General features: G+C 35.5%; 3 protein-coding genes across 5 annotated transcripts; 1 reads left to right on the forward strand and 2 right to left on the reverse strand.

Moving 5' to 3' along the window:
- Positions 1-29,895: 29,895 nt before the first annotated feature.
- On the reverse strand, positions 29,896-33,813 carry LOC121406943 (glyoxalase domain-containing protein 5-like). Its single transcript, XM_041597817.1, has 2 exons — positions 33,701-33,813; positions 29,896-31,813 (listed from the first exon to the last, which is right to left on the reverse strand). The coding sequence occupies exons 1-2, from the start codon at positions 33,811-33,813 to the stop codon at positions 31,297-31,299; spliced, it is 630 nt and encodes a 209-aa protein (XP_041453751.1). The 3' UTR covers positions 29,896-31,296.
- Positions 33,814-34,688: 875 nt separating this feature from the next.
- Positions 34,689-59,459, reverse strand: LOC121408904 (synaptic vesicle 2-related protein-like). 2 transcript variants are annotated; one of them, XM_041600611.1, is made up of 14 exons: positions 59,159-59,459; positions 56,015-56,112; positions 55,479-55,649; positions 54,694-54,818; positions 53,368-53,431; positions 52,127-52,252; positions 51,627-51,758; positions 48,872-48,948; positions 48,010-48,086; positions 44,593-44,691; positions 43,442-43,553; positions 39,533-39,614; positions 38,414-38,503; positions 34,689-37,014 (listed from the first exon to the last, which is right to left on the reverse strand). In XM_041600611.1, exons 1-14 carry the CDS (start codon positions 59,349-59,351, stop codon positions 36,898-36,900), a joined length of 1,563 nt encoding a protein of 520 aa, XP_041456545.1. In that variant the 5' UTR covers positions 59,352-59,459; the 3' UTR covers positions 34,689-36,897. The 2 variants fall into 2 exon arrangements, with proteins under 2 accessions (XP_041456545.1, XP_041456544.1); XM_041600610.1 differs by having other exon boundaries at positions 59,153-59,459.
- Positions 59,460-69,522: 10,063 nt separating this feature from the next.
- LOC121408905 lies at positions 69,523-100,440 on the forward strand. Of its 2 annotated transcripts, none has more exons than XM_041600612.1 (4): positions 69,523-70,188; positions 94,022-94,091; positions 98,858-99,467; positions 99,765-100,440. In XM_041600612.1, exons 1-4 carry the CDS (start codon positions 70,048-70,050, stop codon positions 100,015-100,017), a joined length of 1,074 nt encoding a protein of 357 aa, XP_041456546.1. In that variant the 5' UTR covers positions 69,523-70,047; the 3' UTR covers positions 100,018-100,440. The 2 variants fall into 2 exon arrangements, with proteins under 2 accessions (XP_041456546.1, XP_041456547.1); XM_041600613.1 differs by lacking the exon at positions 69,523-70,188 and adding an exon at positions 77,297-77,456.
- The last annotated feature ends 4,441 nt before the right edge of the window (positions 100,441-104,881 follow it).

A 104,881-nucleotide genomic window follows, 5' to 3' on the forward strand; every position in this document is an offset into this window, starting at 1 on the left:
TTCTGCCATATGACAAAAAATTTCTACTTCTAATCATACCCAAACAGGACTGTGCTGTATCCCCACAAAATGTAGGTTTCAATTCTCAAGCACTCTAGCCCTGGATTTACAACAAAATTCCCCTCCCCCTTCGACATATCAAACAAAAAAACATTCTGCCAAAGGACAAAAATTTCTACTTCTGACCATACACAAATAGGACTGTGCTGTATCCCCACAATGTGTACATGTAGGTATCAATTCTCAAGCACTCTAGCCCTGTATAACAAAATTCCCCTCCCCCCTTCGACATATTAAACAAAAAAACATTCTGCCAAATGACAAAAACTTTATGCTTCTGATAAAACCCAAATAGGACTGTGCTGTATCCCCACAAATGTAGGTATCAATTCTCAAGCACTCTAGCCCTGTATTGATAACAAAAAATACCCCTCCCCCTCAAACATATCAAACAAAAAAACATGCTGCCAAATGACACAAAATTTCTACTTCTAATCATACCCACATAGGACTGTGCTGTATCCCCACAAAATGTAGGTATCAATTCTCAAGCACTCTAACCCTGGACATATAACAAATTCCCCTCCCCCCCTTCGACATATCAAACAAAAAAACATTCTGCCAAATGACAAAAACTTTATGCTTCTGATAAAACCCAAATAGGACTGTGCTGTATCCCCACAAAATGTAGGTATCAATTCTCAAGCACTCTAGCCCTGTATGAAGAAATACCCCTCCCCTTTAACATATCAAACAAAAAAACATTATGCCAAATGACAAAAAAATTCTACTTCTGATCATACCCAAATAGGACTGTGCTGTATCCCAACAAAATGTAGGTATCAATTCTCAAGCACTCTAACCCTGGACATATAACAAAATTCCCCTCCCCCCCTTCGACATATCAAACAAAAAAACATTCTGCCAAATGACAAAAACTTTATGCTTCTGATAAAACCCAAATAGGACTGTGCTGTATCCCAACAAAATGTAGATATCAATTCTCAAGCACTCTAGCCCTGGACATATAACAAATTCCCCTCCCCCCCTTCGACATATCAAACAAAAAAACACGCTGCCAAATGACACAAAATTTCTACTTCTAATCATACCCACATAGGACTGTGCTGTATCCCCACAAATGTAGGTATCAATTCTCAAGCACTCTAGCCCTGTATGAAGAAATACCCCTCCCCCTTTAACATATCAAACAAAAAAAACATTATGCCAAATGACAAAAAATTTCTACTTTTGATCATACCCAAATAGGACTGTGCTGTATCCCCACAAAATGTAGGTATCAATTCTCAAGCACTCTAGCCCTGGATATATAACAAAATTCCCCTCCCCCTTCGACATATCAAACAAAAAAACATTCTGCCAAATGACAAAAATTTTATGCTTCTGATAAAACCCAAATAGGACTGTGCTGTATTCCAACAAAATGTAGATATCAATTCTCAAGCACTCTAGCCCTGGACATATAACAAATTCCCCTCCCCCCCCCCCCCCCTTCGACATAGCAAACAAAAAAACATTCTGCCAAATGACAAAAACTTTATGCTTCTGATAAAACCCAAAGAGGACTGTGCTGTATCCCCACAAAATGTAGGTATCAATTCTCAAGCACTCTAACCCTGGATATCTGTCAAAATACCCCTCCAACCCCTCCCCTCCTTCAATATATCAAACAAACAAAACATTCTGCCAAATGACAAAAATTTTCTGCAACATTCTGCCATATGACAAAAAATTTCTACTTCTAATCATACCCAAACAGGACTGTGCTGTATCCCCACAAAATGTAGGTTTCAATTCTCAAGCACTCTAGCCCTGGATTTACAACAAAATTCCCCTCCCCCTTCGACATATCAAACAAAAAAACATTCTGCCAAAGGACAAAAATTTCTACTTCTGACCATACACAAATAGGACTGTGCTGTATCCCCACAATGTGTACATGTAGGTATCAATTCTCAAGCACTCTAGCCCTGTATAACAAAATTCCCCTCCCCCCTTCGACATATTAAACAAAAAAACATTCTGCCAAATGACAAAAACTTTATGCTTCTGATAAAACCCAAATAGGACTGTGCTGTATCCCCACAAATGTAGGTATCAATTCTCAAGCACTCTAGCCCTGTATTGATAACAAAAAATACCCCTCCCCCTCAAACATATCAAACAAAAAAACATGCTGCCAAATGACACAAAATTTCTACTTCTAATCATACCCACATAGGACTGTGCTGTATCCCCACAAAATGTAGGTATCAATTCTCAAGCACTCTAACCCTGGACATATAACAAATTCCCCTCCCCCCCTTCGACATATCAAACAAAAAAACATTCTGCCAAATGACAAAAACTTTATGCTTCTGATAAAACCCAAATAGGACTGTGCTGTATCCCCACAAAATGTAGGTATCAATTCTCAAGCACTCTAGCCCTGTATGAAGAAATATCCCTCCCCTTTAACATATCAAACAAAAAAACATTATGCCAAATGACAAAAAAATTCTACTTCTGATCATACCCAAATAGGACTGTGCTGTATCCCAACAAAATGTAGGTATCAATTCTCAAGCACTCTAACCCTGGACATATAACAAAATTCCCCTCCCCCCTTCGACATATCAAACAAAAAAACATTCTGCCAAATGACAAAAACTTTATGCTTCTGATAAAACCCAAATAGGACTGTGCTGTATCCCAACAAAATGTAGATATCAATTCTCAAGCACTCTAGCCCTGGACATATAACAAATTCCCTCTCTCCCCCCCCCCCCCCCTTCGACATATCAAACAAAAAAACATTCTGCCAAATGACAAAAACTTTATGCTTCTGATCATACCCAAATAGGACTGTGCTGTATCCCCACAAAATGTAGGTATCAATTCTCAAGCACTCTAGCCCTGGATATCTGTCAAAATACCCCTCCAACCCCTCCCCCCCCCCTTCAATATATCAAACAAACAAAACATTCTGCCAAATGACAAAAATTTTCTGCAACATTCTGCCATATGACAAAAAATTTCTACTTCTAATCATACCCAAACAGGACTGTGCTGTATCCCCACAATGTGTACATGTAGGTATCAATTCTCAAGCACTCTAGCCCTGTATTGATAACAAAAAATACCCCTCCCTCTCAAACATATCAAACAAAAAAACACGCTGCCAAATGACACAAAATTTATACTTCTAATCATACCCAAATAGGACTGTGCTGTATCCCCACAAATGTAGGTATCAATTCTCAAGCACTCTAGCCCTCTATGAAGAAATATCCCTCCCCTTTAACATATCAAACAAAAAAACATTATGCCAAATGACAAAAAAATTCTACTTCTGATCATACCCAAATAGGACTGTACTATATTCCCATAAAATGTAGGTATCAATTCTCAAGCACTCTAGCCATGTATGAAGAGATACCCCCCCCCCTCAACATATCAAACAAACAAAAAATTCTTGTAAATGACAAAACTTTCTGCTTCTATTCATACCCAAATAGGACTGTGTTGTTTCCCTACAAATGTAGGTATCAATTCTCAAGCACTCTGACTAGCCCTATATATAAATATACCCCCCCCCAAAAAAAAAAAAATCCTGTATAGAAAACAATAACAACTCTGCAAAAAAAATCTGCCTTTGTGAACAGGGGACGGTATTTAATCAACATTTCCATCCGACAAGTTGTCAGATCTGACAACTCTCCTTGATTTTGATTATATCATGAAGCTATTTATGATGAGCACTGTTACTATGGTAACTGTCTGATAAAACAGGACTTGTCGGATAAAACGTCTGACAAGTCCTTTCTTAAAACACTCCCCAGAATTGCTCGGAATCCCGACAAATGTAGGTATCAATTCTAAAGCACTCTAGCCGTTTATATATAACAAAATACCCCCCCCCCCCTTCGACATATCAAACAAAAAAAGTTCTGCCAAATGACAAAAACTTTCTGCTTCTGATAAAACCCAAATAGGACTGTTCTGTATCCCCACAAAATGTAGGTATCAATTCTCAAGCACTCTAGCCCTGGATATCTGTCAAAATTCCCCTCCCCCTTCGACATATCAAACAAAAAAACATTCTGCCAAATGACAAAAACTTTATGCTTCTGATAAAACCCAAATAGGACTGTGCTGTATCCCCACAAATGTAGGTATCAATTCTCAAGCATTCTAGCCCTGTATTGATAACAAAAAATACCCCTCCCCCTCAAACATATCAAACAAAAAAACACGCTGCCAAATGACACAAAATTTCTACTTCTAATCATACCCACATAGGACTGTGCTGTATCCCCACAAATGTAGGTATCAATTCTCAAGCACTCTAGCCCTGGATATATGAAGAAATACCCCTCCCCCTTCAACATATCAAACAAAAAACATTCTGCCAAAAGAAAAAAACATTCTACTTCTGCTCATACCCAAATAGGACTGTGCTGTATCCCCACAAATGTAGGTATCAATTCTCAATTATTCTAGACCTGTATATATGAAGGAATATCCCTCCACCCCCCCCCCCCTTCAAAATATCAACAACCAAAAAACATTAGGCCAAATGACAAAAACTTTCTGCTTCTGATCATACCCAAATAGGGCTGTGCTGTATCCAAAAAAAATATAGGTATCGATTCTCAAAAACTCTAGCCCTATGAAAAAATACCCCTCCACTACCCCCCCTTCAACATATCAAACAAACAAATAACATTCTGCCAAATGACAAAAAAAATTCTACTTCTGATCATACCCAAATAGGACTGTGCTGTATCCCCACAAAATGTACATGTAGGTATCAACTCTCAAGCACTCTAGCCCTGTATACATAAAGATATACACCCCCCCCCCCTTTGACATATCAAACAAAAAAACATTCTGCAAAGTGACAAAAAAAATCTACTTCTGATCATACCCAAATAGGACTGTGCTGTATCCCCACAAAATGTACATGTAGGTATCAATTCTCAAGCACTCTAGCCCTGTACACATAAAGATATACCCCCCCCCCCTTCGACATATCAAACAAAAAAACATTCTGCCAAATGACAAAAACTTTCTGCTTGTGATCATACTGAAATCGGACTGTGCTGTATCCCCACAAAATGTACATGTAGGTATCAATTCTCAAGCACTCTAGCCCTGTACACATAAAGATATACCCCCCCCCCCCTTCGACATATCAAACAAAAAAACATTCTGCCAAATGACAAAAACTTTCTGCTTGTGATCATACTGAAATCGGACTGTGCTGTATCCCCACAAAATGTACATGTACACCCCCCCCCCTCAAAAAAAAAATCATAAAACCGTAACAATTCTGCAAAAAAAAATCTGCCTTTGAGAACAGGGGATGGTGTTTCATCAACATTTCCATCTGACAAGTTGTCATATATAACAACTATCCTTGATTTTGATAAAATGAGGATCACTGGTACTATGGTAACTGTCTGATAAAACAAGACTTGTCAGATAAAATGTCTGACAAGTCCTTTTATGAAACACTCCCCAGGATTGCACGGAATCCCAACAAATGTAGGTATCAATTCTAAAGCACTCTAGCCCTGCATGAAGAAATACCCCTCCCCTTCAACATATCAAACATTAAGCATCCTGCCAAAAGTAAAAACAAATAGACCAGTTCGTAGTTACTTCAGGGACAATTTTGGTCAAATGACCTTTCATTTCATTCATTATGATAGGCAGATTTCAGAGCAAAATATTAAGTAAGCTTGCCTTACATAGCAGGATGAAGAAATTGAATAGACCTGGTGACTAGAATAACACACCGATGAACACTTTATGAAGGTATTTGTTGCATTCCTACATATAACCCTATAGCCCTATATATAAATATAACCCCCCAAAAAAAAAAAAAATCCTGTATAGAAAACAATAACAACTCTGCAAAAAAAATCTGCCTTTGTGAACAGGGGACGGTATTTAATCAACATTTCCATCCGACAAGTTGTCAGATCTGACAACTCTCCTTGATTTTGATTATATCATGAAGCTATTTATGATGAGCACTGTTACTATGGTAACTGTCTGATAAAACAGGACTTGTCGGATAAAACGTCTGACAAGTCCTTTCTTAAAACACTCCCCAGAATTGCTCGGAATCCCGACAAATGTAGGTATCAATTCTAAAGCACTCTAGCCCTGTATCGATAACGAAGTACCCCCCCCCCCTTCAACATATCAAACAAAAAAAATTCTGCCAAATGACAAAAAATTTCTACTTCTGATCATACCCAAATAGGACTGTGCTGTATCCCCACAAAATGTAGGTATCAATTCTCAAGCACTCTAGCCCTGGATATCTGTCAAAATTCCCCTCCCCCTTCGACATATCAAACAAAAAAACATTCTGCCAAATGACAAAAACTTTATGCTTCTGATAAAACCCAAATAGGACTGTGCTGTATCCCCACAAATGTAGGTATCAATTCTCAAGCATTCTAGCCCTGTATTGATAACAAAAAATACCCCTCCCCCTCAAACATATCAAACAAAAAAACACGCTGCCAAATGACACAAAATTTCTACTTCTAATCATACCCACATAGGACTGTGCTGTATCCCCACAAATGTAGGTATCAATTCTCAAGCACTCTAGCCCTGGATATATGAAGAAATACCCCTCCCCCTTCAACATATCAAACAAAAAACATTCTGCCAAAAGAAAAAAACATTCTACTTCTGCTCATACCCAAATAGGACTGTGCTGTATCCCCACAAATGTAGGTATCAATTCTCAATTATTCTAGACCTGTATATATGAAGGAATATCCCTCCACCCCCCCCCCCCTTCAAAATATCAACAACCAAAAAACATTAGGCCAAATGACAAAAACTTTCTGCTTCTGATCATACCCAAATAGGGCTGTGCTGTATCCAAAAAAAATATAGGTATCGATTCTCAAAAACTCTAGCCCTATGAAAAAATACCCCTCCACTACCCCCCCTTCAACATATCAAACAAACAAATAACATTCTGCCAAATGACAAAAAAAATTCTACTTCTGATCATACCCAAATAGGACTGTGCTGTATCCCCACAAAATGTACATGTAGGTATCAACTCTCAAGCACTCTAGCCCTGTATACATAAAGATATACACCCCCCCCCCTTTGACATATCAAACAAAAAAACATTCTGCAAAGTGACAAAAAAAATCTACTTCTGATCATACCCAAATAGGACTGTGCTGTATCCCCACAAAATGTACATGTAGGTATCAATTCTCAAGCACTCTAGCCCTGTACACATAAAGATATACCCCCCCCCCCCTTCGACATATCAAACAAAAAAACATTCTGCCAAATGACAAAAACTTTCTGCTTGTGATCATACTGAAATCGGACTGTGCTGTATCCCCACAAAATGTACATGTAGGTATCAATTCTCAAGCACTCTAGCCCTGTACACATAAAGATATACCCCCCCCCCCCTTCGACATATCAAACAAAAAAACATTCTGCCAAATGACAAAAACTTTCTGCTTGTGATCATACTGAAATCGGACTGTGCTGTATCCCCACAAAATGTACATGTACACCCCCCCCCCCTCAAAAAAAAAATCATAAAACCGTAACAATTCTGCAAAAAAAAATCTGCCTTTGAGAACAGGGGATGGTGTTTCATCAACATTTCCATCTGACAAGTTGTCATATATAACAACTATCCTTGATTTTGATAAAATGAGGATCACTGGTACTATGGTAACTGTCTGATAAAACAAGACTTGTCAGATAAAATGTCTGACAAGTCCTTTTATGAAACACTCCCCAGGATTGCACGGAATCCCAACAAATGTAGGTATCAATTCTAAAGCACTCTAGCCTTGCATGAAGAAATACCCCTCCCCTTCAACATATCAAACATTAAGCATCCTGCCAAAAGTAAAAACAAATGGACCAGTTCGTAGTTACTTCAGGGACAATTTTGGTCAAATGACCTTTCATTTCTTTCATTATGATAGGCAGATTTCAAAGCAAAATATTACGTAAGCTTGCCTTACATAGCAGGATGAAGAAATTGAATAGACCTGGTGACTAGAATAACACACCGATGAACACTTTATGAAGGTATTTGTTGCATTCCTACTTTGAATGCATATCATAGCATGTTGCACAATGTACTTGGCAAATCGTGAAATACCAGTCGTTCGTGGACGCATTGTTGTATTTTGTGGATTTAAATGAAAACCACTATTCAAAAGAATATATGAATAATCAAGACATCAAGTTGGTGCTTATCTCATTAGATTTTAAACCACCATGATACTTAAGTACAAATGACCTTCATCTGATCATGCGTAGATTCTTTTGATCATGCGCAGTAAGGAACTACGAACTGGCTTATTTCTGCCTCTGATTGTACCCAAACAGGACTGCGTTGTATCTCCACATCCGTAGGTATCAGTTCTCAAGCACTCTAGCCCTTTGTATGAAGGTTCCCCCTCCCTACATATAAAACATTCAAAACATACTGCCATACAACTCAAAAATTATGCCTCTAATCATACCCACACAGGGCTATCTCCCACTAAGGTATTGTCACGAAATGGGTTTTATTTTGTGTATAGAAATTAACTTTGGTTTATGAATGTTTTTGTCGTAACTGGCAATATTCCATGCATGCTTCTACTCTACTAATGACTTAGATAGAAACATGAAAATTTTTGCATGTTTTGTATGTTTTTTCTGGAATAATTTTTTTTCTGGAGAGTTTTAGCTGATTTATTTGGTTATCACTAGCTAGAGCAAAATAAACTCTTAAATTTTATATGTCGTTCATGCATATCCGATTTCGGAGAGCAAAGTTAATGCTGATCTAATATAGTACCAGAAGTTAACCGTAACTTTAATTGTATAATTAATGCACAAGTACGTTAAGTTTGTAAAAGTATGAAGCTTTGCCAATAATCCATTGAAATGAGTATGCAGATTTATTTGGATTCGCTATCCAATAAATAAAGCTGGATGCGAACGGATCGATTTATATGATCGTTCGCATGTCTTTCCACGAGGAAACCTAGGATGGACTTCTAGTCCCAGGCAACGACTGTGGTGAGATTTCCTTGTAAGTTGGGTCTTTTGCATGCCAGCAAGTGACTATACCAGGAGAGCGTTTCATCAACATTTTCGTCTGACAAATTGTCAGATCTGACAACTTTGCCTGATCCCAATTGGCCGAAAGGCAACGTTACTATGGTAACTGTCGGATAAAACAGGACTTGTCGGATAAAACATCTGACAAGTCCTTTCATGAAACGCTCCACAGGGGCTTGCTCTTTTGGTAGTCTGGTTGGTATGGAGCAGACAGTTCAGAGTCTGGAGCAGACGGGATGGTCTGAAGCGGATGGTTGCTGGTCTGAATCAGATGGTCAGAGGTATGGAACAGACAACAGTGGAAACTACAAGTAGGGCAGAGCCAATGGGTATGGTAGTGAGAGACTGACTTCAGTAGGGCTCATACATATGGTCGAGGAATCTTATCCACAGGAACCAGACGCAGTTTCCGTTACTGAACAGATGACAGTGGTTGCAGTACGGAATCAGACGTGGTTGCAGTACTGAACAGACGTGGTTGCAGTACGGTTTCAGACGCGGTTCCAATACTGAACAAACATGGTTGCAGTACGGAATCAAACGTGGTTGCAGTACTGAACAGACCTGGTTGCAGTACAGAGCAAACATGGTTGCAGTACGGAATCAAACGTGGTTGCAGTACTGAACAGACCTGGTTGCAGTACAGAGCAGACGTGGTTGCTGTACTGAAGAGACTGGTTACTGGTCTGAAGCAGACGACGGAGGTAATTACATGTAGAGAAGAGCCCATGGGTATGGTTGTGAGAGCCTGCTGACAGAATAACCCACGCCTATGGTCGAGAGATCTTAAACCACAGGAACCAGATCATATGGTCGCGAGAGCTTAACTACACAAGCTAGATTCATATGGTCAGGAGCTGTTTGAACTGACAGCAAAGAGTCGTAGCCATCTGGAGGTTGCCTGGTGGTGGTACTGGCAGGATCAAGGCTTGTGCAAGTGTCAACTGGGCAGTATTTCTCTGCCAAACGGATCTGCGACTAAAGTTTGGAAATCAACGTGGCAAACACCTGCCGGCAGCATGCGTCCTGACAAGAGCGAGCTGCCGGCAGACCCGCCGCTTCCATCACAGTATATATGCTCATAGCTCTGTATGTTTATGAAGGTATAAGACCCTCCAAAAAATAGATAATGATAATGAATAAATAAATGAAAAATAATGAATAAATGAATAAATAAATTTTTTTTAAAATTGACAGAAAAATACAAGACATTTTGTCGAAAGGCAAAACTTTATGCCAAGATAAAGAATTTTCTGCCTCTCATCATACCAACAGCACTATTCTGTTCAGAAAATATTTAAAAAATACTGAGAAAATCATAAATACTGAGATTTTTACATCAATCGAAAGCTTTGAACCCCTACAATAAAACCCAACTGCATCCACTAAACAAAACAAAATGAAAATATGAAATCAAAATGAAGAAACTACACAATAATCTGGGTGTTTGGATCGCAATTTTACACAAGGTGAAAGGGGTCTGTTCAGGGACGTCACGTTGTGGCAATGTATTTCAATGTGGTACAGCAAGCATGGTACAAAGTCATGTATTAGTTGCTCCCCTGACCGAGCATATATTGCACTGGAAACTTGATTAGTTATATTCTGAATTTATTCAGAGAAAAAATAACAGAACTATATCGCGCAATTAATGGCCAATTTCTTTGTATATCATCACAAACATTCTTTTTGGGGAATAGTTTGAAGATGATATAGCTCAGGAAGAGCAAGGTTCAATACACAAATGCTAACAAATATGGTGCATGACAGGATGATATTGGAGAAGGGATAGTGAAGGATACTGTCTGAACTGCAATCATATCCTATCTACGTCCATGGTCCTAATGATTTTGAGGGGATTGCCATGTCCAAAGCCTACTCAGAACAGAAAAGAAACTTCTAGGAGACTAAGACATTCTCTGATCTTCCATTTATAAGACTTTGTCGTGGTAAGATGGAATTTCAATTACCCTGATCAGAAAATTTTAACTTGGAGCAGAATATTAAATGTGAACAAGACTTATTAGTACTTTGCCATTATGGTAACCACCGAAGTATTCAGCAGCCAATCAAAAACAAGGTTTCTGTGATAGTTACCAGATCTTTAAGTCCTAAATTCATGAGCCCTGGATGTATCAAGTGCTACAAAAGGAAAAAAAACATCTTACATGTACTTCTTCCATTTTCCATAATCTTAATTTTAAAAGCAATGCTTGCTAGGTAATTCTCTTTTTATAATCAATCCAACTGTACAAAGTTTATCTTCCATGTGTAGCTGCTATTTTTTTTCATTCCTTTTCATCAGACATTCATAAGCTTTGAAAGTTTAAGAGTTTCTCTCCAGACTTAATTTTCATTCTGCTTGCTCCCGTTTTCTTTTACAAACCTTAGAAGCTCATGAATATTTACTGCTTACCTCAGTAATTCCCTGGAGATGTTGTCTGGCCGCTACAACATCAATGAAACAGGTCCACCCTCTCTTCATTCAGCTGGTGGTGATGGGACAGCATTCCCTTCAGGGAGCTCCTTCCGCGAGAACAGATGGGATGACGAATTTTGGAGCTGTAAAAATGATGAATATGAAATGATCTCGATGGTTTTGGCTGTTGCATGCACTGAATATATATTACATGGTCTACTGAGAAAGACGGGGAGGTGTTGATGGTCATACTGAGAATTTAATGTCCTTCTTGTTCTAACACAAGAAAACATGTGTATCGTATTACTATTTAGTAACTACTGCCCTCTTTATGTTTTCAATATTTAAGCTTCTTCTGAGACAATGACTTATTTCAGCCTGTTTAATGTTTCACATAATTTACAAGCTGTAAGGATGAAAGTAACTAGGTTCTGCCTTTCCTTCCTCTCTTGCTGCAAAAGATACCATTTTCTTCATGCACATAGAACACCTATTCACTTTCTTAATGAGTAAAAAATATTTATCAATAATTGAATGTATCAGAATTGTGCTGAAATGTCTTTATAAATGTGAAAAGTAAAATAGTGCTCGGAAAAAAAGGATTTAAAAAAAAATGAGTGAATACTTGACTTGAGAAAATTCACAGGAAAATATGGAAGCTTTATTGCCTGTAGATAGAAAAATTTCGTTGGAGGATACTTGGAAATTCTATTTTACTTTAAAAATGCATCGGTTTCGATCTAAATAAAAAATCAGGACATGGTTTTAAGAAAGCAAAAGAAAGCATGGAAAGACAAATGAAATGTGAACAGTTTAAAATAGAAGAGCAGGTGTGATGATGTGATGATTTCTTTCATTCGTTACAGGAAAGGAAACATAATTTTCTCTCTAAGGATAGCCTTTTGACAAACGAATTTACAAATCAAAGAGTTGTGCAAGAAGGGCAACGCTAAAGCCTCAAGATAAAGGAAATTGCAGCCTAAGTGAAGAGTAATTGAGGACATTTACTGAAACAAGTTGAAGAGCATTTTGTATATAATAACCAAAATAGGGCACTATCGTTTCATAATTGTTGAATTCGCACAATTTCCTCAGCATAAATGAAACTGCCAGATTGGGTAAATATCTCTTAACCAATAGTTGAATTTAGAGTAATTTAAAAAAAAAGGGACTTAAAGCAGTGAGCTCATAATGGCATGCAAGGATGAGATAGTGTCGTGGGCATGGCGTTACTGGAGGGGGAGACAATATCAAAAGAATCAAATTACCCAGTATTAGGAAGAGGTGCGATTTCAGAAATTTTCTAGCCTCAGATTTTTTTGAAGATTACCATTAGGTAAATAAAAAAACATCTTTGTCAGAGAGGCCTAGCCTGTGTGTAACTTACAATTTCATAACACCAAATCAATTCCTTAAAAATGGATACCAAAAATTCTGGTGAAATATACAATGTAAAGAAACTTTCTCTGTACTCTCCCTACAATTATCATAACAATAAGCAAAGAAACTTGCAATTTCATGACACCAAATTGCCTTGTTTTCGAGACTGGAAACCATAAATCTATTGAGATATACACTGCTAACAGCAGAGCTAAAATAGTGCATGGCACGGACAATTGGTACATGTACATATAAATCAATTAATTAATATTGCACTCTCATTTACATATAGAGACACTAAATTCCTTTGATGATTAGTCAATAGGGTGAACGAACTCTGAACATATATACACTGTATACCTTTCGATACTGTACAATCAGCCCTTTTCACATACAGGATAGAAGTTTAGTTTGAATTTGGGGCACCAGATCAAAATCAAAACATTAAAGTAAAATCAAAAGTCTGTCTTTAGCTTGAATCCCCCAAATACATTTATCACTCGTTTCATTGCTAGATTACATGAATGTGTATGCCCCAAGATGTGGAGGATATGAAATTTAATACTAAATTAAATTTTTTTAAAGATAAATTTTGTGATTTTACAAAGATGAAAGATCTGTATTCGAGGGGATTTTTATTTTTGAAATGAAATCTAATTGAAAACATGGAACAGGCTGGAATTATTAAGCAAGAGAGGGCACTAGATATAAGATTGCTTGTTTGAACGCTAACAAAGAATCAGCAATGAGCAGTTTAAACAATTCAACAACTACTATGCTTTTATACAATGGGCATGTTTATGATACTCGATTATAATTCACATTACTGACCTTAACCAAGAAATGTTTAGCCAGGCTTTACCTGGGGTAATCCCAGCACTAGAGTAATAATATGAGAGAAAGTCTTTGAATTTAAGATTGACATATCATCATAAATCTATCATTAATACATCATCGCAACTCCTAAATTATGACATATACTCTTTTTATTTCAAGTATTATCTCAATATCTTCCCTTATAATTCTTTTTTTTACATTTTTTTTTTGTTTATTCAAATATTATCTTTGTACACCAAGCTGTTTGAAATAAAGTCTTGAATTATACTGAATTTTTTGTATTATCAAGAAGATTCTATGACTGGAAAGAAGCACAAAAGATAGAATGGAAGTAAGAACCTTTTGATGATCCACCCTCAAAGCTGCCAGTTTCAGCTAGAAATCAGAGTGAAATTTCACAAATATCAATTTGTATCAATTTTCCATCTTTCATATTAATAAACAAACTGAAATTTGAACGCATTTACAAGATATCAATAATCAAGCACAAATACGCCAAGATATTTGCCCAGATTATATCAATTAACCTTTAATTAGTGAAAAAGTAAGAATTTGATGTATACTGAAACCAGATTTTAACACTTTTGCGATTGCTCGCGGCGAATGAAAATTTCAAATGTGGTCGGTGGAATATTGTTATTCATTACTGTATATGCCAAATAGGTGCCCGTGCATGCCCAGTTGAGCAAATTTGAGTCATATTTCAGGACATATTGCAGAGTTCAGGGCCGTCACCAGCTTTTTTCTAGGGGGGGTGCTTTTTATGAAAAAAAAACACAAAAACACAAAAAACAACGTATTAACTCAATTTCATGCAGTTATATAGCCCGCCGGCCAGATCTTTTTCAAAAGAGCCCTCAAGTATCCCTACCCCCCCTCCGGTTTTTTTTTTTTTTTTTTTTTGTTCTGAAGGGGGGTGCGTTCGCACCCTCCGCACCCCCCCTGGCGACGGCCCTGTATTTTCGCATGCCTCCGAATTATGTACTACACATATAACCAGACCAAGATGCAGCGAAAAAGTAATTATCACAATAGCATTTATCTCTTTATACATGACCTATAGCTGCGGAGTCATGCGGGAATCATTTGTCTACACAATTGCAAGAGATATTGAGCAAAGTGCATGCCTGACATACTTTCTGCTGGCAGTTTTTAACCTTGTTCAAAGGGATTTTATTTGCTTTTACTCCATCTCATTGAAACCTCTTTGGTATTATTAAAGTCATAATTGTTGAAATGTATTCATTCAATGTACAATATTATTTTACTCATAATTTGTTTTTTAAGAGAAGCTTGTGAAATATTGTTATTTCACCAGCTTAAAAGTTGAAGTCAACTTCGTATTTCAGAAAAGTAAATTTTGCCAGGAACCAAGAAGTTGCTGTAACATCCATCATAAGTTCACTTTATTGTACACAAGTATCAATGGCCTTATGTTGATATGAATATATACTTTGAAAGGACTGTTGGATTGACACAAGTATTAAAGCAAACATCCTCGTATAAAGTCATGATACATACTTAAATTATAAATTATAAATCTCTATATCTTTTACATTTCCATATTGTTCTAACTTGTGAAGCCTTAAAGGTTGATAATAGTGATAGAACAATTGTCAATTGACTCATCAAACACTTTACGATCACTTATTGTGGAAGGAAGGCTATATTACGTTATCCCTTATTAATAAGGGATTGTCTCCCATGACCTTCTGAGAAGAATGTTCTGACTTGTAACAGTTGCCATTGGTAATTATGTTTACAGTATAACAGGACACTGATAGTGGTGATGGTGATGATTTGAGGGCTCCAGATGTTTGGTTCTAAAAGTATAAGTTGTGTTCAAACAACACTTTTTTACTATGGAGATGCATTTTTCAAATACGTTTCGTTACATGTAAATCTATGTTTTTGTTGAAGCAAACTTCCATTGATTGCAAAAATCAATTTCTTTCAAAATGTAAGCACAAATGGTGAAAAGGGTGATTAGAATACAAGATGGTATCACGTGGTCAATCTAAATCTGCATCTAAACCTGACCTGCATCTGAAAAGGGGGCTTACATGCTTAAATAATACAAAGCAAAGCTAGCTAACGATAGAATATCTGGAGAGGTTGGCACTTGCCATTTATCAAGTAATCATCTATCTAGCTGTAATAACCAACTGCCCCAGCAAAATGACATTTTTCATCTGACTTTAATATCAACAAAATAAAAAAATATCCTTATGATATTAAAGGAGATGCAAAGAGAATGCCATACAGGTCTTATCATTTCTAACTAAGGGCGTCAATATTTCTAAGGCAGTAGTCTGTCTAGCTAGCTGACTGCACCAGCAAAATCACAGATTTCCATTTGAACTCTAAAGATTCTTCTATTACTGAACATTGCCATGACATGCGATACAAAGGGGTTAAGAACATTTCCTTAGTGCCTGAAAGCATCAAATGTGGTTTTACAAATTCCAGTTTTTCAGGAAAGGATCTTATTCAAACTGATCTAGCTTTCAAACTCTTCTGGATCACATGGCATTGGGGAAAATGGGTTATGGAAATTCCCCTTTTTTCATCCAATTCTTTCATGTGAGGATCAATGGCAGGGTTAACTGATATTTTTATCCTATTGCTTTAATGAGAAAATCACCAAAAATTATTAATCATGTTAACTATAAAAACTTGAAAAGTATGTGTATTAACTTTAACAGGTAGTCTTAAAATACTTCTTCTCCTACTAATACTATAGCATTGAGTATCCACACTAAGTAGCAAAAGGTCTTAAGATGTTATGGTCTCATGGATGAACATTTTAGGGTGACCATAAACCATCTTTGAAGAAAAATATCTTCTGTCACACACACAAACATTGGGAAAAGATCAACATGCTCTGAAATGCAAAATTTGATAAATTCTACTTTTTAAAGACTATTAGGGTGCGTTTATTCGACACTTTTTTACCCTAGAATCATGATTAGAATCATGATTCAAATCACGATTCTGCAGAATCACGATTGCGTTTAGTCGAAATTGAATATAATCATGATTAGAATCACAAACATGAAACACGAAAAAAGGGGCGTTTGGAAAGACGTTTCTGTGGAATCACGAACGAAAAAGGTCGTATAAACGATATCGTGATTTGAATCATGATTCTATGACGTCATTGTGTCGTGCTTCTTCCGGGTTCGACTCAAAGGCGCGCGCTGTGTTTCGTGCAGGTTAATTTTCGTGTAGCAGTATTGCCAGCATTTAGGAATTATCATTCTGTGTATTGTACCCCCGGGGTTGTACTGTAGCGTCATTTGTATATTTCATTGTTTTCATCAATCATTTCTTCAAGTTCCAAAGGCACAAATTGGACTGATCGACGATGAATTAACTCAGGGCTCTGCTTGTGCTTTGGGCTCAGCCTGAAGCACAAGCATCCCTTACCGTGAATCACAGAAATAAGACGATCCCTAAGTTCAGCGGCGCTTGCGAGGGAGGGATTTCAACGGAGATGTGGCACCGCCTGTCGAGACAAAATTAACAGAATTCGTGCCCAGTACAGGACCATCATAGACAAGAAAAATCGATTGGGAGGTGGGAGGGAGGATAATGACCCCTTCTGGTTCCCGATCAAAAACAATATGAGGTACAATACACGGAATTCTGGAAGTAAAAGATTTATTTTTCGGAAGCCGAGTAAGCGTTGCACTTGCACAAACGTTTGCTCGTTAATAGCTCCGGCGGCAGCAAAAATCTAGCAGCCGACGTGAAGTTAGAAACACGTGCGAAAATGTTGACCTATACTTCCTGGGTCAAACTGCGCACTGTGATGCGCACTGGATCGGACCGAATTCAGGGAGAAACAGCGTTAGAAAGATGGTCGTATAAACGCTGATTCTGTCGGATCGTGATTCATGCTGCTGTTTTGAATCATGATTCAAATTGTGATTCAAATCATGATTCTGGGTCGAGGTCGCATAAACGCAGCCTAAGAAACACAAAACGGAAACTGGTAAGTAACTTTGGAGCTATCAGAAGCACAGGTTTTCATGAGTTTTGAGCATGAAGGGCCACAAAAATTGCAAAATCAAATTTTAAACATCATTAAATTAAGTGAGTGAAGCAAGTGAGCCAAAAATTCAACATAATCAAAATTAATTCTTTCATAAATTTGGCAGGTAGACTAATATCTTTCAAATTTCATGTATTTTGTCATTAAAATAAACCAATTAGGCATTAAATGACTAACTTAGTAATGCTTAAAACAATGATAGATTGTTAAATTGTGAAGTAACATTTCTGAAATTTAGTTCGAGGATAGATTTTCAAGCAGCATTATCGAACTACCCATGACAGTGCAATTGTGAGCCCCTCAGTTGTACCATATGTCTTGACATACACATGCCTTATCTCATTCATCGCAGCATGCAGACAGGCAACAGGATTAGGGTAGTCTTTGGGAAAGGGATATGTTTGGGGAAAGTTTATGATTTCCTGTGAAAATCATGGATTACTTCTGTCATTAGACACTAATATTGAGGTTAAATGGTTAGAAATTCTGTAAGCATAATGGGAAATTTTCCAGAGTACATGTATACTGGGCAAATTGTTTACCCCCCCCCCTGTTTTTGTTTGTTTTTGTTTCAAGATGTATGGTAAGGGAACTTTCCCATTATGGTGACTCCTGTATATAATGGAAACTTTCATTTGATTGGGAGCCTGGTCATTTATGTACTTTGGTAGTTACCACAATGGCAAAGATTTCAAGTACCGTAACGTAATAAACATTCTTTATGAAATTGGAGCCCCAGATCTTGAGTTCATGCTCCAATTCTACAATTAAAATTTTCTTGTAAAGAACAATATTCTTCTTGGAAAAGTACATCAACACGTAATCAAATGAATAAATAAACATGGAATTGGAGAATGAGGAATAAGTCTGTGTAACAGAACTAAAGAATTCAAGTCATTATATTTTCAAATGAGAGTTCTTAACGATGAAGATTTATTTTTCTCTTTTTTCCAGAATTAGCTTTTAAATTAAATTTAGTACATACAGCTTTTTCATTACATTACATAATTTTGGTGTTTGTCTAAGAAAATGATAACAAGACTAAGCCTAATTCATAGTTTTAGGATGCAACAGCTGGTATTTGTTTTAATTGATTTGATTTTTAAATAGAATCAATTAACAATATCATGCAAGTGACATGGGTAATGTGCTGGTGTATCTGTGCCATTACAAAGCTAAATAAAAAAATCATAGAATGACTTAGCTTTATTCATTAACATCAGGAAATGTTTACGGTTAAACCATCAATCAATACAGAAAGTTATCAAACCGAACCAATAACCTAAGAGCAATTTCTATTGAAAAAAAACATGTATTAATAAAATAACTATAGTTGCAACCACTTTCTTTTCTTTTTCTTTTCTATCAAGCGCCTTGAGCATTTAATTAAAATGGAAAAGACACTATATAAATCATATTTATTATTATTATTATCTATTAATTGTCTAATCAATTAACGAAACAGCTACTGAAATGAAAGTGAAAATAGAAGAGTAAAAGTAAATAACTAAAATCCATGTTTATGCTCACAGGATGACTACGGGTGATAATTACTCTGCCTACAACAATTGAATTGCAATGTTTTTATGGAATTATATTTTAAGCAATCTGTCTTCTGAGGCAGAAAAGTTTGATGAGGTAGAGAAAGTTGAATGAGATCAGCAAAAAATGAACTGAAAAGTAGCCCTTTCAAACAAACCATATCTGGATGTATGCAGAGTGCAATTCACATTTGCATTTTCTCTTTTCTTTGTATAATCAAATATTTCCCATCCATTGTCAACTTTTCATACCATCAGGATTGTATTTTTTTTCATTTTCATGGAGTCCATTTCTTATGAGGTGTGTCATAATGGTAAAGTACAATAATTTTGAAAGCAGCATGATTATGCTTCACATACAGTAGCTACATACATGTTCTTTTCCGGCTAGTTCGGTGGGGCTATCACATATACCTGACTATCGACCAAAGGGCCCCCTAAATTCCCGAAACGTCAGGTCTAGTTTACCTGACCATTCCATAATTTCGATATAATTTTCACAAAACATCTGGTAAACTGGACCTGACCTATCAGAAAATGAGGTGGTCCTTTATTTCGATAGGTCGGGTTTTATGATTGCCCGACATGTCACGACAACCTGATGTGATAACACAAGCCTTTCCCTTATTTGCTTGAACATTAACCTTGATTACTTAAATTGTAACTTATTCAAAATAGTTTTTCTTGGTATATTTCTGTGCTTTTTTGTTGCTTGTTTTCAAAGATTTCATATTTGAATGGATTCTCAGCTGATATCATTTTAATCCTTTAGGGGCATTTGCCTTGTCTAAACAAGGTTTGACGCAACTGTGCCAAGGTACGCATCTCAATTAAAATAATATCATACTCATCAACAACCCTGGAAGATACAGTCGAATGATCAGTGAACTCCACCATATCATATCACAAACTAATTACCACTCACTGAGATAAATTATCCAAATTGAAATTTGGTTACTAGACAAGGACAAAATGTACAGAAAAGGGGGATCGGAATTGACTACTTTAATAATTGCATGGTATTATATCATATTATCATTCACCACATGTGCTCCATTCAAGGTGCATATGGGTTACCTTAACCTGAACAAAACTGATTTACCATTAGGCATTTCATTCAAGATTCAGGAATACAGATTGGAATGGAAATTTCCTTAATATGATCAATCCTTCTGAAAGATGATCTCTTTTCACAGAGGGAGAAGGTTAATTGGTCCAGTGGTAAGTGGCATTGGACTCATAATCGCAAGGTTTTGAGTTCGAATCCCTACTCTGCCATTGTCTCCACTTTAATAGAAAGGCCCAAGAGTGATATCTGTTATCTATAAGGTCAGCATCTACGGCTGATTCTATGGCTGATTAACATAGACATAAAATGTTTCCGAGCTGATTGGTTATATACCAGCTTGGCATTTACCAGCAAATCAGAAACAGATCTAAATATTAACAATAGAGACCAACCTTGAATGTAAATTCATTCCTTAAAATATTTCCCAACTTTTACATTCTCCCCTTAATAAAGGCATTCAGTAAATATGGTAAAACCAGACATCATGTCCAAGAAACACATTCCTAACTGAGTTAGACTTTATAGTGTGAAAAAAACCATACGATATATCATTTTTACTATTACATCCTTTACATTTTAACAGAATTTTTGTCACATTTTAAAATCATCATTTTCTTAATCTATTCACAATTTAAACAATTATGTCAATCTCTAATTTTCCTGTATAAACAAAATATTGACATTAACATTATGAAACCTATCATTTCAAATCAAGTGAGTAATCTAAATGCATTACTTTCATGATTACAATGGGTGATTGTCTACATAGATTGTAGTATTTTGATCATTTTTCACTTAAAGGACTAAAAGGAGACAGACATTCACCCTGAACTAAAGTTAAGGCAGAGAAATAATACTTCTTAATCAATTCATCAAAGAGTGTTTGGTAACCTTCACTATGCAGTAATAAATATAGTGAGTGAATGTATTACCGACCGGCCTTGTATTACCGAACGTGCGTTTCTTAGCGTCAGAAAATAATTTCATACGCTCAAAACTTTGCAACATTCTTCCAAAGGGAACTTGAATAGAAAGATGATGAAAAATTGTCAAAAACACATTTTCAAAGTATCATTCAAAATTGTCAAAAACACATTTTCAAAGTATCATTCTAAAAATAATAAAATATGTTAAAAATAGCTCATCAGTTATTTTATTGTTTTCTCAACTTTTCCCATAGAAAACACACGATCGGCAATACGATACCTTTTTCAACTGACCAAAATATTTCACATGCGAAGAGGGGGCCGATTGGAAGCTAATATCGCAAAAAAGGAAAAAAGATTTCGGCAAAATTTTTACATATTTATATTTTGTAGGTAATTGTGTATTTATGGTGAAAGTTTGGTGAATTTTATGAGAATGTGTTTGATATGATTGAATTCATGAAAAGTGTTCGGTAATAAGATCCACTACCACTACCATATTTTATGCCCTACAAATAACTTTTAACAAGATCACTATCAATGAAATTTTATGTAACAATTACTATGTTATAAATTAATCTAAATTTATTTCCATTTACATCTTCCACAAGTAATTTAATGCAAGCGACACACAACAGAAAGGATAAGTGGAGCCCATAGCTATTCTATTAGAAAGCTAGCTGTCAGTTATTCAAGCAGGACTTTCCACCATGAACCATTATGTTACGGTCCAATGATTCTAATTAGTCAGCCATTAATTGGTTGGGGGCCACTGAGCCAGGAAATGAATAAAATGCATACAAATTTGGGTGTTTCCCGCCTCTTTTATGAAGCACAATGACAAGTAACAACTTTATCCATGGTCATTATATTTTTCAGTTATGAATCAACACCAAATTAATTCTTAATCCCATAATACAGTGAAGTGTGATCATTATTATTTTCCAAATTAGTCAAATACATCCAACATCTGTAATTTTTGCATTAGTAGTCGAAATGGATTTATTGGTATATTTCCTATTGCAAATTTTTCTGTATTTTTTTCATTTTCATTTCATCTTATTTCATGGGTAAATATATTGTTTTGTTTGACCATGTTTCTGAAATCACATGATCAAATGCAGCTCAGTTTTTCTGTTACAAGCAACTGAAATATTATTTTAAGTAACAAGTGCAACTCTGGTAGAATTCTAGCATTTATCATCAATTGAAAATGTCATGAAGTAGGCCCAGGTATATTGTTAATTCTTTGTAAATTTAATTTATCAAATATGAATATTATCAATTAAAGTCATTCTTATATTCCAAAGGAATACATTAATTTACCCAAATCCTTATAATGTAAACACAGAGTTTCCTGTCACACAGTTCCTTGAAACGCATCTAATTCAGAGCCTTTTCTTCTGAAGAAAAATTGCATGAAAATTTTACAAAACCACAAAAAAGAACCACAAGTTAAACTCAAACCGGCCTGACCAGCGCTATATTATCTTAAACAATGGATCAAATATAGGGCAGCCATCGGATCAGATAATAATATAATTGAAATGGGCAGGTGGAAGCTAAGTATTTATGCAAACATATTTATGCCCTAATGCCCAGGGACTGGGAAGAAGGTTATTTGTTTTTTTTAATGAAATTCCATTGCAAGAATGCAAGAAAGAATGGGAAATAATTAAAGATAAAATAATTGGAATAGAAAAGTGTTAAGTTAATTAAAAAATAGAAAATAAAAAAAATAAATGCTGATGTACAAAATATTTGGCATAGTGGTAATGACTCTTGTCTCTCAATTGGAGGTGAGTGGGTTCAAATCCTTCTAGCGATATTAATTTCCTTCAGCAACGAGGTCAATGGGAACCTGAATTTATTCTTTGAAACACAAACACGGTGTGTGTAACAGCTGCTCAGCTTAAAACAAATATTGTAAAACGCAATAGGGACTTCTGATAAAATTAAGTACTAGATTAGCAACTAAATATCATTATTAACAATTAATAGTTAATAGTTCTGGTTTCAGTGTATATATGTTCTTATAAATTGTAATTTCACATCTGTGAGTTCCCATTATCTCGTCACTTAATTCCACTCCCATCTATGTTTTTTAATACAACTGAAGGTGGAATTCATCTACCAGATATTTTTCTCAGATTATTTTTTGAAATACTATTCATAGTTTGAATAACATGCACACTTAACAACTTGTTTCATAAACAGTTTTGGGATATACAATGTATTCTAAAAGGGTTGATAAAAGAGGATTAGGAAAATGCAGGAATGGGTTATTTTCAAAGATTTGTTCCAAACTTCCAATTATAACCAGTTAAAATTTATGAGAGGACATCATTCCAGTAAATTATGAAAACAATTCTTATTAGGAGGACCTGAAAAGGGAAGATTATTTCAAAATCAAAGAAAGATGCATTGGTAATATCATGGATCCTACTAGTTCCAGTAGGATCCATGGTCATATTCATGCTTTCCCAAGAGGAAAACCAAACACTTCAACTCACTAACATTTTCAACTTGGCAGTCAGTTCAACATAATATTAAGCTACAGTTTCTCCAAAATGTTTTAAGTGCTAACATGTTGTCAACAAATTATCTTTCTTCTTTTCAGTTTTTTTCTGTGTTTTAAATGGCAGTGTTTGGCAAATTATACATAGACACCCTTTTAAAGAGGAGATCAACTGATTTCAGAAGACCAGACTTTGTAGAAATCTGTATAAATATTGATTAGCCAAATCATCATTTCAAGCAAATTCAAATTAAACAAAATGAGAGATTGTCCAGTTTTATGCCAAAAATGTAAATTTTCCTTGAATAATTGCTTTATCAAACTAGCGGTTTATAAAATTTCTACACAAGAGGAATCTATCAAGAGCAGAGGTCTTTCACACAAAGCTTGACCTCCATACAACAAAGCTCGTCCATTTAGCAAAGAATACCAGATCAATGTCCAGAACGGACAAGATGGCAAATTGCACCCAAACACCCCTTAAATGAAGAGATCAATTGATTTCCAATGACCAGCCTGTACAGATATCCATAAAAGTGGCTAGGCACAAAATGAATACACAATAAAACAAAGAATAGGTTGTGGAATTATTGTATTCATGCCTATGTTAGCAAACAGGTGCATGGCGAAGAGAGGCACGCGACATGCTCCAATCAAAGTGTCGGAATTCGCTCTCTTCTTTAATTCTTTATACACCCTATTCACATCAGCAAATTCACTGTTTATCACTGGTAAACAGTTGATATTTGGAAGTCCAGTTTGACATACAAGATCAAACTTAACATATTTTTTTATCTCTTAAGTACAAATTGGCTTCAAAGATTAATTACCAGAGCTAATTATAGTTTAAATTGTGTTGTAAGTTTGAAAAAAAAATCCAAAAAGTGTCTGCCCATTTTATGCTTCATTTAAACCTTGCATTATTTTTCAGCTTTCTCAAAAGCAATTGCTAAATTTGTAAGAGTATAAAAGTCTTTTAAGAGAGAAAAATAACAAAATTACCCAGAGAGAGTGCTCAATATCCTAAAAATTTTAATTTTTGATTCTCACAAAGAATCATCATATGAAACTAGATTCAACAGTCACTAAATTTCCTGGAATTTTTTTTTAATGTTTGATGACACTTAAACATATTTTGTTATTGGCCTTAGCAACCCTGTCCATTTAATCTTTAGAAATTAGTTTTACCATATTAATATATCAATAATTAATATTTCAGGAATGGCAACAGTATTAATGGTAGGATCCAGTATATTGATATTTCAATTTACTTTGCTAATATTACTTGTACTGGGGAATATGTTTACTGCTGAGGGGGAGGGGGAGGTAAAGTAAAAATATAATAGATTTAACTATATTTTTCATCATAAAAGTGAGAAATCTTCTGCTCACTTGCTTGGTACATGTAGGTCACTGCAATAGGCCTATGTGTTATTTCCTAAAAATATCAAAAACATTGATACAGAATGGATATATTGACAAAACTTTTAATTAAAAAAATTCTGTGGTGTGAATGGGGCTAGAAGATGAGTAAAGAGTGGGAACTGGTGATCAATACAACTATCAAGAGAACACCAAAATAGGAAGTTGATGGGCGGGAAATGGGGGGACAAAGAAACCAAATAGAGTGAATGGACGAGGTAGAGTTGAGGCCAGTTTTCTCCCTTATTGAAGTTAGAGGAGAACAATAGACACTCCTCAAATTTTGTTTAAACTTCACAACAATCAGGCACGTGTCTCGCACCAAATCAAAAGCTTGCTATTGATCTGACCCCTTTTGCACAAGATACTGTCCTGCGAGAGATGAAACTAATACATATGAATGAAAATGTACATGGATACTTCATTGTAGAGATTGAATATTACTACTACAGTAAAAGGCAAGTAATATATAATTTATTTAATCTATGAAGAATATTAAAAGAGAGATCGTCTGTTTTATCCATTTCTGTCGAAGTGAGTACCATTTCAAAATTCTCTGCAATGTAACAGATTTTTATTCTATCTTTGGAAATGTGCTAAAAATAAAATCTGTGCAAATAACGAGAAAAGATGCACTAGAAACATACATTTGTGAAACCAACCCCAATGCCAAGGTCTGATTTTATCAGTCTACCCACCCACCTGTTCATGTTTTGATTCTAGTGCTATTTTTCACTCCTACAATTTCACTGATAAATCTGGAATATTGTTCATTGTTAGCAGATATTTAATGTCTATCATTTTTGTCATTTGTACAAATATTTGAGAGCTGGTTGAACCTGTCTTTTCCATTACCTCACCCCCTTCTCATTTTTCTCTTCATTTTTTTTCGTCCTCCTACATTAACGACTACAAATATTCTTCTTTCATCCTTCCCCCCCCCCTCTCTCTCTCTCTCTCTTCCTCTCTCCATCTTTCTATTTTCCTCTCTTTCATATTTGTCTTTCTTTTTTTTCTCTGTCTTTTGTTTCCTAATTTCCTCTCCTTTTCCTTCTCATTTTTACTTTCAATTTTAATTTCGGTTTTACTCCCTTTTCCCCCTTTTTTTCTTTTCTTCTCTGCCAGCTCTTTCCCCTTCTTTTTCTCCATCTCCTACATCTCATCTCCTTTTCCTCCTTTCCCTTCTCCACTTCTCCTCTTCCTTATCTTCCTTTTTCCTTCTTTCTCTCTCTCATCCTTCAAATTCAAGATGCAGATAAAACACAATTTTTCAAGAATTAAAAAAAAAGATGACACACAAAGTCTCCACTGATCATGCAGTACTCAAAAATATATGTGCCAGTCATGTATTCAGTGCGGGTGAATTATCTTGGCAAATGTGCTGCATGCATGCTTGCATCGATCACCTGAGAAAAATGGAAATCTATACCCCAAAGCCTCGCTTTGAAATTTGGACATGCATGTGAGTAAATCTCGGAGGAAAGACACAAAAAATTAGCAAACAAATTAGAGAACTTGAAGCGGGGGTCCATGTCCCCCAGGCACAGCTGTCGATGTAGCAAGAATTTTTTTGTTGACCCTCCCCCGCTAATAAGTCATGTCCACATTAGGGTTAGTTGTGATTTTCCAGACCTCTGGACTGTTTAGAACGAGTTCTAGAACCAGATAATTTGTCTAACATATATTATCAAAGACAAAGTTGCGTCCTTTTTAAAAATTTTGTGAGTGCTTGTAAAGGGCATAGAAATAATTGCCATAAAGGAATTCTCCAAGTTAGTATTTTAGAAAAATGTCACTCTGTACTTTTATTCAACTTTTATCAGAGAAATTTTATCAAAATTATTTTAGGCATTTTCTTACATTTAACCTCTAAATTACTCCAATGATTAATGAATTGTTGTTTAGCAAGTTACAACTCTTTGAAATATCCCCATATCTATATAGATTGATCACATTTGATGGATGAGCAAGAAGCTTACTTGTTCTAATAGTCAATTTTTTATAGAATTTAAAAAATAATCATAAAAGTAACTAAAAGGGGGTATGCTGCTCAAAGTATAATTGTCAAAAAGTTGCATCTGGAATCCTGGATGATCTGGGTCTGAATGAGAGACTACAGATTCTCAGCCACCATCTTCGTAAATTTGCATTTCTTTGCAGCTGTCTTAAGCAAGCTACTTGTGTGTCAATGTGCGGGACGCTTGATTAATAAGTCATATTTGCATAAAAGATGAAATAATTTAATAAATTTTCCAAGCAGCCAAGGAGATTGATAGAGCAAACACAGGGAAAAGAAGAGAACTTTGCATAATGATAACTCTTTTATTTAGAGCTAAATGGCACAGCAAATTGCTCTTATTCATCTAGTACAAAGGCGTAGTGCTTTGATACGCAATAGCAAGTGTTTATGGGTGATTCCATACGTGTCGTACGGGACATTTAGAGAACATTTGACAGTTTTTGACAAGAAAAAACAAAAAATATTCCAGTAACTATAGGTGGTCATCAACTACTACCAGAGTGTAAGAAAAACCAAGACTTAACATGACTTGAATTCACATCCTGTATAATACAGATTAAAAATAGTAATGTGTCGTACGGACGCAGAAAAAGTGGCTTTTTTAGAAACCTCAAGTTTGTACTCAAAAGTCTGTGAGTTGGGCAGATAAATTTCATAGAAACTGAACTCAAATTGACACTCAATTACCCAAGAACAAACACATTTATAAAAGAAAGCAAAATAAACATTCATGAATAAATAAAGCAAATAATAATTTTCGAGAACATTGTGGCGTACGGGACATTCAAAATGTGTCGTACGGGACATCTCTAAATTGAAGCCAAACTTTCTTACTTTATGTCACTTTGACTTCTTCAATTACATTATTTGGCTGATGATAATGATAATTCCATCAAACTAAGACATTCATTAGGTTAGAAACCGCTATTAGGTGAATATTTCTGTCAATATATCATAAACAAAATAATGTGTCGTACGGGACAATTGTGTGTCGTACAGGACACTTCTGTGTCGTACGGGACACTTGTGTGTTGTACAGGCACTTGCGTGTTGTACTGGGCAGCCTGAATAAATAAACATGAACTTTTTATCAATCAGAAGGAGCATTACCCCTAAATTCTTGCTTATTTATGAATAATCTTTTAATAAGCAGTCATTCAGGACAATACAATTAAGTAACCTCAATATATACAATTGGGAGCAATATGTTATAATTTTTTCATGATGGGAAATGTACAAGTGTTCACAGCATTTTTACGAGCTGAAAAACTTCAGGTTTTGTGTGAAGTTATATTTTAGGGAACTAATTGATGATTTCCAAACACTATTTAAACAATAAATGAATGAAACTTTGTATAAATTATGGGGCTAAAATGATGATGTTATGATTTTTTTATATAAAAATGTATATCTACATGATATATGTCACAACTGTCACCTTTTTTGCTTTTTTTGGTAACAATTTTTTTCTAAAGAAATGCGGTTCTACTTTTTCAAACCCATCTGCATTTCATGAAACCATATGGTTTGTCTTATTTTCCAGATTTTTTTACATCTTGAAAAAAGTAAGGAGTTCCAGTACTGTATATAAAAAATAGTGATCATCAAGGGAGGTCCAAATAGATGATCATGATGATTGATATGTATTTTTTTTACATCTTATAATAATTCCACATTAGCATGCAAAAGGGAGTCATCTTCCAGGCTAGGTTGAAATAATTATAAAAGTTTTCTTTTCATGCTCAATGAAAAGAAATTAACCTGCTCTGATCAGTGAAAATCACCAGTTTAGCTGAAGGGATTCACAAAAGAATAAGCCTACATGAAATCAATTAAAATGTTTAGAATCACCTATTTCATGTTCTGTGGAGATAAACAAAGTACTTTTTCAGTTCAATTTATGTTAAATCAATTAAATGAATTTAAATAGGCCTACTATTTATGGTTTCTGAATCCAAATCCTGCAATTAAATGCATTATTATATTGTGTGTCGTACGGGACATGTCCCGTACGACACAGCGTGTGTCGTACGGGACATTTTTTAATAGGACAATAATTGAAAAATGAAGGGCAGTAATTAGATCCTTATGGGATAAATCGATCACCCATGGGTCAAACAAAGAGAAACTCATTTTATGAAATTGCATCATCAAAAATAAAATTGTAGGAAAAACTTTTGCATTGTCATGTGTCGTACGGGACATTGCCAAAAATAGGTTCGGAAAAATCAGGGCTGCCCCTATAATGGATCATGAAAATGTTGTAGATATTATTTGGAACCATCAATGATATATTATTCTACTGACCTGCAATATTTTCAATCTTCTCTTGCTTTGCAAATAATTGTTTCAGGTGGAATTTGTACTTGACTATTCAATGAGCAAAATTATTGAAAATTCAAAATTCCATTGTTCTCCCCCCAAAAAACTATATCTGTCTTCACTTTTGGTTAAAACTCATAATTTTCATAAAATTTAGGTATCATAGTAAAATATTACAGTACTTATGACTTATTGAAAGCATGTTGAAATTTATGATATTTTTTAAGTTCTAGTGTGGAATCGCCCTTATAGAGCTGAATCTGAAATTATTATTTTTCCCTCCCACATCACTTATTTGGCCTCCAGCACATTTGTGCCAGGACAACTTAGAAAATTTTTTCAAGACTTTTTACATTACCAATTATAAAATCATTTGTTTACTTTGATCATGATGCATGCAAACTTATTATCATGTGCATGTATTTAGTAAATGCAAAGTTGTAAACAAAAAACAAATGAAAATATCACTTTTGTTTTAATGTTAATGTCAAAATTTGCTTGATTAAATTTTGGCATCCCAAAACAGAATATGACGATTCTATATGCTACAGAAACATGTTTGATGTTCATGAAAATATACTTAAAATATTTTACCTTTCAATTATTACCAAAAAAAGGTGTGGGGTCTAATCTATACAAGCACAGGTATCATTACCTAATTCAAATATTTTGGTACCACAGAAATCTGTTAGAATAAGAACGTTTGCATAATCTGGGCCCATAACACAAAGCTTAGCAATGATCATAGAACATTTTTCTCAAATTGAATCAATTGACTACAATTTACAATCAATCGTAGCGTGCAATCAATCTCCATTCTTTGTGTTACGGTACCCTTTTTTTTATTCCTTTACTTATGGATGGACAAATTTTGCAAATTTACCTGTAACTTTTTTCTAAATTTCTCAGGTCAATTGTGATTATAAAATTGGATCAGATCAAACACATTTTGCATACTACTGCCCTCTGTAGTTTAAGTCTGATATGATTTGAATATTGAGCTATCTATTCACAAATGGAAAACAGGCCTATTTCAGTGCAAAACTATATATTGATAAAGACCACTTATAAGCTACCATAATGTGACTAGATACTGAAAGTCAGCACGCTGATTACCTGAGAGCAATTCTTTGTAAAATATCATTTCTTACTGATATTATATAATATAGGTCAAAGTAAACAAATGAAATGTGGCACTTTTGGGTAGATTCAATGTATACTATACTCTGAAAATTTCCAGTTTTTAATAATTCAGGTTACTTCAAAATAGAATGGCTGATCAATTTATCTTACATTTAATGAGTTTCTAACAAGAATTTTCAAATAAAATCAGTTAACTTCGCTCAATTGAACTGTGATATTTAATTCTTATATAGGAGAGGTATAGTACACATAAACTTGATCTGTGTGGTATTGGAAATATTTTCATGATTTTGACTTCTGAACTAAATAAATTTTACTTGCTCATATTATAAAGTGAAAGTATTCTTTGAAGATTGCAAGAATGATCTCTCACGCATTGGCCATCAATTAAAAATCAAATACATACCATGTACATATGAACTACACGGAGATGCCATGACTGAATTGAATATCAAAGTGAAACTTCATTGAAAGGCTTGAGGATACTGAATGTCAATTGGGAAGGGGAATTTAAACATAGTTTGAGACTTCAATAAGGTTCATGTCTGGATCTCTAAAGTAGACTGAATTGATGGGGCCCATTGCACCTGTCCGCATCACGGGACCTTCTTCAACAGACACCCCACATTCTTTTAGATGGGCCATCACATCCTCCAGTGATGTATCAGCGATGAAGCACAGATCTGCCGATCCTGGGGTTGGACATGCCGCTTTGGGCTCAAATTCCTTGCCGGATTCGTGGAGGTTGATTTTCTGGTTGCCAAATTTGAGAGCCTTGCGGGTCGCTTTGAAGGTGATCTCGGTCATTCCAAGAACTTTGGTATAGAAGTCAACAGTGCGAGAAACATCTTTTACGGTCAGCACAAGATGATCCATATGGTTTATGCATATATGTGTATCTCCTGAAGAACGTGTACTATCAGACATGGTGTTTTCTAGTTTCTTGACTTTAAGCAGAATCCTAAAGCAATCTACAAATGGACACTGACAATTCCACAGTTCACAAGACAGAGTATAACTTTGAAGCCTATTTGAAGCCTATTCCATGGTTTGAAGCTCTTTTAGGTGGCAGTAAGTGGACGGCGTGTTGCACTTGTTTCATTTTTATATGTATGTATAAATTGCAAATGTTATATTCTAGGTTTTATTTTCCTTCAACAACATTTATGAAGAAATTTCCTCAAAACATTCACAAAATGATAGAAAGGGAGGCATGCACAAACAAAGTGGTGCAAAAGAGCTGACAGAACTATTACTGTGAACAATGCAGGTGGAAAACTGCTGTGCTGTTAGTTTTTGGTGCAAAACACTGTTTTATACTCACTCCTTGCTTCCCTTCTGCATTTTCTTCAACATGTCAAGTTGAAACCTAAAAATAAAAAAATAAATGTATATAAGACTAGAATAGGCAGATTGTGAGCCAGATAGATCCTCACAATGAATGATGAACCTTATAGAAAAGTGAGGGAACGAAAGATGTCACAAACTCACAATTTGTTCTATTTCATTCAATAAATTAATTAGGAATAATCAAACTACCGTACTATGGTCTGATTGTGAAATGTGTTGCCCTTCTTCTTGTTTGTGTGTGCTCACCTTGTACAAAGTCAATGGGAGTAAAAAGATGTCGTCAGCATTGATAAAATGAATGGCACTGGTGAATAGTTAAATTTGAAGTGTAGTCAAGATCACACACCTGACACGAACTCAGCTCAGCAGGAAGCCTAGGATCATCCCCCCCCCCCATCTCACTTATTCATATTTACAAACGAAGGGAATTGTCTTGTGCATGTATATGTTCATCTCAATACGGTTTATTACACTGTATTATTTATGACGAGCTATGAAAAAGTGATTACTTTTGGGGGTTGGAGTTCAGCACTCCTAGTACCAATGAGGTCCAAACATTACATGTGGTTATGATTTTAAATTAATGATATAACCATGCATGATCGAGACACATGATACTTTGATAGTTAGGACAACAAAAATGAAATGGCATTTCTACTAAAAAGCATAACCTTAACACTAGCTCACTGCAACCATCATTTTTTACACATTTCTACAGATTAGTACATATACTAACCTCGTACAATGTGTGAGTGGCACAAATCTGGTGCCATTGCCCACCCTACATATGAAAAGCAACACGAATTAATATGAATGGGGCCACTAAAACGCACTCGCTCCACCAGTGGGCTACCGTTTATCAGAATGAAAATCGGGAATGAAAACTACAATAATTGAGCTAATACGTTACTCTAACATAATTCAAACTATCCATTTAACATGAAACTAAGCTAAAACAAAGAAAAAATATAATGAAAGCTGTTGGAGAGAGTTTACCGTCCAAAAAATTGAGAGGAACAGACGACACTCTGGCGTTTCAAGGCGAGCGCTTTAACTGAGAAAGATCAATAGATGGCGCTCCTCCATAAACGAATTTTTAAAAAAACGGGAAGAATAAAAAATGTATTAGTGAAGAAAAAAATCTGATCAAGGATTACATATATTTGGAGGAAGCGGAAGATGGGTAAATTTCTTAAAATATTTTGAGGATCAAAGTAAAGAGAGAATGAACAGTTAACTGCAATCTAGTATTACACTTGACACCATTGCCCAAGAATCTGCAACTGCAATATCCACACAAAAATAATCTGAAAAACAATTAAGAACTGAAAGATTGTGCAGATCCAGCATTTCAAAAATCAGGGAGGGGTCAAGGAAAAATGAAAAGGGAAAACATTTCCCCTCAGAAATTAAGACAAGCAAAATAAATTGTCTATTCTTAAAAAGTGAATGACTTACTTCTTTAGCACTTCGACCAATCAAATATATTATAATTGGCCATTTACATCTTCTTTTTTTAATACGTATTAAATATTTTAATTAAAAGAAATGTGGGACCAAGTACATACAGGTTTCTTTCTCATATGACTTAATGAAGCCTCCACCATCCCCTTCTTCCATTTCTTTCTTCCTCTTACTCCTCTCCCCTCTCCTTATCCCATACTTCCCTTTCCCCATCCCCCTCTCTCTGCTCCCCCCCCCCCCCTTCCTCTTCCCAGTCTAGCCCTTCTTTCCATTCACTCCTCAGTCTTTCATTTTACAAACTCCTTTGAACTCTCTTTTATTTGCAAACAAGCATCAGTCTGCACAATACAATAATAAATGATTCATATTATTTATTAAAATACATATTGGTTTTATACAATATACATTATCCAAACATATAAAGATATAAAACAGACAATAATATGGGCAATTATTATAACCTAAAAAATTGTGATATCAATTATTCAATGATGACTTCAATGTACATTCTAAACATAGGTACAGGATATGCTGTTAAGAAAGTAGAGTTACTAATAGTGGTATAATGGGGAGGAGAAAAGGAGAGAGGAAGAAAGAAGAAAGAGAGGTTTGGTATTTAAGATAATCAGCTCCATCATATATTTGAGGATACGTCCTTTTGTTTCTATGGGGAGGATGATTTAAGATCTTTTGAAAATGGTAGTTATAATCAAAACAGTGTTCAGTCCCATTCATGAGTTATATGTGCGGTGCATATATAACTCGGCACACTTGAGTCAGTTTCTAATCATATTTCAGTGCATTTCAAAGGGATTTCAATTGACATATTCCAATCACTTTGAGGCAATTTCTAGCATAATTATATCTCATAATATATTATGTTGACAAGTAAAGTGTATCTTTAAAGTTTTCTTGGACAATGCTTTTCAATAAAGCACATAAATGTAATCAAGCTAAAAGGATTCATCTTATTCAATATCATTCTGACTTGTATCAATATTTTAATCCAATTTTCATATGAAAGAGCTTAGTAGAAGTGGTTTGACTGTCCTTCCATAGATGAGTAAAATTCATTACACATTACCACATAAATGTTATCAAATTGTTCTAAATATTCAGCAGTATCAATTTACCATCCCACCGAGTTTAAAAATACAATATCACAAAACATATATCACAATTTTGATGCAGCAAATCTATCCACTGATCAATTTCAGTCTTGACAAAGATGTGAAGAAAAATTGCAATACACCCTGTATAGTTAAAAATAAGTATATATATTAAAAAAAACTTCTAACACGTATAATCATATATTCACCAACCTATCAATACGATTAATAAACCATACATATCAAAACTGCTTTCACATATTGCCAAATTGTGAATATATCAAAACAGAACATTACATACAAATAATTTTGATAAATATGAATGAAATATATAAATCATGGGCATGATTTCCCACCTAAATAAATTTTATAAAATATCATATATGCTTACATGTATACCTGTATTTTTATTTTAAAAAGAATATTAAAAAGAATATTGATTTCAAACAGAATAAATATAATCAGAGGTGTCACTTAGAATAAAATAAATAAATGAAGTCATAAAGCACCTGGCATAAGCCATTTCACACATGAAAATACATAATATCTATAGTTGAAAATTAGTTGTCTAGTTCAGACTTTTATTTGGAAAAGTGGCATCCCTGATGTAATCACAAATATCTATCTTTTGCCAATTTGTATTTTAGTATGATGATCACAAGTATAATTTCCTTTCAATATCTCTTTATATGTAGTAGCAATTATGGTTATAAAAACATATTCATTATCATGAATATGTTAATAAACTAATTTTACAAACTCTTGAAATGCAGAAGATAAATGATATGCAAATATACATGAACAAGTATTTCATACGTATGCTCAGCAGAGTACAAAAGTTTATGTCATATCAGTATCTTTTATAGCAATATCCTTCCCTCTCCAATGACAAAAGAGAAAGACGCTGAGTCAGACTTCTGCTGAAAGACTTTTCTCAAGGTGCCTTATAAACACACACTATTAACTACATATTCATTGTCATGGATACTTAGTTTTTAACAACACATATTTTATTCAGGTTCTACATTAATTACTGGTATAATGAACAACATTTATCTTGACCAATTTTTTCTAATCATGTAGCCTGCAAATATGTTAGACTAAGAGGGTATCAAACAAACTGGTAAACAGGTAAGATGGTAATTGGAACAAAATGGTTATCAGGCAAACAGGTTATCGAGAAAATAAATTGTTTTCTCAAAGTTATCTCTTACTATATTGGACTGTCTGTGGCTGACCCGCTATGTATGGATTTTGTTATTCCTGTGGGGAAAGTATACCCAAGATTAATTTAGGAACAGAAAGAGGACAAAAAAAATTTATATGAATATAAAGACTTATTTTATATTCAACAATTCCTTTGGCACTCTTATCTTTGCCCTGAAAACTGAAATAGGAATATGTAACCTAGCATTACATAGATGTGCAGACTAACATTCTTGTTGAGCCTTTAGTTGAACCCTAGTTTAACTATGTGAATGCCATTCAATGGCCAGTATTCTGATATCTGCTTTAGATCAAGCCCATTTCATGGTCTAAGTCAAAACTTTGTTTCCACTGTATGTATATATATATATCATAGATGTCTACATTTCTTTTTTTATGCTAGAATAATGGCTTACTGATAACTTTAGATCAAACGTCAAGGTCTGCTTTGTTTGTTTTGTTCTTTTTTATTACCATAATAGTCAAACCAGAGTTCAGAATACTGACCTACTATGCATTGTGGGATGAGAGAATGTGAGATTAGACCAAGTCATAATCCTCTCAAGTACATACATTTACATGTGTTTGTCATCATCATCATCATTATGAATAGTTTTATCCTGACTTCAATAATAACTTGGGGAATCATTTTATAGTTTGATCCCTATAGGAGACACAGATGGGCAATAGACCAGTTCGTAGTTACTTCATGGACAATTTTAGTCAAATGACCTTCAATTTCTTTCAGTATGATCGGCAGATTTCAAAGCAAGATATTGTATTTTGTTAGTCAGACCCCATTTTTTTCCTTCATTCTTACTGCACTTCATGAAGCACTACAATTATTATAATAAGACAAACATTTCAATCTTCCATATAAAGTAACATATTTAGAAAGATCCCATATATAGAGGGTAAGGTATACTTTAGTGAATAACTTTGATATTGCTAATTTCAAAATCACTAGAATCAGCTCCATCATCTATTTGAGGATACGTCCTTTTGTTTCTATGGGGAGGATGATGGATACAATGCTAGCTAGGATGGTAAAGCTGCCATACACACATACCGCCATGACCAATGACTGCTTGACCAAAATCTGTATGGTGGATGCAAAAGAAAAATAAAACAAAACTCACACATTAATGCAGTTTTGCTTGACAGTTCTGAGAATCTTTGAGAAACTAAAATGAAAAAAAAAAAACAATCATTCCTTACAATGATACTGCTCAAGCAGGTTTATGTTCATTTTTTGGTTACACTTCGTAATTCCGAAGGTTCGTAATTCCGAAACACGTAAATTGCCTATACCTCGATGTTCGTTAATCCGAAAACGAAAAAGGGTTCGTTAATCTGAACATTTGTGGTGTAATTCTGAAGATTCGTAAATCTGAAAAGGAAATGAGAGTCGTAATTCCGAAGGTTCGTTAATCCGAAAACGAAATGAGTTTCGTAATTCCGAAGGTTCGTTTGTCAGAAAACGAAATGAACAACGAACCTCATTTTGTTTCGGGTAAACGAACCTTATTTCGTTTTTGGATTAATGAACCTTCGGACAACGAACCTCATTTCTTTTTCGGATTGTCGAACCTTCGGAACAACAAACCTTATTTCGCTTGAATCGGATTAACAAACCATCAGAATATCCGAACCTTCGTAATAACGAAGCTTCGGAATTACGAATGTATACGTCATCTTTTAAGTTGCAGAGCCCTTTGAAGATTACAGAAGACCAGAAAAATTCATTTACTTTTCTTCCTATTCACAGATAGAATCCTAATTTTAGAATGGGCATTAAAAAATACAAAGGAATGGTAGTACAGTAGAATATATTGATTTTTTTCTGATAAGAGTATAAGATTTGTTTAATACTTTGGTTATTTTTTTTAATATAATGACACAAACAGAATGAATGGGTGATCCCTTGTGCTGTAAAAGTTTTTTTATGAAAGAGTTCTTGTAATGACACACGACAACTTGACTTTTCACATTTAAATAATCTTATGATATATTGTTTCAAATATAGGATATATATCAGAATAATTTATATAAGAATTATCATACAATTATCCTATATCTATAAGACATACATTTGGATCTGAATGCTCTTATAACCAACCATCATATCAGTAGGGGGATTATTCACACTGTCCATTTTTTTATTCTTGACAATTTACCAGTACCACAGGATGTGCGATCCTCAGATTGAGCATGAGACTTTCACATGTTCATAAGCTTCCCATGAATGGCTTGAAATAATCATTGCATGAGCTGTAACATCCCAATGGTCATACGTTCACGTAATATTGTATAACCATATTCATAAGAATAAAGGATAACTCAGTCAGTCTGAAAGTGCTTTTGGTAAAGTGCTATTCGACATATCAATGAGTATATTATCATAGTGACACAATAATGTGCATAAATTTGTTGTCATGTTTGAAAAGAATATATACATAAACTAAGATGAGTTAAGCAAGTCAATCTTTGACACCTACCTGGGCTACAAAAGGGGTCAAAACAGCACCCAACCTCGATGAAGCGACACACGTTCCCATAGCTACTGACCTCACATGCGTAGGGAAGATCTACAGAAAATAAACATATAAGGGAAGATTGAATTGATACATAACACACACTGTCGAGGAAGAAATTACTTTGAACAAGTGGTAGGAGAATTAAGGTACTTCTTGTAGAATCCAGGGAGTGTTGTAGTTGATAAGCTGGAGCAAAATTATATGTACCTTCTGTTGAAGGAACTAGGCCAGAAATTGATTGCAAATATGCAATTAGTTGATCAATAATAACTTTCACAAATCCATTTATACCTTCTATTAGAAAAAAATAGCAAGCAATTGATTGTTAATGTGATAATTAAACTTAACTATTACTAATAACAAAATATCTTCAGTTGCAAGAATTAGACCAGTAATTGATTGCAAATTCACATACTTATCTTCTGTTAAGAGAACCAGAATAATAGCAACCTGGAATAGCAATTTGATTGCAAATCTGCAATTTCTAGATCAATCAATCATAACTCACACAAATAAATTTACAGCTTCTGTTGGAAGAATCACAGAAACATTTGAATGCAAATTTGCAATTGCACTGCAATGTATAAACATTGCTGGCCCTGCTTATCTTGTAGAACTTGTCCAAGTTCATATACCCAAGCAAAATCTCCATTCTGGTACAAGAAATCCTCACTCTCAACTCTTGAATGCTTCACCAGCATGCATGGCTGGTACGAACAGTGCCCTTGACCTCTAAACGTTTGATACAGTACCCCAAGAATCATGCAGAATACATTAAAAAAAAGGCAGAAAACTTATAAACACTCGAGCACATTCTTTATGCATCTGTAACTTTCATTCAATGGGGTTTTTTTAAGATCAAAAGTAATCAATAAAATTCTTATATTGACAATGCAGCTGATACCTAATAATTGCTTAATTCACATGAACTTGCAAATTCACAATTTTTTTACTTGTAAAAAAACATTTATTTCTAAACAAAGTAGTAATGAAAGAAACATGTGAATGTTGCTAATTGAAGAACAGAAGGTAGTTGAATTAAACTGAAATATTTAATTGCCCTGAATGTAATATTCTCACCTCTGGTGTGTAGACATACAAAGCCTGGTATGCTCCTGAAATCAAGCCACGAATTACAAAGATAAAAACAAGCTGGGGCAAACTGCAAAGGAGAAAATAACATGTACAATGAAATAAACTCATCTTGTTAATTGCTCAGGGTATATTTACTACTTCGAATTATACTTTAGTAGCAAAATTAATGTTGAGCTTATTCTCATCAATTATATCCACCTTGAATATGAAGAAACATGTGATCAGAATCATATTCCAGATGGGTTCCTAGATGATCACTGTTTATTGTTGGTATTGGTAAAATATGGTCGAATGTTTTAAATCAACACAATGACATTTTTCCTTTTTTTTCATCTTGAATGAAAAGCTCAATATTATCTTAGCTTATCTTACATTGATAATGAATTATGTTTTAAGATCTTCAAAAAAAATGGAACCTTTTCATATTTTCCCCCAAAGAGAGGACCCCGGGTCTTAGATCATATTGTTAAGTTTAATCAATAAAATTTACATGATATATTCCCTATTGGCCAAGCAAAGCACAATAACTGGATAGCTTATATTACCCTAAAAAAGTTAAAGGGGAAGTTCACCCTGAAGAAAACTTTCTTGTAAAAATAGCAGAAAAAATAGTAAAAAATATTGGTGAAGGTTTGAGGAAAATCCGTTAAAGAGTAAGAAAGTTATTTGAGTTCAAAGTTTTGGATTTATGACGTCATAAACGAGCAGCTGTCCCATGTGTTATGTAATATAAAATGCATAAATTTCAAATTTTGTATGGTTCCTGATGACTTAATTTTGTTTTCTTTTCATGATCGGGTGTGAAACGATTTGTCTATTGATATACAAAAGTTACAGTGAAAACCATTTTCAATTTTCTGAGAAAATGACATTTCATTGATTTTTTACCATTCGCTATGTAGGAATGCTGCTCGCATATGACGTCACAAATCAAATAATTGAAATTCTAATAACTTTTTAATTATTTGATGATTTTTTCTCAAACCTTTGGCAATATTTTTCATTAATTTTTCTGCTATTTTTACAATAAACTTTTTGTCAGGGTGAACTTCCCCTTTAATACTACACTTACGATTTTTTTTTGCAATTAGGACTGTTCCAAGTATCCTTGGCATGAGCATTGTTACTGAAGACCTCATTGATGGGTATCCTTATTATACTTATAACAATTTTCATGAGCCAGTCTTGGACTTTGTAATGTAAAGAAATATGTATAGCATTATTTCGATGAGTTATAACAGACATACAGTTACAATAAATACTATTAAAATTGATTGTACATTTCATGGGGCTATTTTTTACTTACCCGCCAATACATAATAGTAGAAGGAAAGTGAAGACACCAGCTACTAACATCTCAAGACCCATAGTGATTTTTCTACCCAGTGTGTCAATCACAAGCAGAGTCAAAACAATACCTGACAACAAATAACACAATTTAGATGATTGAGTTATGGAATAACTGATTTACTTTCCCCCCATCAGTACCCCTTTCATACTCCGATTTTCCCGATGAACTTCGCAAGCGAAGGGGAAAGTGTCCAGTATGAAAGGTACACAGGACAACTTCCCCAGCAAAATTTGCAGGGAAAAAGGGCAATATGAAAGCTCACCGGAGAACTTCTCCGCTGATGTCAGAGGTCAAATTTCATATCCCCGAAATCCCCTGAATCAAGATTCCGTGCGCTGGATAAAGCAGAAAGCTGATCAATCCATAGAGTTAGATACCCTCGACCTTACAGTTTTTTTTTCTATAACAATGTTTATCATGAAAGCATCTTTTACATGCTAAAAATGCACTGAAAATATTAGAATACTCAGATTTTTTTTTGCTTATAATCTTTCTAAAAAAAATAACTTGTAATTCAAACTTTCTGACAACTTTTATAATCAATAAGAAGTAATGTTTACAATTTTCTTTTCTTTTGTAGTGCGAATGCCAAGCTTGTTCAGTTAGGGATACAAGAGTAACAATGTATGCTATATTGCGATATCGGAAATTTTTAAAATTACTTTCGCCCAAACGAACTTTTGCCGGGAAAAAGATGACAGTGCGAAAGGGCACTATTTTCTCTTCACAGGTGAGAAGTGAGGAATGCGTGCCGGAGAAGTTCGCCAGTGAAGTTGACTGGGGAAAAAGGAAGAGGCCAGTGTGTAAGGGGTACAAATGACCTTTCTAAAGCTTTCAATTTGTTAGGATTACATCAGTACATGGCTTTTCAAAAACTAAATGATAGTGGTCAGTATTTTGAAGTCAAGATTGATTCTGTGCTAAAAATTATAGGAAGTCAAAAGTGTCAAATGTGTCCATTTATAATTATGGCTTTTATGGTGGAGAAAACTACTTTAGTTATTATTCACCAACAGCTATGAATGGAATGAGTACCAAAATGCACTTACAAATTGAACATTTACTGTAAAAAACTATCATCACAATTGGCTGTCATAGTTAAGCCACAACTTCAGACCAGAATTTATATCAAACACGGGGTCAAAACACATGTTATTGGTTTACCTGGGAATTCAGCTAATGAAGTTACCAGTAAGTCAACATATCCCTGAGTATCAAGAGATTTACAAGTAGAAAGACATTCCAGTTCTGGCTCAGCATTAGCTAGATAGAGATAGCAAAAATTCAATTGAACATTCAATTAAAACAAATCTATTATTCATCAATATGAAAAGATATCGACAACAACAAATTTCAGCCAGTTCAGACGAGCTGAAGTAGTGCCCCGGATCAGACATGAAACTGTATTCTCCATTTCAAATAGTAAGACCAGATAATCAGATTTATTTCTATTTGCTATTTAAACATAAGATTATTTTTTGAAGGTCAATAAAAGACAAAATTCGAACAAGCATGACATAGGTGATATTCAAATGAGCGACACACACTTTGCAGTATTGTTACACAAAACAAATACTTCAATTTCTGTAAATTTGATCATGAAGAATCTCTTGATCTATGATCATTTACAATGAATAGAGATTCCACATTCCACAGTCATTACTTTTTATATTAGAGGGAAATATTGCCACATTTCATATAATGAAAACATTAAATATAGAAACCACTGTTTCACCAACGATCAACTCTGAAAAAGCATACTGTTGTCTTTTCTTAATCAAGCAAAACTTGGGGCAAACTGCAAAGGAGAAAATAACATGTACAATGAAATAAACTCATCTTGTTAATTGCTCAGGGTATATTTACTACTTCGAATTATACTTTAGTAGCAAAATTAATGTTGAGCTTATTCTCATCAATTATATCCACCTTGAATATGAAGAAACATGTGATCAGAATCATATTCCAGATGGGTTCCTAGATGATCACTGTTTATTGTTGGTATTGGTAAAATATGGTCGAATGTTTTAAATCAACACAATGACATTTTTCCTTTTTTTTCATCTTGAATGAAAAGCTCAATATTATCTTAGCTTATCTTACATTGATAATGAATTATGTTTTAAGATCTTTAAAAAAATGGAACCTTTTCATATTTTCCCCCATAGAGAGGACCCCGGGTCTTAGATCATATTGTTAAGTTTAATCAATAAAATTAAAAAATTTACATGATATATTCCCTATTGGCCAAACAAAGCACAATAACTGGATAGCTCATATTACCCTAAAAAAGTTAATACTACGCTTACAATTTTTTTTTCGAATTAGGACTGTTCCAAGTATCCTTGGCATGAGCATTGTTACTGAAGACCTCATTGATGGGTATCCTTATTATACTTATAACAATTTTCATGAGCCAGTCTTGGACTTTGTAATGTAAAGAAATATGTATAGCATTATTTCGATGAGTTATAATAGACATACAGTTACAATAAATACTATTAAAACTGATTGCACATTTCATGTGGCTATTTTTTACTTACCCGCCAATACATAATAGTAGAAGGAAAGTGAAGACACCAGCTACTAACATCTCAAGACCCATAGTGATTTTTCTACCCAGTGTGTCAATCACAAGCAGAGTCAAAACAATACCTGACAACAAATAACACAATTTAGATGATTGAGTTATGGAATAACTGATTTACTTTCCCCCCATCAGTACCCCTTTCATACTCCGATTTTCCCGATGAACTTCGCAAGCGAAGGGGAAAGTGTCCAGTATGAAAGGTACACAGGACAACTTCCCCAGCAAAATTTGCAGGGAAAAAGGGCAATATGAAAGCTCACCGGAGAACTTCTCCGCTGATGTCAGAGGTCAAATTTCATATCCCCGAAATCCCCTGAATCAAGATTCCGTGCGCTGGATAAAGCAGAAAGCTGATCAATCCATAGAGTTAGATACCCTCGAAAATGCACTGAAAATATTAGAATACTCAGATTTTTTTTTGCTTATAATCTTTCTAAAAAAAATAACTTGTAATTCAAACTTTCTGACAACTTTTATAATCAATAAGAAGTAATGTTTACAATTTTCTTTTCTTTTGTAGTGCGAATGCCAAGCTTGTTCAGTTAGGGATACAAGAGTAACAATGTATGCTATATTGCGATATCGGAAATTTTTAAAATTACTTTCGCCCAAACAAACTTTTGCCGGGAAAAAGATGACAGTGCGAAAGGGCACAATTTTCTCTTCACAGGGGAGAAGTGAGGAATGCGTGCCGGAGAAGTTCGCCAGAGAAGTTGACCGGGGAAAAAGGAAGAGGCCAGTGTGTAAGGGGTACAAATGACCTTTCTAAAGCTTTCAATTTGTTAGGATTACATCAGTACATGGCTTTTCAAAAACTAAATGATAGTGGTCAGTATTTTGAAGTCAAGATTGATTCTGTGCTAAAAATTATAGGAAGTCAAAAGTGTCAAATGTGTCCATTTATAATTATGGCTTTTATGGTGGAGAAAACTACTTTAGTTATTATTTACCAACAGCTATGACTGGAATGAGTACCAAAATGCACTTACAAATTGAACATTTACTGTAAAAGACTATCATCACAATTGGCTGTCATAGTTAAGCCACAACTTCAGACCAGAATTTATATCAAACACGGGGTCAAAACACAAGTTATTGGTTTACCTGGGAATTCAGCTAATGAAGTTACCAGTAAGTCAACATATCCCTGAGTATCAAGAGATTTACAAGTAGAAAGACATTCCAGTTCTGGCTCAGCATTAGCTAGATAGAGATAGCAAAAATTCAATTGAACATTCAATTAAAACAAATCTATTATTCATCAATATGAAAAGATATCGACAACAACAAATTTCAGCCAGTTCAGACGAGCTGAAGTAGTGCCCCGGATCAGACATGAAACTGTACTCTCCATTTCAAATAGTAAGACCAGATAATCAGATTTATTTCTATTTGCTATTTAAACATAAGATTATTTTTTGAAGGTCAATAAAAGACAAAATTCGAACAAGCATGACATAGGTGATATTCAAATGAGCGACACACACTTTGCAGTATTGTTACACAAAACAAATACTTCAATTTCTGTAAATTTGATCATGAAGAATCTCTTGATCTATGATCATTTACAATGAATAGAGATTCCACATTCCACAGTCATTACTTTTTATATTAGAGGGAAATATTGCCACATTTCATATAATGAAAACATTAAATATAGAAACCACTGTTTCACCAACGATCAACTCTGAAAAAGCATACTGTTGTCTTTTCTTAATCAAGCAAAACTTTCTTATTACACTGATTATAATGAAAATATGAGTGTTGTGTTGTTGGGAAACATTTTTATTAAAATAAACTTGTTGGATGCCTTTTTATTCAAATGAACTAGTTGCTGGGGTGGACTGGGTCTTCAATTTTAAGAATAAACAAGAGGGATATGTAAAGGATGATAAGCTTCAACACAAAAATCACTTTTCTCTCTCTCCTTAATAATCAGTTTCAATATTTCTATACTTTCTAACTTTTTATGGATACTCAAAAGTGAAATCAAATCAAATAATCAAAGTTTCAGGAATTCAAAATCTTATTTTTTTTCTCTATAATCTATTTTGCTTCAATGGTCCCAGCTTCACAATAAGAAATTTCTTGTCAACTCTTACTCGATGATACAATTTCCAAAGCAAATTTATACCTTTTTTACTGCTAAGCACACATGTCAATGGTTAATGAAAGAATCATTCTATGATATTTTTAGAGGAAAAATAGTGAAGAAAAATCAACATATGCTAAAAAAAGACAAACAGCAAACTGAAGTGGTGAATGGATGAGGGGATATAATGAAATGCTGTCAATCTATTAGTTTATTGCTATTCCCATTAGAGAAGACTGTATGGGTGGTATGTTGTTAGCCATGGTTTACCGGGTAGTTAATTCTGGGTAACTGAGATTATACTTTCAAAGAGGGCCAGTTGTCAATTCATGCACCAATTGAAAATTATTCTTTATATCTTATTGCAAAAAAAAAAGCTGTCAAAAATCAAATGATTAACTGAGAATAGGAAAAGAACAAAAATATTATGAATTACCAGTATAATAAATGAATTGATACATACATGTATTAATTGCCTTGAAAATTGAAGAAATATTATGAAGCCCAGCATTCCATAGAAATGTTTTAGGGTTATTATCTGAACACCACTCGTCATACATGAATCAGTATAATAATAATACAATTATACTTGCTTATAGTGCTTAATACTTACTTTGTCAGAAGTCTCTAAGCGCTCTACAGTATATGCAGCATAATTACCCATAATTAGCAGTGCAGCTGTTACGCGCGCTGCGTTTCAAGGAATAAATTCCTGCCAGGTACCCATTTACCTCACCTGGGTTGAGTGCAGCACATTGTGGATCAATTTCTTGCTGAAGGAAATTACGCCATGGTTGGGATTCGAACCCACGACCCTCTGTTTCAGAGTCCGGAGACTAATCCACTGGGCCACAACACTCCAATCTTTTGGAGCCTACCAATAATGCAACAGGATAAGGTATCAGGTGGTATTTATAATGTTAAAGGTTTCACAAAGCTGTTTCTAAAGTTATGAATGCCATTACCCATTACTGAAACACTTTTGAATAGGTGCTATTGCTACGGTCAGCTACATCATAGGGATATATCATTGATCATTCAGAACAAAGAAGGGTCAACAGATATTTGTTGATTTGTTACTTATGAAGCTCTATACGAAGCAGGAAACAATCTTCCCCCCCCCCTCTTTGTCTTTGATTTAGGGAGCTCCCCCAAATCTGAGATGAATAGGTCCAGAATAAGTCTCAAATCAGAGCAGAATTGTCAAGAATTGACTGCCTAGAATACCCAAAATGCCTCCAAGAATCCAACCAAATTCCATCCGAATAAATTCAGGAGTACTTTGAAGGGTACTTGGCTGGTTTTGTACATTTCAAGACAAGCCGAATCCCTCCACGAATGTTCCTGGGGCTGATTGCATGAAAGAGTCTTTGCAAGGACAGTCTTTCGTGTTGCCCATTTTTTATGATGCGCTATGTGAAACGAATTTTAAATAAATCATCTCAAAACATATTTTATTTGTCCGTTAAAATAAACAAAAATGTTTGTTTATAAAATATGATATATAATGAAATTGTATAAAATTTGATTTAAAGCAAGGTAACAAATCTTTTTTTTTATCATAAATTTCAGAAACACCCCGCTTATAGCGTATCATAAAAGATGGGCGACACGAAAGACGGTCCTTGTAAATACCCTTTCGTGCAATCGGCCCCTGAATCCCTCCTGAATTCTTTCACATTCAGGGAGGGAGAACAGAGCAATATTCTCTGTATTCGGATGGATTCCCAGCTGATTCGGCTCCTGAAGGTGTGACCCAGATTAAGGGAAGGAAATCAAGATACAGAGGGAATGGGGCTCTCCATTTAGATTTGTTCGCTCACAATCTAGTTCTATGGGAACCAATGCACAGAAGAGACAGAAGACCATCATACACTGACACCTTTCATTGACTTACAAGTTAACAAAGGACAGGAAAGCATGGAGACATTCATGGCACACAAATAATAATAATGATATGTCCATTTAAATACCACACTTATTACATAACTACTCGACTGTGCTTCATACAGGTTGTTATAATATGACCCCCGCTGGAGGTGACCCATCATATACATGTTAGTTCTAAAGCATTCAAATAAATCCTACCAGATACTCATTCACCTCACCTAGGGAAGATTTCTTAGACAAGCAAAATGCTAAGACAAATTGCTAAGACACTAAGACTTAAGCAAAAGGATTATCTCGTTTATGGAATATGGGCCTAGGAGACTATTTTCAGACCACCAGTGCCATATTTTTTAAATACTTTTTCTGAGCAACCCTTTAAAATTTCCAAATTCTGCAATACAAGGTTTTTGAAGCCCCACGACAACATGAAACAAAAGCCAGAAGACAAGAATTTTTAATGAAAGAAACCCTTTGATATATAGGGAAAATTAAAGCCCAAGAGAGCAAAAGGAATCATTGTGAAAACTCCATTTACTCACAAGCACACGTATCTCCAGATGAAATCAATTCCGTAGATAAAAGAACATTCCCATAATAGAGGAATGCATTACAAAACCTGAAAAATAACCACACATCATCCATTGTGGATTCAAATGCATAAATGACTTTTCCTTCAAAAACTAACAGGGTATTTGGGTATGAACACAAGTCCTACAGGAACCATGTAATGAGAACATCAATTATTTTGTCAATATATACATGTAATTAACAGCCCTCCCTTCTTCTTTGTTGACCTAACTTTCATAATAGCCATGCAGTTTACAGTCATGAAAGTTCATCTGGGAAGATAAGAAAACTTTGAACTGCAGTCAGTATCCACAAATTTTGAAGTAATTCTTCAAGTTTTCTTTGTATGCTGTTAGCTAGAGCTCATAATTTTCTTAACCAATTTGTTTACATTAAAGGGCTTTGGAAAAGAAAAATAAATTAATAGCTCTGTCAACTCTACTAGATGTGATTTTACTGTCTACACAAATCTTATCACTTTAGATTTTGAAATTAAACAAATACGAAACGTATAGGCAGTACTATGACTTCTCTAAGTCAAATTTGAAATAGTCCATGGGACCCATGACTCTTAAAAAGAGTCAGCAATGGACTAATGGACAGCAATGACTAATAAATGTTAGTCAAGTAGTTTGCTGCTGGGTAAGGTCCATGGTGAAATAAAAAAAAAATCTCAGTAAAACTTATAAAATACATTAACAGAAGCTAGCCTTACTGATACTAGGGTTGCATCGTGTGTTCATTAAACTAGTTCTTTAAAAGATTGTTGAACACCTGAATTCATAATTTTGTTACCGGTACACGTTTCTCTGAGGACACCTCACATGCACTTACCATAAAATAATCAGAAGAAGAGTCGTGGTAGCTAACAGTTTGGTCGTGAATAATTCTCGGAATGATCCTTTGGGTTTCTGTGAAGATAAGAAAAGTTCAAAATCACTTTGTCAAATTAGAGATCTATCCTGTTTTTATTCTAAATGATATGAATTATGAAATCACCTGTATTTCCTTTTCTACTTCCCTATTAACCCTATCCCCCTCAACAGTTCGCGCAATATTTTCACCGCGCACAATTTTCTTACTGCGCCGTTCACAGACTTTTTACTTTCAAGTCTTGCGCAACTTTTGAGACCAATTCTGTGACACCCGGGGACACAATTCCGAAATAACACAATAGTTTGTAAGTACATAACAGACCGAAAATTGCTCAAAAACTTGATTTAGTGTACAAAGTCAATGTGATTTCAACCAAGAATCATAAATGTATGATTATTTTTAGTTTTGCTGGTCTAAGTGGATTTGTTTTATAATATTTATGGTCTCAAGAGTCCCCAACAAATTTTATAGAAAAAAAGAAAAACAAAAGTTCCAAAATACATAAGATATTGAAAAAAATATATAATACAAAAGAAATTGATCTGATATCACAATTTTTTTCATGTGCACTTGCTAAGAACATCACATAGCATGTTTATACCAAAAATTATAACATTTGGAGCTTTATTTAGGGATTTAGTAAGAAAAAGTATGATTATGCATACTAATTACGCATGAATTAGCATAATCATTAAGATGGCAATTTGCATTCTTATACAATTTTGTAGATTATGTTCAAGACAACCTGCATGCCAATTTGGTGGTGAATTTTTTTTTACCTGATTGCTAAGAAAGCAAGAATGCTTGTAAGCAAGCTACCAGAGGACCGACGGCTTAAGGTCCTCTCCGAAGGACCTGGTACTGAGGATTAATGCCTTACCAAAGGGCACTAGCGCACCAAATGGGAATCGAACCCGGGTCACCGGAATACGAATCCCCCGCTCTACCGACTGAGCTATCGCGCAACGTGGTTGATGGCCAAGATCTGAAGCGGGCCTGGACTTTTTTGCATTTTGGGACTTTAAAATGGTGCAATTTTGTGCATACCTGGAGGGAAAATTTGGGATAAAAAGACTTAGTCTTACTCAAGGTCATATTGTTCACATCTGCTTCTACCAGCAGATCTAAAGTCTATAACAACAAATCACAGGTCCAACAGAGATTTACTGTAGATCTACCCAATTTGGCAAATAATGATCCAAAAAGAAAATTAGTGCTGAACAATAGGATATCTTTCACCACATGTATGAAAGGGAGCCATCACCAGAAACTAGATTTTTTCTTACAAAATAAACAATTAGATTAATTTAGAGAATTGAAATATCTTTATTGAACATCAGGTCAGGAAATACATGTATATATTGGGAGGGGAGACTTTGATAATTTGCCAAGAGTTTTCTAGTATTTCTAATTAGTCACAAGATTTAATAATCCCGACCTTTCGTTTGAGGACGCGTACGCTTATTTAGAACGGTAGTTCATTTTGGAAGAGACTTTTGGGCCCGTCGTCATGGTCGTAAAACTCCGTCCTGTAATGCAAATTGTATGACATGAGATTTTTTTTTGTTTCGCATCTGGAACGGAAACATTCAATCTGCGTTTCGTGTGCAAAATTCTGGTTGCTACTATGGTAACAGCGATATATCTGATTTAGGACGACTTTCCAAATCCAAATTCGGTTCCTACCAGAGCTCGAGAGGCCGCCCGGGGGACCCACTTCCATTGAATGGTGGATAGTACCAGGCACGACCACACGTAAAAAGGGAAAGAGTGGGTAAGTACGTTACGTATAGGCCTATAGCGTTATGAGGGTGTGAGAAACAATGTGAAAAGGGATATATTTCCACTACTTGTAGGGTGTCACAACCCAAATACTTGTTGAGAGATGCATTTTCATAATCTGGAAAAGACCTTCCCTTGTTTAGGGTGCTTTTCGAAATCCAATGGTCGCGCCTGGTACCCACTCATCAATGGAAGTGTACCCCCCGGCAAACCCCCCATTTCTGCGGAAAAGTAAAACATACTGCCCACTACATTGTGTGCTAGAGGCATATCGTTTATGTAGAAGGTGCAGGCAAAAGAAAAAAACTCCGCAAATTTAGACGGTTTATGGCCTGTTGCATGCTGTGTACATGTCAACGCATGGGAAATGATTCGGCTTGAGAGGTGATCTGACTCATGGAATCAATTGCCAGTGATCCACAAATAATGCACATTAAATGCAATATCGATTCGATGGACTGTAATGATCTATATCTAAGCCTTAATTCGGTAAGTTTTTCCTTACTCAATATGTACTCAATTTGTTTGAAAAACCACTTTCTTATCCATATCATAATCTACATTTCGCATGTCTCCAGCCAGCTGGAGCCATAGCCATGATACAGGTACAGTCCCGCAGCGAGCTTAGGCAGGCAAATGGCATGGCATGGCATGCTGGTATCGTATGAAAGAGCTTTGCACACGAAAAGCAAGATCTGTAGGGCCTGTAACACAAAGCTCGGCAATGATTGTAAAACAGTTTTCTACGTTTGATTGTATTGACTGTAATGTATAATCAATCTAGAAATTCGAGTCTATGATTAATCGTTAACTTTTGAGTTACCCGACTCTAATCTCGCGTTGTAGAAATTTGCGAAAGGTGCCTAATAATGAATCAGGGACTGGCAAAACCTTCAAAAGACGACATGTACTGAGAAAATAAAAAACTTACAAGTTCAGCCTTTTTCCTAAGCTTTCCTGGTGGTAGTGGCTTCTTATTTATACGAGAGATTTCTTCTAGGGATGCCATGGCGCCACTCCAATTTCCTGATGCTTGCTGATAGAGCGCACTCTCTGGTAGAAACTGATCAAAGAATTGAAAGACAGTGAAAATTTTTTTGATTTGTACATAGCTTGTTGGAGATAGAAGGGCATTTGTACATACTACACCCTAAGATTCATAAAAAATGAATGATCCACATAATTAATGTTAACACTTTTTTACAGATCATAACCATCCATGGCTTTAAAAATTTCAAAAAATACATGTAGATAACTAATGTAAGGTGTCTGCAGTCAAAAGTAACCTAAGCATCAGTATCATATTTGTTTAAACCATTTTCAATTAAAATTGGTGAACACTGCGACCTCTTGGATTCGACTTTCAGTTTAATTCTAAAAAATGTTCATTCATTGGAAGACATTCTACTGATTTATTCTAAAGTTACTTACCTTGGCAAGATATACAAAGATGAGTAGAGGAACTGATGAAAAGACAAGGAGATATCGCCAACCTAACGTAGGTATGACGAGAAGAGCTAATGATATCTCAAGAAGAACACCTATAACCCAGAAAGCCTGCAACAGACATGGGGTATGTCAAATTAGCAATAAAGATGATTATAAATAGGTAAATAGGTGCCGTGGCCGAGTAGTCTAAGGCGCCTGGCTATACATGGAAAGTCAAGAGTTCGATCCCCGGCCGCGGCACCTATGCCTGTGAGCAAGGCATTTAATCTACAATGCTCTTTAATTCTGCTTTCAAATAAATGGAAATGCTATATGCATTATTGGTAACTAGGTGTGCACTTGTTTTAAAAAAAAAAGATGATTATTCTCCAGTTAATCTTTGTTGCATTTCAGGACACTCATTTTTTGTTGGACAAGTGGATTTAGGATTTCATGAACAAGGAATAAAAACCACACTAAAATCATAGACCTAGGCTTTCCAAGATTTAAAACTTTGGCACATAATTCTTTTCTATCACAAAGTAATTTGTAAATTACTGACTGGTATAATTGTATTTCACTTCAACTCTTGTGATTTCATTTACTCCTTCAAAACCATGAATTGCCTACCTGGTGGGTGTTTCATAAAGCTGTTTGTAAGTTAAGAGCGACTTTAAGAACGACTGGTGATCCTCTCTTGTAGTAAATGGTATATTCATTGGCGATGGTGGAGCATGTAAGGGTTCACCAGTCGTTCTTAAAGTCGCTCTTAACTTACGAACAGCTTTATGAAACAGCCCCCTTGATATCTATCATAGGTCATATAATTGACACATTTTATATATACATGAGTCTGAATTGCAAGCTATTGGAGGGAATCAACATGGAATCAAAATACAAAGCTCACAAGGACATTTTAACAGTAAAATACAGATAAAATCAATCAATTTGAGCTCTACCCATCAACATAACTTAATTGTTAAACCATAGTGTAGCCCTAACCCTTTTTTCCTTTTTTTAAGTAGCAATCAATTTCTCATGACTGGAGAGAAAAAAGATTAGGATGAATTGCTCAAATCAATGCATGTAAGCCACACTGTTGTTTATTCCTTTTTTTTTTCAAAGAAATGCAATGCATGGGATTTTTTCAGTTGAGCAACATAAATATTCATGAAATGTGAAATCACACTGGTCAATAAAAAAAGTGAAATTGTACTGAATGTAAATAAATATTTCCTTCTCACTTCAATAAATACAAGACATGATCCTCTGCTCTTCGATGGGAGGAACTCGGCCAAGATAACCACACTGTAATGACAAGAAAAGATTCACAGATATTTCATTTTGTGAGGCAATAAGGTATTCCAGTAATACTTCTGTCACATTTGCTCTACAGCGGCTGTACAAAGAGCAAAAAACAGCCATTTTATTCATTTTTATTCAAACCACCTATAATGTAGCTGGTACAAAAAATGTTAAAAGGGCTGTTTTTGATGAGCCGTACAGTTTCCGTAGACGAAATGTGACTGCACCATAAAACCCATAACTCGAGGAAAAAACATTATTTGCCCTCGGTCCAATCTAGTCTACAGGCACAGACCCTGATTGAAATTTTGATCAACAATTGACAATTTGACCATGCAAAGACTAGCACACAAAAAACTTTCTGTTTCAATTCAGGGCCTTCAGTACACACGGCATTATAGGCTGCACATTCAGACCCTTAACTCAAAGGGTTTGCACAGCAGACTAGGTCCAATCTCAAGACATTAGGTCCCCAAAATGATACGTTTCCAGGGTTATATAATAAAAAATAAATTCTTCCTGACCTACAAAACTTGTAATATAAGAATTTCAGCACCCTCTGTGTTTAAATCAAGATAATGTCTTCTACCCTTATGGGAAAGGGAGAAAACAGTGTAAGATACGGTGCAGTGAAAGTTCACCTTTATATCGGCCTCGGCCATTTCCCTGACTATTTTGAAGAAAAAGTTCACCTTATCATAAAGTCAGAATTCTGTAAATTTCTGGTAATATTACACCCTCATGAAAATTTAATACCAAAACTGCAATATTAAGCAGCCCAAACAGAGATTATTGATATTTTAACATGTGCAACAATTGAAAATTTGATAAATGAAGTAATTGATCAAGAAATTTATTACAGAAAAAAACAATCATATGGTGAATTCAGAATGTAAATAAGAAGTGGGACATATTCATGTGACCCAAGATGAGGGACACAGACCATTGGATGTGAAATCTTGCTTCAAAGATATTCTAACAGAGAGCTAACAGTAAGCCCAGTACTATCTTTCAGATTGTAAAGTCAAAACATTTATTTCAACGTGTAAGCAATACATTGTTTTAAAACTAGGCATCGCTGCTACATTACCGGTTGTAACAGGGCCTCTGTTTAATAGCATATTGTTAGCATTAACAACATTTCTGTGCAGTCATTACAGATTTGTTTGAACAAATGGAATTTTACATTTATAATATAGATGACCATTGATGGCACAATACATTCCATGGCAGTATAACATAACAGGCTAAAATATTGTACTTACGCTTGAGATGTACCACCTAACGACATACCAACAAGTCCTCTTAAAATAAGCAGCCAAGTGAGGTTAGGTGAAAAGGAACTCAGGAATCCAAAGTAGAAGATGTAGAAAGAACAGAGTAAAAGGGTCTGGTAGTGAAGATAATAGAAGATTGGATAATGAATATGACAAGAAGATTATAATGAAAAGTGTGTACGACCACATGAGGCAGAATCTCCTGATGTGAGAAAATCAGCCTTACTGCACATGAACAAAGAGAGAGAAGATTCTGTATCATACTCTTAGTTATAAAATCAAAAGCTCCCTTGAAACATCGAGAATAGTAAACAAAGAATTTTCCACCCATGCTTAAAACATTTGTATCACAGATCTTTGCACAAGAAAAAGGGTTATGATTTGCTTCCTAGCATTTCTATCTTTAGATAAAGATCAGTGACCATTGTATTTATTACTGATGTTCAAAAGATATGATTATATATTAAGACTTGAACCACTATTAAAACGAACATGGGCCTATGCAGGACGGCAGTTAGTTACCCATTAAATATATTAGTTCATTCTCAGCTATATGAATTCATATTTCATCTGGTAGAATTCCTAAATTAAGTTATTTGAACTCATCAAAGATTGGAAGACATCTTTTAAGTTATTACTACATGTAAATCATTACAAATTATCTGGATATTGGAGAAAAGAAACATCTGCATGATACAGGTTTAAAAATACACATAATTCTATTCACATTCATTTCATTTTTCTTTAAATAAGATCAAAAGTACAAGACTTGCCACTTTACGTCCAAACTTATCACCCATCAGCCCCCACAGGGGTGCGCCAAGGAAGTATCCCGAGAAGACAATAGTTGTGATTATTGCCTGTTGGTAAGGTAGCAGGTCCCATTCACATTTGAGCTTGTCCGAGAGAACACTAACTAGCATAATCTCAAATGCATCCGCCATCTGAAAGGGGTTAAAAAAAATACAGACTCGATTTAAAAGTCAAATCTACTGGGTCTGATAAAATATAAATTTGACATTCATGATCATAAAAACAATTGATGGTTAAAGATGGATCTTCAAATTTTTTTACTTTTGGTTATTGTGCTGGCAAAAACATTCCTTTCCAAGGATGTACATGTACACCACTAAACAAACATTTATTTTAAAGGATTTGAAACATTCAATTATCTCTACCCGTGGTGCAAATGTTTCCATTGCATTAGCTCCTTCAAAAGCGTTGAATATTTAAACTTAGATGAAAAATCTCCAAATATGAATGTATTCCAGTGCTTCGCACCTGATGAAAGTTTGAAATAAATACATACCCAGTTGAAGCCAACAATGCAGGCTACCTTGACCTGGAACCATCCAAACCCCATAGCATTGACAGCTTCTTCTACAGAATACTCCACATCCTCATTACCTAAGAAAAGAGCAAGAGGAATCTAATGTTTTCTGTGGATCTGTTTCTGTTTATGGTAACTCTCGTAGGAACTCGGCAGGACAGCGTTTGGCTGGTAAACGCCAAGCTGGTATTTAACCAATTACCATTTTTACATCTGGTTTAATCAGTCATAATGGCTAACCTTATAGATGACAAATATTACTCTCAGGCCTTTTTATTAAAGTGGAGACAATGGCAGAGTGGGGATTCAATCTCACAAACTTGCGATTTTGAGTCCAATGCTCTGACCAGTGGACCACACAGTCCTAGTTTTCTTGGGGGGTGTTTTCACAATCATTATCTATAGTTCATGGCACATTCAAGACTAAAGTTAGACCTGTACTTAGGTCCTACTGTTGATTAAAAATGAACTTTCCTTATCACACTCATGCAAGGATATACTAACCTCGCACAGCGGACGTAGTACCTAGGAATTTTGCTTCCTGTGTTATTGGATTGACTTTATTACTCATCCAATGCACAATGTTATGGTATAATCATATAGTCATTTATCACATACATGTACCTTATCCAAAGGCTAAATTCATGAATTTTCTTTCAAATTTCTTTTTTTTTAAACAAGAATAAATGAAATTTTTCAGCCCCATTAAGAGGGCCACGTAAGAAAATGCTCAAAATTACAGTTTTTGAATGCTGTAGGCCTAGATCGAGAGAAAAAAAAGATAACCAACAAGATTACTGTATGTGCCAATTGACCAATGAACAAAACTGCGGAGAGATACGGTAAACAAAATATTGTTATCAATGAATGGCATTTCAGCCAGCTGTAGGGTCTTTTCCCCCAAGCAATTCACGTTCGCCATTTTGGATTTGGCGGTTAATTAATATGTGTGGGGTACTGCAAATCGACTTCAAATCAATGATTTTTAGATGTTTACAAGAAAGTGCAAGGAGTGAGTCTTTTTTTCATATGTTGCCTTTTTTACCATGAAGTACCAGTTCGTCACTGGTTTTTTAGAGAAAATTTTAGTGATGGTTCGGAGAGGTGGAGCGCAACCGGCCCGGGGGGGCACTCGACCAAAAAAGTGGTAGGGGTGTGCCGCGGGCGAGACAAATAACGGGGGCCTTAGAGCGGGCTTATTGTAAAAAGGAGGGTCCTCGGAACGGGCTTCGGAACTACAATTTTGTGAAAACGGGGGTCCTTGGAACGGATCGTCAGCGTGTGAGTACGTGCGTATGCACCCCTATGGAACGGGTATGCGTGCATGATGCAGCTAGCGCGGCCTCCGCCGGGTGCGCTCGGGCAGAGACGATGGTCGGACAGCGCTCGGCGGCCGCTTTTCACCAAAATTGCAGCAGATCAATGCGACCGGAACGGCGTAACGAAAAATATGCGAAGCTTTGGAGCGGATTTCTTTCTTCTTTTTTCTCGATAAGAACAAAATGCTATGCCTTGGAGCGGCTTTCTTTGGGTTTTTTTCTCAATAAGACAAAAATGCTATGCCTTGGAACGGAAATTTGGGTGTAAAAATGGGGGTCCCCTCCGCGGCACATACCCACTATGCATTATATACTGAGTGCCCCCCCCGGGGCAACCGGAGGGTAGCTTGGTTCTAACTGTTGTTAGTGAAGTGTAGTGCTAGTGGTGGAACCTATACGAACTAAGTCTAACTCTAGATAGACCAAAAGCTTCGGTCTCTGTTATTTTGGTTGTTCCGCTGAACACCGTTGGCTCCACTCACCAATTACAGAGACCGAAGTTCTAACTCGATCTGTACAGGGACTCAATGGCCATGTTTATGTATTAAGTTCGGCTAAACCAGGAAAGTGGGAGTTGTGCAGCAGCCAAAGTAAATCACTGTTTTTGTCCTTTTTCCCCCGTTTTTTTACTTTTTTCAGGTCAAAACAGAATAATAATCTTTATTTTGGTCCAGTTCTTTTTATATATTGAAATAGAGACAAAAATCGATGTGCCCTGTCAGGCTGATTTTGCCTTGTTTACCCCCTAATGGTGGCTGCACGATCGCGAGCCGTCTGTGTACGAGTCCAGGAGAAATTTTTTTAAATGTTTAAAAACTCCTTGAAACAAACAGCTGCCAGCTGTCTAAACTCGTCTCTAGTTCGATATAGATCTATATCTATGACCTAGAATATCAAAGTATTGTCTAGACCAAAATCTTCGGTCTCTGTTATGTTGGTTGTTCAGCTGAACGAACTTCTTTGGCTTCACTCACCAAATACAGAGACCGAAGTTCTAGGGCGATCTGTACAGGGGACTCAATGGCCATATGTTCTTCTTCTTCTTCTGGAAACAGTACAGTCCACCGTCTGGTGTATTGTCATACTGGTGAAGTGCAGCGTGCAAGTGTATGTACATTATCCGATAAAAAATTGCTTACAGCGTACTAAGTTCGGATAAAACTGGGAAGTGAAGTTGCGCATCAGCCGAGGTAAGTCACCGTTTTTGTTCCTTTTAACTTCATTTTTCCGCCCGTTTTTTGGCAATTAATGCCAAGAGGGAATATCAATTTGCATTTCGGTCACATTAATTTGATTCATCAAAGACAAAAATTGAAGAACCCCGACGGGGGGATTTTGCATTTTGAAGTCCCCTAATGATGGCTGCACGATAGCTAGATCAAAAGCTTTAGTCTCTGTATTTTGGTTGTTCCGCTGAACTACTTTGGCTCCGCTCACCAATACATAGACTGAAGAGCTTGGAGGCCCGTACGTACAGCCAACGTATAAGTGAACTAACATTTTATAGGTGTTTGGGGATGTAGTAAAATGTCAGAAATTGTTGAATGGTTATTCCTGTCTACACGATAGCGAGGCGTCTGTGTACGAGGAGAAATTTTAAAAATAAAAATAATTCAAAAAACTCCTCGAAACAGACAGCTGCCAGCTGTCTAAGTTATTGTCCAGACACACAACAACTGGATCATGTGGATGGATGTACCACCTTTGAGTGCCCCGCACCCCCACCCCCCGCCCCCGTTCCCGGCCGGAATTCGAGTGCTACTTAGTACAGGTATATAGGCTGGAAAATTGTCCATACCAGTACCGGTGGCAATGCCTGCAGCCGCTTCTTCCCGAGGCTGTGGCTGAGGATCTGGCATCGGAGGCTCCCGGGGTAGCTCCACATCATCACCGACATCAGAGTCTGAGAGGGTTCTTTCCTGAAGTTCGACATGATCTTCATTCATGATTATACCATCAGTATCCTTGAAGATGGCACCATCAAAAAAAGATGTCATTTTGATTTGCTTTTGGGCTTAACTACCCATACAAAGACAAATTCTTCACAATCATGCACGTCACAAGTGTATACCGTATACCGGTACAGTGAATACACCGGTAATTTACTACGACTCGACTCGTAAACAACACGGTAGTTTCGAAGCAAGTCTGTCTTTGCCATTAATTGCTTCCACTTTTCAAAACGGAGCTTCCTGGAATTTACTCTGAAAGTTCTTGGAATTAAAAAAATACCCTGGAATTTTTCGAATGTTCTTCAGTCTTTCAAAAGTTATAAATCTTTTCTATACACACACAAACAATTTAAATATTGGGCCCAGTGCCGTAATTGAGCCAAAATTTTTGAGGGGGCGGGCCGGGCGAAACGTGACCCCGGGAGGGGCCGGGGCATAGAGATGTAAGTATATATCTCTATGGAGGGGGGCCACTTACATTGACGAGTGGATACCATGCGCGACCCCAAAAACACATAAAAAGGATGTCTTTTCACGATAGGTTACGTACGTAACGTGATAAGGATGTCAAAACACAAAAAAATAATGAGAAAGGGTAGGCCTATCTATTTCGCTAGGAAAGGGATGATAAAAGAAAATTAAAATGTTTTATAAAGGATGTTCTTTTTTGCCCCAACATTACGTGTTTAGAGCACTGATCTCTCCCCTTCAAACTGGTTTAGAGTCCGATTTGCACGAGGTGCGGAAGGTGGGGTCGTACTAAACTAAATGATGTGTAAAAGTAAAACCGACGACCGTGGTACCCGTGACAAACAATGAAATATTCCTGTACTTGTTTAGGGGTTCATTTCAGGGAATACTAGCTTGCCAAGAGTATCCTTTTGTTCCCAATACTTGTTAAGGGTAGGGTTTCACACGACAATACTTGTTAAGCACCCTAAACACGTATTTTCCATTCGTGCGACCCCATGGTCGCGCATGGTATCCACTCGTAAATGGAAGTGCCCCCCCCCCCCCCCGGGAACGTGACGTATGTATACTAAACGGGCAAAGTTTATAAAGATTTGCTAGAAAGCGAAGCGAGGGAGCAAGCAAAAAATTGGCATTTCAATAAAAAAAATGTCCAATTTTGTGGTAGATTCTGACATTCAGAAAATAATATCATTCCCGAAAATGATAACTTCGTGGAATATCTCACTTCCTGGAATGCCCTGGAAAATAGCAAAACTTCCTTCCAGCAGAGTGCATGCCATGGATGCACTGCGTCTTATACTAGTGTTGCAGGAGTTAATAGCATGCAATGCATCGTTTTAATTAATATGCCAAAATAAGTGACATAATTCGCACAATTTATTTTCAGAGTATTTTTTTGTCATTTTTTATTAAAATGGCTTTCGTATGGCTTCGTCACATTAGCTGTGATAATATAATTAATAACTGTAAAACAAAGACGACAAACTCGTTTTCTGTCCAATGATAACACCCACTTTAACCATAAGGCGGTTTTGTTGTTGTTTTTAATCTAAAGTTCCTCAAATTCACTTCACACTTCTCTGAAAGGAGAGAAGAAAATTTCGAAGAAGAAAAAGAGAAAGAAGCCGGAGGAGAAGAAGAGGAAGAAGAAGAAGACGGAAGAAGAAGCGAGCCGTAGGAGGACAAGAAGAAGACGACGAAGAAGAAGAAGAAGCAGGATGAGGAGATCAGAAGAAGACAAGAACAAGAAGAAACAGAAGCTTAGAAATTTTGTAACTTTTAAAATGTGCTTATAACAGGGCCGTCACCAGCTTTTTTCTAGGGGGGTGCTTTTTATGAAAAAAAAACACAAAAACACAAAAAACAACGTATTAAACTCAATTTCATGCAGTTATATAGCCCGCCGGCCAGAATGGATATAGAAAGTACATACTGGTCAACATGCCTGGCTTACCATTGCTAGATGGTCATACAATTTTTTTTTTTTTTTGTTCTGAAGGGGGGTGCGTTCGCACCCTCCGCACCCCCCTGGCGACGGCCCTGCTTATAAGAAGTAATTTTTCATGTTTTTACGTAAATACTGAGTTTCAACTCAACACAAATATAGACTGTTTTTAAAATTTCCAATTTTCAAAAGATTTCAACTCGCGCTTCACGCTCGCATTATCTACACTAAATACCTATAGCTACAAACAGTCGTCTCAAAATTAAGGTTTGTAGAACGAGAAACGTCAGCCCGCTTCTTATCGTATTATTGTCATACACAATAAAAAATGTTTAATTACCATCTTCAGGTGTACGTACGTGAGTAGCCTATATAACGAAAATTCTCCCCGCGCTTCGGTACTTAAGATGTCACATATTATATTTTCAGGTTAATACATTATTGCTAAATTTCATTATAGGCCCAATGAATACCTTATTCTTTATCGAAACAAATCATGGGACTCATCCCCCTACGAAACGCTCTTCAGGGGCGGATCCAGTGCCAATTGGGGGTAAAAAATTACCCATATTTTCCCCGATCGGCCGCTCAAAGTTGACTCTTATTCGTTTCTTTGAAGGGGTATAGTAAAGTCCTATAATTCTTAACTTTATTCTCACAAAACATAAAAATGATAATCTCATATTAGCCCTAATTGAATAGTACGAGCGCTTATTTTAAAGAAATTTCATGTATATTGTAAGAAATTTCATGTATATTGTAAAAAAAACATTCTGAGCAATGATTGTGATCGTGAACAAGATGTGGACGTTGGTACGTTATAAGTAAATACTGCGAGCGCGAATCGCGAGCAGAAAACGATAGGCTACATAATTATTTCCACAATCAAATAATGCGAGCGGGAAGCGCGAGCTAAATTTTTTTTTACATTTTGACCTAAAAAAATTGACATTCTATATAGGCACTTTTTGTAATCATAAACACGATAGGTATATACCTAAACATTTCATGCGAGCGCGAAGCTTGAGCAAAAAAAAATGATACTTTAGATATAAAAAACGGGACACACTATTCATGTTTTGTAAGTCACAATAAGGATGACTAATTAGGTATCTTCCTACATTGATAATGCGAGAAGAAAATTTTTGATAAACATACATTGTCATGCTGATAAATGCCGTGCAGTCTTTGAATTTTAGAAAGTATCGAAGATGTCATTATTTTCATGCAGGCCTATTTCAAAGGCAATAATTCTATTGGATGTCGGATTTTAAAGAGAAACGCAGCGCTCTCTCGAAAAGAAGATGTAACTCGGGGAGGGGGATGGGGATAATAATATTATCCCCGTCCCCCTCCCCGAGTTACGCAAGTATAGATTGATGTTTCAAAGCGATTTCCATTGTGATCTTGGGAAAAAAAAAGTAACCGCATTAATGTTGCTTTTATTGCAAACTGGAAAGTATCCTTCAGGACTCTTACACTGTAAAAACTGTGATGTTAAAACTGACACCAATTGGTGTTAATAGAGGACCACACCCTGAGGTGTTAAAATTACACCCTAAAGATTGAACATAACACCAAAGAGTGTAAATGTAACAACCAAAGGTGTTGTAAATAACACCTATAGGTGTAAAACTAACACCATCAATTTACACCGGTGTAAAATAACTGGTGTGGTCCTCTATGTACACCGGTTAACACCACAGTTTTTGCTGTGTACTGGAAATAATCAAATTTCTGTTCAATTTGTATTTTTTGCCATAACTAACGTCTCTCCTGCCCCCCCCCTTCTCTCTCCCTCTCCCTCTCTCCCTCCCTCTCCCTTTCTCTTCTTCTCTCTCTCCACCCCCCCCCCCTTCTCTCTATCCCCTCTCTCTCTGTTATATTGAAATATAATTTGTATATTATTGAATCAAGCGAACTAGGATCAAACATGGCACCGGACAGGGGCGTGATCTAAATTTGAACAATGATGATATAGGTGATTTTGCGGACCTTGTGTCCCTCTCTGTTAATAGAATTGCCCCCAGTGTTTGAATGAGATTTGGGCAAATTTGATTTTGGGATATACATTTTCCCAATTCCCAAGTTTTTTTTATTTTGTTTTTCTTTAAAAATATCGTCATTAATATCAACCATTATGCCCCTTTCCTACCTCTGACTATAGTGAAACACTTTGCCTGCTCTTGGTCAACAGTATTTTCAAATTCAATATCGTTTTTGTTTTATCTTATGGGACCACCCCCCATTATGTTATTGTAATAATGTTGATCCGTTAATTGTATCTGATTTTATTATCTTGGAATGGAAATTTGATAAAAACTCGACATCCTGGCGCATTCGTGTATTAATAGGCCTATAATAGTGCGCCATTGAAGATAATGACGAGATAAAGGCAGCCCCTTTTAGATACCATATAATAATCATTATTATTAACTACTGATCTATTATCATTACAATTATTAATTACTGGTCTATCTATGTTCTTTCGTTACATATTTCTTTATGCTCATTATCAATATATTCATGTAAAAATTGGTTTAAAGATCTGCGATGAGAAAAAGCCTCAAACTGTAAAAACAAATGGCACAGCTCCCGGTATCTATTCGTTTCCTTGTAACATGTGTAATGAACATGCATGGGTGTCGTTCAAGTCTGTCGCTCATGCGTGGAATTATTATCAAAACATCTGGACAAACGAGAAAATTAGTTTTGAATATGGTTTGGATAAGCAATCAATCGAGAATGCGCTCTTAATTACCAGACGACAGGTAGCCTAGAGGATGCCTAGACGATCATTCTATCTACAATCGATATACAGGCGATCCCGGAGGCGATCACAATTTGGAAACAAAATATCAACTGGCGGTCTCTTCATCGCTGATCAGTGAATTTGGTAGAGATGAGTAGAGCAGAGAGGAGATAGCATTTAGTGTTTAAGGAGCTTTTATAGCTGTGTTTCGTGTTTTCATGCACTTTCACGTATGTTCTGTTTAGTCTCACGTTTGCTTTTTGACGAACTTGATTTGAGCATAAGAATGCAGTTATAAGAGGGAGAAAAACGACCGTATTTAGACAATATTCTGTTGTACCTGAAAAATGTAAGTACAATAATTTTGTTTTTGTCTTGCCCAGTAGGCCTGCATAATATACTCTTTGATTTTATCTCATGTAATATTTATTATTGAAAATTGAAGCGGTTTATTGCCTGATCGCATGTTGTATCTGAATAACGCAAAGGTAAATTAAGAAAGTCCAGTATGCCTCCAACTAAAACCATCTCTTCCATGTCGCCCCACCCTGCAATGGAATACCAAGGAGGTTCCACTTCTTGCTATGATTATAAATTTTCTTTCCTCACCGCCAAATGTTTTCTTTGAAAATGTCAGTTTATATTGATCAGATCAGAAGGGAGAAATGCACTTTAAAGCAATTTTACAATATTTTTTTTTATTTTTGTAGTATACCCACCCCCCTTGCACCATGCACGATGCACGCATCAATAATTGAGTAATTATTCTGTTCGAAACAAAATCATGCAAGGGCTACATGCTTTCGTGGCTCCTTAATTGATACAGATATGCTACTATTGCTACATACTATGATACAGCCGGGCCGCGGAACGGTTTTTAAAGTGGGATAGAGGGCAAAAGTAGAGGGGCTGACCATGCAAAAAATCACAATCATAATTATGGTCATTTTTATACGCGGTTTTGGGGAAAAAATGGGGGAATGAAGCCCCCCCCCCCTCCCCCGCTTCCGCGTCCCCTGAGATATACTGCAGGGGGAGAAGTAAAGATTATTTTACGGAAACCTATACGGCAGTGCGGGGCACTTGGATGAAAATACACCTTCTTGCAAAAAAAAAGAACGGTGTATTACTCAAAGAATGGTGTAATTAACTGTTGCATGATTAACTTCCATTTAGCCGAAAGCAAAGTATCATCACTTCTCGTCTCAATTATAAGGAGATTTTCACTGTCGCCCGGACGCCCCAACACCATGCATCTCGATCCTACCCCCCCCAAAAAAAGATAATAATAATAACATGAAGACATAATCCATCCAATGATTACTTCCATGACCTGTTCCATGAAATCCTTGATTGTGATTGACTGATAGGTGTTGTTACGGTAGCATTGGTTTGTAAAGTTACCTAAACAATGTTATACAACTTGCTCTGATTTTACTGGAAGATGGGGACGTTACCTTGTCAAAATTCCAATGCATTTTCTTTCAAGCAATCTGCTTATGATGACAATCCTTCTCCTGCAAATTGTGAATATCATATAGTTAATCATTTTGGTCTGGAATTATCTTTTTAATACTCTTTAATTATGATTCATGCCAAAAATGCTAACATATTATGTTTATTATGTTATGAAAAATGTATTATACGAATGTTATGGATGCAGAAGAAAACAATAAATCAAATCAAATCAAAATTTAAATCAAATAAAAAAACATCGAAAATCTTATGATGGGTGACTTTAATATTTGACTTAAGGTATTATAAATATGCTCTTGATATTTTGCATACTTGGTGGTATTATCATCATTTTTTATCATGTAGGCCTATGATTTTGAAATTGAGTCACTTTTTAAAGTGAGAATGTGAATTTAAACTATCGCTTGGAGTGCTTGCCTAAAATTTACCCCTATTTGGGGCAAACTTAGAATAAATTTGTCACCATTATTTTGCTATGGGGGAAAGTGTCCTTGTGCATCAGCTTTTGTCTATAAAGATTATCAATCAGGCTCGTCCCCTTCACTCAATAAAAATAGTATTTAAAATGATCTAAAAATGACATGAGAGATTTATTTCTATTTTTAGTATAAAAGTATTACTTTAAAATATCAGTTTTAGATAATTATGTTTACACCGTTCAGTAAATACAGCGTATACCCCCGACCAAAATGTAGGCTACGGGATATACGCTATTTCCATTCTCGTGAAAAAGATGCATCTAATGTCTTATACTTCATAGGCTTATTGATGGATATCAACCGTTCTCCCCTTTCTTTCTACCCCCCCCCCTCTCTCTCCCTCTCTCTCCCTCTCTCTCCCTCTCTTTCGCCCCTTGGGTTGCTTGCAGCTCATCTGAGATGATATCAAGTGTGTCTGGGAACATCGTGTGTGAATAAAAATAACACCTGTGCATACATAATCACACAATATAATATACCAAGTTCAGAACATGTACGCAAAGGTACGATGAAAGCCAATTAAAAGCCAAATTATATTGGGGCTGTGTACCGTTGTGAATTATATGCATTTGAATTTTGATAGACCTTTTTATAGTTATTTGAGGATGTGACCCCCCCCCCCCCCCCCGTTCTTTATGACTTTTTTTGGTTGATATTACCATGGAGCTATTAACAGAGATATGATATTACAATACTGATGACGGTGCTCCTACCACAAGGAGCGAATCAGTGCCTCACACCAAGGAGATATCTCCTTGCTCACACCATCGGAGCCAAATTGAAATATTCATTTTCTATTTTTTCTATGAAAAGTTGGCTTCCCTCTTTACACACCAGGTTTACATTTTGAAGGACACAAACGTATATTTACCCGTCACCCAAATGTAAGGAAACCACAACATTAGATTCCGTTTTCTTGTTAGTTTTGCGTGGATGGTTGAGAAAGATTTGCCTGAGGTATTAATCAATCACATTGGCATGATTTCAAAGTCCACATCAGACGGGGAAAAGGAACTCATTTAACGTATAGCTGACGACAGTGTCAACCGTTTGAAATCATTGCCAAATTATAACGCATGGCAAAACAGGAAGTCATTATACATAATCGTCATGTTTTTAGGAAAAACTTTGTTCACAAGATTAATGATGAGGTACTCGTTAACAAAATTCTATTCCAGAGAGAGTAAAAACAATCCATATTGCTGGACCATAAATAAATTCACCATTAACTATAAGTGGGAAATGATTTTTTTCAGTAGTCTTGCATTAAAAATAAAAGAATGATGTTATCAAGGAAATGAAGAAGGAGAGAACAGCACACACACACAAATGAAAAAATTGAAAAATAGCCGATTACATCAAAGTAAAAAAAAATTGTTGTTGGGGGGCGTCCACCCTTCATTTTCCTACTTTCCGTTTGCTTTCCTAATGATGATGGTTCCACATTGTTATATATCAAAACCGTTCGAATGATAAATTCCTCTTTGTTTGGATTAATACATTATTAATCATACTTCAAAAATTAATGCATTTTTATTAAAAGTATATTATCAATAACTTCCAATTCAAATAACTTACGGTTTTTATTCAGTGTTGACAAACAAGGTAAATATATTTAATTTTGTTCCTTTTTCTATTTTTTGCCAGGGTTTTTACGCAGTTAAGCTAAGTTTATAGTGGCAACCCCGCAACTTTTTTAATCAATATGTTGTAGAAAATACAGCTTTGTTCAACGTTTTGCTTGCAATTTGAGACGCTTTTTTTCAAGTATCACTTTCATACAAATCAAATATTTCGCTACATGCACTGTTTATTGCATTTTTGTTAATTTGCTTATAATAATGGTGATTGTATTAAAAAAAAATATATTAATATAGAATATTATATTATTGGCACTGGTGCAGGTTTCAAAAGGGGGCTTCTAGAAGAGACTGAATCAATTGCAACAGAAATAATAAACTTAAAATTCATTTCATCAAAATAACAGAGATGGGTATATATATACTGTTCTTCATATTTTGAATATGGTATGACGTGCAGCCACCCATCTCTATTGCATCGACATCGAGGGTATACTTTTCTCTCTTAAAGCGATGGTCCGGGATGAAAATATTTATTTCTAAATAAATTGAGTAAAATTCACAAAGCAAAGTGCTGAAAATTTCATGAAATCGGATAACAAATAACGAAGTTATTTAATTTTGAAGTTTATCAATATTTTGTGAAAACATGCAGTTATATGCACATCGTCATGAATATTCATTAGGTGAGCTGATGAAGTTACATCCCCACTTTCCTTTTTCTTATGCTATTACATGATATCATAAACATTTCGTTTTTTCATACATGTGTAAATGATGTGTCTCCATTATGATGAAATAAGTTGCGGAAGTAAATAGCTAGTGCACTTAATCAGTTATCAATCCAATTGTTTTAGTTATTGGTAGATTTTTTTTGAATAAACCTAATTTCATATAACAAAATACAAAAGAACAAGAGGGGGTATGACATCATCAGCCCACCTAATGAATATTCATAAAGACAATGTCTAGAACTGTTTCACCGGAATAATGCAAATCTTAAAAATTCAATAATTTCCTTATTTGTTATCAAATTCTTATCAAATTTCCAGCATTTTGCTTTGTTAACTTTTAGTTATTGAGATATAAAAAGTCCAGCCTGGACCATCCCTCTAATTCCTCCTCCCATTCCTCCATTTTCTATCATTATTGTCATCATTCTTTTCCGAGGGCAGAAATCGTATTTGTGACTTGAATTTGAGCCTGACATTAAATTTTATTGATTGTCCATTTAACGTCCCGCGTAGTACCCCCAATCACCCCCTCAGACCGCCCCCGACATAACATCCAGATGACATGCTTCGTTATACAGGCCTTTTAGCCTACTTTCAATTGATTTTCCACATTATTTGACAGGGGTGCCATCAAGGTGGGCTCGCATCCTTCCTGAAGGCAATACCTTCACCTCCGATCGAACAGAGAGGAAGTAAAAACAAGACGCTGGAATATGATTATTTATAGCTCCACAACAAAATATATGCGCCCCGACGAGTCAACATCCAGCACGAGTTGATAAGCGCATTTGGAGGAGTACGTCGAAGTGTTGCATGATTTTTAAACGCTCACACGGCACCTGCCGAGTTCTTCTCGTCCATCGAACGCAACAGATTGAGACAGCTAAAAGATTCCATGCATGGCGCAGTTTTAAACTTGGATTTGGATGGGGATATGGATGGAGAAAGATACCACAAGTGAATTACAATACGATCGTAACTTGCTTTGCCGCGTCCTATAAATTTAGGAGAATTGTGTTTTATTTTACGGGATGAGGATTTGATTCTTTCTTGTTTTCCACTTCCAGTTTTTCCATCTTTGGGTGCCGAATTCTTATCGGATATCTGTGATTATTTGATAATTATGTTTAAGCCAGTTGATGTCAGTGAGATTCTACGTTTAAACTGCAGAATTTAAGCTGTGCACAGCCGAACCGCTTGTTTTCATCTTGGAATTTAATGAACATCACCAAAAATACATTTCTGAAGAGATGATCTATGGGGATCTATGATCCCGTTGCTAAACAAGCTTGGATAAGTGGAAATTATGGACAAGTTATGTTGAAAACAAACTTCACATTATTTGCCAAATTTATGGATATGTGGTAATATCAAGGTGACTACTTCATCACCTCAACTTACTGGACAATATAACTCGGGTTTTGAAAAACAGCTAGTTTTGCTTAACATAACTGTCATCAATGATGGAATGAGAATCATCTACTACTGAGCGGGAACGAAATGAAAGGGTAAAAATTAAAAAAATTACCTACGTATATGTACATCAATGAATATATGCCAGCCGAAGCAATAACTATCTGTATGAAAATATAGTTTTATATATATAATTATTTGCATTGTTAAGAGTCTATGTCAGAATGGCGGACACGATGATTAAACTTCAAGATTCAAACACTAGACTGACATGTTAATATACGTCATTTGCGTCAGAATATATAAATTGAACCCTTGAAAACATTTGCTGTCTTTAGTTTCTCCCATAACACTCGTCATCGAGAAAGCAAGAGCTAAAGACAAGAGCCATGGATAGCATCATGAGGCGAAGGGATGAGGAGCTGATGAGGATGAGAAACCAAAGTGGAGGAGGGATGGGTAACCATGGTGATATGACAGACATGTACCCAAACTCTTCGAGCATGGATATGAGTGGGATGATGATGAAGGTAAGCCCTTTTGGTTGCTATGGTAATGAAAGATGATGGTGATGATAACGTGGGTATTTAGAATTGAGATGTTATCCTTGTCCGTTGCAGATTTCCTCTCTGTTTTAAAGGGCTGCATCATTTTTATTATTATTTCTTTACATGAATACAATTAATCCAATATGCATTGATCAGAGATAAGCAACTGTTAAATTACGAAAGATAATGCTACCATTTAGTCTGCTGTCGTTTTTTTTTATATTGTTTAACCGTCATCATTCTCTTAAAATTCTGTCTCTTTCACAATGAATTTGTTATATTGGTTCTCTTATGATATATCAAAATGTAATTATGGGTGAACAGTATTGGTCGGATAAAACCATGGGCTGTGTTAAAAAGTGACAGAGGGCTACTGTCTTTTTATGAGTTTTCAAATAATTTAAATTAAGGGGAAATACAAAAGAAAGACAATTAAAAAAATGAGAGAATTGAAAAATTAAGGGCGATCTGAGTTGTATAATTATCAGAAAATGACGTGTCGTATCCCCCATCCCATCAAATTACATTAGGGTCGCCCTGAAAACAACTGTAATGAATTAAAGTCAATTATGAAACGGACCCCAGGTCCCCAATATGAGCTACTTTGAATGCAGATTAAAGGGATAGTCCAGGCTGAAATTATTTCCAGTTTAATAAATAGAGTAGAATTCACTGAGCAAAATGTTGAAAATTTCATCAAAATCGGATAACAAATAACAAAGTTATTGAATTTTAAAGTTTAGCAATATTTTGTAAAAACAGTCCTCATGAATATTCATTAGATGAGCTGATGATGTCACATCTCCACTTCTTCTTTTGTATTTCATTACATGAAAATAGGTTTATTCAAAAAAATTTCAGCCAAGAACTAGAAAAATTTGATTGACGTCTGATTTAGTGCATTAGATATTTATTGCTGCAACTTATTTAATTATAAGGGAAACATATTATTCACACAAGTATGAAATAATGAAAAAATATGATTTTATGTAATAACATAAGAAAACGGAAAGTGGAGATGTGACATCATCAGCACACCTAATGAATATTCATGACAACTGATATCACAAAATATTGCTAAACTTTAAACGTCAATAACTTTATTATTTTGTGATCCGATTTTGATGAAATTTTCGGCATTTTGCTCAGTGAATTCTACTTTATGTATTTAGATATAAATATTGTCAGCCCGGACCATCCCTTTAATGACTATGAATTTATAATGCAAAACTATATACAGGCATGACAGGGCTATGGGTCTCGCCCATGAAACTTGGACACAAGAGTAATCAAGTATCACTGAAGATCTCTTGCGAGTTTGAGGTCACATGATCAAGGCCAAATGTCATTTAGAGTCGGTGAACTTACATTATGTTTGGGAAATTAATATTAAATCTTAACTAAGGTTATTTTTGTTAATGTCATAACTAGTATACGGATATAGTTCATGAAACTTGGACATAAGAGTAATCAAGTATCAGTGAAAATCATGCATGAGTTCAAGTCACGTGACCAATGTCGAAGGTTATTTAGGGCCAATTTGCTGAATTACCATCATAAAATTGAAAGTTTATGGATAGTTCTTCAAATTATGTGAACATTGGGGTAATCAAGTATTGATATCATTGATCATCTTGCACGAATCTTAGGTCACATGATCAAGGTCAAATATCATTTAGGGTATAAAAATCGAACATAGTATTTTATTATCATATGAATGTTTTTTTTGTGAAAAAGTATTCTTTATAGTCTTTTCCAAGTCAGCACTGCTGCTATATTGAATCGAGTAATGCAGGCGAGACTGCCAGAGGCGCTCCACTTGTTTCACTTTGCATGGACACGAAAATTTATACTGTCCAAACATAGTGAAACAAACGTGTGCTTACAAAATAACGAGGTGTGAAAATTAGCATGTATCAAAATTCGTAAGTCAAAACAATGTCTCTTCCAATGCAGGGCTTCCAATTGCAAAGATTACTGTCCGGTGTTTGCATGACAACGTGAAATTAGTAAGAAATTGGTCATTGACTGAAACCATGGATATAAAATAAGATCATATTAAGTCTTTTGGCTTATATTGGCTATTCATAATATTGCATGCATATGGGGCCGAAGGTATGGTTGCAAGATGTACCTCAAGACGTGTGCGTTTGTTCAAATAAAATGGGAAAGGTTTTTTTTTCAGGTACAAGGACGCATCCGTCATCAGTTTCCTGTTTGTTTGTTTATTTGTTTTCTTAAGACTCCAATGCTCACGTGGAGTGACATCGATATGATCTGTGCTTACAGATGTATGGGGGAGGTTTGGAGGCTACAGCCACGTCCCCTGTGAAAAAAAAATCATGATGTTTTCATATAACTGTATAATGATGGTTTGACATTTTTCTAACTTTCATAGAAATTTCATAGACTTTCCGCAAATATCAGCAGCTTTAAACATAAAATATTATGTGGAATCATGGACCTATGGTGGAATAAATGGTTATTCGATTTCTAGGGGCGGCGCTCTTGCAATTAGTGTCATGTGGCCATAACTCATCTTATTTATTTCATTTCATTTTATTCGTTTATTTCCATTTTCAACAATTACAGTTTCTTCTGTACATGTTGACATATATAAATAACAAAACATATTTCAAATATTCCTGTACAGAAAATTATATTCAAGATTATTACAAATCAGGTTGGAAATGGAGGAGGCTGCTAAAAAGCGGAGCTTGTAGAGTGCAGCCTCCTAACTCTGATTTAGTTCTCTGCACCCACCCCCTTCCTACTCATCTGTGCACACTCACCGGTAGATAGAAATATACATGTTGTTATCCCTTTACCGGTTTTATTTTTCACCTTTAAATAGCATTTCACAAGGCTTGGTTGTTAATTAAAAGTAAAAATTGATTAAAATGAACCCATAACCAGGTGACTCTTATTAACACTATTATTCTATAGTCTATAGAATAGACTGGCTATCAACCGAGACACACACTGCCCCCCCCCCCCGATATCTCCTTTCACTCAGCGGTTAAATTTATAACTCTCGCAGAAAATGGCGTAAGAGGGAAATGTCTAACGTTGAGCGAGTAAGGTGAACCCCCCCCCCCCCTAGAACAAACAACGAAAATCTGATTTTGTGACAGATTTTATCATAATAATTATCTAGAAAACCAATTCATAATTTTACTCTTTCCCTCAATTTTCTCGTTCGTGGAACGTTTTTGAGACTAATAGGTGCCCCCCCCACTGTACATCAGTGTTCTCGCCTACATTCGCATGAAATCATCATATTTATCCATGTAATATTTCCCCGGGGTATCCAACACATGGTTTGAATAATACATCGATGAACGATTCTTATTTCCTGCATGGTCCATCATCGTGAGAACACTGGTATTCCTCTAACATCTTCAATATATTTTCTTGGAGCTCCACTTTGACATTTAAACCTTGTTTTATGAGATACCTGGGGAGTGTCTCGGGTCAAGTTTAATTTCAGTGACGACGTGCTGGGGAGTGTTTCATGAAAGGAGTTGTCAGACGATTTATCCGACAGTTACCATAGTAACAGTTCATCTTTGCCAATCAACATCAAGGAATTAAGTTGTCAGATCTGACATCTTGTCGGACAAAAAAATGATGAAATGCTCCCCAGATCTCTTTTCCTCAAGATCATGGGATGTATGATAACCATTTTATGAAGAGATGCGTGGAGATTGAGTGTTGGGGTAAACACCCCTCCCATCTCTCATTAGATGCAGTGTTACTCTGTATACCGACGCCATCGAAACCAAATGATAGAGCCAACCTCCCAAAGTGTCTCTTCCATAGTCATGATAATGTGTCATCCTCTTTTTCCAATACTTATTTTTTCTTCAACAGAAGAATTATTTGTACATCTATGATTTATCTAGATTCAGCTGTTGCTGTGTGTTGGTAATTGCTGACATGTCCAGCTTTCGGGTTTGCCATCTGTCTCAATCAATTTAAGACAGCATTTCATTTTATCTAAGGTCAGAAAATTGTCAAGGGTGCAGGGTTGGTGATGAGATGCAAAGTTGAAATCACACCTTTTTCTCGTTCGCTCCACTCGCTTGTAATATCTAATCAAAGTGATTTCGGAATCAAGCTGCACCCCCTAAACTAGAATAAAGCTTGGCGCCACATTAATCAATTTCAAAGGTCAGTTCATCCCAATAATGAAATGATTTGAATAAAATATAGTGAAAAATCAAATAAGCATATCACTGAAAATTTCATCAAAATCGGTTGTGAAAAATGCTTACTCTTTTAAGTTGCTTCATAGCACTTGTGTATAGAACACAAGTATGCTTATTAGACAGTGACAGTTTATAATGTCACAAACTCACTATATGTATTTCTTATTCATCATACATAATAAAAAAATCAATTTTGCATGATTGCTCATCTGTTGATTGAAGCAAGGTAGAGTCAAAACATTTGTTGTATTATTGTAAGGAAAAATCGATCATTTCCTTTTTGTGTAATAAAGTGCAAACGAAGTATAAATCGACCTTTGCTGTGCATAACGGTTTTTTAATGGATATTCTTAAAAAAGGATTGGTGTAAACATCAACATGTTGATAAATATGACCGAATTTGACCTAAAAATCACTGGCGTACAGATGAGATAAAATTGAGAGCTAGCTACACCCCCCCTCTCTGATTTATAGATCTATTTGCGTAGTGTATATAGCCTATTTATCAATCGTCAGGTTTCTTTATTTCATGTTTGATTTCAATGTACTTGTTTGCATTTCAACAGCTTTATGTTTTTACTCCAAAAATATGAATATAATAGACGGTAGAAAAGGGAAAATTAAATATTCAGATAATGAACAAGTATTGATTATGTTAATATTATTACAACAGTTATCAGTGATGTTTTTTTTTGGTTAAAATGCACCCGCCCCCCCCCCCCTTAGCATCTGACGCCGGGGTGGCTAGTGAGATTAAACTTTTATTGTATGTGTGTGTTTACCCCCCTTCTTCTTCATCCTCAAATTGCTTTTCCCCCCCCCCCCTCTCGCCCTAAACGTCACTTTTAAAAATATAGATTGAGTTCTTTATGTGCATGTTAAAAGCTACCATAGCGATGCCAATGGCAAAACAATAAGAATGTAATATTCGTGGGAAAATAGTATAAACATTCCATATTGTGATACCAATAATAACGAGTTTTCATGTGCGTCATCTGGCATGTGGTCCCGATCTCATGGGGGCTTATTTGACCTTGTTAAGTTATAAGACGTCCCGAGTTCTTGCTTGTCCCGCTGGTGCATGTGCTAATATTCTTTATTCTATGATAGCTAAGAGCCCCTGTTCATAATGTGAAAAGATGTTCTGTATATATAGTGTTGGCGACTGACTGCATCATTGCATGTAGATTTGTGAGAGATTACACCGACTCTGATGGCTCTATGCTTGTAATGCTTTGTGTATATTATCAAACACAAAACAAAATGACAGAGGGAGGGAGATAGAGTGTCTGGGGCCTGGTAGGGGGGGGGGGAGCTAGGAGATGCCCTCAATATAGCACCAAGTCACCACATAATGTATATCCTTTATTGTCCTTGATATTTTCTAAGATCTTAACTTTTTCTAGCTCTTATTTCATTTTTTGTCCATAAACAGTTATGATAAAATCATAATATATTTCAGTCATACATGTTTGATGCACGGTTGCCCCCACCCCATATCTTGGCCCCTGACTATACCCCCACAGAATAAAAAAAAAATGAGCGAGTGAAAAAAAAACTTTTATAAAATGAAAATCTTATTTTACTTGACTAGATTTTATCCCCTAAAATAATTTCATATTCCCTTTTTATTCCCCCTCAATCATGTTACCTTTGGAGGGCGGGGGGGGGGCAGTTCCCATCCGCTGTTGCCTGTCCTGTGGGTTTATTGTTGCATCTCATGTTTCGAAGATCTTAGAGATTATTTTCGTTACGACACATAAAACCGGAATGGTACATCATCATACAATGTTACATCAATGATGCCAAATATATGAATTTACTGAGATTTATGTATTGTTTATAATAATCATGTTTTCTGAATCTCTTGTTTAGGTTAACTGCATTTGTTATGTTCTCACATTCGGTCATTCTGCGAAGAACATAGATATAATTGAAAAGTAAGAAATATGAATTTGACAGAAATTGTTATTCTTTCATTCCATGGTTCTATTCTATAATTTCTGAAAATGGCCTCAAATGACCCCAGCAGTCGTTAGTCTGTCATTCAAAAGAACTTCACGGTCGGACAGGAGTAAAAAATACGATTGTGTACGAGATTATAATTTTAACTGAGAAGCAGATGTGGAATTTAAAAATACACACCAAACAAATCAAACGACATGAAACATTACAAAATAAAACCCCGGGATAAAAACATAAGTTCAGCTTTGTGGCTCAGTTCTGCTGCTTGAACTCGACATTTCATTTTTTCCACCGCAACTATTATCTAATACACGTAATTACAAAAAAATGAATGAATAAAATAAATCGATATGACCATATAGATGGTCAATGACAAAATATATTATTCCTTTCCGTTTATTTAGCGCCCTGTCATAACATGTAGCTATTAAGTCAGGAGTCGGCTTTAATTAGTATACGAGCATTGAGCCAAATGGAGTCATCGACCCAAATTAATGTTTCTTTGGTTTATTATTATTATCCAAACTTACATTATTTTAAAATGGCCTAGTTTCACCTGAGTCATTTCACATGAAGTAAATCATGAGACGAAATGGATTGGGAGGAAGAAATTTTTGTCAGGGGCGTCATGTAAACTGATAGCGATCAGTCAATATCTGAACATAAATGTAAATGAGATATTTTTGGGTTCGTATTTTAGATATAGTTTAGGGTTGAAAAAATATTTGATATAATATTCAACCATTCACCATTCTTGATAATCATTAAATCCGTCTTTTTTGTATAGGGTATCAAAATGAAAATATGGAATAAGCTCCCGAAAGAAATGTGTATTCACTCCACCTACGTCCACTAATAACTAGTGTGTGACCTTGAAAATAAAAAAGCAGATATCGTACCTCGCGATTCGACGCGACTTGCAAATTGTTGTTGCAAATGTTGCTCGACGTTTGAACAGAATCAATGAAAAAAAATTGAATAGGGTTATGTTTTGTCGATTTTCATCTAAAATTTGGGAGCAAGATGTCCTCTACACCACCAACACCTAGTGCAGAGCCTAGCAAATCCCATCCGGTAAGCAATTTCTGCAATCATTTCTTTTATCCGAATTGCTGAAACATGCAACACGTTCCACGTTTTCGCCCGCGGGTTTTGTAACTTCTGTAGCGAAAAGTCTTGATTGCTTCCCCCATTGGAGAGCGTAAGCAATCGCGAGAGTACCGCTGACCTGACAAGATTATCTTGGGAGAGATAAATTGGGCGTGGTGGGCGTGCGAAGAAAGTTAGTCCTGTACTATCACTCAGCTAATTCTCAGTTTGCTTTTCTGTTTCTGTATTGGACTTCACATTACCCTATTCAAAATCATTTCAGGCATTTGTTTCCGAGCTCTGCTTCTGAAGATCTGGCCTGGGTTTTTTGACAATTTGTATTTTTTCCCGTTCTGAACTTGTGAAAAAAAACTTGTCAATTGTTGTTGAACTTCCTAAGTCTGTTTTTTTTGTTTTGTTTTGTTTTATGTTTTTTACTTTTATTATAGGTCTTTATCATGAATATGAATTAGAATTTACTGTTAATTACTGTTGTCTATCAAAGTCAAACTTTGCAGATCTGTAACTTTTGATCTACAAATTTATTTAGCACTAGTCTTAGCAGTAGCACTTGAGTCTTGAAAAATGCATGCCTAAACTATAGGGGAAGTTCACCTGAAGGTTGTTGTTGGAGCTATTTAATCTGTAGAGATTATCTGCACCAGGTTGTTTTCAAGTAATTTGCTCCATTCCGCTGTAGGGCAAGTCCAAGAATTCGCGCGCGTTACGTATGGGACATTTCAGAGGCTTTAATGACCTGAAAAATAGTGTTAAATGACTTTGATTAGATTGAATACCCTCATGATGGTAGACATCTAGGAGAAGAATAATCATGCAAAAAATTGTGACATATGACCTTGATCTTGACCTTTTAGAGCGAAAAGATTCCCCGTTACGTATGGGACGCAGAGAAAAGACAATTTTTAATACATTTGTTTCAAGATGAGAATTCTCTGAAAGTATTTCACTTGACAACTTGAAACTTAGTGTGATAGAAGTCTCAATACTATAGTATATTTATGGCAAGTTTCATGTCATAAGCCAAATCCCTCTAATTACAGACTCTAATTAAACAAATTAATGACATGTTACGTATGGGACAGTTACGTATGGGACATTTTGTCCCCATAGAGAACGTACACAATTTTCCCCATAATTCAAAAAATTGAAATAATTTAAAATATGGAAATAACAAAAGAGTTTCTTTCTTTTTAAATGTTCTACTGAGACATATTTGATATCACTGAAGGGGAAATTAGCCATTTCAACCTTTTTATTCCTTGTTTTTCATGGTTTTATGAATTTCTTATGTATTTCTATTGTTTTTATTTTTTCATATTTTTCCATTTTCACATTTTTTGTGTGCTTCAATTGTATTCATTAATCAGTATTCATAATAAATCAGTGTTTAAAAACTAAAGAAAAGGTAAATAATCAGTTTTTAGAGCACTCTTCAAATTTGTTTTTCTCCATTCACTTTGTACACAAATCTCCCCATTGACATTGTGTGTAAATGTCCCATACGTAACATGTTGTCCCATACGTAACAATTTTTTAATTAACTTTTAATTAAAAAGTAAACTCCATTTTTGAAACTTTTTGTGGTATAACATTTTCATACTTAATAAATTAGAACTTCCCAGAGATGCAACAATACAAGTATTATATTATGAGAAATAACTTTAAAAAAATCCTCAAAATGTTACATATGGGACATTCCATCCTTGGACAAGACCTAATTTGCATAATTAATTAGATGACACCACTTTTTTCTGCCAAAAGTAATAAGATGTAAGGGGGTCCATGTCCCACCTATGACTAAATCTCAGAAGTTTTGTTTTCATTTTCTATGAGTTTTTATAATTGTCCCATACGTAACGCCCATTTTACTGATTATGCAAATTAGGTGCCCCAAATTAGCATAAATATGCATATTATCAAATTTTTCTTGATGAAATTTCAAAATTCAACATTTGGACTCTCTTACCCCACCAAAGATAACTTCTTAAATTAAAGATGAAATTTTGCCTTCCAGGGTGACCTTTTCTTGGACTTGCCCTGTAATGTCCTCGGTGTTAGAGCTGATCTGTCATAATGAGATGCAATATAGGCCTACATGTAATTATGATTTATAGTTACCATTGAATTATGAGTTTTTGTACTTCATCGTATGCAAACTTATTAAAGAACAAGTCCACCCCAACAAAAAGTTGATTTGAATAAAATGAGAAAAATACAACAAGCAAAACGATGAAAATTTCATCAAATCAGATGTAAAATAAGAAAGTTATGACATTTTAAAGTATCGCTTAATTTCACAAAACATTTATATGCACATCCTGGTTGGTAAGCAAATTGGCAGACTGATGACGTCACCCACTCACTATTTCTTTTGTATTTTATTGTAGGAAATATGAAGACTTCTAATTTTCTCCTCATTGTTAAATTGCTGTCAAAATTTTCAAAGTCATATGTTTTATGAATTGTGGACGTAGGGTAATCAAGTATCACTGACAAGTCTTAGGTCACATGACCAAGGTCAAATGTCATTTAGGGTCAATGAATGTAGTATTGTATCATTATATGAATGTATGTTTTGTGAATAATTATTTTATAGTAGTTTTCAAAGTCAGCACTGCTGCTTTATTGAATCACATAATGCAGGTGAGACGTCCAGAGGTGCTCCACTTGTTTTCATTATAAATCCATCAAGCATGGAATGGCATGAAAATTTCAAGTTGTACACATCTGTGTAGCTTTTATTTCCAATCATTGTAATTCATGGGATACAGTGTTCGTAGGGCAAATATACTAAGCAAGGGTGCTAAAATATTTGCATGTATGTGAAAATTCAAATTTGTTTAAAGAATCGATGTGGAAAGAGATTTTTAGGCCGATTAGAATGTAAATATGATACTTGAAGTCTCATAATTCATTAATTGAAAATTTGCCAAAGCTTTACATGTACACTATATTTTTTGGAGAGTAAACAATTCATGAATACATACAAATTGAAACTTCTATAGTACTATACACTGTACATGTAGCATGCATGGAAGTCAAAAAGTCTTTCTCACTCTATTGCATCTTCTTCGTGTGCCCGCAGGTCTTGCAGCTTACACGCTTGCCTTATTAAATTTAGAATTTCATCTTAGCCTTGGAAACCACCTCGTTATTTGAAGTTAAAAAGGCCACCAGATGCACTCGGTTATTGATTGTTAGAGAGAGATACACTGTTGACCAGCACTCTAATAGAAATTAGCAACTCAGTGTGCACTCTGGCATTTTATAGGGAGTGTGGTAGACTGAAAATAATGATTACATTTTACATACATGCATACATGTATATCCTATACATGTACATGCACAATACAATAATTCATACATGTAGTTTAAGATGTTCATGGTATTTCAAAAATATAATTAATGATGTTCCTCTCTTTAATTTTTATTTTTTACATGTATGTTTTAAGATGGAACAAAACATTAATGCTACATGCTATTTCCAGTTTTACCCATAAACTTGCTTATATGTAATAATTAGGCCCGTTTTGAAAGTTCATTTTTTGATGCACGTGTACACGGCATGTTTTTCGGTCGTGTACACGTGTACACGTTGTAAACACTGTGAGAGCGAGTTATGTTTTCATGTCGACACGGACCCGCATCAACATGTCATAAAAAGGGGTCTATATAGCCTAAGTCACGGTTTTAAAGCTTGCCTGAGAAGTTTGAAGTATCAATCCACAAAAATTGGTGCAAATTAAAAAGTTTACTCGACTTAGCAGCGCATTAAATTAACAAAGAATGCAAAAGAAAATCAGTGCAGAGCCCTAGCTAGCGCCGACGCTCGTTGGATGCGCATTTTGTATACTGTACCGTACATGCATGCACAGATCGCTGCAGAATTAAGTGTAACTGAAGTTATCGATTGATTTTCATTATTTTATTGCCAATTTGAGGAGCGTTTGTCATAGGCTTGTAGCACATGTGTACGAGCGTATAACACGTAAGTTGTATGTAGCAATGATCGCTGTCGCAATTGGTGATTCTCAAATTGGCTCTGAGTGTGATTGAGCAACGCTTTCGAGACCGGAGCAGACCCATTTCGTGGTACAAAAACTTGAGTCTCCTGAATGAATGTGGATTATATCGGCGATTTTGGAAGTGAACTCACTCTAGATTAATTGAAATATATTGACATATTAGTAATTAAAACATGTGCAGTGTCTGAGAACTAAGATTTAATGTGAGGCTGTGAGCTTGTTCACTGACTTTGTAGTCCCATGCAAGCTTTATGCAGATGCTACCGTGTACACGGTGATGGAATTTAGTGCACGTGCACTGACTTGACCGTGCGTGTACACGTGTACCCGAAACGGGCCTAGTAATAATTGTAATAACATACATGTCTCTCATGTCCTCTTTAAAAATAGCTCTATCCTATATAAAAGAAAAATAGAATAAGAAGCTGCATAGTACCGGTATACCCTTTTATTCCAAGGAAAAAAAATAAATTAAAAGAACACAAATGTTGATCAATGGTATTTTATGTTTCACTACTTATGAAATCTTGCTCCTTATATGTACACAGGGTGTTTTAAGATGGAGGAATTGTATTATTTCCTTTTTACTTTGACTTTGAAGACTGATTCATGTCAACCCTACCCATCAGTAGATTAAGGAAGTACATATAGTCCTGGCATTTTACTTTACATAATCATTCAAGCAGTTCTTCATCTTTGTTGTCTTTCCCAGTAAGCCACATAGATTTCAAGAGGGAGATTGAGGAAATGACGCATGGAGACACCAAAGGTTTTTTTCATGCTTTCTGCATGGGATAATGAGATTTAATTCATCAAGAAAAACAAGGATGCTACACATGTATTAATGATTTTCCTACAACGTGCTACTCTTGTATGCAGTGAGCTGCATATCAAAGTCTTCTTCAACACGCATAGCTTATTGTGGTTTAAAAATACACTGCATTACAGTGCTCCTTTTGTGACAGAGTGAAGCCAGTTATTTGCACAGTGAAACACTCATATCTAGTGCTAACACAGTAAGGGTTCAACTGAGGATCAAGTCCTGACTATAATTTTGTAATTTATCAATCCATGACAAAAACTATTGGAAGTACATACAAGCATCCCACACTAGCAATACTATTTCAACTCTTTTATGGCGGGGGGGGGGGGGGGGGGGGGGGGACGTTGTGACTTGAAGTGTCTGCTTCCAATCGGAAGATGAATGTGGTGTTTATTTTGGGTCTTGAATCAACTTGAATTGGGCTGAATATAAATGGAACTCCCCAACTAGAAATAAAAAGGAAGATTACTTCTGCTGAGAACTGCCCTTTTGAGCACTTTTTAGTTATTTTACAAGTGTTTTCAGACAATTGTAGTCATATGCCCTTCCTCAAATCTCTTTGGTCATAAACCATTACAATATGTGAACCACGATTATATGCAAAGTTTGTTGACCCTCTTTAAACAAACTGAAAAAGGAAAGCTAATATTGTATTCAGGGGCCCACCTGCTCTCTACTCCAAGTGACACTACTGTATGTGCTTCTTTGTATTTAGGTGTTACTTCCCCTTCAGTTTTCTGAAGTTTTGAAAATTGCTTGAAGAGATGGGGAAAACCCAAGCATCTTGAGAGAGAGAGAAGGGGGAATAAAAAAGAGGTAGAGAAACCTTCCATATACGGTATGCCAGTCATGATTAATTTTTGGAAGGCATATCAGTATAACTGTATCTGTGCTCCTAAACATTTAGGACATATTTGTACTTCCAATTTCTGAACCATTTTGTATGAGATCATTATAATCCATGGAACTCCTTGGCCCAAATTCACAAAGTTGGTTTTTAAAACCATTGGTTGAACCCACAGTTTATGCAGATTTCCTGTATTAATTATGCTTATTTACTGCGTATGAAAAAATACATGTATCCAACATTTTCTGATGCGCACTTTTGTCACAGTGGGCCAAATTGACACCTGTTGCTGTGGTTATCCACGCTATTTTATTTTTGAGTACAATGTTTTCAATTAATGAGACCACTCTTCAAACAGTGGACTCATGAATAAAGTAGCGTACTTGACCTTGGCAACAGGCATCAATTTGGCGTATTGTGACAAAAGCACTCGTCAGCATTGGACTTTTTTTTAAGTATATGGGTAAATACATGTATGTAAGCGTAATTTATACAGGAAATCTGCATATTAACTTGGGTTCAACCAATGGTTTTAAATACCACCTTTGTTAATTCGGACCCTTGATTTTAGTTGGCTATTGAGCATGGTATACATATCGTCACACGCACCACGAACCGTCCTCTCTGTGCACTTCGGTGCAAAAGTTAAGCACACTGTATCTATTCCACGAACCGTCCTCTCTGTTACGTTGCCCACTGTGGCGTAAATAATTAACTTCAAGAAAATATAAAGATACGGGATGAAACTTTGGAACCTGAACTTTTTAACGAAGACACTGGTAAATAAATTGCTCTCCTAGTAGGTGCACTTATTGCTGGTTTAAAAAAAAAATTCTTTAAATACGTTTTCTGCAAAAGTAACTTTCGCATAGAAGTGCGCAGAGAGGACGGTTCGTGGTGCGTGCAACGAAATAGCAAGTAGGCATGAGTGCGATGGTCTGAGAATTTGTTTTAATATTAAGGTTAAAAAAGATGCTCTATTCTACGAGCAGTAGCTAAGTTAAATAGAGAATCTCCTTTATCTTTCATGGAATGTGAAATGTCGCACCATTGCGCGAATGAGAATATTCGCTGTTTGGGTAGTACAATGCCTTGGAAAATAGTGAAAATACAAACAATATACACGTACATGTATTCATTTTTGTATGATTTAAGCTATGAAAATAAAAACAGAATTATTGAAAGTGAAAAGCAAAATCCCTCAAACGTGCATCTGATATGCAGCAGTAATGTGCATGTAGTCAGTATTAAAGCCCTATATGTATTGCACCTGCATTTACTATAAAAGCATACTGCATTGAATACTAATTTTTGTAGTGATGTCTCCTTGTTCCTGACTGTGCAGTGGTACATTAGGCCCTAAATGAAATGAAAATTAAATAAAAATAAATAGATAAATAAATGAATGAATAAATAAACAAATAAATAAATGAATCTAAGTTTAAGTATTTGTTTAAATATAAACTACATGTAGATAAATAAATTTGAAATGAAAATGAATAAATATAAATGAATAAATAAATGAAATTTTATTAAAAAAAGATAATGTAAACTTCACTTTGTAAAGGGAAAATACTGTTGATTATATCTTTCAGCCACACCAAAGGGGATGATGATATGAGAATAGCAATATTAATTTGAATCTTGAGGTCAAAAGACAGCAGGCTATTCAAATGTTGATTGTGGAGGACCATTCAGACTTGCCTACTTTCTATACAATCCCACAATATAATGGAAGATAGCCTGAAGCAGATCTGATTTCTCTGTTCCATCTGTTGGTTGAACTTTAAATTGAAGCCGAGTTATCCTCATATTTCTCCAAAATGAACTAGATCTTCTCAGAATGATTATTTTCTACCCTCAGTAAAATTCTCAAAATAAATTTTGTAGAAACCAGCTTTCTATAAAACTTATTTGGGGGGTAATGGAATCTAAATTGAACAGAGGTCTTGTTACAACAGACAAATAGGCAATTTGCTCACTTTATCTTCCAATGTTTCCTACCAAACATACAGAATTGGATTGTGGGGCAACTCCTCAATATGTTGCTATCTGATGTCTGAAGTTGATTCAATTTTTGAGATAAATTGGAGAAAAGGATGAATAGAAAAAAAAAGTTGAAGAGACACTGGATGGCTTATAAAGATCAGAAGTTACTGGTTTTAATGGTTTCACTCATTTTACCAATAGGTGGAAGAAAGAAATCTACAGGAGGGGATTCCTGCTTCTGTTCATCCAATTTTTTTAACCTGATACAGTACGGTCATATCTCTTCATAATAGGATCCTCTTTTCTTTGAAAACAAATTATCTGATGCTATTAATCCTTTATGTACATTGGATAACAAAAGAGATGCTATTAGCTTTAATCCATTATGACTCATTCCCAAAGCCATTTGCGCTGGTTACTGATTATTGTCCTGGAGTCAAATGATGTAAGAAAAAATGCACCCATTTTGAGTTGAAATTCAAATGGAAGCAGAAACTTCATGAACATTTTTTAGAGACCTGGGACCCATCTTGCAATACAAAGAGTTGTGATTGATCTGATCAATCGCAACTATTGAAAGCCAGCAACGTCAACATCTAAACTGCATGTTTGTTAAAAATATGTTCTTGTTATCAAAGTGTATCCATAAATTCATTGATTTCTTGAAAATTTGGTGTGTTCTCCTTTGTTTAAAATAATAAAAAGTATATTTTGCAAATTTCCTTTGTAAAAATTATGACACTGATGGATTTCCATAGAGTTACAATTGATTGGATCAATCATATCTATTTGTAAGACAGTACCTAGCTTTGGATTCCAGTTTTTACTCCTTGCTCCTATATCATGCATGACATCAGCAAAGATTGATGAGATTGCGCCATAATAACAACAACAACTTTTTAATACTAAATAGATTCATTATTGCGGATTGAAATAATCGCTAGAGGGTAATTCATTTGTCTCGCAATCTACTATGGTCAACAAGGAAATTCGTGATCACTCTCGCAAAAAGTGTTCACTGGCTTTCTAGGAAATTTGTGATCACTCTCGCAAAAAGTGTTCACTAGCTTACAAGTTCACGAGCTTTCGAGTGCCGCTGCAACTCTTTATCAAGTGATGAAAATTGTCCGATATTGTACTCTATTCATACTAATCTCCAAGACCGTACGCACAAACGCGAGAACAATAGGTGGGCACTGATCCGTTGTGTGATTGGTCAGGAGTTATGCAAATAAGCCGGGGTATATGCAAATACGCCGTGGGTCGGCAATATGCAAATGAGACCAAAAATCGGCGAGCTCGCTAGTTTCCCGTGGGCGGGGGTTGACTAGCTGAGCGGTCCCTCGATCGGGGCCGGGAGCGATCGGGTCGGCGTGCACTGCCAGGTAAGGGGGTATTGTGCTGTCGGATGGTTCGCATCCAGAAATCGGGGATGTCGATCCCGCTGTCTCTGTTGAAGTTGTTAGGACAAAGACGTATACTAATAGCAAGGCTCCACATTAACTTTTTTTGGTGGTGGCCCGTTCGGGCCACCAAAACCTTCAAATAATTTTTTTTGGTGGCCCACTAATAAGGTTTGGTGGCCCGAAAAATATAAATATTCTGCAATCACTAACACGTACCACTATTCTTTGTACATCGTGTATGTAAATCGTGCTTGCTGTTATTTTACTTTGCTTATTTTGTGGTAATATATATATTGTTCTATCATTGTAAATATGAAATGATTGAAAGAGAATAAAAGAATTGTATTGTTCCCAGGTTGTGTAGATTTTTAATCTCCGTATAGACACATACTCATAATGGTAAAGTAAATAAATAGTGCATATACATGTTACATGTATCAAACTCAGATAGATTTACAAAACAATGATTTTTCCTTTCTTCCTTTTTGATTGTAAAACCTAGATTATGCAGGCCCCAAATCCAGTTTATTTCTCTTTTCCAGCATATTATAGCAGGAGAAAATCACATGCTGCAGAATTAGAACAATGTGTAAAAGGGGGAAATAAACAAAAATAATTTTTAGAATAGTATATTGAAAAAAGAAAACAAAAATTGTAAAAATGAATACAGTAAGTGAAATAAAACAAAAGAAAAAATGAAGAAAAAAACAAAGAACAGGTCATAAAAATTGAGAAAAAACAAAAGAAAATTTAAGAAAAATAAATAAAACAAAATTATCAAAAAATGGGGAAAATTATTATTATTCAGTAGAAACATGTTCTTTAATCAGGCATTTTCAATGGGAAGGGGTATAAATGGTTTAATCACTGAAAAAATGAAAGAAAAAAATAAAATGGCAAAAGTTATCTGGAAAAAACAGTGAGAAAATTCCTTCCCTATATTTGACAAAATGATGGAAAAAATTCACATGTCATATCAATGAAATGCCTTCCCAAAGTATTTACTTCCTTAGGAGTGGTTTATAAAGAAGAAAGAAAGTAGCTGTCTATCTATTTTTGGCTAGAAGAGACACAGCTTCGAAATAAACCAAATTAACATACATACAAATGCACATATGGGACTGTGATGTACTCACCTATGTGTTTTATGTGTATTAATGCATTTGGAAATCGGTCTTTTTGAGTCAAAAGAGAGGTCATAATTCCTCCTTTTAATGCTTGCAATTAATCAGGTTTCAGTAATATGGACTGTAGAAGGGCATTTCATTGGTGTAAAATGTGACTTTGACGTAGATTTCCAAAGTTCTGGGGAAGATTTCTTAGCAGTAACATTTCGTATCGCAGCTCCCTGGGTCTGAATAGTCTGCTCGTGCACAGCTAGCTGCATTGGTTTCATGCATGCAAAGCTCAGCCAGACAGCCGGCGCGGCCGGCTGAATAGTAGTTACTGTATGCTAGCGGTAGGCCTACATACTGTCATGACTATGCAATCTTTGTGTGTGTGTGTTTGTGTGTAGATTAACAAAAAAGGCGCATGACGAATTGGCTTGCAATTTTAACTGTAGAAGGTTGATAAATGCATGCAAAATCGGGAGAAAAATTGCGCTACTTTGAAAATTATTGGTTGCCCGATTCGGGCCACCAAAACTTAACATTTTTTCAATAATGGTTGCCCGAGATGAATTTTTGGTGGCCCCGGGCCACCGGGCCACCGCTAATGTCGAGCCTTGCTAATAGCCTCCTTAATCCTGCATGTATTCCAATGTCTTTCTTTGGCAATGCAATGTACATGTACACCCTCCCAATCTGGGTGGTGTTGCTTCTCCCAAGCATGTTCTGCCAAGTGCTGCGGATGTGTCGGTTCGCTTTAACCGAACATCGCGCTTGTGTTCAGAAATGCGTTCAACTATCGGTCGGGCTAGCGATTAACAACGTTTTAATAGCAAAAGTGAAGGCAATTTAATATTTCTAATGTATTAATTATATACTCTACATAAATACATGTTATTGAAACCTTCCCAATATATTTTATGAAATCAATAAAACTGCAGTGTACAGTAGTATGATTTTGAGGTTGATGTATGTATGTATGTAGAGTTTTGTCAGACGTGTATCAATCAGATATGATTATTTACGTCTGGGACCGACCTTTAACGTCACCATCCGAAAGACGTGACCAGGGCTCGAACCTCGAACCTCTGCATCAATTTGTAACTTCCCCACAGCTTGGATTACAGGCGCACGCCACAACGCCCAGTTGATGTCAATATTACAAAGTTTTGGGCAATTTATCAAGCCTTTTTGACCAGGTTAACCCATCACTGGTGTGTAATTTTATAATTTCATGTGCTCAAACTGATTTTATGCAATGATGCAATTACTGACTACTGATTGTGTTTTCTTTCATGTTCAAATATTATTTTCCTATTTGAGATGCAGTGAAGCACAGTTGCCTCGGCGAGTCCCCCACCCCCTACCCTTCCCCAAATTTTCAAGTCTGCAGATATTCACCTTTCATATCTTGAATTTCTAATTATTTCTTGCATGACAAACAATGACTAACTGTCCTTTTCCTATATGCCATATCACAAGATTACCGAGGTCAACAGATGGTGTAAGATAGATGGTAGGCAAAGTTCACCACCCCTCAAAGGAAAACTTTTCAGGAAATTTCTGTTTAACCAAAATAACAAAGAAAATTGTGTTGAAACAAAACATCAAGGGTCTTGGTGGGTCAAGTCTGTTTAAACTAAAGCTTTATTCTGAAAACTGAACTGTATTGTCTTTATGTCCATTGGCTCTGTGATTTAAGTTTGCTAATCTTTATAGCTGAGAGTAAATTTAAATCAACTATACCAAATGTTAGCCTGGGCCCTGGGACTCTTAGAATTAAAGAGCCTTTTTTCATTACAGTGGCCAAAGCCCCATAGATTTGTTTGTTTCCCTGATAACTGAGAGGTTTATGAATTTTAGAATGGCAACCAGGAAAAAAAAATTCATATCCAGAATTCCAGATGAGAAAGGTTATCACCTCACATTTATTCAGTAGAAAAAAAGATCAAATATATAGTCCAGAATAATCCTTGGATGAAAAGAAGCTGTGAATGAACCAGGCTAACACATGCTAGGGTGACATTGAGCTTATGATAAATTTTCAGGGGATTTAGGCTGCGTTTATGCGACCTCGACCCAGAATCATGATTTGAATAACGATTTGAATCATGATTCAAAACAGCAGCATGAATCACGATCCGACAGAATCAGCGTTTATACGACCATCTTTCTAACGCTGTTTCTCCCTGAATTCGGGCCGATCCAGTGCGCAGTTTGACCCAGGAAGTATAGGTCAACATTTTCGAACGTGTTTCTAACTTCACGTCGGCTGCTAGATTTTTGCTGCCGCCGGAGCTAACGCACGATCGTTTGTGCAAGTGCAACGCTTACTCGGCTTCCGAAAAATAAATCTTTTACTTCCAGAATTCCGTGTATTGTACCTCGTATTGTTTTTGATCGGGAACCAGAAGGGGTCATCATCCTCCCTCCCACCTCCCGATCGATTTTTCTTGTCTATGATGGTCCTGTACTGGGCACGAATTCTGTTAATTTTGTCTCGACAGGCGGTGCCACATCTCCGTTGAAATCCCTCCCTCGCAAGCGCCGCTGAAAGGGATCGTCTTATTTCTGTGAATCCCGGTAAGGGATGCTCGTTTCTTCAGGCTGAGCCCAAAGCACAAGCAGAGCCCTGAGTTCATCGTCAGTCCAATTTGTGAAATGATTGATGAAAACAATGAAATATACAAATGACGCTACAGTACAACCCCGAGGGTACAATACACAGAGCCTAATTCCTAAATGCTGGCAATACTGCTACACGAAAATTAACCTGCACGAAACACAGCGCGCGCCTTTGAGTCGAACCCGGAAGAAGCACGACACAATGACGTCATAGAATCATGATTCAAATCACGATATCGTTTATACGACCTATTTCGTTCGTGATTCTACAGAAACGTCTTTCCAAACGCCCCTTTTTTCGTGTTTCATGTTTGTGATTCTAATCATGATTATATTCAATTTCGACTAAACGCAATCGTGATTCTGCAGAATCGTGATTTGAATCATGATTCTGATCATGATTCTAGGGTAAAAAAGTGTCGAATAAACGCACCCTTAGATACCATGGATAAACACCACAATATTTCTAATCAAGAGAAAATGGAGATTATATAAAAAGATTTTATGGTAACTGTATACACTTGCATAGTTGTCAGTTGTACAAGTCAATTTTATATCACCTGTCTTCATGAATTATAAACTGCAAAGGAAATGTGCTATTTGGCATTTTCTCAAAATAAAAAAGTTATTTAATGATACTGTGCAATACAGATGAAATATTCATTCTCAGCCACATAATTTTCTAGACCAGTGAGCCAGTTGATTTAAACAAATGATTATTACAAGGTTTCCTTCCAAATGTTAAAAGGTTTTTTTTTAATCAATTTATCATCTTTTGTTCTCAATGCTATTATAGGGACCAACAAAAAGGTCCCTTCATATGCTGTGTACAATCATGATTATGATGAATGTGATAGGCAAAATATTGAAATTGAAGTTTTTAAAAATCCTGCTTGAAATTCTATGGTTGATTTTTCATTTACTGTGCCGATGTCAGAGGTTTAGGGGTGAATTGCCCGTCGCCACCATGTATTTTTTTTGTTGATCAAACCTGATATTTGTATCCCTCGATTGCCTCGAACAGAGTTCGGAGGATACTATGGATTTGGCCTCGTCGCGCCGCCGCATTCGCTGCAGAGATTTCCTTGTGAGCGCTCTATCAGCTGCATTTCTTCTTCGATCGTCTTCAAATTTGGCATGAAGGTTGAGTATGGTATAGCGAAGAAGCCTATTGATTTTGGTGTGGGCGGAGGTCATATGGTAAGGTCAAAGGTCATTTTCAGGTCAACATTAAAGTTTACATGCAAGACTCTCTTATGACACCTAACTCTGCAACCGTTAGTCACTTTTCAACCAAACTTGGATGGTCGATGGATTTGGGGAACCTGCATATTATGCTGCAGTCAGAGGTCACACGGTAAGGTCAAAGGTCATTTTCAGGTCAAGGTTAAAGTTTACATGCAAGACTCTCTTATGACACTTAACTCCGCAACCGTAAGTCATTTTTCAACCAAACTTGGATGGTAGATGGATTTGGGGTACCTGCATGTTGTGCTGCAGTCACAGGTAGTATGGTATGGTCAAGGGTCATTTTCAGGTCAACGTTAAAGTTTACATGCAAGACTCTCTTATGACACCTAACTCTGCAACTGTAATTCTCTTTTCAACCAAACTTGGATGGTAGATGGACTTGGGGGACCTGCATGTTATGCTGCAGTCAGAGGACACATGGTACATGTAAGGTCAAAGGTCATTTTTAGGTCAACGTTGAAGTTAACATGCAAGACTCATTCTCCGCAACCATAAGTCACTTTCCAACCACACTTGGGTAGTAGATGGACTTGGAGGACCTGCATGCTACATGTACATGTAGGGTCATTGTTGCCATGATAATTGTATTTTTTTGTCAAATTTCTCTGTGAGCTCTACATGTATATGTCGCAATGATGGATGACGCGGTGGGTTCAGGTGATACATGTGCTCGGCTGCGCGACCTGCCGAGCATCTCTAGTTTCTCTCATTTTTAATCCCCTTTAAATTGTGACTGTAAATATAGTATTACATGAACGTCTAATGACCATGACCAGTGTACTTTGAATTTGAGCAAACAGTTGGATTGCATGATATGAGAAAAAAAATTATTTCCCCCACTTAAAGGTGTGTGAAACAAGCTGAGCAAACATCAATTACCATAATGGTGACTGTGTGCTTTTACATTCTTATGCAAATATAATAAAGCAATTTTACCAATATGTACATTGTATTTTTCCTTAGTGTTTATCTTTATAGTCATTGACTTTGAAAGTCAAATTTGAATCTCTTTGTGCTCTCCAGAATTCTTACCATTAAGCAAATTTAAACGACATGTCCACCCCAACAATAAGTTGATTTGAATAAAAAAGAAAAATTCAACAAGCATAACACTGAAAGTGTCATACAAAATCGAATATAAAATAAGAAAGTAATGACATTTTAAATTTTCACTTCATGTCACAAAACAGTTATCCTGGTGAGTGTGCAATGAGCAGACTGATGATGTCACCCACTCACTATTTCTTTTGTCTTTTATTAAATGTATACGAAATATGAAAAATTCTAATTTTCCCCTCATTGCCGTGTGAAACATAAGTTTATTCCTTCCTGAACATGTGGAATTACCTTTATTTTATAAATACATGTAGTTTATGGCTACAAGTCAAGTTAGTCCTTATTGTAAAATCTGTAAAATTGAAATATTGTATAATTAAGAAAAAAAGAAATAGTGAGAGACATCGTTGACTCTCTCATTAGCATATCACTGGGTTGTGCATAAAAGTTTTGTAGAAAACAAGCAAAACTTTAAAATCTCATAGCTCTCTTACATGTATTTTACATGCAATTGTGATGAAATTTTCAGCGCTATGCTTGTTTGATTTTTCTCTATCGATTCAAATCAACTATTTTCTGGGGTGGACTTGACCTTTAAGGTGGCATGAGATCGAAGGTACATGTAGCTTTTGATTTGATGATGTTGAACAGCATTTGTATAGTATTATCCGTTTCCCAAAGAATATCACACAATAACTCCCTGATCACACATAACAGACTTTAATACAGTTGATACAAAAAATAGGTCTACATATGTATTCAAATTTGAAGATCTCAGTGTTACAATGGGATACCGGATATGTAGTCATGCAAATTTTGAACATAAAACACAAGTATGAATATCAACTATTCCTGTCTTGTACATGTACAATCATATTTTATTCGTCTGTATTCAGTATGTCCTGGATATTATTAGAAATGAGGGTAGTAAAGACGATCAGTCATTCATATAAAAAAACCTCAGTAAAACTGGAAATGAAAGGGCTGAATGATTGTGGTGCAATAGAATTTCAATATGCATGACATAGTGAATGTAACCCCTGGTTTTTATGATATATAAATCATACATAACATACATGTATATACAGTATGTACAAAAATTGAAAAGATGGAACTACAAAGGGTTATATCAGTTTTGCAATCATAGATTATCATCATCAAGCTACATTTATGAAATAATGGAATAGATGACAGCAGGGTTGATTTTTTTTCTATATGAATTCAATGATTGACTTTGATAGCAAAAGTACAGTTCTGGTGAATAATATGCTATGTACATGTATGTATTTTCTATTATGGGGAATTTTCAAATCTTAAGACTGATAATGAAGTTGAGATATTACATGTGATAGCATTGTTAACTTTTCTTTGAATTTTATATCTTTTTCATTCCTCCAGAGTTATTTCTTTCTTGCAACTGAAGTCAGACATTTAATCGTAGAGAGATGGACTGGGGATCCAATAATAGGTTTGTAAATCTTTTGAAAATACTTGTTTGGTTTGTGTATTGTAAGGGTATTAATCAAACGCAGGGCTTGAAATAAAATACACTGACATAGCATCATACATTGTAAATTGCTCATTTAATTATCCATTTTAAAACTTTTGTTCTTTGGAAATCTCCCAGTCATGGTCGCCATATGTTATAGTGCTGCAAAGTCAGTTTCGTCTATCCCTTTTAAGTTGATTATAATTTTATTTTTTTAGAAATGTAGTACTTTATGTGATTATTTTTAGCTCTTTTGAGTAAAAATTGCATGTGAAACTATTCAAATAAAAAAGAAATAAGAAAAAAACTTTACAAAGAGCGAAACACTTAATACTTGAAAACAAATTCCCAAATTTTGAAACCTGTTTGATTCAATGCATGGTTGTGACTTGAAGGTTGAGTGTGAAAAGAGGTCGGTTTTGAAATTAGTTTATCAAAGTTACATTATTAATAGGGAAGCATAACACATCTATATTATGTTTCCCTCAACATGCCAACTAATATTGTGCAGTGTACGACCTCCTAGTTGTTTACCTGACATACCAGCACTCAAACCTATGAAATTTCATGCATTGCATGGAAATGTGAATTTGTTTAACCTGTTAAACAATTTCAAAGCTTTCAAACTCTCCTTCTGCCTCCAAAAATTAAGCAGGAAGACAACCACATGTAGAATGTATTACAAAGCTGTATGTATGGGTGCAGAGTATCTCAATTCCTGGACCCACGTTCAAATTTAGCTGCCCTGGACAGTGCTATTATGGGAAGATCCTGAGGCATATTTCTATCCCTGTGTTGACAAAACTCCCTACCATGCTGTGTGGAATTCATGACCTTTGACCCTTGTAAGGGTTTGTTCATCCTACCTGAACTTGGAGTCTTAGCTTGGTCAAGTAAAGCAAAACGTTAAAGGCAACCCATGCACCAAGACATTTGAATGTTCTGCTTATGACATCCTCCTCCTCCCTAGCTATAATATTGTATTTTCTCTGAAAAATAGAGCATGATTGGATGGATTAAATTTGGAAAAGGCTCTATTCCATCAGAAAATTATTAAGAAATTAAAAAAAAAAGCTGATAGGAAATTTTTTATTTGCTTGGTGAGTGTTTAATCTCCTTCAGCATGATATTTGATTCTTCTCTGTTTTAGTCCCTTTCTCATATTTTTCAAATATATCATTGGAAACTATTAAAAAATTGGATATGGATCAATAATAGAAACAAGAACTTACATGTACTTTCAAATATTTTTCAAATTTTGATTGCAGATAATCTTTTACAAAAGTAATTTGAGTAGGCCTTTTTCTTTTGCTTTTAGTTACTGCTGAGAAACGTGAAATATATTTCTTGTAATGTAGGAGGAATCAAGCACCCAACTTGAATCCCCCCCCTCGGCCCCTCCATATCAGGCATTTCTGTAGGCCTATAGCATAGAAGGTCATCGTGCCATACAATGAATGAACTCTTATCCAAAATAATTTGGATAATAATTAAATCATGCTTTATTTTCAAATTTTTTATTTTAATATTGATTGCCATTTTTCAAAATAATTTCTGCCTAAAAACTAGAGATGTAACCCAAGGTGCCTATTGGTGCAAGTACCATAAAGTAGACCCCTTTAAATAATGAGTACACTGTCTAATTCTATATGCTTTAACACCTCTACTCTCGCCTATTCTATCATCACCACTGCAGTCCAAGCGAGGGAGCTAGTCCAAGTTCCCCTCTGAAAGCAACCCTGAATGAGATTTGGCAGGGGTTTGTTTGGTTGCCGCAGGGGGTTGCTCCCATGTATACAAACATTTGTAATCATTTCAGAGACCTTTGCCACAAATTCAGCCTACAGGGATTATTAGCCGCTTCATGAATTTTCTTTTTGAATCAATGTCTTTGGATTTTGAGTGAAGTTTCTTCTGGAGTGTGTCAAATTGAAAAAGTGTAGTGCTCATTTGACCATTAAGGCTACATTACATCATCCACCTCCAAACTCCCTTGCTGAATTTTCTAGGTTAATGGTCTTTGGAATACAGGGGTGCTCTTAATACTTTGCGTGACATTTTTAAAGAGCATCTTTGTTATAAAATAGCAAATATGGGGACAATTTTTGTGATATTTCAGAATTTTCTGATATTTTTGAGGAGAAATATAATTGATCTGAGTTTGGTGTCTGTTTGTCTGGGTTGGCAGGTTTCAAATGTTCAAAGGAGGGTTTGGTTTTCATGCACCTTTATTAGGCCTATACCTGTTATATTTAGTCCTAGTTCTAAATACAGAGAGGATAATCCTATATTGTTTGTATACAATACATTGACCTATTTTTTAAGCCCTGTTCAAGGCTTCATTACAAAAGTAATAACATGCAGAATACTATGATAAATTGTATTCAGTGATTTCATAGATCAGAGGGCATGACACAATAGTTGTCTTTTTTTCTTTTGATGTCTCGATCTAAATGACATTTTACTAAGAAGTCGATGACAGATGGTGTTTGATCAAGTGAATTTCATTATTTTTATTGTTATGTTTTCATGGCCTTCATCATGATTTATTCAGGGAGTTGGGAGTACAGCTGTAGATATTTCCTCTCAGATGGTATATTGTTTTCCACAGTTTCCCCGTTTGCACTAGTTTGATTCTCTATAAATGCTTTCAGCTGCAGTGTTGAGGAATGAATCTCTTTTCTGTTTTCTGTGTATTTCTTAGTATGAACCTCGTTGTGTGTCTACCATTCTTGTCTGACAGCTAAACTACAAAGTATAATAGTGTGAAAGATTTCAGATACCTAGCATTTCCTTAATCTGATTCTCGGGAGATTCTTATTACCATTATATTTAGAAAGTTGGAAGTTAGCAAAGTATTACATGCACTGGTATATAAACTCAGCACCAGGCAAAAAAAAAATAGTTTTTCTTTTTCGGGGGCTACTTTTCCAGACCTACTACCTAAAATCTGCAACATTAGATATAAAAAAAAATAATATGCTGTGACTGGGGTATTTTCCAAGCTCTTTTTTTTTGCATTACTGGGGCAAGTTAGCCCCGAGCCCCTGTACAATTTTTTCCCTTCTCAGCACATGTGCTGCAAAAGTGGGAGAGATTTCCTTGAAGACATAGATGAAAAAATGTGAAGAATCACATGTCAGTGTTTATCCTTATCATTTTGTAAATAAAATTTCTGTATGTCTAGGAACTCATGTCATAGAGTCTTTAATTTTAAGTTTTAAAGTTCTAGATGCAACTTCTAATATATGCTTGAATGATAGCATTGGATTTTTTGCACACAATATATCGTTCCTCTATTTTCCGAAATATTTTGCAAATATCAAAGCCATTGTATTATGGCATTTACTGAATGGTAAGTTTTTTTATAAGTTTTCTGCACAGGAAAACTTGAGCTGATGCAAATGGGTCATATATTCTGATCAGGATGATGATATCCATGGGTTATGAAACTAAATTGGCCATGACCAGACAGAGTTAAACATCCATTTTTCCTGTTTGTCAACTACATGTTCATATTTTAGCCTCATTCTTCACCAAAATATTTGAACCATTTCCCAGCAGGAAAAAAAATAGATACACCACTGGGTTCATGGCGATTCCATCCCCTGAAATACTCAAAAAGAGCCCTGGAAACTATATTTAAAAAAAAACAGGAGCCCTTTGAAAATTCCATTCAAATGTTCAAGCTTATCCAATGTTGCAGAATTGCACTGTAATTTGTGAAAAGTAGCCCTTCCCCCCCAAAAAAAAAGAAGAAAAATAACAATAATAATAATGAAGTTAAATTTAAAAAAAATTGAATATATATGTTTGCCTGTTTCATAGATGTGAATACTTTGACTATGTACATGTATGTAGCAAGCATGCTTGGTTTCATATTTTGGTGGTTTGTGTCTATTTGGCACAACATATTTAATATGCTTTTAATGCCTACTACAGTTGGTCTATTAATAATTGAAAATCAGGTAAAGAGGATGTATTGGCTAGTATCTAGCAAAATCAGACAAAATGGGATCAGATCATTAGACCACATCAGGTGGCACTAAACGGCCATTAGACCAAGAGGACATTCAACCTTCAATCAATCCTCCAAGCTATATAATTATATCCATTGTCCACTTTCTTGTAATACAAACTGACCGGTACCAAAATATTGGGTTTAAAAGGAAGTTGTCCCTGGTACATGTTTCCTTTGTTAAACATGTTTAAGAGCAAGGGTCAGATTTTCACTGTACCAGGAATTATATCATAATCTTGTAAAGTGTTTTATGAAATCCAGTATTCACAAGATTCTAGTAGTGAGAGTAGTAGCAAATTGTATGCTGTATCCAAATCAAACATCACCAGCTCTAGTCCTACACTTCCATTGCAGTTCCTTGATCCTTCAAGAAAGCATGTACAATGTACATGTGTGCCCTCAAGATTGATGAATTATTTTTTCTTCTGTTTTCATACAGGTATACATAATTTCCAAGAACCAAATGTTCACAGTATGCTTGAATGCATTATTAAGTGAGCTAAGGATCCAGTGGCCTTCATAATGATTTTTAATCCAATTTCACATTTTCCAATGTTTTATGATTTGGTATATCGTATCAAGAGGCACTCCTTTAACCACATGGGCAGTCTCCCATGGTGGGAATAGAAGTACGAAAAATAATCCCTGCTCAGAAAATATCAGTTTTTCCCCCAAGATAGAATAACTTTTCATTGGCATGATGTCTGTCTCATTTATTGTACAGATTTCATCATTGTCATCATAGGGGCAGTATTCCTTTCTTTCATCTGGCAAGGATTGGGACGTTTGAGCAGAGTCCTCCATCAGAAAGCTTGCTACTACGCAAAACTCGAAGCTCAGCTGGTTATGCGAGAAAAGCGCCAACGCAGGGACAGAAAACATGACAGGACACCCGACGGACAGTCCAAGCGACCTGCGTATCTTTACCATAACGGCCACGTGTTTCACCAGTCCGCGGACTACATGGAACTCCTGGATGCGCATCACGAAAGGCAACGGAATCTTGACAGTAGCCTGGCTGCACAGGTACAACGTCAGCAACAACGAAATGCAAGTTTATTAGAGAGCAACAACAGTCCAAGCCACTTAGCGCTAGAGGATGGCGAAGAGGATGTATTCCTTGAATCTAATGCTACCCAGAATACAACAGTACTTTCAGACTTGAGTGGGGATGTAAGGACGTTAACAGGGGACCGTGGAAGGTCAGAATCCAGGGGATCAAGACATGAAAGAAATCTTTCTATTGATATGGACCCTAATAGATGGAACTCCCTTCAAAGGAATAAGAAAGGTTATATTGGGAACCATTCAAGAGGTGGACTCAAATGCTATAGGTACAGTATAACTTCACTGAAACAACATTGCTTGGGTATCTCAGAATTTAAGGATTTTTTAAATCAATGACTGGATGATATGTAAAGTGCAGGCTCTTCTGAATTACAGCTCCCTTTCTGGAACACAAAGTCATTGCATAAAGAAAAATCCATTTCAAATTAAAATCTTAATGGATTGAGACTAGATGAACTTTAGAGAAAACTAGGATTTCATTTTAGCAGATCCTGTTTCAATAACATGTAAATGTGTACTTATTGCAGTTTTCCCTTTTTCTGTTTTTACCATTTTCTGTCCAGGTTTCTATACCACTGTGTGCAGTCAGTGAACCACACGCTCCGATTTGCCATGGCATATCTGCTCATGCTGATTGTCATGACCTACAATGCCTGGTTCCTCGTTGCAACCGTCGGGGGCTATGTCTTAGGCTACTTTCTCTTCTCTGCTGATCTCTTAACGGCTGCAGCTAGGACAGAGAGTGCAGCACTCACCATGAGGATGCGTAGACGACGCCTTGAGAACGTTCGCCCTCAGACCTTTTACATCCATTGATTATCAAGGAACTCTACCCTGAAGTGTTGTTAGAAACCGTGATGTCAATGGTCACAGCATGGCAGAGAATATTTACAGAAGAACTCTGTGAATAGAACACTACTATCAGCATGCTTGCTTGTACATGTACAATATGAATTTGGAATTGTGAAATAGTCATTTAAAGGCAGATTATTTATTGAAAATGTATACTGTAATAAAAACTATGCTCTATTTTCTGCAAATGTCAGAAGTTGATAGAGAAATAAATTTAAATAATTAGATTGAAAAATGAAATTTAATGTTTCAAAATGGAAAATGTTATGTCTTTGATCTGATTTCTTTCTTGACTTGATTTTTCATATTGTATGGTTACCAGGGTTCCAGTACTGTCTTTGAAATCTAAACTGTACTACCAGTATTGCCTTATGCTGTAACTACCATGTGAGTAAAAAAAACTTGACACCTCACAAATCCCAAATTTAAGAAAAAAATATGTCAAGAACGTATAATCATATTTTGCTGAAAAAAACTTCTCCAAAATAATTTGAAACCATATTTATGTGGTTTGTATTCATGCTTGGATAATCAACGGGTATTATTGCAGTGATGTAAATTTTAATTTGCGCCAAGGTAAGATGTGGCTGCAATGAAAGAACCCCAGATGCCAATGTTATAATCCTACATGAGTTAGTAAACAAATTCGCAAATCGCTTTTCAATGAAATTAACTTGAGAATTGATACTAAAAAGTGTTTTATTAAACTATCATAATGAATTGAATTGAATAAATTAGTGTATTTTGTCCTGAAATGCATTTAATGCAACCCTTGTAGGATTATGACATCACTGACATCTGGATTCATTCATTGCAGTCATGCCTTGCTGCAAAGAATACCTAATTATCATCCATTATTGGTATCAAATTATTTGGGCCAACATACTCTTTCAGGCCATAAATGATAGTTACTGTATTGTTCATGAAATATTTTTCTTTAAATTGAGGATGTGTGAAGTGTCAATTTTCTTTACTCACACAGTAGATATATATTTAAGCAAATCTAAATTGCTAAAATATCTGTTTTGGATATTTCTTTTTTAAAGTGAAATTATGTTTTCTTCTCAATTTCATATTGCCAATTGCTAGTAAATTATGGGCATATTAGGTACGGTACAGATACTTTGTACGAAAGCACAGTTTACTTCTTATATGGCTTTTGTATAAGTAGATTGAGTGTAGTTGATATTACCACTGATTTAACAAATCTTATTGCAAAGTAGGCTACACCATGCTAATTATACTTAGCATTACTTCATTTTTTACCATATGTTTTTCTAAAGTGACCTATTAGGTGATGCTATCATGAGAGACACAAATGAGCTTTGTCATGAGGTAGTGATCAATTATGGGGACATCCAAGATATATTCCAGGAGCAAGCAACACATAGGCCCGTAGTCTGAAGTTAGGTTTAACTTAGACCATGGTCTAAGTCTCTGCTAAAATTATGGAAAGCCAAAAAAATGTCATAATTCTATTTACATTGTATATTTCTCATGATTATTGTGCTCTTTTCTAACTTGTCATGGTGAAGAAAGCTATCTATTTATCCTTCCGAAACAGTTAAGAATGATTTGAGAGTAAAATGAGCTGATACGTTGAAATCATATTGTTATAGATTTATGACACTATTGGCTTTCCATACTTACACCACAACTTTAAACCTGAGTTTAAAGTAAACCCGACTTCAGAATACAGACCATAGGGCCAATCATATCATGTATTGATCGTTACGTGATAACTTGACTGAGTGATGCCATTTCATTGAACAAAATGTCAATATTTGAGTTTCTGTATTTTTGTTGTTGCAGATGTCAGATATTGACTTTTTTAATTAAAATGCACTAATGTGGACCAATAAATAGATTAATAAGATTAAAGAGAAGTATGATTTTATTTATGTATTTTACTATCTGTGTACTTCAGTTTGATTTCATATTGCCCCATAATAGTCATTCATACATATAATGTTGTGTTGTATGTTGAAACCATATAAAGGGCTTCAATATTTATTTTTTAAATTGAATTTATTGTTTTTGTTTTTTGTATGATAGTTTTCTTTATTCCTTTTAATAACAACTTTGATAGACTTAGATCATGGATTTTTATTGACATTTTCAGTATTTGAAAAGAAGTGAAACATATCGGCATTTCCAAGACTTCATTTTATTATTGAGCATTATAGAATTTTACTCATAAAAATGAACTCTGAAATTCTTGATTGGTTTCAAACCCTTGTTGTAGTAGTAAATGTTGAAAATGAAATAGAAGCTTCGATCCCATCTGAGAAAGAGTTTTGATTGGTCTAATCAATCTCAATGATATAAATCCACCAATGTTATTATCATTCATGATTAAATGAAATATGCACAACTTTCCTTAGGAAACAAAGAGAAGTATGCAGATATTTGTTGGTCAAGGAAATCCATGCACAAGTATGAATCAGTTACATGTATAAAATATGTTGAGCTGACACTTTAATGCATATTAGATGTTTAATTGATTGGTGTTGCCTTTCCATTTTGGTGATTTACCAGATTAATCTCAACTCTTTGTATAAAGAATATGACTTGGTGTGTTTTTAATGGTCTGCTATTATTTCAAGAGAATTTAAAGATATTATGAGTACAAATGAAAGGGTACTGTTATCTCTGTGCCTGTACTGCAATAGTTTATCTTGGTCCTTCTCAAAGATTAAAAACACTCGACCATGGAAAGCAAGTGATCTCATTATTCCTCACTTAGAATGGATATCCAAGGATAGTGTCCTCAAGATGATGTATGCTCAATATTTCTTTAACTGTTGATGGATCAACACATTCCTATTCAAGTATAAAGCGAAAGTGTTCTATGCTTTTTGATATGGAGGTTTATGACGTTCCTAGCTTTCCATACACCGGATTTATTTGGATGGAATGCCAATCCTTATAATGTCCCACACTACATTACACTGGTCACAATCTCAGTGTTTGTTTTGGTTTCTAAACAAAATCACCTTGTGAAATTTTGATTAAAACTCTTTTAATTCATTCCAAAATTTGTTTATTTAGGCAACCATTGGAATGCTCTCAGGTTGTCAAGAAAATATGTCTATATATGTGTACTATTTATATACTATTATACATAAAAAATCAAACATGCAGGCGGTCTTCAAAGTATTATTGCATTTAAACATTGCATATCATATGCAAAATGTTACAATAGAATGAATTGATCTTAATAAATATTAATGCTATCATTATAATGATAATTGTAATAATAATGGTGTCTACTCCTGCCATGTTTAAATATCATGTAGAAATATGAATGAAACCGTTTCATATCCATTTCCCATGACTGTATCATTGCTCTGCTGCCTGTATTATGACTGCAAAAAAATCAACTGCTAAATGCCTAGTATAGCATAGTAGCTCAGTCTCTAGATAAATGTATTGTTTTACTGAAATAGCATAGAACATATGCACTCATTAAGCAGACTCACTGCCAATGTCTGTATTCCTCTTATGGATCACCAAATGTATTTTCATTGTTTATCCTTTGTCTGAATTGGCTGGGATAGAGCTTAAGATAATAATCTGTTTCAATTTCAAAAAGTATAATTGGAGAAATGAAATTTAATGTACTAATATTTACATACATGTATTAAGGCAGTATCGTTCTGGTGTAGATTTCAGCAGTCATTTAAACCATTGTCGCTGGAGAGGGGTGATCTATTGTTTCACCCCCCCCCACACACACACTTAAAAAAATTGACTGCACATTTGTACACCTACATTTATGATACAATCTTTGCTACAAATCCAAACTTGTCAAGTTTTATATATCTTAATCTCTCTGTTGCAGAATTGATACATGTATATGAACTGAAGTATTGTATTTTATAAAGGCTGATATTTTAATGCATAGTACATGTATAAGTATTATGTTGAAAGTGGTCCACAAGTATGATACATGTTTACAGGTAAGGTATTTTTTATCATGTTACATTTCTTCACTAATCGGAGGTGGTATTCTGGTATTCTGAAAATTGTCTTATCTTTTCTTGTATCTTTGATTTTATCTCACTGAGATAATAACTTACTGATCTTATCTCTATTCTGAAATTTGTCTTTGTCAGGAAGTCCCGCCTGATAGTCCCATATTTTATCTCTGAAGACACACATTCATCATTTGTCAACCAATGATATATCATTTTACATGATTAGATCAAGTAAAAGAACTTATAGTGTCTTTGTTGTAAAAAGATTTAGCGCATAATTGACATGAGGCATAATATTGCTTGTACCCTTGCCGCTTACATGTAAGTTCGTTACTGTGCTAAAGATAGATATGATGATTGTCATTGGTTATTGGCATGGCATTTTCAAAGAGATTTTTCAGAATGCTTTTTCTCAATATATTTGCTTGCATGCAGAGATATTTATGCATAGTTTTTAGCATTACACATATTATACATGAAGCTCTGACATTTTGCGCGCTCAGTAACACGGGAGAGGGGGGTTGTATAAAACAAACAATGCACATATTTTTGTGCATAGAGGACCTAAATAATGAAGTCTGCTTGACTCACCAAATGGATATACCGCACTCGGTCCTGCGGACCTCGGTGCGGTATACCCATTGGCTCCTCTCGCACGTTATTCATTATTTGGCCATGCATGCATGCGCTTTCGTGCATTTATTTGTATACAATTGCGTGACGTCAATGATGGAATAGAGCACTATTCCATCATTGATGTCACAGATAATTGAAACAGATGATTGCAATCTCTCGGGCGCACCGGTTAGTGGGGTGACTCAACCATGCAAGTCCTGTGAAGGGACAGC

This window comes from Lytechinus variegatus, chromosome 2 (assembly GCF_018143015.1).
Source record: "Lytechinus variegatus isolate NC3 chromosome 2, Lvar_3.0, whole genome shotgun sequence".
NCBI classification, from domain to species: domain Eukaryota; kingdom Metazoa; phylum Echinodermata; class Echinoidea; order Temnopleuroida; family Toxopneustidae; genus Lytechinus; species Lytechinus variegatus.

Coding starts and splice junctions, on each gene's coding strand:
- LOC121406943 (XM_041597817.1), bottom strand. CDS start 33,813: ATGGGGAAAGGGAAGTATGGGATAAGGAGAGGGGAGAGGAGTAAGAGG. Junction 31,814..33,700: donor TATGAGAAAGAAACCTGTAT/GTACTTGGTCCC, acceptor GGCTTCAAATAG/GCTTCAAAGTTATACTCTGT.
- LOC121408904 (XM_041600610.1), bottom strand. CDS start 59,351: ATGACATCTTTTTTTGATGGTGCCATCTTCAAGGATACTGATGGTATA. Junction 54,819..55,478: donor ATAAGTTTGGACGTAAAGTG/GCAAGTCTTGTA, acceptor CTTCACTACCAG/ACCCTTTTACTCTGTTCTTT. Junction 51,759..52,126: donor TCTTTGTATATCTTGCCAAG/GTAAGTAACTTT, acceptor TTCTTTGATCAG/TTTCTACCAGAGAGTGCGCT.
- LOC121408905 (XM_041600612.1), top strand. CDS start 70,048: ATGGATAGCATCATGAGGCGAAGGGATGAGGAGCTGATGAGGATGAGA. Junction 94,092..98,857: donor GACTGGGGATCCAATAATAG/GTTTGTAAATCT, acceptor TTTATTGTACAG/ATTTCATCATTGTCATCATA. Junction 99,468..99,764: donor GGTGGACTCAAATGCTATAG/GTACAGTATAAC, acceptor TTTTCTGTCCAG/GTTTCTATACCACTGTGTGC.